The sequence below is a fragment of the Salarias fasciatus genome, chromosome 6, assembly GCF_902148845.1.
Source record: "Salarias fasciatus chromosome 6, fSalaFa1.1, whole genome shotgun sequence".
Taxonomy (NCBI): Eukaryota; Metazoa; Chordata; class Actinopteri; order Blenniiformes; family Blenniidae; genus Salarias; species Salarias fasciatus.
Genome location: NC_043750.1, coordinates 27,472,964 through 27,617,142, shown reverse-complemented (window position 1 = coordinate 27,617,142; position 144,179 = coordinate 27,472,964). Strand labels below are relative to the sequence as shown.

Genomic DNA, 144,179 nt, shown 5'->3' with positions numbered 1-144,179 from the left:
AATAACCCTCTGAGCAGCAAGGTCAGGAAGTCAGAAGCTTTTGGTGACAGAAGCTTAAAGAGACATTTAGACTTTCTTTCTTAAATTGTGTTGATAATGTTTTGGTCCTGGCCTTAAATATTAGTCGTAAAAACCTTTCAACTGTTCCTCCACCATAGATCTTAAACTTTTGACAAATGAATATCATTTTACCGCCTTGACTGCTCGAAAGATTAAAATTGTCATCAATTTGATGAATATTTGACAGAGAAAATGTAATGCATATGAAATGAATAGATCAAAGAATAAGGGACATTTAAACTGAAATCATATCTTTATCCTTCATAGGGTAAAACATTCTGGTTACATTTTATGCAGATTATTCTGTAATTTATATGAAAATTTCAGTGAAATATTGGTTTCAGATATAATAGCTCTTAAACGGCGTGGAACTCATTTCTTAATTTAGTCTTGCATAAATGTAAAAGCTCACTCGTCAATCAGTGATTGAAGCCTGTTTTTAAAAGGCTCTTTCATTGCTATACGTCAGGTATAAAACTCGTCAGTTCAGCCCCTCTCAGATTTTTTTCAGTTTTTTTGTCCTCTTCTTGCAGTTTCTGAAACGGCAAATGAATGCAGTTCATATAAACAAGGTGATAAAAATGTATTGGGAAGTGTTTGGACTTTTGAACCTCACAGTGAGAAAATGCATTAAACTTAGCAGGAACACACCAATATGGACCAAATATAAGAGAGGGAGCGGGCAAAAGAAAAGAAACATCTTAATAGTGCATCGTAAGCAGAAGGACCACTACAGTATTTCTCATGAGGGTGTGAGTGTATGTGTGCACACGCTCATGCACTGATGTGTACATTCATTTCTTTGAGGACCAATTTAAGTGTTGGACCTTGGATATGAGAATCATTTCTTCACAGAGTGCATATTTGCGCTGGTCTGTTAGGACAAAACTTTAAAGATATCTTTGAGGTTTGATATCAGAGTTTTGGTGAGAGTAGAGTTGAAGTGAGGCTTGGGATTACTGTATGTAAGTGAGCCCTCTTTTGCATTACTTTTTAACACAGTAAAAAAAAAAAAAAAAAAAAAAAAGGAAGATCATCACTTATTGAGAGCTTTCGAACTTCTACAACCTGGTCAACAACCATGAAGTCACAATCGCCATGCCAATAAAAATGGAACACGAGCTGATGGTGATTTTGTTGAGGGACAATGCAATGAGTGTGTCCAGCAAATTCATCCCACCATATTTTTGTAGTGCTCTCTCACTACCAGAGGTCGTACGATGGCTGAGGTTAGCCTAGAGTGATTATAGAATGCATTATGGAGGTCGATATGTATGCAGAAAACACCGGTGTTTGGCATAAACAAGACTGATTTGTAGGGGAGAGCGGAAGATGATGAGATGAAGCAAGTGTTGGGTTATAACATTTATCAAGACAGATGAACCACATGGTGCCGAGTGCATGCACACGCACGCACGCACAGGCACGCACACTCACATATGGATGAATATTTTATTATCAAACTCCTGGTACTGCATACTTATCTGAAATGAACAACCGCAATGAACACATTCATATAGAGTGACACACACACACACACACACACACACACACACACACACACACACACACACACACACACACACACACACACACACACACACACAGCATGACCATTAAAAAGATATGTAGTTGATGCTGGTCATCACTTCACTGCTCTCTCCACTGCACTTAGCCCACGAACAGCTAGTTCATCTCCTGCTTTTTATCCTTCTCCCTGTCCTCAATATGCACTTCAATATTAAAAAAAAAATGTCATTGATTCAAGAAATATCTCATTTAGTTACGCCTGCTAAGACATTTGGTCATTTGTCTCACCTTTTGCAATAGCAGTAAAAATTACATGCAACATCAAACATACTTACTCAATATAATGATTTTTTTTTAAAGTTTCTATTTTCATTAAAAAACTAATCCGCCCATTTTAATTACCCTTTTCTAGGTGAGTGGAACTGACTTTGGTGAATAAAGTGTTGTTTTCTTGTCACTGAAATAGTACTTATGACATCATTTTACTGAAACGCTTCTTTTATTGCCAATATATGTCGACTTCAAATGATAATTTTGAAAAATGAGAGAAAATCGTCAAAGGTTTCAACCCATTCCATTACTCCTTATTTTGTTCCAAATGTGTTTTGCAATACAGATCTGAATAGCCCATATTTCATACTGAAGGAAATAGCTGTCCTCCTCCTTCCCTTTCCTCTGCACTGTCCTCCCCCTGATCTCCCATTTATAACCCTCAGAAGTGAGTGAGACAAATTGCTATCACACACAGTGAGTGACATTTCAATTAGAAATTAGAGACCTAATATGAGTTCATTTTCCCCAGACATTCTTTAAATTATGAAATAAAAATGTACCATCTTTTGGCATATACCAGTGATTTCAGCTGAAACAGCATGACATTATGCTGTATTTATGACTCAGGTGATTCATTCACTCACATGATTTATATAAAAAAAATGAGCTCTGTAATGCAAGTATGTGTGCTTAAAAGAAGCCAATGTAGAAGATAATTAAAAATAATAATAATAATAATAATAATAATAATAATAATAATAATAATAATAATAATAATAACATCACCACTCACATAAAGGCCATATGGGGTTAGTAGTGCTCATGGAGTGACCATATTTCACATCTGGAAAGGCACTTCTAATGCTAAAAAGGAGCAAGTCGTCAAAATAACATCTGCTCCCATCGAGACATCTCTACTCTGATTCAAACAGCTTTCCTCTTCAAAAACTCCCTTCCGTGGGTTCCTCGCTTCCCAGATCTTTTTGGGTAATGTATCTTAGAAAAAAAAAAAGATGGCAATTGATTCACAGAATACCGTTTAATATTAATGACAACAATGAACACAATCCTTTGTAGAAATCAACCAAAATTCATCACTCATATTTATCCTTCTAGACTTTTTAAAAGACTGTATGCATTAGTCTGAACAATTTAAATATGAATTTGATCAGACTTTTTCCTAGATATAACTGGGATATATTAGTGTATGATAATGCATACGTTATAGTGTTGAAATCTTACAGCACACTGGGGTTCAAGTCATCAGTTTCCAAGTATTTTGATGAGTTGCCTTATTAAAGAATGTGGTTATGGAATGCTAAAATGTTCTACATTGCCAAACTTGACTGTAACACATGACTCAGAGATCACGGTGAACTCCAAAGCCGACTTGCACAGTAGGACAGTTACAGAGTTCATGAAGAAGTCCAAGGCGAATGTATTCATTGCACAGAAGTACATTGAATGAATTGAATCCATAGAAGTGGAGTCAGGGTCGCAGTGTGCAATAAGCCAGGTACACAGGTGCACAAACAGAGACATCCAAAAAACACAATCTGGAGCCGAAAGCAGAATTGACAAAACCAGGCCGCAGAGAACACGAAGAAAAAACGAAGAAGATGACGATCTGGAGGTTGATATTTCTGTAGAGGAATGGAATAAATCCTGTTTAATGGCACAAAAAATATCTATTAACACCAGATTCAGACTGCTGCAATACAAATGGTTGTTTAGAACGTATATTACACCTGTGAAACTTCATTATTTTAATCCGAATATTCCAGATGTATGTGTGAAATGTGACAGGGAAAAGGGGACTCTTTTTCATTGTATGTGGCAATGTGTGGAGCTTCAGTTGTTTTGGAAAGAAATCACAGATGTAGTTTCTGACCTGATCAACTGTAGGGTACCACTGGATGGCAAACTTTGTATTCTACACATCTTCCCAAACACTTTCAGAGGCACATTAAATGACAGGAAACTTGTGCATTTTTGTTTATTACAGGCCAAACACATTATCGCTTTACACTGGAAAGACATTGAGAGACCGAAAGTAAATAAATGGATCAAACTGATGTCCAGCAATCTGGCTTTGGAGAAACTGACCTATGTTTCTAAAGGAAAACTTGAAGACTTTAAAGAAATTTGGTTACCCTTTCTTCGCTTTGTGGAAAATGTCGACAAGTAAACAACTTTGCTGCATTTGAGTGAAATGTGTGTTTTAGGGTGGGGGAGGGTTTTTATGTTTGTACGTATTTGTTTTTGTTTTTCTTTGTATTGTGACTTTATGTTTCAAAGTGAAATTTCAATAAAAATATTTGTGAAAAAAAACGAAGAAGATGCGGGATGTCAGAGGCACAATGTACAATGAGGATGGAGCATTGAGACAGGAGGGAAGAGAGTTTAAACAGACAGGAGAGAGGAGACACACAACGCAAACAAACTGCGACAGTTTGGAACACAAACAGGAAGTCAACAGGAAGAGCAAGAGCACGGATATGCAGACAGGGCAAGTGAGTCAAAATAAAAGGAAGTGTAAAAGCAGTGCATACTGAGACGCCTGCAGTTTGACTACGTTCCCACTGCAGGCAAATGCGACCCAATGCCGATTTTTGATCCCAGTCTGTTTTATGACAGTGTGAACATTGCAATGCTGATTTTTTTTTTTGCACACCAGACCTCAACCTTGATCATAAGTATCTAATGTCGTTCAGTGATGTCGCTGTCTGAACCATCGTGTCAAATGTATTTGACTTCCGCGTCATTAACGTGAGACTGACGGCAGAATTCTGCGCTGACAAAGCAACACGTTTTCTGTGTCCTTCTCCTTTTCGTCATTTTCTTTATTACATCGCCGCTTTTTGAGCAATAACTCGAAAATGAAAATCTGTGTAGCATCAAACAGCGTACTCGCCGTGACGTCATGCTTTTTCTGCGCATGTCGTTCACTTTCTGGTCGTATGTATGTTCACCCTGAATTCTACCAGTCCCTAAACCTTTGTTACAGGTTAAATTGTAACTCTATTCCCTGTCATATTGACCATGAGTCTTCATCAGTCTTTCTATGGGATAAAAACATGATAGAGGATGGAGGGGTGAATGGTAAAATGTTATATTTTTAAAATAATACACTGTATTTATTATTATTATTATTATTATTATTATTATTATTATCATTATCATTATCATTATTATTATTATTATTATTATTATTATTATTATTATTATGGATGAAATTTGATTGTTAGTATTATGAAACATCCCAGTCCTTTTCTGAGATGAAATAATTGGACAAGAAATATATATTTTTTAACACTCAAACTGAGTATTTTTTTTTTGGTATTTTTATTAAGCTTGTGATTGTATTCAGGTTTTAATAATTAAGACTAATCCATATCTTTGATTAGCTATTTTTGTGTAATTTTTATATAATTTTCTGAATACTTGATTGAAAATGGGTTATTTGTTATATCGAAAGTAGTTTAAAGCTTGATAATATACATGGGTATTTAAAATGCTAATCACTTTTCTCTGTGTCTGCACATCTAGTGCTTGTCTGATGAGCCTGGAGTGCTTCATGAAAACAGGCTGAACTTGTCGGTGTTTCGCTGCAGTATTTGCCACTGGTGAATGTGTATGAATAAATGCACTTGTGTGAGTGTCCCTTTTCAAAAGTGATGATCTGTAGGCCCATAATCATTATTCAGCCGACCTGAGATTCGAGCAGAGACTCGTCGCAAGAACAATTAGAGTGAAAGTAAGCCGGCGCTCGAGTCGGTGCATTAATGTTCCTTACTTATTGTCTCTTTCTGTGATTGTATATGGTCTGGTGTGTGCTTAAGTGTGTGTGTGTGTGTGTGTGTGTGTGTGTGTGTGTGTGTGTGTGTGTGTGTGTGTGTGTGTGTGTGTGTGAGTGAGTGAGACTGTTGAGCCATAACAGCGACATGAGCCAGTGGATTTTTAGTGGCTTTGTAGTTTCTTATCATCTGTCTTCAGCTTTAAAGAAAATTATCTCTCTAAGATCTTTCTCCAGAGTGAGAGTCATGCTAACATGCACATACTCTTCAATGAAAATCAATGCAGCACCATTTTCTGAACTTTGTAATTCCAAGTGCTATTTCACACAAGCTACACCATTTAATAGGCTTTTGCTAACTGTTCTCTGTGGATCAACATACCAACACTTATTCTGTCAATCAGGACTTACACACCACTCTTAAACTTGATGATGGTTTCTGTTATCGTGTGGGTGTAAATGTGCACATATTGTTGAATGCAGTAACAGAGTGAGACATGTCCTTTCAGTTAATATTTTCGCCTTTTGTATTTAAACCGACAAACATTCACTTTTAATCATTGCAGCATTACTGCTGGCAGAATATGCAGACACATATAAAAATATGCAGATAAAGATAGAATCCAAATTGCAGGATGAAAATGGTATTTTATTCTAAATAAATCAGATTTTGCAGATGTTATGGTAACATTTGAAAGGGATGAATTCTTCCATATTTTGCTATTGTCCAGATGTTTTAAAATACCCTTACAGTAGGCATAGCTGGAGACTTTTTAGCAGCAAGAACTCTACTAATGCCAAAACTAATTGAATGAGTGAATGCCAGCTATCTATGTAACTATGGCTTGAATCAGAACTGTAGACTGCCTGCTAGGTGCAATATACTGCACACTGCACCGTTCATAGAAATATACTGTACATATATATATATATATATATATATATATATATATATATATATATATATATATATATATATATATATATATATATATATATGCATAAGGCTTTTGTCCAGCCTTTAAAGTCCCTGTGCATTGAGATATTGACATGTCCAAGCATGCTTCACCTGCATTCAGTTGACTATCTCATTTCCGGCATGTTTAAAGTGAAAGATATTGTGTTGACTGATTGATCCGTCGGCAGTAAATGAAATATGTTGATAAGTACTGGCTGCAGTATGTCTCTGCTAATGATTTCAAAACATTTATCATGTATCTGAATCACATTATTGCATTTAGGATATAATTTCTACCAAAATAAAGTCGTAATGCTTTATGTTTAATACAATTTATATTATCTTTACACTACCTCCACCATCTCTCTTTTCGACACAAATCACACCACCGTTATGAACACGGAGTCCTCTGCAACCCCGGTGTGTGATTCACTCTGTCGTGTGACAGCCAGCAGGATGGCAAATACCGCTGAGCTACTGACCTTGCCATCAATTTCCAGAGAATGTGTGCATGCATGCAGGCGTCGAATGTGTGTGCAAAGGCAACGCTACATCTTGACAACTGTTGCCTCATGCTGATTGACAGAAGCTGCCCCTCGGTAATGCTGAATTAGATACTCAGAGCAGAAAGAAAAAAGCGTGTATCAACACTTCAACTGGCTTTTTCTTATCTGACCATTAAAAAAAAAAGTAAATCATTGTAGTCCGAAAAACCTGCAAAAGCTTCTTATGGGTTTCTGGAGGCTGTTTGCTTCATTAAAGATCTGTATGAATTACTTTTCCCAAAGGCCAGATGCAAAGCCCAAAGGCAACATTGGACATTCACTCTCATGTCGGATTTATCAAGCTGTCAACAACAGATGGACGTAAGCGTATACTTAATCACCAGTTTGCATATTATTACATCTGAAGAAGAAGGGCGTACGCAGATTGCCTGAGACCGCCTGTGTCACACTGGCAAGAGTTTTCCAATAATGCGGGGAATGTTCTTCTTCCACGTACCCATTAGAGAGGAGCAGCTATGTATAGCATATAGATTATTGTAATTCATCTTGTATACTGTATAGGCCATCATCAGCAGTGACGTCTTGTCAGCTTACATTTTAAAACTGTGAGTACACATGTTGGGAAGTATATGTTGGTGTGGTATGATGTATCTAAGGCATCCAACTCTAGTTTAAGTAAAGCAAATCTAATATGCATGTTTTTCTTTCAGACATCACTTATGACTGACAAAGCCGAGTGCAATGACAGCAGAGGAAGGGAGAAAAGCAACGTCTCTTCAAAGTGGAAGGATTTGCCCTTCATTTGCCACTCACGCAGCATACACCAAAAGATCGAGAAATACCGAGAAATGCAGGGCTCAGGCCTGTTCTGCATCAGTTATGTACGACAAACAGGTTAAAGAACCTCAAGAAGGAAAATTTTAAAAGTGATCAACCACAGCTACTGTACCAGCAGGGTGTTAAACAAAACATCTTTACTTAGAAACTCACAGGTTTGTTGTATTTCTGTACACAAAGGGAATATTTATGTGAAGTTATTGAAGTTATTTGGGCAGATTTGTACATCTGGTTCGTACTCAACATCTGTTTTTCACTTTCAACACGTGTGATATGGGTTAATATATCGAAGAAAAAGGCTATTTTCAGCCTTGCTGTGACATGATCTAGGAAAGTGCTCTGACATTTCTGTGTTTGTTGCTACATACATAATACAAACACATTAATATTAGGCCAACTTTGTGATAAAGCAGAAGGAGGGATACTTTTAAGAAAAGCATGGGGTGTCACAATTAGAAGATTAGAAATGTCAACTAACTGACAAAGCTTTAGAAATTCAATTAATGTTGTCATAACAATGCAATGTGATTTATGTAGAACTTGCAGATACAATTAAGGGAAAGATTATTTAGAAAATGTTTTTGATGTCACTTGCAAACAGATTTATTAACAATAGTATCTTTTTTCATTGTTTTCTCAAAGACTTTGAATTAAGCGCTTGACTCTCAATCTGCAGAATTTCAAAAGATTCGAAATTTATTCAACGAGTCTTGTTCAGCCTTCTACTGACGTAACTTCAATTACTAAGCAGGATACAGCAGTTTTATCCTATCTTTCAGTAAAAATAAACAAGCACAACAATGAAGAAAAGGTGTGGAGAATACCGTTAACCCCTGAAAGAAAATTGCACTCAGTTTTGTGAGTGTTGCGTCGGTAATTGTGCCTCCAGGTTCTGTCCTCTCTGCCCTGTGATGGATTGTCCTCTGCCTTTCAACTTGTGTAAGCCAGAACTAGTTACAGCTCTCCTCCACTCTGATAAAGTAGGTAGAGAAGATGGCTAGATGGATGAACGCTCTGTTTAACATTCCTATCAGAGGTTTGCACTTTATATGTAAGAGTGCCCTGTCAATACTCCTGTCTTCGTGAAGTTCTTCTCTGCATGTCTAAGGGAGGAAAAGACATGTCACAAAACCAATCACTGGGATAGATTTTCCTTTGTCTGCGCTGAAGTGTTTGATGATTGCTTAAACCTTCAAAGTGGAGCCCATGTGTTGATTTTCTCATCTTTTCAGTTGCCTGCATGCTATTGATCATGGCACAATTTAGATGTTCCACTGTGTGGATTAAGCAACAAGCTTCTCGATTGAAAAAAGTAACGTGACGGGACATCAAATGTGAGCTGACAGTAAGTGTGAAGGTTTCTGTTTGAAATCAAGCCAATTATGCTGTCACTATTTATATATAATTTTTTAGATGTATGCATTGGGACATGACATTTTACCTGATATGAAAACAATAACCAATTACAGAGAAATCTGGACAAAATGACAATGATAATTAGAGTAATCGATAATGAAACCACCTGGCAGTCATTATTGATGTGCTTTGAAGTAAAGCAAAAGGCATTGTATGAGCAAACAAACACTATATCCTGATGACTTATTGCTTCGGTTTTTGCTGGTCACAACAGCTGCGTTATTGTGTAATTACACCTTGGTCCCTCAATTAAAAACAAATTTTCCAAGGACTTAAGTATCACTCTAATTATGCAGTAATTAACTCTGAGTTACTTACTAGATTTGTAACAGGTATAAATCACATTCAAATGATATTAAGGCACAAGTATGTAAATGTAAAATTAAATCTAAAATGACTTACTCACTAAACAATCCATCCTTGGGAGAGAAGCTAATTAAAATTTGTGGTCTCTGGAAATAAATTTAAAAAAAAGGTTTTGAATGATGAATTCTGCTCAACTGGATTGCACTTGGAGAGCTACATTTATTGATAATTTATTATGGATCTCTCCCACTCTACCACGGCTAATAAATGCACAAAGTAATTAAATTAACAAGGAGTGAAATGATGTGAAGGCAGAGCAGCAAAGCTACCTTACCAATGAACTCGTTCGAGTGCCTGCATATCTTATGTGTACTCGAGACTTAAACATGATTTCATATTCTAATTTGGTTTTAATGGACAGGTGCATCATTATGTGCCTGAGAAACAGAGAAGTTTGCACTTTTCCCTCGGCAACAAGGTTCCCTCCAGTCCCTTACTCCCACGCAAACAAATATAGGGCAGAGGAACCAGCCAGCTCTAATGTTGTTATAATATGATATGCATTGGCTTGCAAAAAACCCATAGAGTGAAAAATGCGCCTCGCCGTTTGGATATAATACAAGCCAAAACTTTCAGAAGAACTCTACCTGTTAGAAATTTCCACAACAAAAGGCCCGAACTGTTTTCCACAAGTGTACGGCAAATGTACTGTGAAGCTCTGATGTGGCGCACACTATTGCTCATCAACTTGCAAAACCCGAGCCCATTTCCTTTTCATCTGGTCCACTTGTCATAAAGTCAACCTCAATCTCTTTTTCATGGCTTCTCCTGATAGGTTCAAGGAATATTGTTTTTAAATTATTCTCAAGCTGCTCTAAAGTCCCATTTTATTAATGCATTCTCACCTTCAACTCAACATCAGCATCCAGCTATTCCCAGAGTCTATATATTAGCTTAACTTTGATATTTCCAATGAATACACAACTCTAATACTACAGATCGCATTTAAATATCAGCTTATTTAAGGTGCAGAAAATATAGAAAACAGCATATTCCCTCAGGTCTTTGTTGTATTCTAAGATGGCAAAAGAAAAACAGATCAATGTCTGAAGTGTTGCCTCACTTGTTAGTTAAATCTAAGCCTTTTGCTAAACTTTCAGTCCCAGTAGTTCAGGTGATGTAATCTGTTCTAAGTCTGGAGGTCAGTACAAAACAACATGAAAAACTAATTATTCAGGTGGAATGAGTAATAAGTAGACCTTCATATCCCCTCAAGTAGTTTTCAAAAAGGTTGATGATCACAGATGTAAAAACGTTTGCAATGTCATGATAGTACTAGATGAAGATCTATTTTGAAAACTCTCCACTGGCCATATTTGCTTGTTCCACCAGTTGTTCTGTGAGGTGCATTACCACCAGTTTCAGGTTGTTTAAAGCCCTGTTTATTTATCATTTCAAGTGAAAGGCAACACTTTCATTTCAGAAAAATTTCATGTTTACTCAGCAACATTTTGAAGATGTTGTTTTACACAGAAATGGCAGAAACACTGAAAAGGTAGCTTTTCTGGTTGGGCCATTAGTGTGTACTGTTGGTTGTTTTTGTTTAGCTTGGAAACGTTGCATACATTGACCTAAATTAATCAAAAACGCACACCTACTGTCAAACTAGCCAACCACAATCCAGCCCACTGAGGTATGCACACCCGATTTTGGTGACGTCGAATAGTGCACCAGTTAAGAGCCAGAGGTTCTTGGCTGTCCAGAGCGTACAGTGACATTCAGCAATCCATCTTCTACAACACTAATCCAGTTCTGGTCTCCCGCTGGCTAAAGTCACATGCAGAGGACTCTGCACTCCGAACAGGTCACATTACAACCACACACACACACACACACACACACACACACACACACACACACACACACACACACACACACACACACTTGCTTTCACATGCAAATTGCCTTTAAGCTCATCTTAAAGATGTGATGACACAGGAATCTTTCATGTTCAGACAGTTGACCAATCCACTGCGAGGGTATGATGGCAACACACTGTAGCTAACTAGACTAAAACCATTTGAGAATGCTTCCAGCCCAATTTTAGAAGGGGAAAAATAAATTTTCAAGCCAACTGGGTCTAACAATATGTATCTAACTGTATAGTTGGTCACGGTGCTCCCTAATAACTTAAAATTAGCCTGTGTGACTTTGCTGCAGGCTGTGAGCTGCTCAGTGTCGACATTATTATTCCTCATGTCTTTATTATATCTGTGGCAGTGTTCTGCTTTTCAAGAAGAAGCCTGCTCTTCCTCCATTACTGTGTGGGCCCGTAACAGAATTTGCATTTTCTGGAAGCCAAGCATCTGGGCTTTGTGCACACCCAGTGCTTCTATTTTTACACTCTGCTTATTATGAGCCTGAGGTCTACACTGGTGTTGCTTTGTCAGAAATTAGAAGCAGGGCAATTACTGTTGTGTGCCCATACACGCATGTGCATGTGAAAGAAAATATGTGTATCTGCTGTGTTATTACTCATCCCTGGCTGAATTTACATTGTCCTCTAAGTCAGCAGGGTGGCACAACATAGGTGTAAATCTGTGTGTGGGTGGTGGTGTGTATTATGTGGGAAGGAAGGAAAGATGCTGCATTCACACAAACTGTATAAAGTATTTATCACTTTTTTTTTTATGTGTGTGTATGTGTGTGTGTTCACTGCAGTCTACTTGACCCCCTCTCCACCTCTTCCCTGGTCCTACAGCCTTCATTACCATCACCATACTTCACACTGCTGCTGTCTGCCCACACACTGATACATATACAGGACATGAGACACACACACATCTATGGCTTTGGTGTAGAAGGACAGCTTCTCTGCACTGATCGGATCACCCCCGATCCAAGGGTAGTTAAGACCAACAGCCGGCAACACTGCTGTCTTACTAATCACCACAGACTGAGAAGAGGGGAGGAAGGAGTGAGGAGCGCGGCACAGCAAGAGAGGGATCCAATGAAGGGTGTGAAAAACACAGGGGAATGGCGTGATGGATGGAGATGATGATATAGGAGAGAGGAATGGAGGAAAGAAAACACCCCATTGCATGATGAAGAAAATCAAAACAGGTAAAGTGTGTCATCACAATTATTTACAGTCACAGACGAATGCATCTCTTTATTTACAGAGCTCATTTGAGGTGTTGTTTATGTGTGGGAAGAAATTCTTGTCTTGTACACGTTTAAAACATACAGGAGTCTACAAATATGCACATTAAGTTTTTTTTTTTTTGGGTTTTTTTTGCTAATGAAGGAAACTTGAATCAATTTCCTCTCGCTGAAGAAGGTTTTGCATCACTTCACACTAGCCTGAAAAATTTTAGAATTTCAGAATGAATGAATTGTAGTAATAATAGTAAAAGTAGTAACAGCAGCAGGCTTTTCTTCCTCTTCATTAAAACTCTGGATCCTTATTGTTTGTCTCTGCCCAACTGGAGAGAGTGTACTTTTTAATGTTAAGGCGAAGCCGTGGACACAGTGGCTCCCATTAACCTGCCATTTCACAGTCCACAAAGTGCAATAATCCGGGGGCAGAAGACATACACACACTTCTTTAACACATTGAAAAAAAGTGTAGGAGGTGATTGCTTTGACTGCACCTGTAATCACACCACTTAAAGAGTTTCTAAGGTGGTCTCGCATGCACACAGGCACGCACGCACACACACACACACACACACACACACACACACACACACACACACACACACACACGATCGGTCTCTCCGGATATTGTCATTATATCACATTACATCTGCTTCGGGTTATTAAAGATTAGCATCTAAAATCTAATGAGTGTGTGTTATTGTATATTAGATTTTTTTTTTTGAGAGAGAGAGAATGTGTGTGCATATATGTTCACAATATATCAGGGTAAGTGTGGGTAACAGGTTCGGCACTCTTATCTGGAAAGTATGAAAAACAATCATTTTTTTCTAACAAGCATGAGACAATAAATTCATATTATTTTCCTTTTTTTTTGTTTTGTTTTTGGCTATTTAATTAGTGCCTTGCCAGAAAAAAATATTAAAAAATGCTTTTGTCCTCCAGTGGCCAGTTTTTTTCTCCAGAGGAGAGGAGTTAAGTTTCAGGAAACAAACAACACTTGGTGATAATGATTGAGTGCAAAGTTTAACAAAAACATGAAATTCAAATAGACTGAAACTGCCTGTCCTCCCATAGTCCATCATTCTTGTTTATAAATGAGCAGGAAACTTAAAAAAAAATGAACTTGGCAGCCTGGGAGCAATCTGTAGGAAATATGACAATTTATTTTCCAATTTAAAATTTTATTGTCATTATTCCAAAGCTTGAATCATAGTTTTAAAACTGTTACAGTCCATTCTGGACTCATAGTTGACTAATGACTGTAGAGTTCACTTGAAGTGGGCAGTTATTTTCCCATTGGTTCAGTTGTTTGTTTGTTTTTAGTTTTAATTGGTATGGATGCAAACAACCTGAGCACCTGAGCAGGTGTGATAGAGAAAGATGGAATGAGAGGAGGAGCCGCTCAGTCAGCATTAATGACACAAGATGCTCTCTGCAGTCACCATGATTTCATTATCCCCACCAATCTCAACACATATAGGAACCACTTATCTGTCTTTATTAACACCTAGACCATGTCCGCTGGAGACCTGGATGGTCAAATAAACAAAAGAAAAAAGATAAGAGGTGAAGCTTAGCAGCAGAAAAGTTTGAGATCATTTACACAACAAGCAGCTGTTAAATTCATAGTAAATGAAAGATATGTGAAAATGGTCACTTTCATGAAAAAAAGAAAAATAGCTCTTATGTTTTTCTCATCAGTTAAAATAATCAGACAGACATGCAACTTGTCAAAAAAAATATTTAAAAAAACAGTAAACTATACTTGTCACATGGGACTTGCCTCCAAGGCCTCAGTTCATGTATCATAGAGTGGTAATGTAGTCAGATACAGCCAGTGTTGAGATAAACATAATGGGCCATTTTCACAGCTCCACTACTTCCTGAAATTAACTGTGCACATTCATTTCCTGTCTTGCATTATTGGCCAAAATGATTAATCCAGGTGTGTCTTGTTGCAGCAGTCTAAACCAGACACACCTGGATTAATCAGTTTGGCCAATAATGTAAGACAGGAAATGAATGTGCACAGCTATTTTCAGGAAGTAGTGGAGCTGTGAAAATACCCTATTTCATACAATGTGTAATTGCAAAAACTATTTATTTTTGACAGGAATATGTGCAAATGTAACAATTTTTAGAATTATTAACACATTCAAAGCAACTTAAGTTTAAAATTCACTGCTTTTGTGAATTGCGACCCTTTAATCCAGGGGTGTCCATTCCAACGTCGGCCCTGGAAGGCCGCAGCCCTGCATGTTTTCCATGTCTCCCTGCTTCAACACACCTGAATCTCATGAAGACTCATGGCCAAGTCCAGCAGAAAGCCAGATAACGAGCCTCATCGCAATCAGCTGTGTTGAAGCAGGGAACCATGGAGAACACGCAGGGCTGCGGCCCTCCAGGGCCGACTTTGGACACCCCTGATTTAATCTGTCTGTTGTGCTCACCTGGTTATGTATAGAGCTGCTGTCTTTAATGGTCATGCTGTTACTCTATGCGGAGCATGTAGAGCAGGAAATATCTGGTGGTCAGATGCCGTTTGCCAGATGTAATATTCCTCTTAATTTCAGAGAAGAATTCAACATTGAAAACTATTACTTTGCATAATATACAGTTCTTCCGAAGCACACATTTTTTTTCTTCGTCAAAACTGTTTTAATCTGTATAATAAAAATGTGTCTGTTTTCAAATTATTATAACAACTTTGCGAAAAGTTGTGGTAGTTGTTGCCTGTCAATCACAACCATTAAATCTCAAATATTGAAATCCTGCGGTCAACCGGGGGTGAGACAAAACATGAACAAGACTCTGGGTGGCATGAAGCTGGTTCAGGCCCCGTGGGTGGGTGGGGAAGTATCGATTAAATAATGGGCCAGAATTTCACAGCATGCCTTCTCTCCTCCTCAATTTGGAAGAATAAATCGTTCTAAATAAGTAGAAGAACCTCTTTTAAATAAAACATACTGTTGTGGAACTGAATGTCCTGAGAAAAAGCATTAAAACAAATCAATCAGGGGTAGATTAAAAAGTTACAGTTTAGACTCAAATGTCAGTCTCACATGAGAGATCTCAGCAGTGACATACTGCCTCTGGCTTAATCCTGATGGCAACTGGAAAGATCTGGTATTTAAAATTTGCATTATGCTGTATCCAAAATTAAAGTATAGCTCAGTTAGAGGAAAAAGCAGTCAGAATGGAGGCTTTCTCTGTCATGATTTGCTCTTATGATTACGTTTGGTTTCATTTTCCACCAATGAGACAGAGGTAGAGTAGCTCACTTGAGAGAGGATCACCCTCTCATAGAGAGAAAGATTGTAAAAAAAAAAAAAGAAAAAAAAACAGAGAAAAAGTGGACAAAAGATGTATGAGTAGGAAAAAAAACCAGACAAGCAGAAAAAAAGGCAGTTTGGAAAGCAGAGAGCTGGCTGAGGAAGACGAGAGGTGACGTCCAGGGTTTTGCTGGAAGCCTCAGCACTACGCAGGATGTCAGTCAGCAAATTTTTACACACCGGGACACGTTCCAAACCGAGCCCACAGTCTCTGAAGGGAGGACACCGCGGACGATGCAAATCATTTCATAAAATGGTATGGGCTATCATATTTTTTTCTTTTGTCATTAAATCAAAACACTTTTCTTTCTTTTTTTAAAAAGCTTTGTTCAGGCATGGATTTGACAGCTTTGTGAGATTTCACCACTGGGACTGGAGAAACTTGTTCCTGTAATGCTACTACTTTAGTCATGAATAAATAACTTTTTTAAAGAGTAAGTCAGTTACAATGACTGAAATTGCATTGGTTACTGCAACATTTAATTTTGCTATTTGTTAAATCAGTTGAAGAATATGCAGAACGGTTGTGTTTCAAATATGCTTCAAACACCCAATCTTTCCTTTTTTAACTGAGAGACACGATCTCTTAACTGATCTGTTTTGGACTTTTGATTCTATTTGCTAAAGCATTTTTACCACCAGTTTTACATTATTTGTTGGTTTTTATTGAAGTGTTTAACACTCCGTTTATTCTTGTGGTGTCACACAGTATGTCCGTTGTTCAGCACATATTTAAGATATTGAAAAGATTTGTTTAATTGTTCCTGTTCCTATTGTTATTATTATTACTATTATTATTAGTGTCATCTAACTCCCAATGTGAAGTTTTTTTCATTCTTTTTCTGAGCATATTGTTTGGTCAGGAAGGTTCGTAATCACTGAAATTCACTTATGCAGACCTATTTCTTGGAAGCAGACAGAATCCTACATTTCAGCAAAACGTAGGATTCAGTGCTCTTACATTTTTCAAAAGAAGTTTGTCACTACACCAACAATTCTTGTTCGCACTTGAAGATAATCTTTTAAGAATAGTTATCTGTATTCCCGACATCAGGACAGAGCCAAACTCTGAGAGAATGCTACAAGGACACATAATCCATCCTTGGGGAGTGTGCGTGTTTTCTGGAGGTAAAAAAACCCTTAAAAGGATGAGAACAATGACAAGTCACAACTACACTCATATCTGTTGCATCAGTACTTGGAGAAGTATTGTTTTGATCTAACTTTATTCCTCCATGAGGTCAATTTACCCTTCTTCTTCCTCTTTCATGATGAATATCAAATGTGTTGTGTAGTCACGACCATGTCCTCAGACTCACCAATCTCATTTCGAACAACAGGTCAAATTTCAGATCTTTTGGAACCCAACATGGTCTCAACACGGTCCGATCATGCTCAAACTTTACTCGTTGCATGAGAGTCCAGGCCTGCTGACAGGCACATGGCAGCCATCTCTTCACGTGCTGGAAACAGGAAATGGGATCTAAATAGCCTGTCCATGTTCCAATCGGCACCAAATTAGACATGTTTGATCGGACTCTGGCCTTGATGACACACGTATGTTCGAGGCTGCTCACAGCTTTAATGTTATGATTGAGCACCACTGTCACTATTTCACTAAACTGTTGATGTACACTACAGTTTGCTTAAGCTGCCTCAAATTAATTTTAGCTTGCTCTGCTGCCATGTTTGTACCAGTTGTTCATTTTGTCTCTCTTATTGCTGTATCTTCTTGTTTCTTCGTTTGTTCTCAAAAGCCATAATATTCAAATTATAGTGCCTATTTTCTCAAAATTACTGAAATAACGTCAGCAGAACTCAGCAAGTGAATCAGTCATTTCACAGCTCAGTTAATGCGTCACAGCTGCAATGCAACTAGGCGCACATCAAAAACCCACAGAAGTGCACAACCAAAACAATAAAAAGAATTACTTTCCAAAGGATTTCACAAATTACTACAAATATGATGCAAATAACCAACCATATAACTATAATTAACACCTTTATTGAATAAATGAGTAAATTGCCCTGCCATAATATTCTTGTTTGACATGCTTATGATGTACATTTATTTATTTTGCAAAGTGAACAGATTTATCTACTGATAGCTAAAACAATAAGGTGCCATATCCCACAATTACATCATCCCCAAAACAACTCGGCAGTCAATTTGAACATTACATTTCCAAAATTAAGAAAATAAAAATAACATAAACGCTTCACTGATATAACTCCCTAAACTTATGGAGCTCAGGGAAATATTTTAGATATATATTTATTATTGGACCTTTAGAAATCATCTTTCTCTGGCTCCAAAATGTTGAAGGCTGATATTACAGTGACATGTACACACTGTATTCTTGTAGCACTGTTTTCTTTTCACTTGGAAAGACATACAGTACATGTGCTTTTACTCAACTTGTAACTGGCGGCAAGGCACAGACAGGCTGAATGGAGCTGGTTTTCTTGACAACTCTTTCGGATTTGTTCTTGTGGAAGGACCGCATTAATCACATCCTCTTTCTCCCATCAGATTTACTCAGTGGGGTGTGGCAGATCAATGCTGAATAACAACAATGATAACAAATCAAACGTAGGGGTTCCTGTGGCATTGGCACAGTCCAGTGGAGAATACGTGCTGTGGAGCAAACTCCTAACTGAACACAAATCCCCCTTTCGATTCTTTAAATGCAATGCAACAATCAGACCAGTCACAGGAGTCAGCACAGTCGGATGAAAAACACTTTGCCTCGTGAAAGTAGACTTCTTTCTCTTTATGCTCCAGACACAACACTTCTCAGCTGTAAACAGCTTTAAAAATCCAAATGAAATGCATGATCAAGCCAAACAACATTACAGATGTGTTTTATTAAATCACAACCAGAAATATATTTTCAAGTAGGCTAGATGTCAGTGGCAGAACAGCGACACTTAAGCCAGGGCCGGATGCATAAATCTCTCTTCAGATTCATTACTAAAATTAGCATGAAGCAGTCATCTGATTTACAGGTAGACAGTGTGTCAAAGGCCAATGAGGTGAATATAGATGGAACACACAGATGCCAAGATGTGTTGTTCTCACTTCGGCGTTCAACTTATGGTGCCAGAGATAATAAATTTACCCACTGCGGTCAGCCACCAAGCTTCCTTGTTCTTTTCATACTGCCATGCAATGTGTTGATGTGACATTTATCAGCAAGCAACCAGATAATCTGCATTTCCTTCCATTACTATTTCTTTTCCATCGACATACTCAATAGTTATCAAAAAGGACCGACTGATCTGCAGTAAATTATGTTTCAATACAGTATGTTTAAATATGTATTTAAAGAAAATTCTGATCGGATAATTCACTAAACCGGTGTGACTTGAAAACAGTGTTGTTATTTTGAAGTATAAATCTCAAGCACAAAGACATTAACATCATGTAGAACTGTTTAATTTATTCAACACTGGGATATTTCACTTCTCGGGCTGTTTAAACCATTTGCCATGTACCTGATGATAAAGAACTTACCACTGAACCTCGGCATTGTCCTAATGACACACAGAAGTGCCTGGCTGTATAACAGTTACTCCCAGTAACGCTCTGTGGCACAAGATAACCAAATTAAAATTCAATCAGCCCTGCTGGAAAGTTACAATGAAACAGGGATCAGCACCAAGATGAACCACAATCCATGGGCTTGAAGCCCAAAGGAAGAATCTGTCGTTCTTTAATTTAAAATTATTTTTAATGACATCTTACAGTGAATTTACAGTGAGTTTTTAATTAAATCTACTTATTACAAAATTCCAATTGTATAAAGCTAACCCAATTTTGTAGATTCAAACAGCTACTGAAAGGGAGAAAAGAACTACTCTGGTCCGGCTGTTGCTGAGCATGATCACGATGTCGGAAAATCCCGTTCAGCCTCTCGTTTATGGGAGAGATACTGCTTCAGCTTCCAGCAATACAGTAAGACCAAACTCTGTCACAATTGTGCAGTATTTGGAAGTATCACTATATTTTCCACTGCAATCTCAACATATGCAATAAAGACAGCATTCTCACAAACTATGTTTCCAACTTTCCGTGCACAGGATGGAGTCCATGTTTTTCACCTCATTATAGAAATATTACATGGTGGTAAAGGGCCAGAAACTCAGCATATCAACATGTCAACAAACTGAGAAAGAGTACTGCTATTTGGAAGTACAAATTCCAAAACACAGAGGCGTCAACATCATATAGAGAATGTGTGTTTATTTATTGAGGGTCATAATCATGCTCGCAATTCTCGACAACAATATTGCTTGTATAAAATCCTGTGCAGGCCTATTACATAAACATTCACATGATGTACTGTACGAATTAAAGTGTAGCAGATAGAAAGGAAAATAAAGACATCAGAGAGCAGTTTTGAAGAAAAGAAGACACAAAGAAGCATTTTGCATTAAACAAGCTGATATCCACCACAAATTATTTCCATACCAATGCATACGAGAAATAGATGTAAAGCCACAGTTGATTACATTTTTGGATAGTGATCTATGTTGGGCCTGACTGGTGTAAACGATTAAAAAATCTATATTTTCATTTATTTATTTAGCTTTTATTTTATCAGGTACGTTAGTTTAACAGGGGTAGTGGGGAAGTAATAAGTAATAGGAAAAAAGTCATTTGTGAACTTGCTGATTTCTTAATTTATTTGCACGTTGTCACGCTTAAATGTTTCAGATCATCAAACAAATTTAAATATAACACAGTGACAATGCAAGTAAACACAAAATGCAGTTTTTAATGAAGGTTTTTATTATTAACAGAGAAAGAAAATTCAAACTTATATGGCCCTGTGTGAAAAACTGTTTGCTCCCACTGTGGTTTATCGCACTTGAGTTCAGTTTCTCAGTCACACCCAAGCCTGATTACTGCCACACCTGTTCTCAATCAATAAATAACTTAAACTGGACCTGCTAACAAAGTGAAGTTGACCCAAAGGTTATTAACAGCCAAACATCATGCCGAGATTCAGAGAAATTCAGGAACAAATGAAAAAGAAAGTACTTGAGATCCATCAGTCTGGAAAAGGTTATAAAGCCATTTTTAAAGCTTTGGGACTCCAGTTACCCACAGCAAGAGCCACAAATGGCTAAACAATGGATCAGCAGTGAACCTCCCCAGGAGTGGCCCACTCACCAAAATTAACCCAAAAGCACAGCAGCGACTCATCCAAGAGGTCACAAAAGACCCACAACAGCATCCAAAGAACTGCAGGCCTCATTGGGTTAATGTCAGTGTTCATGACTCCACCTTAAGAAAGAGACTGGGGCAGAAATGACCCGGCAGAGTTCCAAGATGAAAACAGACATTAAAAAAAAAGACATTTGTCAGAATACAACTTAATGATGCCCAAGACTTTTGTGAAAATACTCTGTGGACTGATGATACAAAAACTCAAACTGGAAGGAGTGTAAAAGTAACACCGCACTTAAGAAAAAGAACATAATAGTAAAATCTGGAGGTGGTTCTGGGGCTGTTTTGCTGATTCAGGATCTGGAATACTTGCTGTGATAAATGGATCCATGAATTCTGCTGTCTACCAAAAAATCTTGAAGGAGAAAGTCCGGCCATCTGTTCGTGACCTCAAGCTGAAGCAAACTTGGGTTCTGCAGCAGGACAATGATCCAAAACAAACTAGTAAGAAAAACAAGACTTTGGAGTGTCCTAGTCAAAGTCCCGACCTGAATCCAATTCATTTATCATCTTCATCATCCAAAACCCTCCAATGGTGCTGAATTACAACAATTCTGCAAAGATAAGTGGGCCAAAATTCGTCAACAGTGCAGTAAAAGACTCCCACCAGTTATTGCAAATGCTTGATTGCAGTTATTGTTGCTAAGGGCGGCCCCCACCAGTTATTAGGGTTTAGGGGGCAATTACTTTTTCACACAAGGCCAGCCAAGTGGGTTTGGACCTTTTTTCTCCTTTAATAAGAAAAACCTTTGTTTGAAAACTGTATTTTCAGTATATTTGTGTTATCTTTGTCTCATATTTGGATTTGCTTGATGATCTGAAACATTTAGGTGTGACAAATGTGCAAAATAAACAAGTAAATAAATATATAAATAAATCAGGAAGGGTTCAAACATGTTTTTACACTGTTGTATCTTTTTGGCATACTTTTGGCATCCCACTACCAAAGGAGTGCTATGTACATCTACAGTCTACTTAAATATTGTTCAAATGTTATTACATCGATATCGAAATATCCTTTCCATTGCCTAGAGTTATTTACTGCAGTATGATGTACCAAAGCTCAAGTAATCCTAATCTGGTCTCCTCTGATCACAGCAGTCACCAGATTACCATTCAGAGGAGCACTTTGGAGGTTGAGGAAGTAAATTTGCATGTGGAATATATCCAAACCAAATCTACCTGTGTGATCCTTTTCTTTCAAAAACATGCTCGGATTGTTTCGGTGCCATTTTCTTCTTCTGCATAAAGTGAAGAATGATGGTAGCTTTGTAGTCAAAGCAGGGAGCAAAATGTTGCCAACAAGGTGAACCTGATGACCGTGAAAGTCCTTCCAGCTGATTCTTGATTGATCGCTGTCATTTGTCCCAAATGTATCAATAAAGCAATTACAACATGAGCAACGACCAAAGATTAAACTGTGATAAATCATGCTTCAAATTCAAAGCAATGCAACAAATACAAAAGAAAAGAGTGATTAATCACTAAAAATGTACAAACATTGCACGATTATCTAATTAAAAATTCAGAATTGATTGACAACTCTACTCTGACTATTTAATATCTGGTGGCAGTACCTCACAAGGGAGATCCCCAACCATACATTGATCAATTTGAAAAATGAAGGAAAAACCAACAAGCTACACTATGGGAACTATATAAATATATATATATATATATATATATATATATATATATATATATATATATATATATATATATATATATATACATACACAGCATTGTCAAAAGAGAAAGAGCACTGCTGTTTCAAAGAGAGAAAAATCTACTGAAATTTTGCATTTTTTGAAAGTCATATTATCATATTGCATTTTTAACTCATTTCAAGCAGTTCCACCAAAAATGAGATTATCTCAATTTGCCTATAAATATTTAATTTCATTTTCTCTTTGGTGGCTCTTTTTAAACATCCATCTACCCAATTATCTTCTTAACCACTTTATTTAATTCAGCGTCGGGGGGGCTGCTGGAGTCGATCCCAGTTGATGAGAGACCAATTCATCACAGCACGAGTACAGGAAAACACACAAAATACAGCCAAATTTCAGTCATCAGCGAACCTCAACTGTATGTGTTTGGACTGTATGTGGAAATCAGAGAAAAGCCTCAAGCCTGGAATCAAACCATGACATTCTTGTTGTGGGGTGATAGTGGTAACCACTGACCCATGTAGGCTTTAAAAAAAGAAAAGAAAAATTCTTTTTGCTCTTGTCCTTGATATCATTAAAATCTTGGTCTTTCATTTCAAATGTATCCTTAGAAATCTAGTCAAGGACAATTTAACGGGAATTTCAAAAATGGAAAAAGGCCATTTGCAAATTTTGGGCCCTTGAATTTCTGTGGAGTGGTCTCAAGGCACTTCTAATGACACTCAACCGTACCAGCTTCAGTGACCACTCACTGATGATTTAGTTATTACCAGAAAATACCCAGTGGAACAGTGAGCCTTGATATACAGTACGTATATCAAAGCTGTGATTTCTTTGGGAAGAGTACTCTCACCCATTTGCAGGTGGTAGCAGTGCTAAGTTTTGATTTGTCTGACTGGAGAACATTTTCCTGCAGGTTAAACCCAGCAGAGGAATGCAGGTAAAATCCTGAAAGTACTGAGTGCAGACATTAAGCCATTTATCTTTGAAACATCACTTTTGAAATCATTTATTTCATTTTACTTGGTTGCAAAATAATACTGGATGCAGCTAGATCCCACACCAAAAGTATGAGAATTGGTATTTTTAGAGGCTATATTCACAATCAAAATGAGGTTACGTTAGCCATGAAACATTGGAAGATAAAAGACAAAGTGAAAAAAAATGCAAGATAAAAAAAAAAAAAAATCAATTTGAAAATGTAACCGAGACTATCTTCTTCAAGTTTTCACAGTTTTTTTTTTTTTTTTCATTCAAGGTTGCATGTTGTGTGCTGTGTGAATGCCATCTGGTTGTAAAATGATTGCTCCCCAGCATTCATTCTGATCGTCACTCAGCGCCCGTGTTTTCTCTCTGGCTGGGCCGTTGCATGTCCTGCAGTCCATTTTAATCAGCAGCTTCCGCCCGTACACCTCTGTTTCCCCTTGCTGTTTTATCAATCTCCCTTAGTCTGTTTGGAAAAATAAGAACACTCAGCGGCGCACACATATCAGCCCACATACACAGCGGGCATGGCTTCATTATTAGTTGTGGAAACTTCTGACTGCCGACCACTGTTACCTTCAGAGCGGTTCATTTGAAGTGCAGCAGGAAGAGAGACTGATAGCATGGCACTGGGGACGACCGCGGCTGCCACTGGCACTGCGTGCTACCCGATAGTCAAGTAGAGAGAGAAACAAAAGGGCAGAGACGGATGAAAAGAAGTTTAAATGGGGGGGGTGTAAAATGGGAGAAAGAGGGAGAGAACATTCGTGTGGCGCAAACTTCCCAGTCACCTGGGACAAACATTACCTCAGGGTGTTCAGTGATTTGGAACAAGTCTGCAGGTAGCTTGAATGACCATGTATGTATTTCACTGCAGTCAGCTTTAAAAGTCCACTCCTGAAACAAAAAAGTCAATCTAGCCATAAAATGGCTGCAGACAGAAAACTTTTTTTCTTAGAAAAAAAATGACGATATTAATAAATAAAGCTGAACCTCAGTCAACTAATGCTTGTCTTCAATGCAACAAGATCTGAATGGATGATTAGATTAAAGCTTTAACGTGTACAAAAAAAAAAAAAAATGCTACTGTTTCCTTTCAAAGTTCTAGGTTTAACACAACATAAACTCAGTGGATTTTCATGTCTCAGTGAAACTTTACGACACGTGTAACCATCACCATAACAAGAGATGTACCAATGCAGGACTCCCTTTATGGAGAGCAGCCGCTGTTGGCGAGGCCTCATGTCGCACCTCATGCTCGTACATGTGATGTGCCATTATGTGTGCGACCAAGCTCTGTGCATGAGTATACCACGTGGCTCCAAGGTTTTTGCTCACAAAGCACACGTACGCTAAGACAAGTTTGCAGGGTGACAACAATGCATCGCCGTCTCCTGAGAACACTGCTGCAGTGTTGAGTGACAATCAATGAACATTCTGTGGTTGAGAATATTGTGATTACCTCAAATGTCCAGTTAACTTCAGATCAAATGACAACTAGTTAGAAAAACTTCAAAATGAAAATTCAATAACTAGAGGACCAACTCAACTTCAAAATCCAAATTTGAATTATTTGCGCAACATTATAGCAAGTTGATTGTGGGGATTCTCTGTTAGTCAAAGGGGTCACATAATTTTCTTCCACCTCAGATCTTGTTTTGCGCATGGGTGGCCCTGCACAGACTTAACATATTAAGAGGGAAACACAGAAACTGCAATTTGTTCTAATGCATCTTGTTTGCAGAGTACAAATGGAAAATGCAAAATCTGAACGGTAAACTGGGTAGCAAATAATTTCGACCTGCATGTGCATCTGTCCACTCCTACACACTGATAACTATCTGAGAAGCTTACATGAAGCTGTTATTGCTGAGGAAGCTTGTGATGCATGTCTATTCTCCAGGACTTCTTGCTGCAAAAGTTTGCATTTCTGATTAAAAGTGAGCTCTGCAGGTCTGTCATTGACAGTGAATACAGTTCACATTGGCATGACATTAATCAAATACTTTACAAGGTTATGTTGAAAAATCAGATCATATTTAAACAGAATTTAGTTGATTGATGAGTTCAAGTTGACATAGAAATGTAAAATGCTAAAATATGACTTGATAAAATTGTAAAAGAAAAGCAGAGGAACAGAAATTGGCCTAAATTTTAAAAGGAAAAACTAAAAGAAAGAGAAGTTTCTCCTCACCAACTACAACATCTATGCTCAGTCAACGCTTCTTCACCTATCAGTACACACTGTACATGCACACATGCGGTTTTCAGATCCGTATGTGAAATGCTTGAAAACAATGGAGAAAGATTTACACTCACGTACACATACACAATGGTGTGCTGCCACGTGATGAATGCAGATGAATGAAGAGGAGACCTTCTCTTGTGTCGACGAACACCAACTCACCTAAACAATGCAACCCATCCACGCCTTCTACCTCTTCTATTGTTGCATTTTTCCTTCACTTCTTTCCCCCTTTTCACCAATCCCGTGTCATTGTTTATCTGCCAGACGTGCCTCACATGAAAAACGTTCCCTAACAATCATCCTCCTGTTTTATGTCTCCCTCTTTTCATTTCTTTTTTTTGCCTTCATCTGTACTCTACCGCTGCCTTTCATGTGCGTTAGTCTGATTAAAGTAGGAGGAATTTTCCATTTGTTCATCTTCAGTATCCACATTATAGAGGCGAGGGTCCTGTGTGCTGTTGCCAGTCTCAGCAATAATAAAAATAACACTACGACTGATAATACTAATAATACTCATGTTATTTATTATTATTATTATTATTATTATTATTATTATTATTATTATTATTATTATTATTATTATCATTATTGTTTTGTTTTGATTTGTTTTGTTTTTTGTTTCATTGTTTTTTGTTGCTCGGAGTCTAGTTATGTATTCAGATTGTTCAGCCAGGCCGGTCATCCATTTCTACACTTCATCTTACCTGGGGTTGTGGGCGGATTGAGACAATCCCTTCGGGCTATGGACAGAGAGCAAGAAGATCCTACACATCTAGACAAAGAGAAAGACAACCACTCACAGACACTTTGACAACTAGGGGAAATTTAGCAATTAAAAAATGCATGCTTTTTTTTTTTTTTGACTGTGGGAGGTACACATGAATCACATCATTGAAAAAACATCACATTACATTCCACCACTGTAAAGTCTCTGTTGGTCCGTTACATTTTACTTTCTACTATAAACTTGCTACTTCCATTATAGCTGTAGACCAGGAGTCTGCAACCTTTATGACAAAGAGCCATTTTTTTCCACTTTCTGTCAAGTCAAGTTGGTCTGGAGGCACAAAGCACATTTTACCTTCAAAATGAGGCTAATGGCATTCATGAAGTTTCTTATGTGGTTTTGTGGCACAAACTACATCTTATGATGCATTTATGAAGTTTTAACTACAGTTCAGAATAGTGAACATTTTATTATATTTAAAGTGATTTGAACAGTTCTTTATTGACAATTTTGAAATTTTAGCTGGTTTAACATTTCACCTCTTTTTAAGCAGTTTGGTGGGTTTTAAGCAGTTTGTGAGTTTTCCTCTTTAAGAAATTCTAGACATTTCAGGATTTTTTAAGGCGTTCCATCATGTTTTCACTCCATTTCTTGTGGTTTTAGCTATTTTTCCCAATTTTAACTGTACCTTTTTTTTCAATCCCTTTTGAACCAAGAGCAATGAACCATTTTGAACAGTATTGTGGTGCATCACTATAATAAAAATAAATGTTTTATTCACAGTTCATATTGTGAAAGCGTCATGGAGTTACTACAGAGGGACTGATGAGCCACACGTGGCTCCAGAGCCACAGGTTGCACATCCCTGCTCTCGACACTACAACACAGTCATGACAAGGTTTGTTTACAGAACACCTTTCATTCATAAAATGCTCCCCCGAGGACGTCACAGTGAAGGACACTGAAAGATGGCAGAGGTGCTGTTCTGATCACACTGTGTTTGCTGCTACTGCTCTTCACTACTCTCTCTATTTGTTGGTTATTCCTCTCGAGCACAACACTTAAGACTCCAGACTAATTACAGATTAACTTTACATGTTTGCTGCAATGGTTTTTGTGCATTCATATTACAGTCGCACTTTGTAGCTTTGCTGCAATATTTTGCCCCTGGGCTGTGTTCTAGTCTCCAAGCGCACGCTTTAAAATGTATTTGTGCTGTATTATGGGTGCATTTTGCTTTTGTGCCTATTAAAGAGTTGCTGATGACCTATTTTTTTATTGTTATGCACGAAATGCATAACAATTTGATTATTTCAGTCACACCTGCCCAGAACGAATTTCCTACAGGGATATCAAAGAGTATCATATCCCAGGGTCACAATAAAATCAGAAACTCTGTCTTGTGATGAAAGCGTGAATATGTGAATAAATAAGTAAACAAAACAACAGGATGAAAATGATTTTGTTTTAATCATACAGCACTGGATAACTATTAAAATGCTAATCCAAATAAGCAGCCGTCAATCACTAACAGTCAGTGCCTGGAAAATGTAGACTCGATAGACTTGTGAAGATGTTTTCTTTTTCTTTTTTTTTATTCTTTTTTTTGCTGGTTGAAAGAGGTGAAGTCCTTGTTTCGAATGTGGGGGTATCTAAGTTCAAATCTTGATTGCGGCAAGAAAAGCATCCTGCAAAAAAAGCTAGCAATGTTCAGGCTGCAAAATGACTTGCTGTGGTGAATAATGTAAAATTGGAGCAGCTGAATAGACCATCACCTTAATCACCACGACTGGAACATTTACTAAAGCTTCACCTGCTAATCACAGACTTTCCATATTCAGTTGTGTAGTCGGATCTGTTAATGGGATTCAGGAAGAACCCTGAAGATAGACACATTTACAGTAAGACTGAAATGAGCACAAGAGTGAAGCGCAGGATAGAGACTGACATGCTACTTGTCAACCAGTAAATTCTGAGTCAATACTTAAACCAACATGAATCCTTACATTTTTGCAAGAAACTAAAATATCCAATGGGGGAAACCTTTACAGGCACATAGAGAACATGCAAGCTCCTCAAAAAATGCCCTTCTATTAAACTACTTTTCTCCCCTGTGAGATACAGTGCTGCCAAACACTGGGCCTCCATCCTCCCCAACGGAAATTAATTTTATTCATACTTTGTCTGAGTGTGTGTGTGTAAAAGTAAGCTCCATACAGAATTGTGCCACCTCCATACAGCAAAATGAATTTTCCGTGTTGAAAAGCCAATTCAGTATATCTCTGAAATGAATCCTTTTGCCTCCACATGGCAGTCTCTTCCTCTCTATGTTTCCCTCTCCCTGTCCCCCCCTTCCTTTCATCCCTGCTGCTATCAGGTGGGGCAAATCCACCGAAAATACATAAAAAAATATCCATCTCCTTGCCTCTCAGAGAGTGGTAAATTTGTGATGTCTCTTTTCTGTGCCACCTCCGCTCTGTAACGTGTTGCCTTTTTATCCACCCAGCACTGCATCTGTCCACATTATCTCCATCCCTCCTCCTCAACCTTCCCTCACTGAAACTGAGAGCCTCCTCTAAGATCTGCCACTGCCATGCACATCTTGATCTATTTACCTTGGGATTTAAGATTATTATATATTTTTTCTCCCTCCCATGTATTTCTGTTGTGATGAATTCTATTCAGATCATAATAGGAAACAGCACTGTAGTAACTCACCTTCTCAAGTCAGGTGAACTTTGCACACATTTATTGTAATTCAACTGTTCGTCAAGGTCAGGAGTCGATTTTACTTGCGTTAGCGTGCGTGTTATTCACAAGAGCCTATTCTCTTCCAGTCAATACCATAAACAAGTGATATCCTTGACAATAAGGTTGAAAGTTTGAAAACAAAGAAATATATAAGGAACAGTTTCCACCCATACAGTTATAGTGGATGTTTCTTTACAACTGGATGAAAGAGATAATGACTCCAACATCACAAGACAAACAATATGCTACCACATTGTCACCTTCTCGGAATCATCATCGACAGTTCTTTCCATGTATGCGTTGCATGCAGCACCCAGCCTCTCCTTTCATGCTTGCTGTAGCAGGCAGCGGTACAGTAAGTTGTCCACATGCAGCCGTATCTCTCAGTTTGAATTCCTCTCCTCTCCCCCTACAGAATCCCCTGATCTCTTTTTTTTTTCCCATTTCAGCATTCATACCTTCTGAACCTTGCCTCCGCTTTAAATTCTTTCTCTTCTCCCTTCTCTTTACAGCTGCTCTAATACTTTTCAAGAATGATGACTTTTCTCTTTTCGCTGCTGGAGCTCAAACCTCTCTAGCCTCATGGTTTTTCCCCGTGTGTTTTCCTCTACACCTTCTTTGTTGTGTTTTTCTCCATGCCTGTTTCTAACTCCTGAATTTTTCTCTCTTAATCTTGATGTTCTTCTCATCCCCAATCTTTTTAACATGCTGTAGTACTTTCGCCCCTTTCTTCTCTCCAAAATCCTGTCTTTTGGTTCTATTTTCCTTCTTTTCTTACAGCTTACACACCTCCAGGATTTCTTGATCCAAACCACCCTCCATCATCCCTTTTTTCCTATCCAGCGTCCCTCCCTAACCTCTTTATATTTTCCTCAAACCCAATTTATTCACACATTCCGCTTTCCGCTGTTAGCCTTTTTCCATCATCCCCACACTTCCACTGCAGTCGCTCGATTCTTTACTCGATTCCTCCTTCCTTACTTTGCTCGTCTTATTTGCTCATCCACTCACATTCTCACATTTGAATTCCTCCTCCTACGCCTTTGAGTTTTTGACTCCCTCCCATCACTTTCCCACTGCCGTCTCTGTCTCTCTAAACACATCTCTCTCAATTGCTCACTCACTGCCGGAGCGAATTTGGTGTGTACTGTACTATGTTTTCACCTTCCACTCCCTCCTTCACATCCATACATAACCTTCCCTCTGTTTTCTTACTGCTGCTTTTCTCTCAGCTGGGAATTCCAGAGTAATTCACTCAAAAACTGCACCCCCTGTATCCACAAGCGTACCCTTACACTCCTGCCTTGCTGTGTGGATGCTTCTGTGCAGTGCTCACTCTCCACTGGGTCTTTTTCGATATTCTTTTGCCTCTTCCTCTTTGTTGCGTTATTGTGTTCCTCTTGAGCTCTCGGAGGTATGCAGCAGCTAAACCAAATATCTACTCCTCGCTGCGCTCACAAGCTTTGCATTCCCTGTTTGCTTGCACTCTTACTTTCCTCTATGCCAACACAGTCTGCAAACTGAGCTCAACCCATCGTTGTCTCGCTTCTGCTGGGCCTTGAGAGGAACAGAAGACCGACACGAATCCTCATATCTGTTCTCTGTCTCTACCTATCTAAGCTAACTTTTTTTTTTAAGTCCTGAAAATTCATGTCCAACTACACTTTCTCCTGGTTTTGTCTTTCATCAACACTCCAGAGGATCTTATTTTTTTCTTGCCCCCCATGTTTTTGCCATTCATACCACTCCAGTATGCCCAGCCTTTGCCACACTTCCATGTTTCACAATTGTGTGTGTGCCGAGAATTCAATTGAAGAATGCTGAAAGCACACTTGGGATGAAGTATGCCCACACATACATTAAAGGACTCACAGAGAACCATGATATGAGAACATCAGCAGCTCAGCGATCAGGGGGGAAAATCACTAGACAATGCTTCCATCTAGTGGAAATGTAATGAAGCCCATTGGACATGCACATGTTTGTCTTTAGACACCAGTTTTTTGCTGAATTGGGCCAGACCTGTAAAAATGATACCATAGAACCGATAAATAACAAAAATTCACAATGTTTTGTTGAGACTTTAGCCCAAAGAGTGCAATCTGAAAAATGTCTTAAGCAGTGTGACATCCTGAGGAGTAATTCTAAATAGCAAATACAATACAATACAATAGCAAATGCACTTTTCTCTGGGAGATTTGTAGCAGTAGTTCCTATGGCCACACAGAAAAACACTTTTATTATTGTAAATATGATTATTAAAGAAGCTTTTTGGAACAGGCAACGTGGCATATTAAACAAGGTAAACATATCGTTCACCCACAGTGCTCCGTTTCACTTGACCAGAAACATTTTGGCTTCACAAGCATTGAACACCACATTTAGATAAATCAAAGCTGCATCACATCACAGCGCATTAACTCACGCTTTCCTCTCCCACTGTGGTCCATCTCGCTGCCGTTAATATTTCAGCAGCTGTCACATCCGTCATGTCCAAATCGAATATTCCCACTAAGTGCACTTGATAAAACCCCTGAATGAGATTATCTTTCGCTGTGTGCTCCTAGACACTCATGGTCATGGTGCTCTGATGATGTGAAAACAAACAAACCACTTTTAGAAATCACACTAACTGCAGTTAAATGCAAACAACCTTCTCAGAATTCACTGATCTAATTGATCACCCAAGCAGAATAAAGAGCACAATCAGAAATAAGCACAATTTTTGCATCTCACCAACATTTCAAGGCCAAGAAGACAAATGTTCACTTTTCTTTTTTTTACCCCTCGCAGCGATAGATACCACCTCTGAGAGGAATGAGTGAACAAAATCTCTTTGTGTCCAAGTGACGAATTTAAGTCTAATCATCAACCTCACTTTCATCCAGTCGTCTCTCCATTAACTCCTGGGGGAATTATGTGACATTTCAGTCACTAAATGCTGCTCTGTGTTCTTCAGCTCATTAGTAACTTTGACACTTGCTCTGTCTGGAAAATGAGGCGGATCGTAGTGGAACGACTGAACTACAGAAACAGCAGACAAACTCAACTGCAGAGGAACTGGAGAGTTGCATGGAAATTGAAAAAAACTTACAAAAAAACAAAAATATGTGACGATTTTTAAGAAATAAAGCACAAATGATTTAAAACTAAGAAAGAAAAGCCAATGAGGTTGAAGAGCAACAGCAAATTGTGCACAGGTTGGTCTTTAGAGAATAGTTATAAGTATGAGGTTATCCAACAGCTTTATATCTTTGCATTGGCTGAGAAGCCCGTTTTCATCTTTAAGATTTATTTTCTTACTGATCACACTTGTAAGAAACGTAGAACAATGTTGTGCTTCTTTATCTTTCAAGACTTTCCCATTTCTTGGGTTTACAAAGTTTGGTATACAATTCAAGTTCAGCCTTCAAATGTGCAATGATGTCACAAATGTAAAATGATTCTCGGGATGTAATACTTTACACAATAACACCACAAGTACTTAGCTGAAGCCACAACTCAGGAAGAGGAGACATTTTTTAACACAGGAATACAAAGGGTAAATTCATAACACTTTGAAATGTCTAGACATATCCACTTGTTGTCAACCTACTTAGGAGTAAATAAACCCTGAATGGTACAGTATATTTCGCTAAAAGGCTGAGTCTGTTGCATGAGGGGCAGCAGAAGGCTGAAGGCCATACCCTGTAGTGGAGCCAGAGTAGGGGCAAGGGGGCGGTCTCGCCCACAAGGTCACAGGGCCCCGTTTCATGTGATGTGTTCACATTTACTCGTAAATAAACTATTATAATAAAATGTGCAGTGTGTACCAGAAGGTATACGCATATGACTGTGGGCTACAATTTGCCAATTCTTACATTACGACTGTCCATGAATGCATCAGAGCTGTAAGCCAGCGCTGATTGGCTGTGCGGCATGAACAAGTTTTTTTTTTCTTTTGCACTTGATCTGAACTCTTTGGAGGGAAGTTAAACAGTATGCTGAACACTATGCTAGCCGCTAGCGGTACTACCCAAAACCTAACATCGGAGCCACTGGTGAGTCAGTGAAACCTTCAAAAATATTATCTTTATCAGAATGCTGTGGCCTTAAATACCTGCCTACTTGAATGTGCCTTGTGTTGCCCTCAACTACAAGAGACCGCCGAGTCAATTTTTTTTTCTAATATACGTGAATTCCAAAAGATATAGATAGCTGTGTCTATATCTATCTGAATAGATTGTGTAATTTTAGACCAGCTGTATCAAAGATGGTAAAGATTTAGCCAGTGAGTTTTTATCTGAGCTTTCAGCACCATGGACAGCGAACGCTCTGAGATTTACAGCTCACAGCTTTGCCTGGGCCCGGGACATCCTTCGGACCTGGGGGGCGGTGGGGGGGGGGGTTGTTAGTGGCGCTCTGCCTCTGGCCATACCTTAGATCACATCAGCACGTATAGTGCTGAAAAATATAACTAACATTGCAAAAGAGCAAAAGAGCTGATAATATTGAAACCTTATTTGTTTGTAATGTTTGCACCCATTTTTAAAGATATGATGAAGCTCTTGATGATGATGAAAAATTTGTGTTTTTAACTCTATGTATTTTACTGACATTTTATGACAGTTTAATCAAACGCAGATTAACTCCAACAGTTTAAGCAGTTTAATTTGTCGCCAGAAAAATATGACCCCGTTGTTGCTTTTTTGTTGTGTTATTTTCCTTGTGGTTTGATATAAGACCCAACATCTAGAATTTCTTTGTGCAAATTTCTGGTTTGAGTCCATATTGGACATTTGGACTCATTTTGGTCTTTCCAATCCAAAAACATACATTTGATTCCAATTGTTGACTCTAAAATTGCCTGTAGGTGTGAATATGATGTTTGTGACAATCTGTCTCTCTGTTCATGTCTTGTGATGGACTGGTTATCTATGCAGGGCGTATTTTACCTTCACCTGTCGTCAAAGCTGTATATTAAGACAGGTGGATTCAGTTTACTGATAATGATGAAGGATAAGCTGTAATTCGACAACATGTTCTGCTTTTAGGAATGCTGAATGGATCATCATCTACAGTGCAACGTACACACTCTGTGCATTCCAAATTTGTCATGTATCACTTTGCAACAAACATCAGAAACCAACACGAAGTTCAATCACTTCACATGTGCATGTGGTCTCTGTCTGCTGTCATCTGTCTTTGTTCCTGGAGTTATCATACTTTACTCCTTGATCTCTCTCTGTTGGTTAGTGTGGCTGATGAAATTGCCTCCTGCTCTGTCGCCTTTGATAATCTCAAGCAAGTTTTAATGATCTCCGGCTTTCATCTCAGCACAAGAAGAAGTACACACAATATCCACAGTCATGGTTCAGGTGCAGGCTGTTGTCTCACAGCGATACACACCTTGCGGGTATAAAGCTACGGGGTATAATGTTTTGTGGCTACAAACCACCATGTTTACAACTGTTTTGATGTTGTTTTGCATTAAAGCATCAATATCAAAAGGCATATACACATTTTCTTTCTTCTTTTGTGTGTGTGTATCTCAACACATTTATGTCCATCTCAGAACACTTTTGTGTTGCTGAACTGAGAGCAACAAGGAAAACAATACATCTCTTGCAAGTTAACAACACTGAATTATGATAGACTGCAGTTGGAACAGTAGTTGGCCTTTAAACATCGTCATTCAGAAAGTTAACTCTGGCACAGTGTAGGCAGCTCCGATGCTATGCACAAAAGCTTATTTCCTTTGTCTTTTTTTTCCATTGAATGTATTTTTGAGAGTTTTTAGTGAAAACTCAAACATGCACAATAAGAACATGTAAAATCCACAACAGGCACCCAACACTACAAACCACTGCATCACTACATCCCATTGTGCCATTTAGTGGATCTTTGTGGTGTGACACTGTCTGAAGAAACGTGGGAATTTACCCCAACTAACATGTTTATTGCAGATGTTAGGAGGGAAAATTAAGAAAAGACGCAGAGGAAATTGATGAACTGTTTTAGGAGCGACATGAAACCCATTAAACTATAAAAAAGATATGAAAAAACAAACATAAACATAAAGCTTTCTAGAAGATATAGTGAGTGATTGAGACCTCTGGTTCAGGATGCTCTGTGCATTAATAATGCCACAAGACAAGTAAAACCATTTGTTTTCATTGTTTTCTGAGAAAATCACTATCAGAGTCAATAATTCGACTTCATGAACTTCAAGAGATAAACACGTCATCCATATGCTATCTATTTTGACACAAACCCCGTCATACTTTTTGAAGACAAATGCAAGACAACAAATCCATTTCATTTTTTTTTATTGTTATCACGTTTGAGGCATTAGGAACATGCAGGTATTTATGTGTTGTGTTTTCTTTTCTTATCTCAGCTTAGCAAAACTTGATCAAATCTTCTTGATCATTCAGGACATATTTGTGGAGCCAATGTTATTCTGAAGTGGGATAAATCAAGACGCCAGAAAAGGTGTTCAGACCCTTGATCGTCCCACACAGCTGCCGACTGTTCAGCAGCTCCACATACACCTGGCCTCCCCGCTGCAGCGACAGCAGCACCGTCTGCGAGGCGCTGTCCTCTGAATCATCCCTGTTGTCTTCCCAGGTTGAGGCGATCACCTCCCCGTTCTTCATGAGCTGCACCTTGTGGTACATCCTGTCGCCGGCCCTACTCAGTTTTGAGTAGATGGAGACGGAGAAGGAGTAGAGCCCGGAGCACGGGGCTGTGAATACGCCTGGAAAGACACATGTTTTCACTTTAATCTAATGCTAATCTTTCAGTCATCACCTTTACTTGTCATTGTAATGTATCCTCCATCCGCTCCATGGCAGGTTGCTGAAGCTGATCACAGTTTGCTATGGGAAAATGGCAAAAAGTGGTCTGGACATTTTTACAATCAAATATAAAGCAAACACAGAGACAGAGATCACACACACAGACACACTGTCAATGACAATTTTGGAGTCGAAACCACTTTATCCATTTCAGAGTTGAGGGATAATCATACAAATCTCAGCTGACTGTGGTTATAGGCAGCGTACATTTTGGACAAGTGGGCAGTCCATTATTGAGTACACAGTTATACATACGCAGACATACAGCCAGTAGAACCAGAAAGCCAATGTATGCACAAGGAGAGCATGCAAGTTGTGCAGAGAAACACCTCCAAACCTGGACTAAAACCAAGTATAGCTTATCTCTGTGATGTGGGAGTGCCAACCACACCACCACACAACCGACTGCTAATGAGACTGAAGTAGTTTTTACTCATTTCTCACAGGAACTCACCTAAAGCAGGATTATATCCACGTCCATGGTTGAGGCTGATGCTGTCATAAGGAATGGGTTTGTTCCTGGTGAAAGGTCCAAAGCAGTGCACACTGGGGCTCATGGAAGCTGTAAATGCAACCTTCTCTCCTAAGATGAAGGCAGAAAAGACACCCACACTGTCTTTAGCTCCATGATGGTGAAATGCAGTAATATACCAGTCAAAAAGTCTTTCAGGAGATACAGTCAGCTCTTAGAATTCACAGCAGTTGTCAGCTTGTTTTGTCACCAAGATATTAACACAGCAGAAAGCAGAAGTGAGGAAACTGATGAGATAATATCAGTTATTATACTCACCATGTAATGTTCATTGTTAAGACATATTCACACTTGTAGTGCTGTTACTAGCTTCAGAGCATAGTTTAATAAACACATTCGAGCATGGTTTGTTTTGTGTTCACACTGGCTTTGTTTTTTTGTTTTTTTGACCACATGCTTAATGTATAGTTTTGTAGTTTCCAAAATAGAACAAAGCATTGTCTTTTAAATTAGGTAAACAGACAATGTACGTAAACACTTGGCCATTGTTGAAGACATTGAAAAAATGTGACCCCACACATTCCACTGTGGCGTTGATGCCTATCCTGGAATGAGTTCTTCTCAATTAAAAATTACTGCTTTACTGCTACACTGGATATGATTTCTAGAAAATTCAATAAATTCAACAACTGCCTGATGGAGGAAATATATATTTGTTTCACTCAGTAAAGTGGCCTCCATAAATTCTGCAATTAGACAAGATTTCCAAATAATAGCTAAACAGTGCAGTCAAAAACCGAGTGCTGAAAAACTGTTAAATGTTAAAAGTTAAAGTTATCTTGCAACAAAGGAGCAGAGTCAGTCAAAATCTAAATGAATCCAGGCAATGTATTCACAGCTTTAGTCATTTTCCTTTGAAAGTGAGAAAGTAAGGTTTTGAAGTGCTCAGAAAGATGCAAATCGTAACTCTCTGTGGTGAGATGCTCTCAACATCTAGTTTGGTTTCATTGTTGGAATTCTTTTCAGAGAATTAAACACTCAAAACAGGACCAATTGTTTCATCATCCGCTAAACCAAAAGATTTTACCCGTGGCTTTTTTCAAGCAGTACCTGTGACTCGGAGGGCGCTGTCACCCAGCTGGGTCAGGCGCTTCGAAAGGTCCATCATTCTGATGAAGATTTGGTCCTCCACTGCTACCAGATCGGGGGCCCCGCAGCAGCAGCCTCGCTGATGCTTGAATGCACATTCACAGTCCCAGTTTGTGCACGGTAGCTCCCCATCCCATCTTACTGCACGGGCAGAAGAAAGGAAAAGTTTGGAATCAGTTCTGAATCCTGCTGCTTTGTTTTAGTTTTTTTTTTTATGGGAATAAAATGATTGTCCAAGTCATGTGTTATAAATGAAACTGTCAAAATTTTCATCACTGTTACTTCAAAAAGCCACCCGGTTTGAGATTTACAGCTAAAGTTAGATAACAGTGTTTTATTTACCTGCTGCTTCTCGTAAGCTGTTGATAGTAGAGTCGGCCTTCGCGCTGTGTCTCAGCAGGCCCAAAACAAAGAACGCGCATGCAAAGGCTCTCATCTCACAACACAGGGAAAAGTCTGTAGTGCGAAAAGTATGACAATGTCAAAATGATTCGAGAGAGACAAAAATCCCTTTTTTTTCACACAGATACACAGGGAAAATAAGTATTTTCTTAATTTTGTTATGGATGGAAAACTTTTAGGTATTTTAATTTTCTTTCACATGATAATGAGAATTAATTTTGTGATCACAGCAGGAAAGTAAATGCTTATAGCAAAGTACATAAACGTTAAAGCCACATCAACTACATGATAAGAAAAATTGCAATAGTAATTCTTGACTTACTCCAGTTCTGTGAGAATCTCCTCTTGACTGTGTAATCACATGAAAGAGCACAGTGTTTAAACCACCAGTGAGCCTAATAAATATTGCAAAGAGAGATGTGCTTTCAAAAGTTAGCACCTGATGGTCTCTCTGCAGTGTTCAAAGCAATAGTTTCTAAGATATACTCCTTTTTAAGGTCAGTTTTTTTTTCCTCCTTGATGGGTGGAGAGATGTCTTTGGCCACTCAGATGACTGCAAAGCCTGAAATATCCATTTCCTCAGCCATCCCCTCCGTAACACAATGTCAAGCCCTCGGCTTTTCAGTGAAGGTGTGACCTATGGGGGCATGTTTCTACAAACGCCGTCCAGATGAGCTCCCCAGTGTGGCTCAGAAACCTATTGAGAGATTGTATCTAACATACTCTGTATATTTTTTATGGTTTCTGGGTCAGAGGTGTCAGATTCGCTGATAAGATCATTCACTTTGTTTTTCTCTGAGAAATCTGATGGATTTTCTCTCAGTATCTGCCGATCAACTGGAAAATATGACACTGGGTCACAGATTGTCCTGGTTTAGTTTGTTGTTAGTGTGGCATATACTGTAAAACATATGTAATACTCTTGTTGCCACATTAAAAAAAAAAACCGTATGAAATATTGGGAGTGTATCCAGTTTTCACTGATAGTCAACTGGGATTGGCTCCAGTGACCCTGAACAGGGTAAAGTCACAGAAAATGGATGAATGATGATTTGACAGGACAGAGTCTGAGCACTGCTGTTGGTATTTTTTTTTTTTTTTACAAAAGACACATTTAATTTTACCTCTAAATCTTCAGCCAATTAGTGTTGTGGCGTTAAAAGCAGGGAATAAAATCAGAATGTGCAAGTTAACGAGATAAATAATGACTCCACTTCTCATCACCACTTCTTTTAAAAGGGTTTTTTCTTTGTTACTTCAAATGAAAATGGCTTTGCTTGGATAATAGCCCCTTTAACATGTTTGCTTTAATTAGGACTGTCATATTATTGTGCTCACCACTTTGCTGCAGTGCTGACGTGAGATAACTGGTTCATTCATCAAGTTCACCTGAAATTTGAAGTTTTGTGAAGGAGCTCGTAGAATCTGAACGTTCTCAGCTGGCATTCAACCGACCTTAAACGTTGAAATTTAGTTGAAATCATGTCAGTTGATGAAAAACATGAATTCAACGTCAAAACAACGTTGACACTAAATGGTTGAAGTTGTGTCGTAAACTCACTGTGGATTCAACATTGAAATATCAACATTTTTTAAACGTATATCTAATCGTCAGTATTTTTAAAATAACGACTTATAAAAATTTAGCTGAAATATGTCAGTATGTCAGTTGAAAAACAACGTTGTTTCAACATCCAGACAACGTTGATAAATTTACCATTGGAAAAGTGTTTATGTGAATGTTAACCCCGCCTTGTATTTCTTTTTCTTTGAGTGTGTTTGTTTTCATTGTCTCGTAAAGATAGAATTATGTCTAATAAAAGAGCCGCCCAAGCGGTTAAATTTAGTGCGTAATTCCATCGAATTGTGAACTTGGGTGAAACACAAAAGAAACATCTTTAAAACCACCACTTTGTTTCGTGTGTATTGCACTGTATTTCAGGATAAGTAGTTTTCTGCAAACTAGTGGTCATCCTCCCATTTGTACACTAAATACCCACTAAACTAATAGCTCAACAGGTAAGGCTGATGTTCACTGCACAATAAGTCCTGAGTTCAAATCCCAGGTTTCACATGTCTGCAATGAAAAGTGTAATTGACCGAAAGAATAAGCCTGAACCTCAGACTGCAAGCCTGGTGGTCAAATCAATTTTTAATTTTCTGCACTTTTGCTGCTATACTGCTCAGTTGAACTAAAACCAACATTGATTCATGGTTGAAGACATGACGTTGAAATAACGTTGTGATTTCAACGTTGATCAGATTTGCAAAATCGAAACAAAATTCAACAGTTATTTAACATTGATACCTGACGTTGATTCAACAGTGATTCTACGCTAAAATGCCAGCTGGGTTGTTTCTGTTTTGAAAAAAATACTGGCAAACGAAAGCCATCACAGTTATTCATGGAGACTGGACATCTTTCTGTGTGGAGTTTGTATGTTCTCCAAGTGCATTTCTACAGCTGTCCTCCACAGTCCCAAAAACATCCATTTGAGGTTTATTCGTGACTCTAGGAAAGGCAGTTTTAAGGCCAGAGAATTGGAATGAAGAATTAAACAGCTGCAAACACTACACATGTGAATTGAGCCTGACAAAACAAACAATATGAGTTGTGAATAACACAGAATAGCACAAAAACATGGGTCATGTTCATCAGTTTATACTGTCATACATAGTCTTTCAACATGAACCACATGCACTAAGCCACTGCACGCCATGTATTGTCTGTAAATGACACTAGTATTACATTACAGGGAGGTCCTGAACAAGATGAAAGTATTTATTGTTCTTCACTGACTCTTTATTGTGTGTAACTGTATTGTATCATGTCTGGGAATGGACCAGGCTCATGGAAAAGTGCCTTTTTATGTCAGGAAAGCTGTAGTCTTTGTAGTCTTTAAGTGTTATTTACTGACAACATAGATTGAAGAGTTGATCATTTTTCATTTTGAAGATCAATGAGTAGCAGGGAAAAGTGTGTGGGCTCATGATCATAAAATTGAATAAATTCACAGCAAAACTATAGCTTTTTATTAATACTTTCAGAAAGAATTATCTGGATTCGGATAGTTTGTGCAGATATACTGTTTCTCTGCAAGTTGTGTTTCTAGCTTCAGTCAAGCTTTCACAATGTCCAGAGACTTGATTTTAAGGGATACATGTAACTTTTAATAGGTGTAAATATTTGTCCCTGTGTGTGGCATTACATTGGACAGGGTTTAGGTGTTCTGTATTGTCAGCTGGAACAGGCTCCTGTATTGCGACCTGCTTTACCAAAAACTTCATATGCATAGGTACGATGTTTGCAATGTTTGAGAAGGCTTCAGTCACTCTATGAAACTGATGCCAAACATGTGGCCCAGGAACCAAAATGAGTAAAACAAAAGGTGGAAAACAAAAAAGCGCTGTAAATTTCCAAAGAAGGTAGATGTTCCTAATTTGTCCACTGGGGGTTGGTGGAATTGTTTCAGTAACTAACAGGTGCATCTTAACTCAAAGCTGATGGAAACATTTTTGAAGCAGAGAGGTCAGTGTCAGTAATTTCCAAAAGTGAGAAGACTTAGCAAGTTACTTAAATGATGCTTGATGATAGATGAACAATTCACAAAAAAACATGTTCACATATTTGTTTGTTATACCCTGGCTCCTGTGATATGTGGTTGGGGCACCGGTGTGGGGGGGTTTCCTCTGCCCGCCCCGGGCGTCCGGTGCCCAAAGAGGTCAGCATGTGGCAATCTTGGTCCCCCGGCCGCTGGGAGTTCTGGCCGGGGCCTTCCTCTGCCTCCTTGTGGACCGGTGAGTGGACGTCTTCCTGGTGAGGTGGCTGGAATGAGTGCTCTGGGATTGCAGCTGATATCCTGGGTGTTGGGGGGCTCTCTTCTGATCTTCTCAGAGGTCAGAGGTCATATTTGCATGATCACAGTCACATTTCCATGATCATACTCATCTTTAATCACTCTTCATATTCTGCATGTGGACCATATGCAAAATACAGTGAAATCCTGAGAAATCATGTCTTATATCTGTGGTGTGTATGTTCTCTTTAGATATTGGTGCAACTAAAAATGCAACCTTTGACCTTTCTTTGTCCATTTTTGGCTCCAAATCTGAAGAAAGATCCAAGATGTAATAATTTTGGCAAATTTGGCATTTTCATTCTACAGAAATTTCAACTTCCCCAAAATGAATTCAACAATACACCCTCTAAATGTGAACTACAACAGTGGGAAACTTTGGAGCTGTCTGTATTGATATGAACATTATATTGCTATCATTTTACGTGTCTGTGTGTGGTCCCGTAACTCGATTATACGGGGAAAAAAAACAACGTAGTCCATTTAATCCCTTTTTAATATATGTATTTGGATTTTTACATTCAGTCTTCTTCATTCCGTTTTCATTCAGAAAGATAATGGACACAGTTTGTTCTTTCAGCATGAAAAGAAACCTACACAAAATGTTTACTACATTAAGATGACCTAGAACAGACTATGTGAGACTATAGTCGCTACAAAATAGCTTCATGAGTAGACTCTTTCCGGAAATGTATAGATGGTATATAATCTACGAAATATAACCATCCACAATAATAACAAAATGTATGAAAACTGATAAAGGGCACTGATTGGTGACGTGACGACCTCAGAAAATCAAGTTACTGATATAGAGCTATTTGCTGAATCCTGCTTGATTATCATCGAGGTAACTGAGTGAAGCAGCACATCATGTTAAAGTATTTGCATTAGTGGGGGACTATTCAATAAGGCAATAAGGTGTTAGTGGTGCACAGTGCAAAGCAGAGTCATACATCAAGGCAAACAGTGTTATCACTTGGTCCCTGCAAAACAACTGAAAATATGCAGTTCACATGCTACATGTAATTTAAAATGCTGTATTAACTAATTTCATTTATCTGAAAAATACTTTTTGGGTCTTTCTTTCGTACCCTTGGTTCAGGCTTTGGTGTGACAAAGTTTTCATCATTTCCTGGATAGATTAGGCTTCTTTCACTTTGTCTTCATAAGTGCCGCTGCCCTTGTAAGCCGACACGTAGCCGCTGGTGTCTGGGATGTCCTCACGTCCGGCTTTTCCTTTTCCCTTGCCCGAGTCGTCGAATCTCTCCTTGTGTGACCCAGTGTATTTGCTTGTATCGGTCAGTCTGTCCACTGCTGAAGCCTTTGCCACTTTCTGAAATGCAAAGGAAGGACTTAAAGACCATAATTCCACTCTTCATTTCACTTCATTATGAGCTAAAAGCTCCACTTCTGTTGAAACAAAGCATTAGTACGCCAAGGAGGAATTATATTTAAAAGATCTGATGTGTTGAAAGAATTGACTGCTTTGGCACCATCTAGTGTGTACAATCGGCCATTACATTTTGAACTCATTCCACACAAGCAAGATTTAATTCTTGATCTATTGATGTTTTTTAACCTTGATCAATACGATTATTCCTGCTGTTTTGTGTGAATATATCTCTCAAAGGATTATCTGCTGAAAAGTGTGAAGAGGTTATGATTTAATACCCACAGTGACTCCGACATTAGCGGGCTCCTTCCCGACAATGAGACCGTAGAGCTGCTGAAGCGCCTCCTCTTTGCTTTTGCCTTTGAAACGCTTCGGAGCCAACTCAGCCAGGGCCTGGTTGAACTGCTCGAAGGTGATCACACGAGCAGACTTTGCCCTGAAGAAACAAAGAAAAGTAACAAAATTACCCTGTGTGTTTTTTCATAATCAAAAATATTGACAAGGAGAAGAGAAGCAGAAGAGGATATATGATGTTAATCTCGGATTATAAATTCTTTATTGGCTTTTCTGTGCTTTGCAGATTTTCTGAATTATCACTGCTTTAGTTGAGGAAGATGAAGCCTGCTTGAAATCTCACTTGACTTTGCTGAAAACAATGTCGACATCTGTAGTGGTGACGTTCTTGCCGTCGGTGATGTGGCAGTCTTTGCACATTTTGGCGAAGTTCTTGCCATTCATCTCCTTTCCCGTGGCTTTGGAGTCTCCATGGACGGCAAACTTCTGGAAGGCGCCCTCCACCTCTGCTGGAGACGCTGAGCCCTCAGCCATGCTGACAGAGGCGCACAAGGTTTCCGGTCAGTTCAGGTTTTAATATAGAGAAGTGAAGAAAATGGATTTTGAGATGCAGCCAAGTCATCTGCAGCTAAGACACTTATTATAATGACTACACATGGTCTCATTATCTAAAACAGAAAAGACCATTCGCAGAGGTGCTGATGCACATGACATCCTTGATGGTGAATATTCAGTCACTTTCATTCTTATGAGGTCTGAAAAGAGCTGTATCCTTCATTTCTCTGTTAGCCTGCCAACAGGTAAAGCTACACACACACACACACACACAGTATTTTTGGCCACTTGTAGACTCCTCACATTCACCAACATTCATTTTTTGCTCACGGAATTCAAAATAAAATGACTGCCGCATACCGAACGCTGATATTTGAACTTTCTTTGCATTGTATTGCAATATCATCAAAGAGGAACCTATAGATCAGTCAAACAACAACGAGGATGTGCATGTGCATGCACACGTACGTGCACACACACACACACACACACACACACACACACACACACACACACACACACACACACACACACACACACAGTCTCGTATTTCTATCCTTGTGGGGACCTTCCATTGACTCCCATTCATGTCTAGCCCCTAACCCTGACCCTTACCCTAACCCTAACCCACACCACAACAAAGCCTAACCCTAAAGAAATGTTTTTGCACTTTTACTTTTTTCAGTAACAACAACATGGTCAAGAAAACACTGTTTCTCCTACTTAGGACCGGAAAAAGGTCCCCACAAGGCACGTCGTTCCACATTTTGCTATCCATGTGGGGACATTTGGCCCCAACAAGGATAGAAATACGAGAACACACACACACACACACACACACACACACACACACACACACACACACACACACTCCCATTCATAATTACGTGAGTGTCACTCGAGCTGTTCTCTTGCCAATTCAATTCAGTCAGCCTAATTTGTAAATGGCTGCTTAGCTATTTGAACCTCCCTCCTCCTTCTCTTCTTCCTTTGCTTTCCGCCATACACAACAACACAAGCTGTCTCAGACTTATCCATGACTGAAGTCTTCCTTGGATTGACTGGAAAAGCCGGGCTGAATTAAAATATGTACAATCACTAAGGCTGAAAAATGAAAAATGTTACGAAACAGACCCTCGTAAAGACATGAAAACTATTTACAAAATATAACCACAGTACATCTAAAATGTTTGCAGAGGTGTACTAAAATAAACCACCAACACAAGCAATATATTGAATTTTTTAACCAATAGGCCTACTTATAAACAAATGCATTTCTGCATGGCTGTATGCTGTAAGAAAAGTAACGCTCTGCTTTTATTTTAAATTAAACATGAATCCATCCCCTTTGCTGCATTAGCTCGTACAACAGCAATGTAAAAATACTGGACAGTAAGATGTACCTGTAGCCGTAAACTCAAGGATGCTGTGATGATAATCAGGAAAATCCTGCTTGACCTCGTCCTCCTCTGCCTCCGGCTTTGTTCTCTGCTTTTCTCCCTTCCTGCCACTCCCAGACTCTCAACAAAGATGGAGAGATGCAGAGAAGCAGGAGGGGAGCGAGCAGAGGATGGGATGGGAGGAGGGAGAGAGTACAGACCAGCACAGTCAATGACATCATTGGTACTCTGCCTCTCTTGTGTCTTTCTGGTCTCATTCGAGGCAGACATCTGTGAAAAAATACACCATTGAGCTCAATATATCATTTTTCTCCCTAACATCTTCTCTTTGTGGGGTATGCAATGCACAAGTAGAGATAATGACTAATTTTTTCCTTTGGTTTCACAGAAACTTTCCTTAAAATCAACTCGTCTTCTTGCTCCCTCTCGCCTCTCTCTCTTTTTCTGTCTCCTTCAGTCACTGACACAAGAGCTCTCTTGTTTGAGGAAAGATGAGAGCGGCCCTTCACAGAACAAAGAGCACTGACAACATGAAGCTGACACATTACAGGAAAGACTTGTCTCTGGTCTCTCAGCTTCATGTCAGTCAAACTGGCTGTCAGTCCCACATTCATTTTGAAGCATGGCAAGGAGCTGAAATAGACACATTCTAGCAACAGAGGATCTGCATTTCATAACCCCACAAAGGGGAAACAGCAATGAAGAGACACCCTGAGGCAGAATATGTGGATCTATAGTGAAGTTTATTTGCATGCACTGGAAGCACAATAGTATTTATTTTAAACCCATGTGTGACCAACAGACACAAAATGTGAAATATTCAAGCTACCATTCACAGTACTTTTTGAAATCCACTTAGAATAAAAACATCGCCATCATAAAATTAAACCAGTGATCCAGAGGCTCTGATTTGCCAGAGAACAAAAACTTTTTTTTGTACTGAAAAGCATCGTTATACTCTCAAGGAGTATCTACTAATGTGAACAATGTCTCTTAAAAAAGAGGTTTTTGAAAACCTTCAACCAGGAGTCATTGAAAGGTTTACAAAGTGAAATCAAAGAATTCTGTGGTTCAGCTTGATGACTCAAATGAATCACTGTCACTGTTGTCTAAGATGTAAGCCGTTGAAGAGGAATTTTGTCCATGAGTCCCTGCAGTTTTCCCATGATACTCTACAAGTCTAACCAGTAAACTGTATGAACGTTTGTTTGTCCTGTTTTGATTTCTGGGACCATTCTAAAAAGAGTTGTCATCTTACATTTGGGATGTGAATATATTTAGCCACAGGTGTTTTGTTGAATATTACATAACAGCAGCTCAGGGCCCTCAGAAACATGAGCAACATGCTGGTATTGGACGCGTGTTTCAGAGACTTGACTGAACCGCCCTAATGTCATGCATGAGCAACGAAAGCTGGCTGAGTAATCATAGCAGGAGGGATGAGAAGCCAGCGACACGTCTTCAACATTGTTGTTGGCAAGCCACCGACAGGATTGAAATGCAGCTTTTTAAATGGGTGGACGTCAGCTAGGTCAGCATGCTTTGGGGAAGCATGTGGAAATAGAACATAGTGGCAAAGACAGCTGGAGTAAAATCCATAGGAGGGGTGACAGGATGCAAGGCGGTTTGGAGACTGTAAAAAAAACCCAGAAAACTGAAGAGAAATTCAGCAGAGTTGCACAGTTATCTTTCATTTATATGCAAACTTGAGCATCTTATAATCAGGATCATGTTATATTTGAACCTCCTGTCTTCGTTCACATTTCGTCCACCTGAAGTTAGCAATTTAGACTGAAGGTCATTTTTAAAATGGCAAGATTCGGTTACCTCTGGATGCATGAAAATGGTCCAAAATTGCACCTGAAGATTATATACTGTATGTCTGATTAGCATCTGCTGAAAGTCCTGGGTTGAGATTATTTCTGTCAGAGGAAGATTAGACCATGCTCAGTCACTATAAATGTTTAATGACTATGTCCAATAATAGCATTAAACATTACTCTTGCTTGTGTGGTCCATTTTTAAGCACAATGCACTTGTCTATTTTTTCGCATAGCTACAGATCAGATTACTTTTTAACTTGAATGTAGTGCAGACAACCAAGAAACTTTAAATAATTTACATATGTTGGCTGCCACTGTTTCTGCTGCAAAGACATTTCACATCAAATATGGATTTGAGTTAGGTTTCCTTCTGTTTGTCAGTTTCCTCATTAGGTCAAATGAAAAAGTTTTTCTTTTTCATTTCATTTCATTTTTTAGGTTAACAAAAAACACCTTCACCAATCTCGAAAAACACAAACATTACCATTTTCTGGGGTCAAGACCTTTAAATGACTTTAAATGATATTGTGTAATTGTGTTTTTTTTGCCACGTGACAGGTGATTAGGTAACAGGCTATTTATTTCCAGGATTACTTGTGCATTGCATCTTTCGCCTTGTGTTGTTTTGAAGTTTCAGACGTGTCCTTGAGAGAACCCTCATCTTCTTTGTTTTGTTCACAGGACAAGATGTTTTGATATGAAGCACCATCATGAAACTCAACGCTCAGTCGCAGGAAGTTAAAGAATATGAAGGTCTGTGTGTTTCACAGTGGACTACAACATGTTAGATTTTCACATGTGATATTACTGGTTGAAGGGGAAAATCAATCCATCGCAGCATGAGATTTTAAATCTTACCTGAAAGAGCAGTTCTCGTCATGAAAAATAGAAAAGTCACTCGTCTGATTTACTGGGCCGAATTATAACTAACACACTTTGAAATCAGAATATTCATTTTTTATGTCTTTTATCATTTCATACCCTGAGTCATGGGAGTTTGATATCATAAAAATCCATACCACATATTTTCTAAAATGTATTATCTGACAGTTTTATTCACTCATTTACACTATGTAATATTAAGTTGACCTTAGTGTGGGAGTCTGGCTGAGACTCCTGCTTGCTGGGCAGATTCCATCAAGGTTGCACATGTCAGGACTTTAACTCAGGCGCTGGAAAAAGGGTGCATGTGGGAAGACAGCACCTGTCTGTTTGCAGTACAAACAAAGTTTTACCTTTAAATGTCAGCAGAAAACAACACTGACCGGTTAGAAAGAGAGCAGCGCCATTACAAGTGGGTGGCTTTTTTCTAGACCTCCTTCAGGCTGATCCTACTTTACCTGGTGGATTTACTTGTGTTAGCTGAGTATCCAGCTTGAAACGGCTTTGATTAGATTCCAGTCCAGCACAACATGATGGCTGAGTCTGGTTTCCCTTTACCACCAGAGGTTTTCTGTCCTCTGTGTGTGGATGGCCTGAGAGATCCAGTCACCATCCCCTGTGGCGACACTTACTGTCTGGAGTGCATCAAGATTTACTGGGATCAGTTCGACCACATGGGGGTCTACAGCTGCCCGCAGTGCCGGGCCACCTTCACGCCGCGTCCTGTCCTGAGACGTAACCTCCCCGATGTCAACCACGAGCCTCGGCAGCATCTTCCAGAGCTCACTCCTTTCCCCGACATGAACCGCGAATCCTTCTGCGACTTCTGTGTCGGCCGACGCAACAAGGCTGTCAAGTCGTGTCTCATGTGCCTGGCTTACTACTGTGAAATACACGTCAAGCCTCATTATGAGTCATCTACGTTCAAGAGGCACAAACTGGTGGATGAGACGGGACACCTGGACAGGAAGATCTGCCCCCAGCATGAAAAAGGTCTGGAGCTGTTCTGCCGCTCTGATCAGATGTGTATCTGCGTGCTCTGCACTGTCAGAGAGCACCGCAGCCACAACATCGCTTCTGCGGAAGAAGAACGGGTTGAGAAACAAGTAAGAACTCACTTTTCAATCAACATGTGCAGCTCATCTGAGCAGTAGACATTTTGAATTTGTCAATCCAGCATATTATTAAATCCCCCACCTTTAATTCGCCTCAGATTTTGATTTATCAATGGGAAATAAATCAATTTTGAGTTTTGTCAAACTGAAAATGCATGAAAACCAAATCTCCTGAATAAGCTATGTCTGTTTTCTGGCAGTAACTGTGATTATTAAAACAGTTTCTCCATGTCTTTTTGTTTTTACAAAAGAAAGTCCTGGTGGTCACCCAGTCAGAAGTGCAGCATATCATTCAGGAGAGGATGAAGGAGCTGCAGGAGCTCAAGCATAATGTGGATGTTCTGAAGGTAAAACCATAAAAAGTCACTCAACAATAGCTTGATTCAACTGTGAGCAGCACTGAAGTTCTCCAATTCAGTGGAAATCAATTGTGATCACAAGAAGAGAAAGGAGTGCTACTGCAGCTAAAAGCTGCTGACAAACTGACTTTACTTTCCAGAGTTGTGCTCAGCGAGCGCAGGCCGAGAGCGATAAGACCTTTCATGAAATGCTGCAAGCGGTGGAGCGCTGGAAGGCTGAAATCCATCAGATGATAATGGCCAACATGCAGGCAGCCATGTCTCAGGCTGAGGGTTACGTGGACCGCCTGGAGCAGGAGATTCAGGAGCTACAGCGGAGGGACGCAGAACTACGGCAGATCCTCGAAACGGAGGATAATATTCACTTTCTGCAGGTACTGACTGATCGTTCAAAAATTAATACATTTCTTTATTTATCATCTTCCATAACACTGATAGACTGCTAAATTTACTGATGTTTAAGTAGTTTGGAATTTATCTTCTTTATTCATTTAACACAAATAAGAATTTGCCATGCCTCTGTATTTTTATATCCTAATATTTTCTCTGGACTGATTTCCATGAGTGTTTAATGTTGCCATTTCTGAATTGTATAACTTTTCAAAACTAACCAACAGAAGGGCTTCAAATGTTTATATTATGAGGACTGTGACCATCACCAAATAATTTTGCTGCCTGTCATTAGGGCACGTACTAATTATAATTCAGTGCGACTCACTCACTGAATAAGTCATTTATTTTTTCCTAAACCAGAATTTTCCAACCCTGTGCATTCCTCCTGAGGCCATGGTGCCCAAAGTGCTCATCAACCCTCAGTTCTCTTTTGGAGAGATGAGTAAAACAGCTCTAGAAATGAAAGAACATCTGGATGACGTCTGCAAAAAGGAACTGAGCAAAATCTCCAAAACAGGTTTGTTCCAGTTGAATCTTATTGTGACATATAGTGAAAACAAATATTGAGCTGATAACAAATTAACCGAACACTGCTCAACTGTGTTTCCACAGTCAGTGAAACTCCAGTCTACATACTTTTGCCAAGAAATGGAGACAAACGAGTCAAAGGTGGGTCTGAACAGAACAAATCCTTTTATTGCATATGATGATGTAATTGAGATGTGTTCAAATGTGTGATATAAATGTTTTTATTTTGAAACAGTTCCTTCCAGGGTAGATTTTCAGGAGCCAAAAACCAGACCAGATTTCCTGAGATGTGAGTACACACATGTCCATACACTGCCTTGTAATTTTTTCCAGTTAAACTGAGCACATTTACATTTAGTGAAACATAAAAACTAATATAGCTGAAGAAAATTCTTGCTACTCAACATTTCATGGTAAACAATTCGAAACTGTGCTTTGTTGTTTCAGATTCCTGCAAGATGAGCTTTGATCCCAACACCGTGTACAAGGAGCTGGTCCTGTCAGACGGGAATCAGAAGGTCACCCGGAAGAAAGCGGCCCAATTTTATCCGGATCATCCGGAGCGTTTCGACGGCTTCTCCCAGGTCCTGTGCAAAGAGCCTCTGGCAGGTTTCAGGTTCTACTGGGAGGCAGAGTGGGGCGGAGAGTTCTCCATAGGGGTGGCCTATAAAAGCATCAGCCGCAAGGGGAAGAACTCGCACAGCCTGCTGGGATACAACGACAAGTCCTGGAGCCTCCTCTGCTCCGACTCAGGTTATTCTGCCTGGCACAACAAGGTAGACAGAGACCTTCCCCGCACTCCCAGAGCCACTCGAATCGGTGTTTACCTGGACTATGCAGGCAACACTGTTTCGTTTTACTCAGTATCTGAGAATATGGAGCTCATCCACAAATTCAAAGCGCAGTTCAGCGAGCCTCTGTATGCCGGTTTTGGTGTGGGGGCTTCAGTCACGCTCTGCCAGCTAAAGCAGAATCCAATGGCTTATTAAAACAGTGCAAGTTTTGCTTTGAGTTGCAAATTCTCAATGCAAATTACATGCATCATGAATAAACAGTTTTTTTTTATTCACATCAGGTGAACTAAAATAACTCCATTTTAAAATGTGGTTCTGGCAAACACAAAAACGGAACTTTCCCTTTTCTGTACTTATCATCCGTCTCTCTCACTTCACCCTGAGGTGTACGAATACTTTTTCCCGTCGGTGTGTGATAAAACCATAAATTACATTATGAGAGAGGTTAGTATGAATCACTGTGAAAAAGAACTTTTGAGCTAAACAGATAAACAGCCTTCCTGAAAGGTATATAACTGGAGATTCACACTTGTCACTTCATGTAAATTTACTATAAACAAATACCAATATAACTAAAATGATTTAATGATTCATATACTTATAGTCTCAATTTTACATTATTTACTGGCTGTAGTATTTTATATTGTAGCTTATCCAGGAGGGTTAAGCAAGATATTTTAAAGACGTCTTTACATACAACCACATAAAGCAGGACTTTACTGGAGGAGGGGTTTGGCAGCAGTGTGAAGCTGCTCTCCAGTTTGAAGAATTTGCTTTTGCATAATCAAATGTACATTTGTTCATTCCAACAAAAACAACTGACAGTGTGTAAAGTAACATAATCAACATACAGCATTTTTATCTTCATAAAATATTTCTATATTTCTACTTCGAATATAGCCAGTGTCTATTTAATGATTCTCTTCAAATGTGCTTAAAAACTATGCTTTTTAGACAACATCCTCACTCTGTTGAGATAAAGAAGGGCTGGAACGAAGCCTGTTAAGACAAAGGTCCAGACATTCACTGAGACAAACAAAGACAACAGGGGAGAAGGGATGGCTGCTCTTAGGATTGTCGCTGCTGTCAGTGGGACCTGAGATAAAGCGGAATGTACGAGATTAATCAAAATGATCTTGAAAGCCCTTCTCTTAATGGCATTTCCTTTTTGTCGGTCTTTCTGTCCATCTCCTGGTCCGGGATGTTTCAGAGCTCTGAGAACTGATGCGCAGCAAAAACTCATCAGCAACATGAAGCACAGATACAAAGCTGTTATCATGTAGAAGACTTCTCTTTTGAAATCGAACGCAGTGGTGATGATGGACAAAATGAACACAATCAGCCAGGACGCGCAGCCACAGCTCAGCCTGTATCTCAGCGGTTTATACGTGAGGAAAGTCACTGGATGGATCGTTGCCAGATACTGCTCCGTGCAGAGGTAGCTCTGTGCCAGCGGTCGCGCGATTAGGAACATTGAAGTGGTGAACAGAAACATCATCCCGAAGAAACAATTCGAGAAGAAGGTTTTGAGGAGATACCAGATGAAAATGAGAGAGAAAATGATCTCGCCCACCATTTGGTTGAGAGGAATAAAATCAGAGGCGATCTTTTCCCGCCGTCTTCTCAGTATGATCCACAGCACATAGCCGTTGATGGGCAGAGCAAAGAGAAGGGACGCTGCATATGCAGCCATCCTTAAAGCTTCCCCCGCAGAGTCCACGTGTTGATCGAGCAAGAAAGGAGACGAAGTATCGTTGATGCTGCAATCATCCATTTTCCCTCTGATAATAAACATTACAGTCACAAACTGGGCTGTTAAACAAGGCATTCTGTATATTTGTATTTAATGTAACATTTAAAACTTGTTGATCACTGTCAGTTATCTCTGTAAAGAACATACACAAAAGTAAAATATTTAATGTAATTTACTTTTATTTGCTTGTTTATTTGTAGGAGTGAGTGTGTTGATTGTTAAGATTGTGAGCAAGAGATGAATCATTCTGTCACTGAGGAATCTATCTCATTCATCATCATGTATTTTCATACCGAACCTTCTGAAATATAATGTAAAGCTCTTTGTTTGACAAAGCTTCATGAAGTTATTTTTACTCACTTTTCATTACCTAATAAATCATCACTGCTACCAATATGCAGTACTTGTCATTGTTTAGCTGCTTCGATTTACATTTTATGAATGAGTTCTGTTTAGATTGGAAGATAGCTTTTGTCTTACCTGGAAGGCTTTGTATGCACAGCTGTCAGGCGATGGTTTCACCACCAGGATGGGTGCATGTTCTTTACATATTCATACAACGTAAACATTTCACAAAACAAGACACATTGTTTTTCATGATATGAGTTTGCTATGTGTCTGTGTTCCTGTCAGCAAAACATTTTTTTCCATTTTTCCTCCAAAGCCCATTATGGCCTCACCTCTAATAGCTCGCTATTTGTAAGACAAATTATCCAAAGGTGGGGCAGTGGTTTGCATGTTCTCACCTAACAGACGCAAAGCACAGCCGTGTCCCTGTATGCAAACGCACAGGTGTTCAGCCAGTGAGCTAAGAGCTGACCTGTAGATTTTATAGGGTCAACATTTGTCAGTGTAGTCAGATCTGTGGGAACATTTCTGTCATTTCTATGTCAAGCTATTTCTGTGACAGAAGTCTGAAAATTAGAAACAGAAAAATAATTATTGCATCCTACCCTCTCCGTGTGGGTATGCACATTTCAAATCATTAATCTGCTTTAGTATTGTAATTATTTATGTATTGAAAATCACAAAGTGGACATACACACGTTTTTAGAAAAGAAAAAATGCCTGTTGGTGCATATAGACATGACTAATGTGGAGAAAAGATGATCAAATGTGACTGGAATACTTTGCATGTTTCTAAATGTCTCCGTGGTTTAAAACAACAGATTCAAAAGAGAGGGTGAGATGAATGGCTTGTAGAGGTGAGACAGAGGAGTAGCCTACCTGACAGAAAGACGTTTGTGCATCAGAGCGTCTCTAAACTTCACAGCCGATGGACGTGCACTCGGCACACTGCTCACCTCTGTGTCAGGTTAGGCTACAGTTCTCAGTAGCTTCAGATGACTACAGGTTAAAAGAAACCGCAGATCATCACAATGCTGCCTTCACCTTGATCTCTGCTTCCTTCTTCGCAGTCACAAGATGAATACTACTTCTGCAGTGGGTGTTACTTCGGGCCACAACGACAGTGTGTTTGGCACCCATGATTCTGTTTTATCGATGGCTGGAGGCGCCGTCAACATCATCCTGGGTCTTCCTTTGAATTTTTATGTGATGGCACTGATAATGAGCAAAAGGGCTTTTGCCTCAGACTTCTTTTCTCTCAACCTTGCTTTCTCTGAGATCCTTTTCTCCGTATCCATCATCTGCTATATTGTGTTTGTAACAACGGGGTCATTTGACTGTTTTGAAGCCTTCATTTTTTTGACTGGCCTCTTGTATGCAGCTCGTCCGTTCTTCCAGTGCCTCATCTGTGTGGACTGCTACGTCAGGGTCGTCCAGCCTGTGCTGTTTCTCAGGTACAAGCGTCTCCGGTACAAGGCGGCTTGCAGCGCTGTTGCCTGGCTGATTACCCTCGGTTGCTGCATCTACTCAATGTACACATATCATAACACTGTGTATCTGTATACATATTTCACCCTGAATCTGCTCTTCTTCTCTGTGATACTTTTCTGCTGCCTTGCCACGCTCAGGGCACTGAAACTCCCGGGACCAGGGGAAATCACCACAGAGAGGAAAAAGAGCAATGGGATAAAAAGAAGGGCTTTCAAAACAATTTTAATCATTACGATTGCCATGGCTGTGAACTTTTTTCTTTATCTTGCTGCTATTCCATTGCAGTGTTGCATTGACTCCATGAATTATAGTCGTATCTTAAGCATTTGCGTGAGCTTGGCTTTATCAACTGGGTTTATACAGCCTCTCCTCTACCTCCACAGGAATGGGAAACTTACCTGCTTCTCTCTTTTAAATGAATAGAAATCTCAGAACGGACATGGCTGAAAAACATATCAACTTGTAGTCGTTTTATTCATTCCTGATTTTCATAGGCTTTTTTTTTTCATTTCTCCTGTGATATATTTCTAATGTAAATGTTTGAATATAACAAACGTGTCTTCAGAGATTTCGTTGACTGATATGTCTTAGTGTTTGAGGATGATGATGATTGACATTAAAGACTTTATTGAAAATAATAATAGTTGTGGCATTTTTTTTTATGAAGTATTTGTATAATTTGTTGAAGCACTCGCATCAGACTGTGTGGATTTGAGATACATTCATCAAATACAGTTTACATCAGTACATTTTCACTTTGTTCAAACTGAACATGATGCAAGGCTTTAAAAAAATTTGAATGATAGATTATTAAAATGCATTGGATTAATGAAACATGATTGCATTGTCTGTGTGTGCATGTACGATTTCAACAAAGCTAGAAGTCTGTGTACCATTATAGGTCATCAATAACAATAACTTAAAAAAAATGAATATTCATCTGTCATAATTTTTTTTTTTTCCTGAAGGGAATGTTGGAAAAAAACTGTAAAATAGCACAATCTCTAGATGCACCAGAATATTGATAATGGGTCATCACAAAAGTATAATCAACAGAAGCCCAAATGGTCACCTACTTTTGATGCAATTTGAGCTCTCACACTGATATTTTGCAATATTATTTTCTTAAATGTTTTTAAGAAAGGTGTAGTCATGAATAAGACTTTGTGGGCAGATTAACTAAAATTTGCAGGAAACAAAAGACTAGAATGAACGTAGAATACAAATGTTTCCTTGCAGCCATCCCACATGGTTATATTTAGTAGGTTTCTGGTTTGTTTGGGTCACCTTTCCTCAGTATGTGCACACGTCAATTTGTTTTAAATGTGCTTGTCTCTACAGTATTAGTTGACGAGAAACAACCCGACATTTCCTTATGTTGATTTTTCCCCCCCTTTTTTAGTTTTCAGTACACATTACAATTCAGCAAATTCACATGCTGTCTGCATGCAGTTTTCATGGGTAAATAAACCTTTTCCTCACACTAGCTGCTCGCATTACAAGTAGGAGGATCTACATGTGGTTAAACTTGTAATTCCTGTTTGTTCGTCAGCTCAAGCAAACAGAAATGGAAGCCTGTATGAGCACGGAGTGAAACAGGAGGATTTTTTCACTAAAGGTCTGAAAATAAAACATCTTCCTCTCAAGCTACAGACCAAGCTTCACTGTAGTGCTGCTCAAGATGTGGTAAGTTATTTTGTTAGTAGTCTTTATGCAAGTTGCCTTTCAAATTATTTACCATGAGTCATATGCTTGTGACACGTTAAACAAAAACAAAACAAAAACTGATAGATAATAAAAATATGGTATAGCTGACCGACTACATTGTGAGATGCAAACATGATGCCCTCAAGACACATTTTCTCTTTTCCAGATGCAAGCTGTCAGAAAGAAAACGTCTACATATACTGTTGCTTCTTTGGTTATTTTCATGGGACTGCTGACATTTATTATGATACATCTATTGTTAAGCTGGCCGGACTCGGAAGTACAGGTATGGAATTTTAAATGCTGGTTAATAATCACAATATTATAAACTTAATTTATAAATGATTAAGGATGTCGATGATCTACCACATCAAATCCACATGCAAGAAAATTACTTTGTAAATGCCTGGAGTGTTCAGCTGGGACTTTTATATGTGGATTTTCCATTAATATTTGTGTTTTTCTCCAAGTTTTTCTCCATCAATCCCAAAAAAAATATGTTCAAGTGAAGTGCCTGTAATTCTGGATGTGATCTCTGTTTGTCTGTGTCTCTGGGATTGTCCCCACATAAAAGATAACTGATATTTGGCACTGTATAACCAAACAGATCAATATCTGTTTTTATCCTGACCTGGAAGTGTTTAGTTTATAGCGCCATCTCCTGTTTTGAACATGCTTTTACTTCTCCTGTCAGGGTTTCTCTCAGGATGTGAGCAGTGACTACAGTGACACGTTTGACGACTGCACGTCTGCAGCTACGGTTGTAACGGATACGGCGACAATGCAGAAGTGGGACGCCTGTCAAGCAAACTTCAGTCGATCCTGGAGAAACACAAAACAAAACATCGGAGTGCCCGTTCACCAACACATGCAGAAGCATCATTCACTTGCTTTGTATATGTACATAGAATCGGCGCTGCACTCTGTCAAACACAACATTGAGGAACCAGAAAAAAGTGAGAAGGAAATATTTCAACCTCACTCTCTTTACTCCTCTTTAAGCGAAGCCATTCAGATTGTGAGACACAGCCAGGCTACTTGTTTCCACACAAATTACAGATCAGAAGCACTTTTAAACCTTAACATGTCAAATCTGCAGATTCGTTTCAGTACCTTCACGCTCGGTTTGAAGGAGTGGAACTCTACCCATAATGCATCATGCTTTGAGATTTACTCATGCTTTGGTGCTGATGTAACATATTACTCCTCTCTGAAACACAATAAGCAGGTGCTGATTCCACCATATGAGGTTTTTAAAGTCACAGACATCCAGAAAGAAATAAAGGAGTGTCGAGTCATCTATAGGATCAAGAGCAACATGAACTGTGTTTATGACAGAGACAGCAATAACTTGCAGCCTATATCTGTGTTACCGGTGCAGGGACTTTGGCTCATTTTCATTATTATGTGCGTCATTATCATATTCCTTGTGCTACTCTCTGTCATTGTGAAACTGCACCACAAGAAAACTGCTGATTACACAGCTAGATTTTTGGTGAATCACAGATATCCTGCTGTATCAGGTGAGCAAGTTCATGCTGCATGCTGAGTTTAATGTTTTGTTATGAGCAAATATTCAAGGAAATATATTTTAAAATACTGGTGGTCACTTTCTTGATTATTAAGTCCAAATTAAATGAAATGCTGACATTTTCAACATGCTGCAACTCATTTTTTGACATTGCTGAGGTTGCCGTGCATAAAGTCAAACTGAATAAAGGATTAAATAATTTTCACTTCCTTAGAACTGATGTCAGAAGAGTACCAAACAAGTCAAATATTTACATTTTCCAAAAAACCAAAAAGGCCATTTTTCTTATTTATCCATCCATCATTTTCCTCTATCCACCTCTCCATCCATCATTTGTGGACCTTTGCGTGTGAATTTGGTGTATCTTAACTTTGCATATGTAAGTTTTATTGGATACTCAAAGTTCCTCCCACAGTCTGAAAACATGTTTTTGCATATTTTGCATTGTTTGTAAGATTGTGTCTCTCCGTGTTTTCCTTGTGTTGAACTGGCATCTTGTCCAGGGTGTAACCACTGTAAGCCGTGATGACAGATGGATGGACAACAGAGCAGAAGTTCCTAGAAAAACTCACGGAATCACAAGGCCAACATGTAAACTCGACCTCCAGCTTATAATACACTGGTGGCAAAGTCCATCCGCCATGCTCTATACAACCACAAAACTCAATGTAAAACTGAAAATTAGAACTATGTTCATGATCTTGCAGACAAATATGTAAAGAAAACCAGTTTTTATAAAAACAGATAAAGTTGAACCATCAATCTTTTCTCCAACAGGGTCACGTTGGAGTCAATCAGAGCTGAATAGGCAAATGAAGAGTACACCCCAGACAGATCAGCAGGCGAACAGAGAAAGACAAACATAGGTAGAAACCTATGAGCAAGAATTAACAATTAACTCAGAATACCCAGAGAAATACCCATATACAAACACTCTGCATAAAATGCCACCAAGCCTGACCAAGATCAGACCTTGGACAAGCATTCTGACTGTGAGTAGGAATCATCACTGCCACATTACAGTGCAGCCCTGCTGTCCTTTCCATAGAGATCAGCATTATTTCTAAACAGGGGCCTTTGTTCAGTGATATGTCATTTCAAGCTGCAGATCTGTTCTTTGTGAGATGTGTTGACTGGTCAGCTCTCAAATGAACAGGTATGTTCTTACCTGTAACATCATTACCATCTGATCAAACCAACAAAGACTTCAACTCGTGAAAACACAACCGAGATGTGACTGCATGGTGCTTTAAAAAGTTAGTTTGATGACTTAACAATCATATTGTATTGCATTGCGACAATTCACTGTAATATATCCATTGTAGTAACCCAATTCACAGCCCACATCACTGTGTAATAAAAACTAGGAAATGTTACTTTTAAGTTTATCTTCAAACTCACATTCTTTCAGAGGATTTTGCAATCACTGATGCAGTCTTACAGCAGTGGCAAAAAAGTGTCAACACCTTTTTGAGAGAGTGAACAGGTGAAAATATGTCAGCTACTTCAGTACTTCCAACAAGCAAGCAGAGAAAAACTTTATCTTCTTGACTCTGTTGTTTTAGTTCGTGGTCAATGACTCACTTTCTGTCAATATGTCAAACAAAGGTTCATGACAAAACATGTCGTTGAGCAAGGGGCCCAGCATTATGACAATGTGCACCTTGTGCACGTCTGCAGTCCAGATGAGGTGTGTTGAAATTAGTGTAAAGGTTAAACCTATGCTTAAGGGTCTTAGTTTGGATTTTATATTAACATTTCTACTATTATGGCTTCATCAAAATAGCATTTAAAACAATACAACCACATTTTCTGATAAAGTATTATTTTTTTTTATCTTTGCTTCAAACTGAAGTAAAAGGCCATTGACAGATTACTCAGATGCATCATGACATTTGTTCCCTTAAGCATCAGTTACTTTGCACACGGTGGTGTTCAGTCCATGCACCCAGATGGAGTTGAAACATGGTTTTCATAGCATGTGTCTGGAAAGACTTTCCATGACTGCTATCCTTGCATCAGCAAAGGAGAACTTAACAAGTCAGATCACGACCACAGATGCATCGCTAACAAAATATTACAGAACCGATCATGTCAAAATAATGCTTATTGCACAACTTCACTCGGCTCACAGCGGTGTGGGTGAAGGGCTGTTTCCTCTTTAACTCTGATGGAAACTGGCAGAAAAACAAGACGCTGTTACAAAATTGAGACGTGGGGTCAATGTGAGTGTTATTTTTGTTGAGTAATCACAAATACAAAAAAAATCCAAGTCACATTGGGTGAATATTTCATGAATTTTTTTGTCTGATGAAGAGTTTCTTGTGCACTTTCTTACCATCTTAAAAACATCTTGCCTATTACAGCCCGCGGAGTATCCATAAAGATGTATTTTTTCACCGTGTCTGTTTGTCTATCTGTCTCTAAACCCTAAGAAGGTGGGATGGGGGCCACAGGCTGGCAACACCAACAATCTTCCTTGATTAGACTGTCAGTGCAAATAATTGTCATTATGATTGATTTTATATGACTAACAGTGAGGGCTTTGTTGTAGAGTTCACAAACTTACGTCACATGGATTCTGCCCGCCTTCTGACAGCTGTCGTCACCGAGTCCCCATGACGGGTGCTGGAGGAGGGGGAAATCCATTCAGTGTGGGAACATGCGTGTGTCTCCTCTATTTTGACACATACTACCAAATCTGAGAAAAGTGTGGGTAGAAATCAAATCAAACCATCCATAAGGTGGTTTGATTTCTTAGCTGAAAACACACTTGAAGGTGACTAAGTTCAGAAATATGAAAATGTTTCAGATGACTTCAGGTGTGTATTCCTGAAATGAATGAAAGACAAAACGATATTCACAGATAGCCTGAAAACAAAACTGTGTGTGCGTGTGTCTGGCTGCAGGTCACATAAACAGTAGTACGAGTCAGCAATCACCCATCCATCTTGTATAACTCTGTCCTATGTGGGGTCTCTAGGCGTCAAGAAACAAGAGCGCTAACCACTACTTTCTTACGAACTGTAAAGTTGATCAGCTAAATCGAAATGTACCGTACAAAGGCAATTTGATGTATGTCTAGATAACAAAAATCCACCATCCATACTGTCTACTAAGACCCCTCCCCCTCTCTGCTTAAATTTATTTGAGTATCAGACATTTTTAGATTTTAGTATTTGTTGACAGTGAGGACAAACTCCTAGTTATAATTAAAATCCTGCATGGATTTTATGTCCTTGCTCCAACACACCTGATCATGACGAGTGGCTCATATGCAAAGCTGCTTGATAAATGATAAATGAGAATCAGGTGTGTTTTAGCAGGAAGACACTGAAAACACGCACTACTGTGGGCCTCCAGGAGAAGACTGCTGGGGTCATAAAAGGTATTAAGTCATCATACTTTCTTGGCATGCCTCATTTAGTAGTGAAATGATGGAAGCCTCAGGCTGAGCTCTGACTGCAGTCCTCCAGCATGTGCTGTATGTAGGGTCTGGTGTCAAGCTGAGTCACGTGGAAGGGGCGTGCAGTCCCAACAGTTGGTGTTGATGAACATAACCCACACACACACCTGTTAATAATCTTGAAGGAGTTTCTTCCAGCAGAAGATGTTCCCTGTTCTCCAATGTTTGCCTGGCTGCTGAAAATATCATCCTCGTGGAGGTTAGGAGTTGACAATGTCTAATTAAGTGATGGATGTTCACCTGAAACATACCAAACTTGTGCATCACAGTTTGACTTCCAAATCACCGATGACTTTCAGTTGAACTTATCATATGAAATGTTCATTAGACTGACTGTACGCCAAGACACCTTATAATCTCCCCTTCACTTCACAAGACTTTGAGCTTTACGTTTTAAACTCCTGTCTATAAAATCTCATCGGTTTATCTCTGAAGGACAGTGAACAAAGGCATTCCTGTGGATGGGTGGAGGAAGGTACATGCAAAACAAGACAAGTTGAAGTTATTTTAAAAGTTTTTAAAATGCTCAGTGTTTCTTCTTTTATTTTGGCGATCATCTGATTCCCTTTGTTTCAGACAAATGAAAGCTCACTTCAGTGCATCGAAGTAAACTCTGTCATAGAAGAATTTATTCACCTGGACCCACAATAGTTGTATTTAGTTTAACATTGATTGGTATCATATTTAACTTCTGTTATATCAATGTTCATCTAAGCAATGTGAAGCACACCTGTGGCTTAAAAAATTATTTTATTGATGTCATCTATAATACAAAACATTCACACACGCCCACATTCTCAAAGGAAACTCCAACATGGTATGTACGTAAGAAAAAGTGTGTGTGTGTGTGTGTGTGTGTGTGTGTGTGTGTGTGTGTGTGTGTGTGTGTGTGTGTGTGTGTGTGTGTGTGTGTGGGAGTTCCTGTGAGGAATTCTATTCAGCCGATTTTTCTTAAGAAACTCGGCTATAAGAGGAAGGAATGAACATGCACACATTGCATTTCAGGGGAAACGCACACACACACACACACACACACACACACGCACACTCTCACACACTGTTTCCAGATAACGCAAAACCTCCCTGGTTCACTAAAGAGAGTAAATCTTCAAGTCTGACAAAAGTGATCCTGAAGACACACACAGGTAAGAACAAACACTTAAGTGTAGAAAAACTATTTCTGTATTGTAAAGGGACTTTTTTGAAAGTTTTTTGCTATGTATCACTTTTAAATAATTGATTTGCGTTAAAGCTTTTTTCATGCTTTGACTCCATCTTAAAATGTCTCTTTGGGGGTTAAGATTAATTTTCATTTATTTAAACATATTAAAACTATGGGCATGTCAAATGTATTGGTATCATAATATTTTTGCAAAGAAGTTTACCATGCATGCTCACATCAAGCACCATGTTGTAAAGTTTGTCTTAATTTTTTTAGGAGATGACTTTATTTTTAAATGTCTTTTTTTCCACGCAGCCCACTGCTAATATCCACAGCTGTTTGAAACATGAACAGATGTGTAACAATACAGATGGCAATTAAACATTCAAAAGAAGAGACCCTTGTGTCTGCTTGTTGCAGGTCATCCTCCTGTCCTGCTGCATAAGATGAGACTTTTCAATATTACGGCAACTCCATAGTTACAGAACAATGATGTAAAGACATGAAAACAATTTCACAATAGTTTTACAGAATTCATACAATGTTACTCAATTAGTATATAAAAGCATGCGTCTCAATTGAACAGTTTTGTGTTTTTTGTTTGTTTGTTTTTTTCTTTTTTCAAGAGATATGAATGAACTGTTGACTGTTCCTCCTTACGTGCAACAGCAGGCCACTGAGGGAGCTGGTTCGAGCTTTGACAATCTTTTTCTGAGTTATTTTTAGCCTTTTGTTTGACTTATTTTGTCTTGTTTGACCTGCAGGACAAAGCTGACCTTGTCAACCTGTCTGTTCAACTGATTTTGTCCTTGTCCGTCCCCAAGCAGACCACAGCTTGTCCTCAACTATGAAACACAAAATACAGCTTGAACCTTGAACCTCAGTCGTCTCTCTTTCCTCCACTTCAGCTCCACTCTCCATCATGGATGGCAGACGCACGCTCCGGGCCCGGCTCCTGTTGGCGGTGGTCTTCTGTCTGCCTGGTCTCATTCAGAGTTTTCAGCCCCTCTTCGTATTCGATGGGAACTCCAACACCCACCGTGATATCACACGTATGGCGATCCTCCGAAAAACCGCTGAGGTCTGCAGAGACATCGCAGAATCTGAGGGCCGGGAATTCACCCTGACTGTGAGTTGAAAATCCACAACGAAACAAAAGGCTGAGCCAAATGCATAATATTAAAAATACCTGGACTTTCTGTATTCTTATCAGGTAATAATATCACAAGCACTGCTTGGGTGTATTTCCTCTAATACAGAGTGATAGATTTTATTCCATATGAAAGATGTACCAGGTCATGGTTGGTCCTAACATCTTCACAGACCTGCATATTCTCAATATTTCCCTGCCTGATAACGAACCCACTTCATAAAATCTGGTGTGTTGAAGACAAAACACAGATGAAAACATGCAGGAATGTGACCTGACAGGAACAGGAGTGCCCACTTATGATATAGCTCAGAAGTTCCGTAAAAAGATCTCTTTATAAATATCTCACATGTACCAAATCACTTGAGCCCTGGTTGTTTATATATAGTTAATGGGGATGGAAGTAAGTTTACTCATGTACTGACTGATTTGTGATTTCTTTATCCTTAGATTGATAACAGCTTGTCGGCTGACAAGGTGCAAAAGGCCTGTTCGTCAGACAGTTCCTCATCTCTCCTCTCCACGGTCATTTTCCAAACTTCCATTGCCACCATGTACTTCAGCAATGCTATAGTGGATGTGGTTTTTGCGCTGAGCGAGGAGCATCATTTCGATGATGAGACTTTCGAGGGAGGACGAGATATCATCACATCCGGTACGCATTAGACCGCACAAAAAGAAACAATTCATCACTTCATCTAGTTTATCATTGGCATACCAAAAAGATTGATTGAATCTGAGAAAAGTAAATGTATTAAATCAAGAAAGTCTCTGGATATTTTAATGAAGTTATGTTTTTATATTGCATCATACTCAACATTATTCAAATTTTAGATGATATACTCGTATATAGAGAAAACAATTTCAACAATGTGTCCTGAGTTGCAATTGAATTTAGGGGCATGTTTAGTGAATTGTCCCTCAAAGATGTTCAATGGAGCCCACACATATTCATATTTTTCAGTCAATCTCTACATCTGAACAGACATTTGACATTTATTACCAGACGCCATCCATTCATCCATCATCCAACTTCGGGTGGTGGGACACTGGAGCCAAATCCAGTTGATAATGGGTGAATGATGTGTGTTTTCTGATGAGTTAGGTGTGTCTGCTGTGAAGGCGAGTGTGAAGCGCGAGAACTTTCTGGCAGGGCGTTGGACTCTGGGAGGAGTCTGTCACACCCTACAGGTGAGAATGGCCATTATTCAGTCACCAGGGGAATGTCAGAGTTGAACAAACTTTCCTCAAAACTCATATTGTGCGGAGTTTTGACTCACTTGTACATTCTGTGTTCAGGACTTCTACAGCCACAGTAACTGGGTGGAGCTGAACAACAAAGATCCATACAGCGCTCTGATCAAGCCGGACGAGCCGCTTGAGAACCTGGCAGGTGGGTGACTCACTCCTGTATGTAAATGGAACATATAGAAGCAAACAGTGTCTGTAGAGCTTCTCCCTGGACACACACTATGTCTACGCTTCAGTAGAAAACCACATCAGGTGCATTTCTTCCTGTCGCTTGTCTGTTAACAAATTCCCACTCTGCTATGCGAGGTTTTACATCACCACACTCAAAAGGATGCATTGTTGCAAAATATTTTCAACATATGTCATCCAGGGGACAACAATGGGGATGACTTCTCACTCAACGCATGTAGTTTTTCACAAAGCCAGTGCTCTTTAGGTATTTGTAAAATGATTTTAAGCACAATGCAGACTATAGACACTACTCAGTGACTCTAGTCACCAAATCAGATTGGTAAATTCTCTCTGCTTTAAATTTCCAATATGCAATATTTGTAATGTAATTCTAATATAGTTTCAATTTAAAAAAATCAGTGCAATAACATGCTTCAAGAGTCCTGATGTACATTAATTTAACCCTGACAGCCACACTTTACATAATTTGTTAGTTTTTAAGTTTTGAGAATTTCTTTTTTCGTCAAACATGTGTTTGACAGTCCCTTCTAGCTACTTTCACTTTGTAAAGCACATGAATGACTTAATGCATCTTTTACTGTTTCTCCACAGTAAAAATAATGCATGTTACAAAACATATTGTCAACCTATATTTCAGCAGCTTGGGTCAACACAAATGCATTTTCAAAAATAAACTGAAAATATAGATACGTTAGGTTTTTTTTATTGTCCAGATGTCATATATTGTTTTGAAGCTACTGTTGCACCCTTAAATTTTCCCCCGGGGACAAATAAAGTTACTGAACTTACTTTACGATACTCCTTCAGAAATCATTTGGCTTATTATAAACCCCCTTTTATCTCTGACCAATGTTAATGTTGTCAGCAGTATTTAGACTCAGTCTTAGTCCTGTTTTAGACATCCTCATCCTGTTTGGGTTTTAGTTGGCTAAAAGTAAGTGATTTGTTTTTCTCAGTCCAAGAATAGAGTAACTCCTTGGTCATTGTCAGACAGGATTGGCATCTTGGTATGTTTCTGAAGCAGTTGTACTGAATATGTCAAATTATTTTATTCCATCTTATTTTTCTCATTTTCTCAAATCCTTTCAGGTAAAAATCACTGTAGATAAATTATGTATTTGCAGAAATCCTGTGTTTTCGACAATGGTTCAGACCTAGAATACGTACTACTGTATTTGCATGTTTATCTATTTTTTTCTTCTTCTTCTCATTTGCTTCAGGACTAACTACACCAACATGTAGAAATTGTACAGGAGACAATTGTGCCGACAACCTTCTGCCTGACTTGCTGCAACAAGGCCTCATTACATCAGGCTACTTCAACATGTTCTCCAGAGCCAAACCTGCAGGTAACTCAGAGAAATGTAAATGTCACTCTTATTCTGAAAATATACTGAAGCAAAGCAGTGAAATATCTCCTTCCTCTTTCAGGCAAATGCAGCCATGGTGGATTCTTTGACAGAACGAGCAGGAGGGATCCAGTGGGAGGCATAAGTAAGGACGATGTTGGCGCCAGTCATGGCTCACTCCACCACCAAGCAGCTAATGTGGCTGTAAATGCCACTATAGAGCTCCTGGAGGACATCAGAGCAGCTGTTGGAAACATAAATTTCCTGCGGTATGGGTTGACTTTTGGTTGAAATGGATTTATAAAGCAGCGACACAACAGTCCTCTCAAGGCACTCAACATGGCAATAAATAATCCTTTTTTTTTAACAGCAAATCCCACATGATCAAGCTCTATCAGTGTAAAGATGATGTCCAGACTAAAAATATGAATACACAAAATCATAGACCAACAGGGAGCAGAAGGTGCTGGAGATGGATGAAAAAACCTGATGGCATGCAAAGATGACAGAAATGCAGGAGAAATGCTTTCAAAACGTATAATGGAATCATTTGAGTAATTTTTGAGCTCTATAAAAGAGAAGAGACATTAATAATTTAATGTGGCTGGCTTGCAAATAAAATCAGAGCATTTGCTTAATAAGTCTTCGGAGGACTGATCTGCTAAAAAGCGGCATGACTATAAATTATAATTTAATAATCAGTATTCATTCTCAACACAGTCATCCAGATAAGAGCCAAAGATAAGAGAGTGTAATTACGTGGGTCGTCTTCTCTCTGCAGACTGATGGGCCTCTCTCAGTCGTCTGTTCTGTGTTTTGTCATCGACACCACGGGCAGTATGAGTGACGACATCGCTGAAGCAAAGAGGGTCTCCTTTGAAATAATTGACAGGAAGAGGGGAACCTCTCAGGAGCCCTCAGCTTACATCCTGGTTCCATTCAACGACCCAGGTTGGCAGTGCACTTGGAAACGATTGTTCTTTAGCACAGAAAACACATACATATACTGATTTTGCAATAAGTGTGTCGAAGCTATGAATGAATATGATCTATTTCAAGGTTTTGGGCCTCTGATGATGACGACAGATGCAGATATGTTCAAAGAAAGTATCAGCAAGCTGTCTGCAAGTGGAGGTGGAGACATCCCAGAGCTGTGCTTGTCTGGACTGCAGGTGGTGACAATTCAGTGAACTCTTCTTGTACTGAAATACACTTTTCAAAATATTTTTATTGATATAATTTGCTTTTTGTTTGTGAATGACAGCTTGCCCTGACAGCTGCTCCACCCTCCTCCGAGATCTTTGTGTTCACTGACGCTCCAGCTAAAGATGCTGATCTGAAGAGCACCATCACCGCCCTTATCGAAAGCTCCAAGTCTGTGGTATGAATCAAACATCAACTATCATTGACTTTCCAGTGTTTGCTCACCTCATGAAGACAGTCACAGCAGACTATCCAACACCATGTGTGTCCTAACATGTGGTCACTGGTTCATGTTTCAGGTCACCTTCATGCTCACGGACGTCCTGGCCAGCCGGCGCCGCAGAGGCCTGCACAGTTTGTTTTCACGCGCAATGAGTCAAGCAGATGCTCAGCTGTACCGGGACCTGGCTCAAGCCTCTGGAGGTCAGGCCATCGAGGTCACCAAGGCAGATCTTTCTGCGGCTACTAGTGTTATAGTGGACTCGTCAGCCAGCGCTGTGGTGAGACAACAGAGAAAATCCTGGCAGGCTGAAGACGGCTCTCTGAACAAGGGCTTTATCTTAACTCACTCCTCTTTCAGGTGACGCTGTTTCAGGTGGTGATGAATCCTGGAAGGAATGAAAACTTTACCTTTACCGTGGATGGTTCATTGAAGAACTTGACTGCCTATATCACAGGAGACCCGTCACTCTCCTTCACTCTCACCAGCTCCACAGGTGTTGATAAAGGATTTTCTGTTCAGTCACCCATTAAAGATGCCCTGTTTTGTTTGTGATTATCACCAGTGATGTTTTCTCTTTCTTTTGTCAGGTGTGTCTCAGAGTTCCAGTGAGTCCAGTGGTTCTTTAGGATCAATGACCACAGCAGGAAATCTGCGTCGTTTAAGCCTCAACGCCGACAATCAAACAGGATCCTGGAGCATTAATGTCAACTCTGACAAGCCCTACTCTGTGAAGGTTACAGGTCAGTGGCATGTTCAGTGTCTGCCTCTGAGATTTCACATTTATACCTTTGCTGTTTTTTCATTTTGGATGTGTTTGCAACTGATTTGTTTTCTATTTCTGTGTACATCAGGTCAAAGTTCAGTAAGCTTCATTTTCAACCTCGTGGATTCACATGAGGGACGCCACGGGGACTTCAGTCTGAAGGAGGGACGTCCTCTCTCAGGTCAGACCCTTTAAACATCTTTTATTTTTACGCATTGTATGATTTTAAATATGCCGTATTACAGCAATGTAATTTCTAACCAGAAATGTAGCTCAGAACCCCAAAGCAGTAATAATCAGCTCTGAATTCATTTTAATGGAGCTCAACAAAAATGATGCTCTCCATTTCAGGTTAGCAGTTTTCAGTATTTGTGTAGATTCCTGTATATTAAGGAAAGAGATTTGATTCAGATATCATGGTACCAGGCACCATGAGGCCCGAGACAGATCTTCTTCAGGTGGTCGTCTTTCCTTGAGCAAATACCCATGAAACACACCTAACAAAGACAACAGCCTATGGAAGTCAAAAACTGTGTACATGAGGTGCTGCCTGGTGTTCAAGTCTTTAAAAGCAAATCTTATCTTTTCAATATTTCTGTCAATTGAATTATATTTGAAATAAATTCACCATGTTTTTTTTTTTTTTTTGTTATTTCTGTCAATCTAGTCATTTATGTATTCATTCATTTAGGTTAAAAGCAGTCAGGTCAATTATGTATTTTCAAAATGTGTTGTCATCGTTTTTCTGTTTTTAACTCAACACTACTTCCCATGTTTCCATGTTGTGAAATACAGTATTTCCGTAGTTGTCTCCAGCTTTGAACAGATTACACACTCCAGGGAAAATAAACAAATTTTAGGATGTAACAATAGTTTTGGGGGATTTTATTGTCTTTTGGATGGAAAGCTTTTTGTTTATTTTTTTTTTTTCAATTGACTTTTCCATTGATTTTTTTTCAACTAAAACTCACCATGAACAATACTGAGCCTTTTAACACAAAACACCACCAGAGGGAGACAAACCTCTTCTAAATTGGAGGTGAAATCCACCTGCAGTTGTCCACACACTGGTACCAGATGTTGCACACTGAAATCTGAGATATTCGTAGCCACACATCTTCATTTAGCTGACTGGGAGTATTCAGTTGTTTACTTTTAAAGGGTTCATCAAAACAAGTCACTGCAACGTCCAAATTTTACATACTATTCCTGTCAATACATTCTTGGAAATTTGTTTGGTGTTTCAGTAGATTTGAACTTTGAACCCTTTAAAATTGGCATGAACGTTGATTGGAAGGTCTTTGGAGCACTATAGTGCCCACTATAGCACAGTGATGTACATAGCAGACATTAAAGACCACTTCTTGAGAACAGCATTAATTAGCTTGAGAGAACGGCCTGTGGAATGAAGCAGCAGAGTAACTTTCTTGTTAACATCTTCCAGGTGGTAACGCCAGCATCCTGATCACCGTGACAGGAAGTGACACCGTAAATGTGACGGAGGTCACTCTGTTCGACAGCTCAGGACCGACTGTGGTCAATGGATCATTGCAGGCATGTTACATTTTCTGGAATGTTTGGATGACACTTTGTGTAATTGACTGTTTACCATCTTATGCGTGTACAAAAATATTTTTGCTTTGTTACTGTCGTCAACTGCCAATTTCAGTTTTGTTGGACAGCGTATTTCACACTTTGAACACCAGAGTGTGTGAGAATTTAAAATTTTCCTTAATATCTTTAAATCGATTGACAGTTTCGTTTCTTCTTCTTTTTCGTGCACAGTCGATGGGAAGTGGAAATTTCTTGGTGACTTTTACTGAAGTCCCAGCAGGAAACTTTGTGCTTCTGCTGAAAGGAGAAGACAGCAGCTCAACCTCTAGGTCGACTCCGAGCGTCTTCCAGAGACAGGCCTCCACACAAATCAAAACCTCCGGAATCTCCATCAGTGTAAGAACTAAAACCGTGTGCTTTTGGTTTGCTTGACGAGAAGCATTTACCAGCTTCTCGATTTAGGAACTAAAAATTAAGTTTTTCAAATGAAATGTTCACTTATTCACCTGTTTAATTATGGCCCATCTTTTTTTTTTTTTGGTTGAATGCCGAGTTAATGTATGAAGAATTGGAGAATTCATCATAACACGATAAAGAGATAATAAATATGATAATAAAATACTTTCCTGTGCTTTGCTTTCCCTGCTCCTGTCTAACTTCCTGTCCAGGCCCAAACCAACACCACAAGTGTGGAACCAGGAACCACAGTCTCCATCCCTGTTACAGTCGCTGCAACTGCCAATGGAGTTGTCAATGACTCTGTGACTGGGACTTTCACAGTACAGGCCAACAACGACCGCAGCTACGATTCCACCTCTCCCGGGTCCGTTTCCATTGAAGCAGGCAAAGCGAACGGCACCGTGACCTTGACGGTCCCCGCCAATGCTGCATCTGGAACAGACGTCACCCTCACCATCGAGGCGAGAAATGAAGCTGCTACCGACGTCAACTATGCCGTCCTGAGGCTTTCTGTGGCTGCCAAGGTAAAAGACATGAGAAGGTGGTTTCGTGAAAACCATTAAATGCACATTTTTACTTCTACGATATCTTTCAGAATAAAATTTTTAACGAGTACACAAATCCATCTCCTTCCAATCCTTCCTGTTTCTGCAGGTGACGGATGTTACTCGTCCAGCGTGCCATGAAGTCAGCACATCAACAGTGTGTCCGTCCTCTTCATCACTCTGTGCCTCATTCCAGTGGAATTTCATTGCAAACATATCTGATGGCATCAATGGGACCGGCATTGAGAGCGTCACTCTGCGGCAGGGGAACGGTACCCTGAACACCAGCACCGCAGTGGGAGCAGGGGGTGAGAACATCACGGTGGTTCACTACAGCGCCTCCTGCTGCTCGCAGACTGTGGAGCTGACAGCTGTGGACAAAGTCGGGAATGTGGGGACATGTGTGGGACAGGCCAGGCAATCTACCACACCGGCTCCTGTCACCACTGCAGGAAACACAACATCCGCTGGAGGGAGCATCTGCAGTGTGCAGCACACTCTTTGGCTCAGCGTTGTGGTTTCTGTCCTTTGGAGGTGAAAGACATAAGCTGGAAATGACTCTTTGTACATGAAGCTGTAGCCTAAGGACCAGCTGATGAATGTTTTTTTTTTAATTTTGGTCAGTGTCTGCTGTTCAAATTTTGAACAAACAAAATCAATCTGACAGGTGAATTGTCTGGAATCTTCACATTTTTTCCCCTCATATCTGAAGAGTGATATCAACACAGTGGGAAGTAATTTGAGGAATAAATGTTCTCATTTCTTGTTTGCTTTGTGTTTGCTCTGCCCTGTTCACTTTGATTAAAGACACTAAGGTCTATTCTTGAACAAAAAAAAAAAAAAAAAAACTTCACCGAAAGTGATGGTGAGCTTGGGTGAATGGGATTCCTGCATGCTTAATGCCTTGGTATGTGGCTGCTTTGAGTCATGTGGTTTCACAACGTTTGTCCTATTAGGCATTCAGTGTTTTGAAATGAATTTAGGTTACTGTGACAATGAACTGACATTAGATTAAAGGTGGAATACAACATTTTCTCGAAAAGACGAAGCCCCACGTCTGTTACTCACTTTTTGAACAACGCGCATGCGCCAGACCATCCGCCCGGCTCTCCTGCTTCTCCCAGAAAACGCGGAAGTGTACGAGCGCGATCTCCTCTTCTCCAGCGTGCACGGCTCTGTACAGTTTCTGCGATCCGCCTCGCTCATAAATAAAGCTTTTTTTTTTTCCGAAACAGCTACAGTTTCATTATGTCAGACTCGCCATCGGTAAGTACGAGCTCAGAAGCTCACCGGCTACATAAACACTCTGAATGCGCATGCGCAAAAGGGAGAAGCTGATTGGGCGCAAGCACGTAGAACCGCCTTACGAAAGCAGCTCGTCAGAATGATTGACAAACAGACCCACCAATTATTTAGGTGATCCACCCAGAAATCAAAATGTTGTATTACACCTTTAAGTCAATTGTTTTGAATAGATATTAAGTGAAACCCTTGTCCTGTGTTTTTTTGACTCCCCCCTTTTTCAACACATCTCTCGTGAATAATCCTATCGAAACCAAGCTGCTGTCACCCTGTTTCATGTCTGACAGCAGTACTTCTGTCAATCACCACTGCACATTTTAGATGTTTTCCTGTTCCATCTCCTGAAAATAAATGACTCATATCAGGCCTCTAAAGCTTCATGACAAATTACGTTTGTTATTGTAGTTTTTAAACTTGTTTGCTCAACCCACATACCTGAAACAACTGACCCACATCATCAGAAATGCTGCTCCTCCTGTTCCACGTTATTGTATGCTTTGTTCTAAGCCTATTTAAATTATAGTGATCAAAGTTTCTCAGCAAAAGACAAAAGACTCTATAATTATTTTTGGGAAATGGGAGTGGATTGTAATGAAAACAAAGCCTATAATCAACTCTATTGAAAAAGATCGTCCAGTTCTCGAAAATGTTAGATGACATTTTTTTCAAAACTTTCATGAGGTTTGGTTTTCCTTTGTCAGTTTGGGCCTTAAGTGAGAGAGATTGTTTTTTTTTTTTCTTTTTTTTTTTTTTTTTTTGGGGGGGGGGGGGGGGGGGGGGGGGGTTAGCTGTGCTTGAAATTTGTTTCAAAATATAACTCTCTCATGGGGGTGCAGTGATTAGCACTCTTGCCTCACAGCAATAATGTCCTGGCATCAAGTAATGGCCAGGGCTGGGGGCCATGTGTGTAGTTTGCACGTTCTCCCCAGATGTGCATGGGTTCCTCCTGGGTTCTCCAGCTTCCTCCCATGGTCCTAAAACATGCATGTCAGGTTAATTGGTCACAATGAGAAAAACCACTGGGTGACAAGGATAAAAGTGAGATTTCTGCTATGTAATTCCCTGGTGAGCATTAAACAGGTATTTCAGCCCAGGTAACCCAACAGCTGATCAACAAAAATGTTGCCTCTCTGGCTGCACATAATTGTCACCTTCGTATGACCTGCAGTGAGGATTGCCAGTGATCAGAGTTTCTCAGAAATGACTTGGCACAGTGAACATTTCTGGGAAATGGGAGTGATATCCAATGAAGGGATAAACAAAAACAACACACAACTCAAACACACTTCTGACTGTCTTCCTTTACAATATAAAAACATGTTTAGCTCAATGCAGATTTATTCAGTGATTTACATATTGTACAAGATAAAACTTCCTATTCTGACAGTGCAATAGAATACATGAGTGGCCAAGTTGGTTTTTATTGTAATTTTCTTTCCGTGTTTGTGTGTCTTGTTGGCATCACGGGTTTTTGTTTTTTTTAACTTTCAGTTTTACTCATTATGTCTGGCATTGTCTGTTTAGAGACACCAAGGAGGAAGTCACAAAAACACACACACACACACGCACACACGCATGCACACTAATAGTTGCTGGTATTTCACCTGTGATTCATATTTCATACATGAAAAGAAAGAATGAGGATACAGACTTTCTCTCAACAAAGTATAAAAGTCCACCCTCCAAGTCAGTCAAACACACTCAGGGCTTTCAGATACAGTTACTCAGAGACAACGGTCAAACTCTTGCACATTGAAGAGTTTAAAAGAAAATCACATAACTATCTGAACAGGACTGAGCTGAAGACAAAGACCAGAGCAGACAGAGGTGAGGTGCAACTGTATTTTTTTGGAAAGTTTTATTTCAATTTATCATACTTTGTGGTTACAGGTTCTTCAATTTTGCAGTGTTTCTTTACCATTAGTTACACTTGACGTAAATGTAAGTGCCTCAATGTAATTGTGTTCTAATTCTGGCATGCATAGAACTTTTTTTCCATCAAAAAATTAAAAATTAACTGCATCTAAAAAATGATATTACTGCATACATACCTCAGATTTGATAGAATTGTTTAGGATGTCACTTGATTTTGTTATGTCAGTATTTACTGTCAAGGTCAAGGTTGTGGATGGCTTTAAAAGCAAACACAAGTATCTTGAAAATGATCCGGACTTTGACAGGGAGCCAATGGAGCTGCTGGAGGACAGGGGTGATGTGGTGAAAGGAGGGGGTTTTGGTGAAGCTGGTGAGTTTTGGACCAGTTGGAGCTTATGGAGGGATTTGTGGGGGGCACCAAAGAGGAGTGAGTTGCAGTAGTCGAGGCGGGAGGTGACGAGGCCGCGTAACAGGATGGTAGTGGTCTGAGGGGTGAGAGAGGGGTGGAGACGATCTATATTGCATAACTGGAAGTATGCAGACCGAGTGATGTTATTAATGTGGGAGTGGAAAGAAAGTGAGCTGTCAAGGACGACACCCAGACTCTTAACCTGAGGGGAGGGGGACACTGTGGAGCTGTCAATTGTGAGGGAAAACCTGTTAGATTTGGAAAGTGTGGGCTTGGTGCCAACAAGAAGAAGTTCTGTTTTATCACTGTTCAATTTCAGAAAATTTGAGGCGAACCAGGATTTGATTTCGGAGATACAGAGGGTGAGGGAGGAGGGTGGGAGAGTGGAGTTTAGTTTACTAGAGAGATAGAGTCGGGTGTCATCCGCATAGCAGTGAAAATTAATACCATGTTTATGGAAAATATTGCCAAGGGGAACATTTATGATTATTATTATTATTATTAAAACAGGAACAGGTGCAGGTAGCAGGTATAACTGAACAGATGAGCCAACACAGACAAACTGCTGAGATAAAACAAAATGCACTGGTGCAGGGGAGCGAGAGGAGACATGATTGGTTAACAGGGTAGAAACATGAGGTCAGGTAGAAGACAACAGGTGAAGGACATCAGACGAACGACACAGGAAACCAGGGAGGGACACGGCAGCAGGAGCAAAGGAGACGAAGACAGGGTGCAAAACTAAACACAGGTGAGGCAAAAGGACACAGACAGGGTACAGGACCAGACAGGACCCTGAAGTAATATGGCACTTACCTGTATTTGTGCTTTTGTTTTTCCATTCTCACATGTATAGTATACTACATGTGTGCATGCTTATACACTTTGTATTTTTTGCTTAGGTGTATTAAATTGGTCGACCTTGGACAGTTTGAACGATCTTTCATTTATTTATGTTTGAATATTTGTTGCAAATCCAAATTGATATAATGTTTTAATGTGTTCCCATTCATTTGCTTTTCCTTGTTGTTTTCAGTTTATTTATTTGGTGATTTTTTTTTTTAAATTTCTTTCCTCTTTTTTTTTTTTGTTTTGTTTTTATGCCTGCATTTTTTCTGTGTTGTTTTACTTTCACAATTTCTTTTCTCCAAAGTACACATTTCTGTTTTCTACTGTCATTGTAGAATTTATTTATTTTCTCATTTACTGGAACTTTTTTTCAAAAATTTACTGTCACATTTGTGTCTTCATGAGGGCCACACGGTGGTGCAGTGGTTAATTCTCTTGCCTCACAGCAAGAAGGTCCTGGCTTCAAGTACAGCCCGTGGCGCGAGGCATTTCTGTGTGGAGTTTGCATGTTCTCCCCGTGTGTACCAGGAGGGTTCCCTCCTGGTACTCCGGCTTCCTTCCACAGGACAAAAACATGCATGTCAGGTTAATTGGTCACCCTAAATCACCCCTAGGTGAGTGTGAATGGTTATATGTCTATATGTATTAGCCCTGCGACAGACTGGCAACCTGTCCAGGGTGTACCCCGCCACAGCAGCTGGGATTGGCTCCAGCCACCTGCGACCCACAAAAAGACAAGCGGTAGAAAATAGATGGATGGATTCATGTCTTCATTATTTCCATTCTTGCATTTTGCACTGCTTTGTGTGTGCCTCGGCTCGCTCTTGGGGTGGCGTGGCATTGGGAATGTCCAAATGGACCCGGAAACTTGCGGATGTTGGGTGAGATGCCCCGTTGCCCTGCTGCCAGAGGATTGGCTGGGCACCTGCCTGCAGGCAGTATCAATACAAAGTTACATTAAAACAGTTGAAAATGACAAAAGAAATTCACTTTTTTTTTTCATGAAAAAAATTGTATAATTTATTGGGATCTTTGTTCATTGAGTCATTTTTATATTTCTGCATTTATTTTTAAATTATGGCAGTTTCAGCCCTCCATTCGTCATAACCATCCAAGAGAAAACAGCCCCAGTTACAACACAATTGTCTCATGGAGTTCAGCAGTAACGTGAACTGTCTCATTATATGCAGAAAACAGAAGCAGGCATGAGCAATGAAGATAAAATCTCTACTTAGACAGGAAGAATTGAAATAAGCAAAAGACAAAGTGTTCTCTGGTATTCACAGTCAGAGGATGAGTGGGAAAAACATAGAGAACATCAATCCAACCACAAATCAAACACTTGCAGATACTCAAAAGCCAAATATACATGAAGGTAAAACTATTTTTTTTGATTCTATCTGTGTAGATGTGGTAAATATAAAACAGATATGCAAAAAGAAAACAAAATCTTTTTTTCAACCCTTGCAAAATTTATAAACCTAACTTTTATTTTAGTTTTGACCTGTCTGGCCATTCATGCCAAATTGGAGACCTATTACTCAACGGAACAAGGGAAACCTTCCGGTAAGCATTCACCAGGATAATTGGTTTGTAATTAATGTGTGAGCCTGGCAGTACAAACAAGCTCTTGTGTGATGTGTTAGTCATTGTGTAAAGAGTCATGTGGTGATGTCTAATCGTCATGATTATCGTTTGGTTCTCGCAATCTCAAGCTCATAATTTCCTTGTTCTGTTTGTCTGAGCTGCTCTGACTCACTCTCAGTGGATTACCTTTTCAGAAAATCCATTGTGTTGTTCCAGTGAATCAGATTGAATCAAACAGGTTTAACAAGAAAAACAGTCAGATTCCATAAATACTTTTCTTTTTTTTCCCCCTGTTCTCTCTACTGGAAGGCGCTCCATCATCATGATAAGACAGGCGGCCGTGTTCCTGGTGGTGCTGTTACTTCCAGGCCTCAGTCACAGTTTCAATCCAAATTTTGGGTCATCAGTCACTCATCAAGACATCACTGTGAGGGCGATCCTCAGAAAGACTGCCGAGGTCTGCCGCGACATTGCTGCTGGGGATTTCACACTTACCGTAAGATCTTAATTACCTGATATCAGCATTGCTTTACATACACTTATGTGATGACCGGTGTTCTTAATGCTTGGATATGTTTAACTTTTTACAGCAGTTATGGATGATGAATTACTGGAGCATACAATAAAGAATATCTATTGCTCTATCTATCCCCATTTAAGCTATGTAGGGCAATGATAACGTGTAACATAACAATACAGTTTCACAAACAAATATTACATTTTTTTAATTTTGCATTTTTGCTATAATGTCCCTACTTTTCCAAATAACTCAAGAAATCCATTACTGTACCGCTATAAGCAATAGTTACATTCACTTTTACCCTGCATAAGACTTTTCCTCTTTGTTCTCCTCACTGTGTGACTGTTAGCTACAACATATCTGAAGCTACTGCCTCAATGCATTGCACTAAACACCTGTTTCCTGGAGGAAGAATGCCTCAATGATCCAGAACAAACTCAATCCCCCTTACAGTGACATAACACCCAGCCCATGACATGTACATTGTATTAACTCTCATGCATTTCCAGGCCTTAAATATTTGTCCATATTTTAAAGGGCAACTCCGGTTTTTTTGACACCTGGACCTTATTTCTAGGTGTGTGCATGCTCATATACTCACTCAGAAAAACATCATGCAGCTCGGAGTCCTCCAGAAGTTATTTAGATCCAACCGATTTAGCGGGGGCCACGGCAAGGGAGCTTCAGTGCGGGACATAATCTCTGCAAAATTGCTCATTTCGGCTACATTTCTTCATCCATCGCCAGTGTTATAAAGTCAGCTCGTCTACCGTCTTCAGGTGGGTCAGCTGACAGTTTTCGCTAACTTAGCCACAATTAGCTCGGATGGGAACGTGGCAGAGCTCCTCTCCCCAGCAGAGAGGCACTGCAGTGGCACGCAGTGCGCCTCCGCTGGGCACCGGACCTACAGCCTCCCGGCGAGTCAGACGCCCGGGCGCCGTGACAGCTGAGGCCGACTCAGAGTGCCTTTCTGCTGGGAAGAGGAGCTCTGCCACGTTCCCATCCGAGCTAATTGTGGCTAAGTTAGCGAAAACTGTCAGCTGACCCACCTGAAGACAGTAGATGAGCTGACTTTATGATAACACTGGCGATGGATGAAGAAATATAGCTGAAATGAGCGATTTTGCAGAGATTATGTCCCGCGCTGAAGCTCCCTTACCGTGGCCCCCGCTAAATTGGTTGGATCTAAATAACTTCTGGAGGACTCCGAGCTGCACGATGTTTGTCTGAGTATATGAGCATGCACACACCTATAAATAAGGTTCAGGTGTCAAAAAGCCGGCGTTGCCCTTTAACCCTTGGACAACTGACCATAATCTGCAACTTTCTTATTCCACCACATGACCTTTCATCACCAGTCACTGAATATGTGAATAGTTAGGTAGGTAGGAAGTCAGGTAGTGTTTTGACAATTTATGGAACTTATCGTAATATATTTGTCACATGGAATATTTAGCAATTTATGGCACTTTTTCTGTCCACTATAGAAATAGCTGGTAGTCATATATAACTTTCCATCCGCCTGCTATACCAGTGTATCCAGTTGAAGGTTGCAGACTGTTGGAACTAATGTGAGTAATCTATGGGTGAAAGCTGAGCAAACCCTTGACAGATTGTCTGTGTGCAACCTAATATTCAATAACTTCTACTACCAGTGCTACATAAATTAAGAATAATAATGACAACTATTTCTCTTGTTATAATAATAAGATGGAGTCAGAAGATTTTAGTCATGTTCTGCCAGTATCCAAAACATTTTCCTCAGATTAAAGACAACTTACTTCAATCTAATAAACATAATAATGATTAAAAGAAAAAAAAAAGATCAAATACAGAAAAAAATGGTACAGGGCAAAATATGTTTTTTACCTGAAATAATCTTAGTATGTTTATAGGCTACTGAGTTGTACTTATTGTCCTTATTCTATTAACACGTCTTTTATCTTTAGATTGATAACAGCCTGTCAGTGAACGCCGTCCAAAGGGCTTGTTCCACTGATCCAAGCTCCACTTCTCCTCTCTCTACTGACGACTTCCAAACTGCCATTAAGACCATTCACAGACGAAATTCACTTGTGGATTTCTTCTTCGCCTTCTCAGCAGCACATCATTTTGACAATGAAGCCTTCCAGGAAGGTCGGAATATCATCACAGCAGGTACACCTCAGATGTAACAGAGGACGAGAACGTTTGTGATTTAATATGTATTTAATTACATTATTATTTACATGTTTCTGTTTAGATTTGGAAAATGTGAAGGCTAATGTGCAAAATGGAAACTTTGAAGTTGGAAGGGAGACTCTTGGAGAAATATGTCACACCCTTCAGGTGAGGACAATGATTTGCTGTTATTAAGGAGAATAGAACCAGTAATAATTTGACAAATGAATTCTGTTCATGCAGGATTTCTACAGTCACAGTAACTGGGTGGAGCTTGGAAAAACCACTCCTTATAGCACACTCATCAGACGTGACCAGCCTCTGGAAAACCTGGCTGGTAAGACTATCTAGCCTGGAAGCACAATGCACTCACACACAATTTTGTGAAGTACGGTACGTACACGAAGCAAAGCCAATCATCACAAAACGTTCAAAGCAAATTGTGGTAAAAACCAATTAAATATTAATATTGGTATCCTGACATGGTTTCAATGTAATATCTGGACAATCAATTATCGCCAAACATTTCAATAATACTATATTTTGTAAAAAATGTGTGTATTCTGGTCAAAGTAAGGAGAATTGCCAGCAGAAGAAAATTGAACAGCGCTACTGAACTGCATTACTATTGCAACAACACGTCATCAGTAGGGCAAAACTAACCTCTCTCACGACGGTACAATACTCAAAGTGTGCCCTTCACCTCCTCACAAAATACTCATTCTAGATCAAATGGTCTTGCTGAGGCCAGCTTGGGCCTTTTAGATTGCCAGTACCTGTCTGCCGAGTCTGGAGTCTCCCTGTGTCAATCAGGAACTAAAACTATGCTTTGACAGCTTCATAGTCCCAGAAAGCTAAAGTCTATCAACATGTCCCTCAGTTGTTCCCATGGCAAACACCAACAAGCCTCTGGAAAGCAAATCCAACATCAGACCCATGGAGCTCTGGTACCAAGCACATTTATGAGCATCCTTCAATTTGAATGAGTTGTTTCGTGAAGACAACTGATAGCAAGCACAGAAGTCCAAGAACAACTCATCTTTCAGGTTCAGGCCATGCAGGCTGCCTTCCAGATCACCCAGTCATGACCAATATGAGTGTTGTTGAAGTTGTCCAGAACAACCATGGAGTTTGTTAACTGTGCCATTTCCAGAACCTCGCTCACTTTCTTCTAGTAAGTCAAATATTCTGAGCTGGTGTTTGGTGCATAAGCACAAACAACAGTCCAAACTTTACCCCCTGTTCCTTTAAACTATGTGGGCAATGCCCCACTCCCCATGTTGGACTTTGCAAGTGGAGGATCATCTTAGGCTTCCCCACATAACTTGTTTGGCTTGTGCTTGACCACAACATGTGAGCTACCCAGCCGCTGGGTGACCGCTGGTGAACACCACCTCAGAGATGGCCCAAATGTTTGTCCAGACAGAGTAGGCAATTTCTGTTCCTGTTACATGGGGTTCTTTTGAACTTGTTTGTCTGGGTCTTCACTTAAGCCTCACTAACTTTGGCTGGCCCGACCAGCACCCCATCACACCTGAGAAAAACTGCTTCCATTGTGTTTGTCTCTAATTTTGTCACATTTTATTACTCTGGATGGATTTATGAATGTGTTTTGTATGTATACATACAGTATGTGCTGCAGGTGCAGGTATCGATGTTTGCAAAATGTCATTTTAATGTTCATATTTGCAGCATTTTACGATCCTTTAATTTCTTAAAGTTTTGATAGTCCGATTGTAACTTCTGTGCTGATTTTCTTTTTTTTGTTGTTGTTTTTGTAGGTATGAATGTTCCAACCTGCAGGAGCTGCATAGGAAATGATTGTACAGACAACATATTGCCTGAAGTGATAACACAACAGCTTGTAACGTCCGGTTACTTCGAACCTTTCTCTAATGATAAACCTGCAGGTAGATATTTCTGTTTGTGCTCATTTTGTCAATGTTTTGGTTTGTAATTTGTTTCGAAGGTGACTGCTGGTTGTTTAGGTAGCTGATTAATAAGTGTGTCTTGATGCATTCTATTGGCTGGTTGTTGGGAAATTTAGCAAAAACTATTCCAGAGTCGCACTGATTGTGATGTTGCATTCCATTCATCATGTAAAAAGCTCAGCAATACAATCTTAGAAGTCATGGACCTGTGATATAAAAATGCATATATAATTTTTCCTTGTTGAAGTCCTTCTCCATGATGTATTTCTTGATGTAATGTCTTTAAACTATTGCCTTTAATCTAACTGAGCTATAACTTATCAAACCTGTCAATGTGGTTTATATTGTCTCTCTTCTAAGGTAAATGCAGCCATGGCGGGTCTTTTGATAAAACAAGTGATGAGGATCCTGTGGGCGGTATCAATAAGGATACACGAAACTCCAACCATGGTTTCCTTCACCTGGAAGCAGCAGATCTGGCACTTGATGCCACATTGGAGTTACTGGAAGACATCAGAGTAGCGGTTGGAGACAGGAACTTTCTGCGGTATTGAAATTGTTCAGTCATGTTTTACACTCAGACAGTGGTTTAGATCATGAAGGTACAATGACTTACTGAGAGTAAACAGTATAAAAAAGAAAAAAAAATACACCAGTGAGTACAATGAGTTATCCAGCAATGTTGGAGGTTGAGTGTATAGCCACTCCAAGCCATGGCTTAAAATGAACAGATTTCATTACTTCAAATTTTCCAGCAAGACTTTCATGTTGTTGAAATTGTTCAAATTATGAGGTATTCATATCTTAAATAACCATTTAAAACATCTTGTCCCTCATGTTCCGTCAGATTCATGGGTCTGTCCCAGTCCTCTGCACTGTGTTTTGTGATTGACACCACCGGCAGTATGAGCGATGACATCGCTGCAGTCAGGGACGTTACTTTTCGGATTATTGACAGCAGGACAGGAACACCAGAGGAGCCTTCTCTATACATTCTGGTACCTTTCAATGACCCAGGTGTGTGACTAAGAACCTTATATGCAGTACGGCACGGTGGTGTTTCAGTCAGGTCCAGCAGGAACAAAATATACCAATACATCCCCTACAATACATACACAATCCTAAATCAATGTCACTGCAGGACTTAACAGTACTTATAAGACTGCTGATCAACAAGCACAATGCACCAAGACACCACCAGATCATCTTCCCTCTCTTCCCACTTTACAATGCACATACCAGAAGTAACACCAGAAGCATATAACAGCTCAATAGCAGCACCAATCTGCTCAAGAGAGAGTTAAGAACATCTGTATCTGCCAGCCTCTCTGTTAATTCAGCCACCATCATCTTTAGAAAAACAGACACGATCACACAACTGCCCATCGACCAATCAGTGAAGCTCAGCTGAAAGGCCCCGCCTCAAGCAGCTCACTCAATGTTGCATAACCCAATACCATCCAGCTTGGATCCAAGGCCAGCGAATGAAACTACAGCTGTCCAAGCCCGGCTGCCCCAGCAGAGGGACAAGCTGCAATGTGTTAGGACATAGAAAATTTGAGCTCTACTAAATACAACTATTGTTTTTTTTTTTTTTTTTTGATAAAGTTGCGAACTGAACAAGTAATTTACTCCAGGCACATTTTAGAATGACATTTTAATTACGGAGTAAAAAAATCATTCATGACAGGGTTTGCAGTACTAGCCCTGCTGGCCCTGCCTGCACGTCACTGCTTACGTTATCAGCCTATTGCTAAAGATACTGGCCAAACATATGCTGTGTCCTTATAGAAAGGCAAATATCTCGAAGCTTCCAAATGTGTGGGTGTGGGTTTAGGTGTGTGTGAGTGTTCTTAGGGTGCTTTCACACCTACAGCATTTGGTCCGCTTGAAGCAGACTAGAGTCCCCAACTCCTGCAGGTTCGGTTCGTATGCGCTGGTGTAAAAGCGGACCAGTTAGTTTAGCTCCTCGAGAAGGCGGTCTCGGTGCGGTGTCAGTGCGGTCCGCTGCTGGTGTAAATGTTGACCAGCCTCGGTCCTGTCCGCTCTGTTGTGGAGAAGGCTTTTTGGTCGGCGGAGGCTTCCATAGCAAGCCGCGCGGCGCATTACGTCACACATGCTGGCCAATCAGGGTTCACTTCTGTCACCCAAAACACACTATTGTGTGAACAGCGCCACCAAGGTGCTGGAGGGTCATAGTGGATAGTTCATCTGCAAAAACAAGTGGTGTGAATGCTAACCCAACTCGTTGACAGCTGCGACGTTTATGAATAATTTATGTCCGAACCGAACCACTCTAGCGGACTAGTAGGTGTGAAAGCACCCTTAGATACTCAGTTGTGAGGACCAGAATGAATTTTTAACCAACAGAGTGAGGACATTTTTGCAAAGTGAGGACATTTTTGCTGGTCCTCATATTTCGCCAGACCTTTTTTAAGGTTAAGACTTGATTTTTGGGTTAGGGTTAGAATTAGGTTTTGGTTAGATTTAGGATATGGGTTAGGGTGAGGCATTAATTTTTGTTGGTTAAGGTTAGGGTAAGGGGCCAGGAAATGCATTATGTCAATGAGTGTCCTCACAACTGTAGAAGTACAAACGTGTGTGTGTGCGCATATATCCTGCCCAGGTTTTGGACCTTTGTTGAGGACAACAGACCCAGATGACTTCAAAGCCAGTATCAATAGACTCACTGCAACGGGAGGAGGAGACAACCCAGAACTAAGTCTGTCTGGACTACGAGTGAGTGCAGTTTGAAGATGATCTCTGATCTGTAACAGCTGCTTGACTCTCTGTTGATGACCAAAAAAAAAAAAAAAAAAAAAAAAACCCAAAAACCTGCTACAACCCTGGTTTGATAAAACCAACCTAAAAATCAGATGGAAAATTGTTATTATGCAAAGTACTTTATTTTCCTCTTTTCTGAATATTTAATATAAGGCTTTTGCAAATATAATGAAAAACTGCCACAAAAGAGTCTTGGTAATGATGACACCAATAAGGAACTTAATGTAAACAAATGAACAAATAAAAATGAGTGAACTAAAGGAGACTTGCAAGAATGCAGAGCTGGTTGCCATGCTAAAACAAAAGAGATAAGAAAAAAGATACATGCATCTACAAATATTGAGCAAATGAATCCAGAACAAAGCAATGGGAGGCAATTGGCAAGTGATTGTATTCCATAAATATCACAAGTTTCAGCAGACAAACTTATAGCTTACCTAAGTTACTTACATATACTTTTATATAAACCTATCATTCATTTTTATTCTGGTTTTATAGAACAAATGGCATAAGATAACAGAAAACTTAAAGAGACAAACAAGATAACAGTTTCTCTTGCTTTTTCATATGACTGAAAGCTTGCTCTAACTGCTGCTCCACTGGCATCCGACATTTTCCTCTTCACTGATGCTCCTGCAAAAGACATAAGTCTGAGAAACACCGTCACAGCACTAATAGAGAGTACAAAGTCTGTGGTAAGTTCTCTATCAACGTTATAGCAACAAAGATTTTTTTTTGTGTGTGTGTGTGTGTGTGTGTGTGTGTGTGTGTGTGTGTGTGTGTGTGTCAAAAGCATTAAAAAAAACACTAATCATCTGTCATTGTAATTTCAGGTAACTTTCATGTTGACAGATGTGTTTCCTGCTCGGCGTCGCCGCCGCCGCCAAAGTGATGGTCAAAATCCATTGACACGTAGCTTGACCCAGGCACAGACTGAGCTATACCGGGACTTAGCCCGGGCCTCTGGGGGTCAGACCATCGAGGTCAGCAAGTTAGATCTTACTCAGGCCACTGCTGTTATAGAAGACCTATCAGCCAACGCTGTGGTGAGACATCAAGGAAAAGCTTTAGGAGATCACTGGACTGACATGCTTGCATACCATCTAATCAATTTTATGCAAATATGATTATCTAAATCCCAGACCTCATCATCCTCTTCTCCTGATTGTTTTTGTTCATTATTTTTTTCCAGGTGACTGTTTTCCAAGCAACAGTTGATCCAGGACGTTCTGAAAATTTCCCTTTTGCTATTGATGCATCGATCAGAAACATTATCATTTACATAACAGGAGTGCAGGCATCTCTCACCTTCGGACTCACCAGTTCAACAGGTTCAGTCCAAACACATCTTCCACATTATGTATTTTTTTTAAACTAACCTTTTTGAAGTCCACTTGCAGAAGTTTATTTCTTTGTTTCTTCTCTGTTGTGTGTTCGATTAAATGTGGAAATATAACTTGGCCTCCACTCGTTAAAATGTGAATTTCTAAGGAATATGTGGGATTAATATGTAATCAATTTATTAGTCAAATTGTATTTATACGAGGGTGAACCCAAATGAAACCGGAAGTTGGTCATAAAATACTAATAATAATGAGTTTCGACTTTTGGCCGTCAGATGTGCTACAGGTAAGCCTCATGCATATCTGTGAAAAAATCTAAGATCCCAGAGTGACACTGACGTCTGTCACACACTGTTTATAGTAAGAGTGACGCCCCCCACTGCGATTTTTCCAAAATGGTGACATTGACTGGAAAGCTAGAGCAGCACGCGAACATTAAATTTTGCTTTTTGCTTGGAAAAACAGCAGCAGAAACACTCACCTTGTTGCAGCACGCCGACAAGTATGATGCTCTGGGGAAGACTCAGGTCTATGAGTGGTTCGGGCAGTTTAAGAAGGGCCAGATGTCCATTGAGGATCAGCCCAAATCAGGACGATCCTCCACCTCCCGCACAGCTGAAATTGTCGGGGAAATTGAAGCGGCTGTTATGGCAGATCGACGCAGTAGCATTGGAGAGGTGGTTGATCTGACGGGGCTCTCCTGGAGTTCCTGCCGAAGGATCATAAGTCAGGATTTGGGGCTGCACCAGGTCTCTGCCTAAATAGTGCCGCGCCTGCTCACACTGGAGCAGAAGGAGACTCGTGTGGACGCGTGCCGGCAGATCAAACGGCAGCTGGAGGATGATGCTGGGCTGTTGTCGAAAGTCATCACCAGGGACGAGACGTGGTGCTATGGGTATGATCCAGAGACCAAACAGCAGTCGAGCCAATGGAAACACCATGGATCCCCACGGCCAAAGAAAGCATGTCAGGTCCGCTCAGCCATTAAAACAATGCTGATCTGCTTTTTCGATGTCCAGGGTATCGTCCACAGTGAGTTTGTCCCGCCAGGTCAAACTGTAAATCAGGACTACTACATCGAAGTCCTAAGGTGGCTCTGTGAGGATGTGAGAAGGAAGCGGCCTGCGTTGTGGCGGAGTGGAGACTGGTGGATCCACCACAACAATGCGCCAGCGCACAAGGCTCTGTGCGTCACGCAGTTCTTGATGAAGAATGGGATGACTCTCCTCCCTCAGCCGCCTTATTCGCCAGATCTAGCCCCGTGTGACTTTTTCTTGTTCCCCAAGTTGAAGAAGGAGCTGAAGGGACAGCAGTTTGCAGACATGGAGGAGGTCCAAGACGCAGCTGGCCCTTAAAGGCATAATTACGCACGGATTTGCCGACACATTTGTGAAGTGGGATACATGGCTGGAGCATTGCATTAATGTGAATGGAGATTATTTTGAAGGTGATGGTGGTGTTTTATTTTGAAAGGTAAGAAATAAAAAGTTACAACAAAATTCCGGTTTCATTTGGGTCCACCCTCTAAGAGCTCTTTACAAAAACCAAAAGGTACCCAAAGTGCTTCACAAAAGAGCCACAGAACCGAACAGGAAGACAGTACATAAAACATAATACTCAGGCTTTTGGCTATGGAAGGTGCACTAGTGATGAACTAAGTGCCACTGTGCTGCAGACGGTTGAAGTCTTCCAGAAAGAGAATTGCAAGAGGGAAGAATAAGAACAATCTAGAAAATTAAATTTCCAGTTTTTCTTTTTTTTTTTGATAAATTCTCTGATTTTTTGTGATAAAATAGTAGATATTGCAGGATATGCATTAAATGTGTATAATTTTATTGTGTATCTACATTTTGTTGCACTCAAACCAAGGAAAAACTTTGGCATTGTCAGCATTTAAAGTTTGCCATGAATATGTTTTACCAGCCTGCAGTGGAGATTAAAATGAGCATAAGTCTTGCGAAAAGATCTGCATGGATAAATACCAGAATAAGGATAAGAAGGGTTTCATCAGGTAGGGTCAGAGCAATTTTTTTCCTGACCTTTTTTGTGATTCATTTAGGAGTAACACAGAATTCATCTGAACCCAGTGGTCCTTTGGCAACTTTCTCCACTGTGGGAAACCTTCGCCGCATAAGCCTGAACAGCACTAATGACACCGGATTGTGGGAAATCAATGTTACCTCTAGTAGTCCATACATTGTTAAGGTCACAGGTTAGTAGTATCATAAGATTTCACTTAGTAGAAAAATCTTTCTTTTTAATTTGCTAAACTAAATTTTCTTTTCTGCACATTAGGTCAAAGTTCAGTGAATTTTGTCTATGACGTTGTGGAAGAACGAGAGGGAGCCCACGGTGGTCTGAACTTTTTGGATGGACGTCCTCCTACTGGTTGGAACTGATAATGTTTATCATCATGATCAAAACAATACAAAAGAAAATTCTTCCATTTTCCTCAATGGAATTGAAAGACTAAAAGAAGCAGCAAATTGAAATAATAACAGGCTTTTTGTATTGAACATACATTTTCATCACAATAAATTCAGTACCTCTTATATCTTCACTTTCAGGAAAAAATGTGACTCTCCTGGTCACTTTGACGGGAAGTGACTCAGCAACAGTCACAAATGTGACTCTCTTTGACAGCTCAAGTATGTCAGAGATCAATGGGTCGGTACAGGTATGTAGCAGCCACACATTGAAGTCAGTGAAACAAATATATGCTCCTGTCATGTTGGAAACTACACCTACGTTGATATGCAGCAATTTTGATGAATGTTCATGCAACTGCTTGATGTTTGCTTGAAGTTCTAGCTCATCCCCACTGACTGCCAGAAGGCAGTTCTGAAAGTACGGAATGTTCCCTTCCCTCAGCTTGTTTAGGTCGACTGTGGCTGTTGGCTGCACGGTTGGTATTAGCTTTAGCTGTGTTGGTGAAAGCCATGTTGGCACACCTTTCCTCTGGCTTTTTGGCACCAACCCTGTGTGGTGAGTGACACTGTTGGTCAGTCTATGGCCCAAAATCAGTGAGGCACTACAACCCAGCCTGCAGGCCATGTATTGGCCTGAACCCTTTTCCATTGGAGTCCTCCACCAGGAGAGTGGTGCCTCCACCCAGGGGTGGCCTGTGCACACAATTTGGGGTCTTTTTTTTTTTGCCAGGGTGGTGCTCAAATCAGAGGAACTGACCCACTGTCCACTTGGCTCCCAAATTGCTGCTGAGCACCTGTATGGACCCTATCAGGTTAACCATTGTGAATGTCAGAGTTTCCGTCCACCCAGCTGCAGTACAATAATAGGTGGAAAGTTGTTAAGTGGTGCAACATCCTCAGGGAGCCCACACTTTGCTTGATCCCTGTGGTCTTGGATTTCTTACAGTCTCCTCTGAATGGATGTCAGCCTCCATGTACCCTGAAGGTGTATGTGGGAGCTATATCAGCAGACTTGATGAAGTTGCAATGGCACAGTTGGGAGCCAGGACCTGGTGTCGACTTTCTCAAGGAGGCTCTGACTGGTGTCAGCTTCTTCCTGTGACCCCTTGGCAACATGGGTGCCATGCCAGACTGCATTTTTATTGGCAATTAGCTCAGCAAAATGTATGAATGAGGTACACGCTTTGTCTATCAGCCCATGATGCCTGAGGTGGCATCCAGATGTTATGGGTGTCACTCTCGGGCCAGACGTTGACCTTTTCCCATAGATGCTGTCGGGTTTACATCCTGTTCAGCTTGTAAAGCTCAAGTGCTATGGCTGTCAATTGAGCATTCCTCAAGACAGGGCAGAAGTCTTATGCCCAGTAAGAGCCCCGGGATGCTATATTGATGCTACCATGGGCATTCATACAGCCCAAACAGCTTTTTGACCATTATGGAGGCCCTGAGACGGCCAATTCCGAGAAGCCATGTGATCAGCCCCAATTTCCAATCATGTGATCGGATCAGGACATCCCTATTAACATGATAAAGCATTGTATGAGTAACTATAACGTATGATTCAAGTATCTCAAGGCAGGGCTGATTTTCTTAAAAAATCATGAAAACTATCCTGTCAAACTTTAATAACCGTCTTAATTATTTGATCCACCTTGTTAATGGGTGCCATTCATCAGAAGAAAGCCTCATCGTAAGCCAGTATTCTTTTTCATTTTTGCTTTCCTTAGTCATTGGGAAGCAACGACTACCTGGTAAGATTCAGAGAAGTCCCTGCAGGAGAATTTGTGGTTCGCCTCATAGGTGAGGACGGCAGCTCCACCTCCAGGACCACATCTGACAGATTCCAGAGACAAGCCTCCACTCAGCTTAAGACTTCCAGCCTTTCTATTACTGTGGGTATATTTTTTTGAATTAATGTTATTTGACTGTTGAAGTGTGTTTCTCCCATTTTTATGTCGTTTGATGAAACACTTGGTGAATTTAATCTCCTCTCCTCTTCCACTTCTATCTCCACCTTTGCAGGCTCAAGCTAACAGCAGCAACATCGAGCCAGGTTCCTCTCTCTCCTTCCCTTTCACTGTGTCCTCCAGTGAAAGCGGGACATTCTCATTGCAAGTCAGCAATGACCGCAGCTATGACACCACTGCACCCAACAGTGTCACCATTGCATCAGGCAGTGGAGGTGAGGCCAACGGCACGGTGACCTTAACCGTGCCGGCCAGCGCCGAATCAGGGACCGACGTGACCGTCACCATCGAGGCCGAAAATGCAGCTGCCACCGACATCAACTTTGCTGTGCTCAGGTTTTCAGTGGTAACCCGGGTAAGAAAATGCAGTGTGTTTGAAATTGGAACAAAACTACAAAGTCTAAAAGATGAAAAGTCTTTCAGTATAAATGTCATGTATGGGCTCTAAAATTAGACAAATCAATATTTTTCAATAGAAAATATTAATTTTCGAAACCAGTAATTGAAGTCAACATTTACAAAGTTGGTCCAGAGTTCTGATTTATTGTTTTTGTTTTTTTCAATAATTAAACCAACTGAGCACAAGAAGACTTGATGAAAGTCGTAGGTTTGTATTTCTAATAAATCATTTTGATATTTCTTAATTATAAAGACAGGGAAGGCAACTTTATTTGTGGAGTACATTTCAGCTGCAGAATAGTTGAAAGGCGTCAACCAACAAGAACAGCAACACATGTATCAAAGATTAAAAAGTATATGCAATAAAAGTATATACATTTAAAATCCCTGTGTAGCATATAAAAAAGAAGTGTTTAGCAAGTAGATAACTAAAAGGTCTCCTGTTTAAGCCTTTATCGTGTAGTGACCAACATCTGCATTTGCAGTTCAAAGTAAACTTTTATCACATTTTTATAATATGTAACTAAATCGTAATGTTATTTTCACTGTTGCTGCCATGTTTTCACCTGTGTTCTGGAAAACATTGCTTCCTTCAAGTCTGTTCACAAGATTGAAGCTTTAACATAAAATGATTTTCCACATATTTGTAAAAACTTTTGAAAATATGCCCACAGTGCTGTTAGATGAGAGTAAGCTGTAATACGAAAGGACAATATACTAATAATGCTTCATTTTCAATAAATAATCTGCATTAAAAGAGCTGATAAATATCTTGGAGCTCTGGAAAAGTCTCCACAAGGAGGCGGGTCTTAGTAGAGATTCCACCAGTCACTGATTAACAGTATAAAAGAATGACATGAAATTAAACCAACCAGCGCTGTTTAATGGATGCGCTTGGGGGGCATTTAAACTTGACTATCACTGTAATTGAAGAATGATGAAGCACACCGCCTTAAAACATGAACCAGCAGCCGTGACTGCGGTCCTTCCATGCTCCCACAAGAGGGCGCAGGACAGCCTGTCAAGGAAAAAAAAAAAAAAAAAAAAAAACATTGTTGGAGGACAGCAATTCGGTGACCAAATATGTCACTCATGCCCAGGGCCCACCCTGGATGGATGGATGGATGGATGGATGGATGTTGCACATTGTTAGCACATTGCTAATCGTATGATTAACATATGACAGAACTTTCACAATCATCTTATGAGAAATGATTCTCATCCCAAAACGTTTTTAAGAAGAAATAGTGACATCAGTTGTTCAGTATTGTGTATTTTAAAGTTATTTTGACGTAATTATTATAATATCATGTGAATTGTAAAAAGACCTGGATCCCTTGTTTTCTGACTTGTTTTAAATATTTGGCATTTCAAAACTAGAAACACGATATTCGTTCAACATGCACTACATTTATTGAATGTGAAATTATGTTTGAACCTTTGTTTTGCTTTTCTTTACTTTTCAGGCCACAGATATATCCAGTCCTGTGTGCCAAATAGTCAATACAACTGGTATCTGCCCTGCTGCTTCCTCTCTCTGCGCCACCACCCAGTGGGAGTTCATCGCTAATCTCACTGATGGCATCAACGGCACTGGTATTGTGACCGTGTCCCTCCGCCAAGGGAATGGTACTCTGAATACCAGCATGGAGGTGGGACCTGGGGGCGAGAACGTCACAGTGATTACATACAGCTCTTCATGCTGCTCACAGAGTGTGGAAGTGGCAGCTGTGGACGGGGTGGGGAATGTGGGGCGATGTGTGGGACAGGCGAGGGTGATGACTACACCTGCCCCCAACACTACAACAACTACATCAACAACTACACCCAATATGACCACTGTACCCACTACACCAGCTGTAACCACAACTCCAGCTGTAACCGACTCCACTGGAGGGCGCAAGCTCAATATATACAGTCTTTTGGTCAGTATTATGGTTTCCCTCGTTTGGAAACACAAATGAATTCGGACATCACCTCCATCCTTTCATCAGTTATAATACGGGAGTGGAATATATATTAAGTTTCTCGGATGACTGCTTCATGATCATTTAAAAATACCTTAATTTTGGAGGGAAAATCATTAAACACTTGATGGATTTACTGTATAGCCAATATTTCCCACAACAGTGTAACTACTGAGAGTTTTCTGCTTTGCTTTTATATATATATTTAAAAAAAGAACTTCTTTTAAAAAGATTCTTTATGAAAAACTGGAAGAAACAAATACATTACAGTGAGGGCAGCACGTAGTTATGTCCAGATGACTTGTAATTGTGTGTTAACTTGCTCTGTGAACTTGCAAAATGGTTGCATGCTTTTGTTGAAAACATGCACTGTAAAAAGAATAGCCTAAATGAAATAAAAACATTGCTTCAATAACAAATAAAGTTTGGTCTGTTTCAAGATAAAAAAACAAATTATGACACTAAAAATGTAATGAATAGAATAACAGGGCTCTGTTTTAGTAGACCAGGCACGTCTGCTCTGCCCCTGCTCACGCCCTGTGAACAGGGTGTGTCCAGAACATTTTTGCAATTTTTGTAAACAGCGCAGTCTGGCGCAGAGCGGCGCATCCACGCCTCTGTCCCTCCCACCGGCGCAAGTGGCAAAGAGGGAGGAGAGAAGGCGCGACAGGGTTTAACACAGCCAACTGTAATCGTGATCAATCAAATGAACAGCTCTCATCGCCTTTAAAAGCACCGCAGGCAGACGCGCTATGCAATTTCCCCTCGACATCACCATGGACTAAGACAGCAGCTGCAGGAGGTCAAAACTTCTCCCAGGAGGAAACTGTAGTAACCTATATTTAAACCTAGCATAAAAAGATGAGTGGTGTGGACAGATCACAACATGAGTAAACTGTGTAATGGCAATGAAATCAGAAACACTTGTGCTGAAATGCATTTTCACTGTTTGCTTGTGAAATTAACTAGTTTCACCTGATTGAATCATGATCATGTTGGCATGTAAATCCTGATGACACAAAACCCTGGCAGGTGGCCCTTGAGTGACCAGACCAGCAGAGGATGGCTCTCCTCAGGCTCCCACCTCAAAACCAGCATTCCAAGTGCATGAGGAGGAAGAGGAGGAAGGAAAATGTTTAAATTAAATGTACCTGTTTCATGGGTGATTTTGTGTATCTTTAATGGGACTGAATAAATTGTAGCCAAAACATGTATAAACAGGAGGCAAATACTCGCATTTAAGGACAGAGCTGTACAGCCCGGTGCTGTGTTCTCTCCCTGTGCGCTCTGTTGCATTACCTGCTGACATGCAGTTCAGCCTCTCCCCGTCCATCATATCGTCTTCCATGATGTCAAAGTGGCATCCACGGTGTAAGACTATATTGTGTAGCAAAAAAACATACAACAAACAATACACTAACACTCTGAAAACCTGCTTGTGAGGTTTTGGTGTGGTGTGCGCACTGTGCCTGTCAGACAAATTAGACTGGGTGTGCTCCGCCTGCACAGAGAATAGTTGTGGTTCCAGTTATCAAGCTATCAGTGTACCTTTCGTTTTGGCACAAAACTGTCACTGAGCAAAGCTGAATCTGTCGACACCTTCCCCTGGTGCGCGGCCCCACCCATCTTATACAGGCTATCTGTGTTTCCACACTGGAAATATGAAAAATCGCAGTGTTTTCTTCCTGGAACGGTCATGTGAACGACTGTTTAACATCACACGTTCGAATCATGTTTCTAAGTAGTTAGAAGAGGAAAAAAAGTGCAAAACTGGACAATTTCAAAGCAAATTAGAGAGGTCTTTCTAAGAAAAATCCCTGTTTTCATGTAGTGTATACTTCTGCAGAAGACAAATAACAGATTATACCATTACCAGCCATTACTATTGTTGCTTATCGTTTTTATTGTTTCATTGTATTTTTATTGTTTTATTGCTTGCACATTCATCTTTTAGGTTTTGATGGCTACCGGACTGTGTAGCAGCGGTTCAAAGTACCTGAATTCATCTGAGCTGAGTTTAATCTCCAGCAATGATTATCAGTGTCCCAGTTTCTCTGGAATGACTTGACACACTGAACATTTGTGGGAAATGGGAGTGGTATCTGGTGAAGGACGGTCAAAAATAACACCACTAAAAAACAATAATGCCTGTAACTGTCTTTCATTAAACTATAAAATAGATATGCTTTACTCAGTGTGGATTTATACACTTAATTTGAATTAATTAGACATTGTCCAAGATACAATTTACTATTCTGACAATATAAGACAATACATGATTGATTAGTCAAGGTAATATTGATTTTATTTCTTATTTCCTTCTGAATTTATTCATTTATTTTCTTGTCTATTTATTCATATGCATAATAGCTTACCCTCCCCTGGCATTCAATATTTTTCTCTTCACTTCTCTTTACAATAGAAAATTGAGAAACACTGACAGAGTACAAAGTTTGCGATATAAGTCATTGCTTTACGTGTTATATTGATAAAATAACTCCAATCCTGTAGAGGTGCGTGTGTGTTGTTGTCATTGGCATCATTGTTGTTGTCTTTGTTTTTACTTTCAGCTTTACTGTCTTGCATTCAATAATTACGTCTCCCCTTGCCTGTTTGGAGGCACCAAGCAAGAAAACACACACACACACACACACACACACACACACACACACACACACACACACACACACACACACACACCCTGAATGGCCATAGTCATTCAAGTGAGAACATTCAAACATTTACACTGACTTACAGACCGAGTTTAGACTTGATTACATCTTTATGGATTCAGATTAATTTTGATTTTGATGAATGTGGTGAAATTTATGACATAAGTCCTTTTTAGAATACATACCATTGACCAAGGTTCTTAGAATGACTTGGTTAACCTCTTCTCGATTGACTACTGAGTGAAGAGGATCACATGATCCAGTTTGTGTGGGAGTAACTGAGAAAGAGTTTATCTGTCTTAACAGGAAAAACAATCCTGAGGGCAAAGTCCTCATTGTTTGCAAATATTTGAAGATGAAATGTTTCCAAAACTACCAAACATAAATTACAAATTACACCTCATAAGGTTACTTTAATACAACTGTGAATACAACTGTGCAGAACACAACTCCCAAGGAGCTATGAGACTTAAAAAATGATGTAAATTTCAGTACCTCAAGTATCCATTCCAACACGTATGCATGGACTTTAATAAACTACTCAAATGTAAAGCTAAGAATATTGTTTAATGATCATTGATTCTTTCTCTACTTGGATTGGAGCATTTTTAGCACACCAGGTGCATTAATGGGGTAACACTTTAGTTGAATTTGGGTTCATAACACTGATATAACATTGTCATAATCATGACATGACACCCATCATGAATATTTATAAATGCTTATGACAGTTGTCATTAAGTGTCATTTGGTAGATTATGTCAAGTTTGATGCAAGTTGACATTGTTGGAGATGTCTTTGTTATGACAACTTGTCATAAACCAAGACAACAGAACCTGTCATAAACATGACATAGTACTTACTGCCAAACTTTAAAAACCTACTTAGTTTTATATCTTAACATGACATTAAACTGCTATATAACTGTCATATGGCTTGCTTTGACATTTACTGTCATAATACCTTTATGATTGTCCTAGCTGTTTAGAGACACTCTTATAGCCTGATTTAATTGTGTAATTCCACTTAATGACATAAACGAAGGGTTCCCATTGTTCCACTTGAATTCAGAAGAAACAGTCATGACACTCTTATAACGTGAATTAACCATGACAGGTTCAAATTATATATCCACAGGAGGTAAAATACACAGCTCTAAACAGCTAGGACAATCATAACGGTATTATGACAGTAAATGTCAAAGCAAACCATATGACAGTTACCGTGTTGGCCCATATATAAGACAACTGTGATGATAAGACGACCCCTATTTTTCAAATTTCATTTTGTAAAAATAAAAATATGTTGAAGACAATAAGGTTACTCATAAAACAACTTTTTATTTTACAATTATTGTAGGAAAACTCACAACAAAGATAACATTTCTTGTGATTTAAGATCAAGAAATATTACTGCAGTATTAAATAAAAAAAACTATATTCTCTCTTTCAAAATCTGAGGCTATGAGTCAGTGAATAAGCAACAAATAAGAACCTCAAAGGTTCAATAACTGCATTAATGATGTATACAACTTTATAACCATCAAATTCAAGTTCTATTCAACTTCATGAACATTAATAATTCAGTCTAATATATCTTGGCAGCTTGGCAGTTGTTTGTTGACTCTGCTGTTGAACCATCAGTTTAAAGTTGGCATGAAAACTTCTGCTCTGTTGTTTGCTCACTAGTTTAGAGTTCCAGCTCCTAGTTCCAGATGGTCACGTCCCTCCATTTTTTAACAGATCACTGTGACCACAGACTGTGACGCTTCATTCGCTTTCTGGTCACCAGTACTTTGGCGGTGCGGATGTGTAACGACAATCTAGTCCTTGATAATAGTACGACCCCATTTTGGAGAATAGTTTCTGGAAAAAAAATATCGTCTTATATTCGGGCCAGTACCGTATATAGCAGTTTAATGTCATGTTAATATATAAAACTAAGTAGTTTTTTAAAGTTTGGCAGTAAGTCTACCATGTCATGTTTATGACAGGTTCCGTTGTCTTGGTTTATGACAAGTTGTCATAACAAAGACATCTCCAACAATGTCAACTTGCATCAAAAGTGACATAATCTACCGAATGACACTTAATGACAACTGTCATAAGCATTTATAAATATTCATGATGGGTGTCCTTCCCAGAGGAAGTGCAACCTTGTCGTTGGTTGGGAAGCTTGCATGCCTCAGTGACCCCAAGAGCTATGCCGGTGGGAGATTCGTCTCCTGGTAGGGTCACCCATGCCGGACTGGTCGACGGGCAGAGGCCAGACTAAGAGCACTTCACCCGGGTAGATGGAACTCGGTAGCCCAGCCAGGCAATCCTTCTAGGAGAGGGACAACTCCGATTAAGAAACCCGGTCCTTCCGGGAAGGTTGGGCGTGGGGTCAGCACCCTCACCTCGGAAAAAAATCTTTTGCTACAGAAGCATTCACAACAGCCCAAGAAACTCCAGTTCTGGGAGAGGAAGGTCCTGCTCCTACAGGAAATATGACGCGCAGGGGCCAAAGCCGAAAGGACGCTTCAGTGCCGACAATCCTTCTATCGACCAAGAAGACCACTACCATCGCTACATGGAATGTCAGGACCATGTACGAAGCAGGGAAGGCAGCACAAGTGTCAGCAGAGATGCGCCGATATAACATCGCCCTGCTAGGACTGAGTGAAACGAGGTGGCTGCAGGCCGGACAAAAAAGACTGGCTAGCGGCGAACTTGTGTTGTACTCAGGACATGAAGAAGAGAACGCAGTGCACACGGAAGGGGTAGCAATCATGCTTTCAAGAACAGCACAGAAAGCTCTGATAAGGTGGGAAGCGCACGGTTCAAGAATAATAACAGCATCCTTCAAGACCATGAAGAAGAACATCAAGATGAATGTGATCCAATGCTACGCACCCACCAACGACCATGACGATAAAGATAAAGATCAGTTCTACAACCAACTACAGGCAATTCTGGACAAGTTGAAAGACAGGAAAATCAACATCCTCATGGGGGATTTTAATGCGAAGGTGGGTTCAGACAACAGAGGCTACGAGGAAGTGATGGGACAACATGCCCTCGGAGAAATGAACGAGAATGGAGAGAGATTCGCTGACCTCTGTGGACTGAACGACCTTGTCATTGGAGGCAGCATCTTCGCCCACAAGAGGATACACAAGGCCACCTGGGTATCACCTGACCATATCACGGAAAACCAGATCGACCACTTCTGTATTACTAAGAAGTTCAGGTATTCTCTCATAGACGTACGAGTGAGAAGGGGAGCTGACGCAGCATCAGACCACCATCTTCTGACTGCGAGACTCAAGCTGAGATTGAAGAGAACGGACAGGCAGGCAGCAGGCAGGGCGAAGTATAACATCACCCTACTGAAAGATCAGACAATACAGGAAGCTTTTACCATGACCCTGAGGAACAGATTCGAGGTACTGCAGGAGCTTACCACCAATGACGCCGATGCCCACGACCTTTGGAAAGGAACAAAAGAAGCACACAAAGAAACATGCCAAGAAGTGCTTGGGCCAAAGAAGAACCAACATAAGGACTGGATCTCGGTAGACACCCTCCGGAAGATACAAGCAAGAAGACTCAAGAAAGAAGCAGTCAACGTGAAACGTACAAGAGCCAGCAAAGCAGCAGCCCAAGCAGAATATGCAGAAGCCCATACAGAAGTGAAGAGGAGCATAAAGAAAGATAAACGACACTATATAGACAGCCTGGCGCAAGAAGCAGAAGAAGCGGCCTACTACGGCAATATGAAAGACCTGTACATGATAACCAAGAAGCTAGCAGGGAAGTACAGCAGACCAGAACGACCGGTCAAAGATAAACAGGGACAAAACATTACAGACTCTGAACAACTATTAGAGAGGTGGGCAGAACATTTTGAGGAACTTCTCAACAGACCAGCTCCTGAGAACCCACCAGACATAGCAGAAACAGAGATTGACATCGACATAGACTGTGATCCACCAACTAGAGAAGAAATTATCCATGCCATCAAGAAGACGAAGAACGGCAAGGCAGCCGGCCCAGATGGAATTCCAGCGGAAGCCCTTAAGGCGGATGTAGAGACAACAGCTGACATGTTACTACCGCTCTTTGTGAAGATCTGGGAACAGGAAGAAACACCAACAGATTGGAAAGATGGACATATTATCAAGCTGCCCAAGAAAGGTGACCTCAGCAGCTGTGAGAACTACAGAGGCGTCACACTCATGTCAGTGCCGGGAAAGGTGTTCAACCGAATTCTGTTGGAGAGGGTGAGGGACGCAGTGGATGCCAGGCTCCGGGATCACCAGGCTGGCTTCAGGCGGGACAGAGCCTGTACTGACCAGATCGCCACGCTACGTATTATAGTTGAGCAGTCCCTGGAGTGGAATTCCTCATTGTATGTAAACTTCGTGGATTTCCTCAAGGCTTTTGACAGTCTGCATCGTGATACCCTGTGGCAACTCCTCCGACACTATGGGATCCCAGCCAAATTGACACGCATCATCAAGGAGTCTTACGAGGGAATGGCTTGTCAGGTGGTTCATGGAGGCCGGTTGTCGCGTCGTTTCGACGTGAAGACCGGTGTTCGTCAGGGGTGCCTTCTGTCGCCGTTCCTATTTCTCCTCGCCATCGACTGGGTGATGAGGCAGACGACAGATGGACAGAGAGACGGAATCCAGTGGACCCTCTGGACCCAGCTGGACGACCTGGACTTTGCTGATGATCTTGCTCAGATCCTGCTCAACAACAGATGCAGAACAAGACCACAAGACTAGCCTCCCATGCCTCCCAAGTCGGCCTCCACATCCACCCCAACAAGACCAAGATCCTGAAAATCAATGCCTCCAGCAGAGAAGCGGTGAAGTTGGGAGATAACAACCTGGATGAGGTCGACACGTTCACCTACCTTGGAAGCGTTATTAACCAGCAGGGAGGAACAGATGCAGATGTTAAGACCCGCATCGGGAAGGCAAGAACAACGTTCATAGCGCTAAAGAACATCTGGCAATCCAACCTTATAACATCTCGTACCAAAATCTGCCTGTTCAACTCCAACGTCAAATCAGTCCTTCTATATGGAGCAGAGACATGGAGAACAACAAAGACCACCATCAAAAGAGTCCAGACCTTCATCAATTTATGCCTGCGAAGAATTCTAAAGATCCACTGGCCAAATACCATCAGTAATGCAGATCTCTGGGAAAGAACCAACCAAGTGCCAGCAGAAGAAGAGATCAGGAGGAGAAGATGGAAATGGATAGGGCATACCCTGAGGAAACCATCAACAAACATTACACGACAGGCCTTAACCTGGAATCCTCAGGGGAAGAGAAAGAGAGGCCGACCAAAGAACACCTGGAGAAGAGACCTGGAGGCGGACGCCAAACAGACTGGCTACACCTGGAGGGAGTTGGAGCGAATCGCCCAGGACCGTGGACGCTGGCGGACTGTTGTGGATGGCCTATGCCCCTCTAGGGTTTTAAAGGCCAAGTAAGTAAGTAAGTATGATGGGTGTCATGTCATGATTATGACAATGTTATGTCAGTGTTATGAACCCGCATTCAAATAAAGTGTTACCATTAATGGTAACAAAAGTCTCAATAAAAGAAATAATACCACAAAATGGCATTCCAGTTTAAGAAACTAACTCGAATCAGCTCTTCTGGAAGCAAAAACACAGTTTTCTATCTCAGAGTAGATCAACTCACATTTGAGGGTTATTTTCAAAGTTTATCAAACCTGCTTTGGGAAGTAACCCCTGATTTTATTGTTACTGTTTTATTGATGTTATTGTTTTATTGTATTTTTATTGTTTTATGCGCTTCAATCTTTTAGGTTTTTATGAATATTCATGTACAGCACTTTGCTGTGGCAGTGGTTTTTTTCAAAGTACTTTATGAATGAAGTTGAGTTCAGTTGAGTTTAATCACCAGCAATGATTGTGTTCATGTCAGTGTTCTTAGTTTCCCTGAATTAATTTGGCACTCTGTGGAAATTTGTGGGAAATGGGTGCGATGTCCAGTGAAGGACGGTAAAAAACCAACACCACTAAAAAACAATAATAAGTATCTTTCATTAAACTATTAAATAAATATGCTTTACTCAGTGCAAGTTCGAACAGTCTCTTAGACAATGGCCACAGTTACATGGTGTTTTTAGTTCACAGTTAGTTTATTCTGAATAAGTACTTTCGATGACATTCACACTCCTTCTTGTTTACATGGAAAAAACAAAGGATTAAAACTTCTTCAATGCTGGGGTTTGTGAAGCGCTCTGATTGGATGAGGGTGGACATGACGTATTTACATCTACTAGAAATAAACCAAGCCTGATGCCGGCGTTATTTTTTTCCTCTTTATTTCCCGATTAACTTTGATGCCACAGCTTTAAAAAGCGATTCATTGTTATGCTTCCGCCCAACCGCTCATTTCATTAAATATAGTTCATCGACAGCTCCCATTAAATAAATCATCTCCCAACGACTTGAACTCTTGCTGACGACCACCATATTGGAATATTGCATCATAAGGAGGAAACGATGATGCACAGAATGACTGAAATAAAGTTAAGGAAGGAATAGAAGGTTTGCATGTCAAATTTACATATAGTTCCACTTCAAAATGAGAATGAATGACCTATTTTATTTGGAATTAAGTTTAATTTGGAATAAAGATTCATTTGGAATTAGGTTTTTACATGGTCATTTTGAAGCGGAATTGCCTTTTATTCAGAATTAAAGAGGACTTAAAAGTCCCAAGTAAACCCATCCAGTGTCCAAAATAAAACTCCCTATTCTGACAAAGCAAGGCGTGATTAGTCAAATTACAATATTGATTTTCTTTCTTTCCTTCTTCCGTCTTCCTTCTTCCTTTATTTTCTTTATCTCTTTATTCATAAGACTGCCTTAACTGCTGTAGCCTCATAAATCAGACTCACCCACTCCTCATCCAGATTTGGATTTTGGAGTTGAGCCAAACTCCAAAATCCAAACATGGATGAGGAGGGGGCAGGGCTGGTTTATGAGGCAATAACTGCTGCTCTTCTGGCTTCCAACTTTTTCCTCTTCACAGATGCCGATTCAAAAGATAAAAATCTGAGAAACACCGTCGTAGCACTGATAGAGAGAACAAAGTCTGTGATAAGTCCTTCATTAACTTGTTTCATCAGTAAAAATAACAGCACTCCGACTGAACTGTGTGTGTGTGTGCGTGTGTGTGTGTGTGTGCGTGCATGCGTGCGTGCGTGTATGTGTGCGTGTCATTTGTCCACTGAAGGCAATGAAAATGCAGGTTTTGTCATTGACCACCAGTGAACATAACCTTTGTGGAAGGATTCTGAATCGAGGAGTACATTTCAAACAGCACTCCTGCAAACAGACGTCACAACTTCTAAACTAAAATGTTTGCATGGAAGCGTCATTAAACTTTTTTTTTTTTTTACAGAGGTTGAGATCATTCAAGCTTTAAAATAAGCTGGTACATTTCACAGTATCTTTGTATTTACCATGACTGCTGTTGCAACAATAACCACTGTTTAAGTGAGCTTCGCTATCATGTCAAAAACTGATATCCAGAGCTAAACAGCTCATTTCAATGAGAGGCAGTTACTTTATTGCCCTGCAGAAACCTTTGTAGGGGCAGATGCTTGAAGTCAAAACCGGGAACATGGACCATAAACTTGAAACACCACACGGAAACATACTTTACAAACCTGGTTGAGTTGTAGCAGTTCATATTCCTAATGAATGTCACATGGAATCATAACATACCATATCATGTCCACACCTCATATTCTTGTAAGGGTAAGAGGTAGTAACTGATTAAACAGGTGTTGTCATCATGACAAGTTAACCCAGATTGAAAATGTGTGACTTTGAACTGCCAGACTGCTGATTGTTTGTGGGGGACTTGTTGCTGAGAGGTTGCAGCCATGGCAGTGTGTTTGAATTGAACAGGACAGGTTGCTCATTTGTAATCTGAAAGAGGAACATTAATGGAAGGGCAAGAATAAAAGAGAGGTGGAGGAACAGCCTCTATTCACAAAGACATAGTTCAAGCTGTGCATTCATTAAGACCCAGGAAGATCATGTATTAAACTGAATTTAGAACACCATTAGACACTGGACTGTGTAACAGTGGCTACTCTTCCTATTATAAATGTAAATCAGTCGGGAGGACAAAAATGGAACAGTTGTGACACTGTGATTTATTTTGTTTTCTAACCTCAGTAAAACCAAATGAACGATAGTTTTGGCGAAGAAACATGACTTCAACATGAAATGTTCCTTCCTGTATTTATTAACAGACATGTACTGTATATTACATATTGAATAAACTGAAAGAAGTAACATTAATAATGTGAGAAAGAGAATAGAGGAGGGTGTGTGTGAGTATACATCCATGAATTTGTTCCGTGGTGCTGATCTGTTCTTTATCACTTGTGGTGTTATTAGTAAAGTAATAAAGTAATTAAACGATTAAAAAAATCATGTGTTAAATGGGTTGGTGTTTTTATTCAGTTTGACGATTCACTTTGCACAAAGTAGCAAGTTATCAAAGTTATTAATTTTCTGGTTAGGCATTTTATATATTGGATTTGTGAGTAGATATACAAATGCCATAAATAAGTACTAATATGTTTAAATGACAGGTTGAGAAAATTACAATTTAAATGATTGTAATTCTTAGTGTTATTGTTGTGTCTGTACTATAATATTCCAAACTTATGTGACCATGCATGTACGTTGTATAATTTTAGTGAAATAACATAACCATTGGCTCTAGAAACAGAGGAAAGGATGAGGGGACATCTGAATTGTTATTGTTTTAGTGTAATTCATTATTTGTGGGCACACACACACACACACACACACACACACACACACACACACACACACACACACACACACACACACACACACACTATGCACGTGCCTGGAGGGAAATAACACTTTTCCAGTAAGACAATTTGGGCATCAATGAGTAAAGGGTCAGCTGCTCCAGCACACTCCGCCCCTGCAAGTCAGTTTAAAAACACCTAAGCCTTTCAGCTACAGTTACTCAGGAGACATCAGGTGCACACTGAAGACTGCAAATTAAAAAATTAAAAAAATTCGACTCTTACTGTCTGAATGAGACTGAGCTGGAGACACAAACTACAGCATACAGAGGTGAGGTGTATAATTCTTTTTTCAAATTTTTATTTAAATTTTTGTGATTTTTACATATTAAATTTTATTTATTGAACAGTGTTTCAAGTAATATAAGTGCCACAATTAATTTGATTGTGCTGTCATTTTGGCTTGTATACATCTGTCTTTAAACAGCAATGCACTGCATCTGAAATATCATCAATATTACTGCATACAGTAAAGATCTCACATTTGGGACTCATGTTATTTGAATTTATTATATCAATATTCACTGAGATTTGAACGATTCTCACATTTACCAGATTTCATGTTCGGGTTAGAGTTTATACATATATGTATATATGTATTGCAAAGGCTTGGGGCCTTTCTGAAGATATGAATATATAAATTGCAATTCCTGGTATTTTTATTTGAGAGAATGTATGTAGACATAAGGCAAGAGGAGACAGTTCTGTGTGTATCAGCAAAATCTCCCTTGACAAAAAGAAATATCAACCAGAACCAGACTAAGCAGTGGCAACATGTTTTCTCTAGTGTGTTTTGTGAAAAGAGTGGGGAAAAAGCACAGAGAGAGAAGAGAAAACTTTGATTGCAAAAGTTCAGATGATCACATTTAAATAGTTTAAATTGGGATGGAGTGATGTCTTCTACAAAGTGTACTATTGCTTATTTTCTCACTGACTTTCTGTTCTGAGTTTTTTTTTTTTTTTGTTTCGTTTTGTTGTGTTGTGTTAATTTACCACTGTGGCTCACTCAAGCTAATTTTGAAATCTTTATAAGACCTATGACTCATCAGACAAAAGGAAACCTTCCTGGAAGCATTCACCAGTATAATTGCTTTATGCATACACATAAGTAATACGCTAGGCTGTCTGTACAAGCAAACTTCTGTGTAAGTTATTGTGTAAGGAAAGTGAGTATGTCATATCTTATTTTTTGCTCTCTTTTTTTTATAGCTGCAGCCTCATGCTAACAATTTGATTATTCCTTTTGTCTGAGATACTCTTATTTTATATTGTTCCAGTGATCAGATGAATCATACAGGTACAACAATAAACAATTGGAGCAGGGAAAAGATTGTCTTAAAAAAAAAAAAAATAAAAAAAGAGAAAAGAATAGGATTTCTCATTGAAAATAAAATTTGTCATTAAAGAAATATTTGTCAAAAAAAAAAAAAATGTCATTGAAACAAAAGAATGCCATTGAAAGATTTGTTGGTCCTTTCTCAAACAAACACTTTTTCTAAAGACAGATTTTTTTTTCTGATGATGTTTTTTTTTTAAATGACAGGCTGATTTTACAATGTCAACATTTGGTTGAGGGGTGGAGTCTGAGAGGAGGAGCAGAGAATGCCTCATTTCATATCATTTGCATATGGCTGCTATCTTGGTCCAGGCGTCATACCTGTAAACACGACCTGAAGCAGCAGACAGTACAAGATGCCAGAGCACTGTGCGATGCACTCCTATACAAATATGTGGACTGTTGAAAACAGGCTTTTATTTATTTATTTATTTATTTATTTATTTATTTATTCAATGTTACTTTATTTTATTTTATTTTTCATTTTATTTTAATGTGTTCTGTTCAGCACCAAAGCAGCAGATGTATTCATAAGAACCCTGATTTGGGAGAAACCCGCCCAAGCTCTCAACTCAATGCCGCTCTGGTCATAGAGCTATTTTTGAGCAAGTTTGGTGCAAGAAAAATTCTTCTGATGCGTTTATTGATTACATTGCAATGTTTGCTATGTATTCTATCTAAAGAATTTAAAAAAAAGAAAAAAAAAGAATGTTAAGGCAAAAACACAACACAGATTTTATTTTGAAAAAAAAAATATTTTGGAACACGATATCTACTTCCCTTCCCGGACCCAACTTGCTTCTGTTTAGAAAGATGCGATAGGGGTCCGGCGTGCATAAAAATCCTTGCGGAAAGTTTCCAGACCGCCCAATGGGCTCCGTAGCGGCGCCGGATCCGGACCGCAGCCGCACCATGGCTGGTGTGAGCCATTGATTTGAATGACTACTGATTAGTTGTGGTGTCCGGACTGGAGCTGGACAGAAGCCGCACCGCATCCACTCTGAGCCCAGTGTTACTGCCCTGCCATTGAGAGTACACCTTTACTGGATTATTGGAGAATTTTGTGTTTATTCTCCTGGCTTCCGCTTCTCTTGTATTTCTCTTTAGGTGGGTAGCTAGGGCTGTGAGTCTTTGCTTAGCAGTCTCCAGTGCCTCGGCTGTGGACAGCTTGCTGTATTTCTTGGACAGCATCTCTACGATGACTGATGCCATACTGTAGACCATCTGGTTGGTTTTGGTGATGTTCTGGGTAGGGATACTAAGCAGTGCTGGGTTTACATCATCCAGTAGAGATCTTTCTGGTACTTTAACCTTGGCAAACAGGAGGTAGTTATGTTCCCCCAGGACTTCATGATCTTCTCTGCTATTGTGGCTTTGGTGATGCTGTAATCACCCCATACTGACCTGGCGTCCTGACTCCTCTTTGCTGTAGCATATTTATACCTTGGATGAGGCACACTGTGCCCCATCAAGCTCCAATTGCAACAGTAATTTCCTCCTTCAGATATTTGAACACTGAGCAAGTAGTTGTTTCTTACTCAGTTTCAGTGGGGTTTCTGACCAACCATTCATCTCACACTCTGCATACACCCCCTTTTGCTATGATAGTAGCACTCCATCAATGCCATGTTATCTGATCTTATCCATATTCGTCTTTTTGTTCCAGTAGCCAACTTCACATCAGGGGGCCCTGGTTCCACCCTTGTTAACCCGAGCGACATTCAAGCCGGTATGGCTCCATCGGTCTGTGTAGCTCTCATTGCTGAGGTATAGGCAGTCAGTGCAAAAGGCCTTGCTTAATGACAAATTCCTTGTTTCAATGACAAATCCCTTTTTTGTCTTCAATGACAACAATATTGTCCCTGTTTTAGTTCCATAGAAAATCACTAAAATGATAAAATCCATAAGTACTTCTTTTATTTCTGTTTTCCCAACTGCAAGGCACTCCATCATGATGCTAAGACAGGTGGACATGTTTCCTGGTGGTGCTGTTACTGCCAGGCCTCAGTCACAGTTTTACCCAAATTATGGGTCATCAGCCACGCATCGAAGCATCACAGAGACGGCAATCCTCAGAAAGACACTCGAAGTCTGCCGAGATCTTGCTATTGCGACGGGAGGGGATTCCACACTTACCGTAAGACCTTAACAACCTTTTATCAGCATTGCTTTCCAGACAGTTATGTTCCAACCCCATTTAAGCTTTTTAGGGTAACTGCATGGTGTAACATAACAATGTAGGATCACAAACCATCAAGCATTCATTTCAATGCACAAATGCTGTTTTATGTCTCTACTTGTGTAATAACTGAAGCAACTCATGATTATTCTATTATAAGAATAATAGTTACATTCACCTTTAGCCAGCATCCGACTGTGCTTCGTTGTCCTCCTTACTGTGTGACTGGCCTAGTTTACAGGGTGTTTTTTTCAATCCAATCGAAAGTAATCATGTTAAACACATTCGTATACATGAACAGCATACAAAGTACTCCACGATCAATCCTCGTTACAAGGGCCCTCGGTGAAGCGGATTATAGACGTCCAAGTCTCTCACGGATTTTTCAGGTTTTTAGCTTTGCAGCCAGCAGTCCTCAGTGCCGAGCAGTGTTTTTATCTGCTGGATAAATAATGTTCCAACATCTCCATGATACACTGCTCAAAGAGCGAGCACTCCCCTGGCCAGAGTACTGCACTACTGAGCGGCCCATCCCAGTGTGTGCACGGGGGCTACGCTCCGCCTGCCTATGTTTCGAATTAACTGGTTTCCGTGTGAACTTGTGACCAACAGATGTTAAAGCGACACTAAGGAACTTTTCAACCTTAATACAACATTTTAATATATTTTGTGATGATACATCGACTAACAATTACTTGAATGACCCCTCTATCATGGCCTGAGGGCGTCAGTATTGCTTTTACTTGGACCTAAGCAACTGTGAGGAGGGTAGTCGGACCCTGCACACTAAAAAACTCCAAATGTGCGGACTGCTTTACGACATGCGTCACATCATGAGTGTAACATTGTTTAGCTACCATTAGATTCATGCCTCCGTCGCTATCCATCTGTAAGCAGGGTGACGTGAGGGGGTGGAGGAACAGTGAGCACGAAGAGATGAGTCGAAGTGAGTGGTCCACTTCTTTTTTTTATTTTCTTGTGCAAAAACAAAAATAAAGTGCAAAGTGCCAAAAGTGCATTGGAGGATTTTCTGGAGCTTGGCTTCACCAACAATCACAATCCCTGACTGAAGGTCTTCAGGTCCTTAAATACCCTCAGCTTAATAGGGTAAAACCATAAAACTCCAGGAGGTGTAAAACATAATATTGGATCTCTAAACTATGTTAAAATCCTCTACTATAACTCATGATAATAACCTAAAGAAACCAAAACCCATACTTAAGAATAAACCAAACTAACGACCCAAATAAATACATGAATCCTAAACCATATCTAAAATCTGTGAAACCACCCCCCACCCATTTCCACTCTTGTCCAGCCCAGAACTGTCTTTAGTGGTGTCCGTCCTGGGGAATCTTTTGGCCGGAAATTATTATAAAATTAAACCGTTAACGAGCGCCGCTTAGGTTAGTAATCTTTGCGCCTTGCCAAGGGCAGGCACAAAGAATAAGAAGCCTCAAGGGGTCAAAACTGCATAAATGATGTAAATACTTTCCAGTGCCTTTAGCTGAATCATGGCTCTGGTGGTGGACATTCCGTCTTTCCGTTTTTCAGTGATGTATTCACTCACCCTTCTGTCAGTCTCTCTGAAGCGTCGCTCTTGGGACCACGGAAAGCTTTTCTCATAGTGTTAGCATTCTGTAGGCATTTTTTCTGTGCACTCCAATATCGAACGAGGCTCTCTGCTACACCATATCTCTTGGCGGCTTGGCAGTTGTTTGATGACTCTGCTGCGTTGTTCGCCATCAGTTTAAAGTTGGAATCATAACTTTGCCTCTGTTGTTGCTCAGTTGGCCAGCGTTCGAGCCCCCTTTGTTCCAGATGATCCACCATTCTTCATCAGATATCATTTGATCTCATTTCATCACTCCACTCGCTCTCTGGTCAATGATTACTTTGGCTCCATCTAGTGGCGCAGATGGTATTGACCAGTACCATAAGTCTGCGATTAAACATGACCCCACTTTTGAGAATACAATTTATGGAAAAAAACATTGTCTTATATTCGGGCCAATACATATGGTATTCTTCAGGCAAAACACTACCGCTTTTGTCCACTGGCAGTGCCAAAATCAATGAAAACTGAAAGTTCCTTAGTGTTGCTTTTAAAACCCAACGGAAACTTGTAGTTGTTCTAGGTACTGTTGGTTATCTACATTTACAGTAATTTTATAAGTTTAGTGCCTTTTGTGGGTCTTATTTTCACATCTGCTGTTACCAGCATGTTTTTATACAAATCTGTAACTCGTTAACATTGGAACCAGTTAATCCAAAACACCGGCCAGGTGGTAAGCTGGTCTACCATGGAGCTCTTTGAGCAACTCGCTGTTGCGAAATTTGTGGCCATCTCACCTCTCCAGTGTTTGCTCTCTCTGGGTTGTTATTAAAAAAGTGTTTCTCAACCACTGTCGAGTTCTTCTGCTTGTTTTTGACTTTCCTGCTTCCTGTTAACTGTGCATGTCATCACATGACTATGTACGAGGGAACACGTGTGGAACGAATAATCCTCTGTTTAATCCACTACGCTATCAAGCACTGTTTATATGAGACATAGAGCGGATTATCGATCAATGTAGACTACCTCGTACAGTCGGATCTGAAATATAGTCCAGTGAAGCGGATCCACTCAGGTGTTTATTTGACAAATTTACAGTCCGCTCCATCTTACAAGCCGATTATGAAGAGGATTTTTTTTTTTTGGCCCATGTAAACGTGCCTACTGACATAACACACACTCCATGATTTGTACATTGTAATAACACTCATACATTTGTAGGTCTTAAATATTTGTCTTTATTTTAATCCATAGACCACTGACCATATCCTGCAACTTTCTTATTCCATCATTTGGATCACAATAGGAATCAGCTAAATATATAATATAATATAATATAATATATAATGATACGCAGTCAAAAGATTTTGTCACATTCTGCTGTTGTGTCTACGACTTTTCCTCAATATGAAAACAAACAAATGAAATGAAAACAACAAGGTACAGGACAAAATATGGTCTTCACCTGAAATCATAGTTTGTGTAGACAGGCTACTGAGTTATCCTTTGTCCTTATTCTACTAACACGTCTTTGTCCTTAGATTGATGACAACCTGTCAGTGAACGCCGTCCTAAGGGCTTGTTCCAGTGATCCAACCTCCAATTCTCCTCTCTCTTCTGACAACTTCCAAACTGCCATTAAGACCATTCACAGACAAAATGCAAAGGTGGATTCCCTCTTTGAATCCTCAGCAGCACATCATTTTGACAATGAAGCCTTCCAGGAAGGTCGGAATATCATCACAAAAGGTACTGTTTACATGTTGCGAGGACAAGAACATTTGTGATTGAATTACAAAAGGCAAAAACACCATCAAAGCCAATTCTATTAAATTAATTTTATGCTTTTTTGCTGTTGAGGTTTGGCAAATGTGAAGGCTAATGTGATCAGTGGAAATTTTGGGACTGCACGGGACACTCTTGGAGAAATCTGTCACACCCTTCAGGTCAGGCTAATGATATGCTGTTATCATTATGGAGAATAGAAGCAGTAATAATTTAACAAATGACTTCTGTTCATACAGGATTTCTACAGCCACAGTAACTGGGTGGAGCTTCAAGAAACCACTCCTTACAGCACACTCATCAGACAAGATCAACCTCTGGAAAACCTGGCAAGTAAGATTCTCTCGCCTGGAAAGCAAGCACACATGCACAGATATTACTTTTTTCATACATGTGCAAGAAGCCAATCATTAGGAAAAGTACAATGATGACAAAAAACTAATCAAATAATATTTGTATCATAACGTGACTGGAATCTAATTTCTGAATAACCCAGTCATCAACAAACATTTCAATATTGTTTTCATGAATTTGCTAAAATTGTGTGCTTTCTCTTCAAAGTGAGGGAAATTATCAATTGAGAGAAACGAACTGAGCCTCACATCAGTGGCATGCATGGAACACACACCAGTGAGCCCAAAATGTAGTATGAGAGAAAGCATGTGCGCATCGGTGGTGCACGGACGCGGACACATGGACATGTGTAGCATCGACGAGTCTTTACACCCCTGTTTCTTGGGCCCTCCTGTTGTGTGTGTGGGGGGGTTTGCTTGTTTCCCAAAGGCCTAGGGTTCCGACTCACTGTGGGTTGGAGGACTGCTGGCTCCGGGAGCAATATTGTCTGTACCCACACTCTACAACTGCTATTATACGCAGATAACATCACAACAGCAGTACATTTGGCAGATTAGACAATATGTGGACTGTCCCAGGCTGTTGGTGTTTATGTGAAGCACAGGAAAGCTATGTTACTCACCTATTCAGCAGAAAGACTGCCAGCTCCGTGTTTTCAGACCTTTGACTTCGCGGAGGTCCTCCACCGTTGGAAAGTCACTCCAGTGTTAACCCGAGTCTTCAGCTTTCTCAGTCATAGTCCATCTTTTTAAATTTTTGCACCTCCAACTGTTTCTCTTGGGTTATTTTTCCATAGTTAATAACTGCATGCGTGACTATCTGTGCATGAGCGTTTGATGTACTTCGATGTACAGTAGTACATGATTGTCACACCTGAGATTAAAATGTTTCAGTTGTGTTTTTTTTTCTCTGATTTTGTCATATGTATTTCATGACTCTAGATGTATTTATGAGTGTTTTGTAGAGTATGTGCTGCAGGTGCAAGTGTTTATATCTGCAAAATGTTTAATTTTTATGTTCACTTGCAATTATTTTACTTTCATTTCAATGTTTGGAGATTTTTTGAGGTGGATTGTAATTTCTGTAAACTCCTGTGCTGATTTTATTGTTTTTGTTTTGTTGTAGGTGTGAATGTCCCAACCTGTGAGCTGCATAGGAGATGATTGTACAAACAACATATTGCCGAAGTGATAGATCAACAGCTTTTAACTTCAGGTTACTTCGACAACTTGTCTGGTGATAAACCTGCAGGTAGCTATTTCTGTTTTTGCTCATTTTGTCAATGTTTAGTATGTTATTTGTTTTGAAAGTGACTACTGGCTGGTTAGGTAGCTGATTAATAAGTGTGTCCAGATGCACTTCAACAACTCTTTGTTTGGAAACTATCCTAGAGTGATACTGATTGCTCTGATGTTACATTCCATTCATCATGTGAGAAGCTATTCACAGCAATACAACTTTAGGAGTCATGACCTCAGATATAAAATTATAGTACTGTGGAGGTCAACAGTAAAGGAGGCGAACAGGTTTGTCGAGTTTACAGCTTTTATTCACACCAGACTCACACCACCACACACCAGACAGCTATCATACAGACATTCCCCGTTGTGCAATCACTTCCCCGCCTTTAGAACCCCAACCTGTCACCAAACACCCCCCTTCTAATGTGAGCAATTCTCCCCCGCTGACACCACAATATATCATTCTTCCTTGTTGAAGTCCTGCTCCTTGAGGTATTTCTTGATGTAATGTCTTTAAAAACGTTGCTTTTTACCAAACTGAGCCGTAACTTATCAAAAACTGTCACGGTGGTGGTTTATTGTTGTCTCTGTTTAAAGGTAAATGCAGCCATGGTGGTGATCTAACAAGTTTTGAGGATCCTTAAGGGAGGTATTAACAAGGATGATCGTGACTCTGACCATGGGTTCCTTCACGATGAAGCAGCATATTGGCACTTGATGCCACAGTGGAGTTACTGGAAGACATCAGAGGTTGCAGTTGGAGACAAGAACTTTCTACGGTATGAAAGCTTTTTTTTACAGCCATGTTTTACTCTCCAACACTCATTAGATCAGTGGTTCCCAATCTCACATGTTCTCTCACAGAGAACCACAAAGGTCAAACAGATGATCATTTTTGCAAATTAAAGATTTTTAATGAATCACTTCATTCTTTGGGGTGGTGTGGTGCGCACGCTCTCCCGCGGCAGGTGGGGTGGGCCTGGTGTTTTCTTAGGCCATAATTCAGAGGTGCTCCAGTGAATAGTTTGGGGAACAGTGGTATGAAAAATAAACAAACAGTGAGTTCATAGTGCTGATTCAGCAACGTTGGAGCTTGAGTGTATAAGCCACTCCATGCCATTGCTTAAATGCACAGATCTGAATATTCAAATTTTCCTGCAAGACAAGGTTCAAGTGTTTGAAATTGTTCAAAATGTGAGGTATTCATATCTTAAATAACCATTTCAAAACGTTTTGTCCCACATGTTCTTTCAGATTCATGGGTCTGTCCCAGTCCTCTGCACTGTGTTTTGTGATTGACACCACAGGGCAGTATGAGAGATGACATCGCTGCAGTGAGGAAAGTTTCTTTTGGGATTATTGACAACAGGACAGGGACACCAGAGGAGCCATCTCTATACATTCTGGTACCTTTCAATGACCCAGGTATGTAACTTAGAACCCGTGTACCTTATGAAATACTGCTAAAGATACTATGTAAAGAATTTACTGTGTGCTTGGAGAAAAGCAAATATCTAGAAGCTTCCATAACTTGTCCGGTGCAGATTTGGACCTGTGTTGACGACAACTGACCCAGATGACTTCAAAGCCAGTATTAATAGACTCACTGCAAGGGGAGGAGGAGATATACCAGAACTGATCTGTCAGGACTACAAGGTGAGTGTAGTTTGAGAATTCTCTGATATGTCAGCTAACAGCTCCTCCTTCAGCTCTTTGTTGATGACAAGGCGAAAAAAGAAAAAAAAAAAAAAGGTTACAAACCCGGTTCGATAAAACCAACATAAAAATCAGATGGAAAAATTGGTTTGATGCAAAGTAATTTTCCCTCTTTTTCTGAATATTTGATACAAGAGGCTTTTACAAATACACTGAAAAAATGCCTCAAAAAAAAAAATCTTGGTATGATGACAGAATTAGGAGCTTACATAGACAAACGAACAATGAAAAAAAAATGAGTGGACTAAGCAAACTTGCAAGAATGCAGAGCTGGGCACTATGCTAAAACAAAAGAGGTCAGAAAGAAGGTACATTTATCTACCAATATTGAGCAAACAATCCAGAGAAAAGGAATGGAAAGCAATTGGGAATTGAATAAATGGGAAGGGAGGGGATCTTAATATGCAAAATTCCCTTGTATAGCACATTATCCGACTTTTCAACAAACAAACCACCCCAAATCTCCACTGACATTTTCTGCTAATCTACACTCCTCCCAAAAGCTTCCAAAGGGTTTAGGAAGACTGTCAATCACTTTCTGATGCTGAACAGCTGTCAACACAAGTGTCATGCCTTCACCAATCAGCTATCTGGTTCATCTGCGGTCCTGGTTACACGCTTTCAAGGAAAATGCAAAACCGCCATTGCATTTATGTCTGTTTACAGGCAAATGGAATGCTACTTTATTTTCATTGCAACAATGGTGCGTCAAGCCACTGAAAACACAACTTCTGAAAACAGATGAAAAGGAGAACTTTCAAAACTGTCCCAATTCTCTCCATACCAATGGGCAAAATGCAAGCTCTTGAAAACATTGCTGCTGTACCACTTATCCTTCTGCACATGTACCAGTAAGATCGCAATAAAAACAATGGCAGACTCCAGAGTGGCATGACTCCCAGACAATATTCCAGCAATCCAACTTGATTGTCTGTCCAATACACAGGGTTGGGAAGTAATGGATTACCTGTAACCGCGTTACATATTTAGAATACAAAATAATAGTAACTGTATTCCATTACAGTTACAGTTTAAATTGGCATATTATGAATAAGTTAATTGTTTAAAAATCACGGGTCGACCCGAAGGTTCCCAATGTTTTGTGTCCCGCTGTGTGACATAAAGTGAAAGTAATGCAAAATTATTTAGAATACATTACCTGAGTAATTAAAGGGAATACTTTACAGATGACATTATTAGGACATGCAAATAGTAAATCTATAGGGGAATACATTTTAAAAGTAACCCTCACAACACTGAATAAACGCAACATTGTACATGCGCAACTCTGTGTGTGTGTGTGTGGGTGAGTATTGTGTGTGTGTGTGTGTGTGTGTGTGGGGTGTGTGTGTGTGTGTGTGTGTGTGTGTGTGTGCATTGATTATAAAAGAGTTAGTACCTTTTCGACTTTTCTTTCATTTTCACTTAAACTTTTTTTTTTTTTTTTTTTAATTGCTTTATTTATATAAACATTGTCAGGTAAACACAACAGGAAGGGGGCCTGCGGAGGCAGAGCCTGGAGCAATCCCCCCCCCCGCCCCGCCCCCTTTTAAAACATGTGTGAAAAGCTAAAAAAGACAAAGAACGAGTGCATGAGTTCTGTGTTGTAAATTGAGTTTGTTCATAAACATGTTATGATTCCACAAATTTAGTATCCTATCTCCCATTATGTTTATAGAGTAAACTGTTAGAATACCTATAAGAGAGAAAAAAGTTAACACTGTTCTTGCTTTTTCATATGACTGGAAGCTTGCTCTAACTGCTGCTCCACCGGCATCTGACATTTTCCTCTTCACTGATGCTCCTGCAAAAGATAACCATCTGAAAAAATGCCGTCCAGCACTATAAAGGAGTACAAAAGTCTGTGGTAAGTTCGTGTTAACCATTGTTATAGCAACAAAGATTTTATATATATGTATGTGGCGTGCGTGAGTGCGTGTGTGTGTCAAAAGCATTAAATAAAATCAATCCTCTCTCTTTGTAATTTCAGGGAACTTTCATGTTGACAGATGTGTTGGCTGCTCGGCGTCCGCCGCCAGCCAAATGGATGGTCCAAATCCATTGACACGTAGACTTGACCCAGACAGAAACTGGGCTATACCGGGACTTAGCCCGGGCCTCTGGGGGTCAGGCCATTGAGGTCAGCAAGTCAGCTCTTACTCAGCCACTGCTGTTATAGAAGACCTAACAGCCAATGCTGTGGTGAGACATCAAGGAAAAGCTTTATCAGATCACTGGACTCACATGCTTGCAAGCATCAAATCACTTTATGCAAATAGGATTCTCTAAATCCCAGAACTCATCATCCTCTTCTCCTGTTTGCTTTTGTTCATTATTTTTTTTCCAGGTGACAGTTTTCCAAGCAGTAGTTGATCCAGGACGTCCTGATAATTTCCCTTTTGCTGTTGATGCATCGATCAGAAACATTATCATTTACATAACAGGAGTGCAGGAATCTCTCACCTTCAGACTCACCAGCTCAACAGGTTCAGTCCAAACACATCTTCCACATTATGTATTTTTTTAACTAATGAGGTCCACTTGCAGAAGTTTATTTTCTTTGTTCCTTCTCTGTTGTGTGTTCGGTTTAAATGTTAAATATAACTTGATCTCCGCTCGTCAAAATGTGAATGTGCGAGGAATCATGAAAGATTAATATATATAGACATAGTTTTAATGTTGAGAATGTGCTAAACAGTGATTGGAAGTGAAATGGAAGCTTTGCCATTTTGACTTGAAACCATCATAGTCTAAACAAAGTTTTCAAAAAAAGTTCTATTGACTGCTGAGCTCTTTCTTTCTCTCCCTCTTGAAGGTGACAGTGAGAGAGAGCGAGAGAGAGAGAGATTGAAAGAGAAAGACAGAGAGACAAAGACAGAGTGAAGAAAACACATCCAGGCCCGACAAATAACATCACATTTTCAGAAAATTTTTAAAAATCCATCTGAGTTTACAACATCACACTAACCTAAAACTAGTATAACTTAATGAAATGTATTGCCTAGGTAAATAAAACTAAATCAAAAAGAATAACACCATAGTGTATTACAGTTCGATTACAGCACCGACAAATAACCCAAACATCAGTGCATTATGATTTTAAAAATCTGCAATTTAGATCTGAACTTTTCTTCCATTTGTTTCATATTAAAGGGACTTAAGGCAAGATTTGTGAAAAACTACACATGCATTTCCAGTTTATTCAATGCTAATGGGTCGTGAAGCATTAAAAACCTAAAATAACAGGCCAATCCGTGTATCTGTCTGTTGCCTTATACAGGCTGTGTGCCACATAATTTGTTGCAGTTCGGGGTCCGAATTTCCCGCGCAATCATGAGGATGTGATGTAAATTGACGCTGTATGCGCGTTGCCGAACAGGAAGAACACTGCATCCCTGGTGCAGTGCTGTGAAGACGGACAATCTGTAAAACACACAAGACGCGCCGTGTGCCGTGCGCAGAAGCGGCAGCGCCGAGCACCGAGTTTTGGATCGGCGCCCCTATTAACCTATCTGACGGTTCATACAGTGGCTTGCACTCCACGATGTCTCCGGCGCACAGAGCGCAGCAGAAAAGGCTTCCTGTATGAACAGTCAAGTGCCTGCCGCCTCGCGCTGCGCACCGAGCGGGCGCCTCGGCGTCCTGTGTGAACCAGGCGTCATGCTTCCCCATCGCAGCGACGCCGTGTACTTAGCACCCTACGCAGCGCCTGCGCTAGGGCTTGATGCGCACCGGAAGTGTTTGTGCGCGCTCCCGTGCCACCTTGGCTGGTGGCTGCAGTTACCCACAGCGCCTATCGCGGCAGCACTGAGGTAAATTTTGTAAAGTTGCCTTAAGTCCCTGTAATTTGAAGCAATTAACCACCTAGATTTCTGTGTTCAAATAATATTAAAAAAAAAAAGAAAGAAAAGGGGGTATGAAGTATTTTGGTTGAAATAACTAAAAATGCAGAGCTCCTTCTGGGGAGAAACACCACAGAAAATGGAATTTCAAGGTATCTTTGTTTTTCTGTCACAAAATGGTCAATTTTGCAAGAAATGGATTAAATGTGAACAATTTTAGTAAGTGCTTACATTTTGTTACACTACAACTAAACAGAAATTTTGCTTTTGTCAGCATTTAAAGGTTGCTAATAATTAGTGCTGACAGTTTTAGCCGCATTAATCTTGGGAGGGCTGGTCATCAGTTAATTGTTTTAAATTGATATTAACCGCAGAGTTAGAATTTGGGTTAGCAATTGGCTCAAAGAAAAGAATTCAGAGAGAGCTCATTATACTGTCATTGGGGTATAGTTTTTTTTCATCCCTGTGCTGTACAGGTTAATTTTGAGAATTGGATTCTTCATTTGAAGGTTGAATGTTGCAAATATCCTACTGTAGCTGTCTATGTTTTGGATTGTTCAACACTGAAAGAGAAAATTGGACTGGTCTTCCCTTTATCATCTCAACTTTAAAGGAGGGATATTATGCAAAATCCACTTTTTGAGCTTTGTATAATGCTATAGTGGTCATTTCCCCATTAAAAAGACGCATGGAGTTGTTTTCTGAACCATTCACGCATATTTGAGCAATCCCTGAATCTCCCCCTGGCAGCCATGTTGAGTACTGAAATGCTCAGTGCTGCACAGCTCCGCCCATAATGCACAGCTCCACCCCAGCTCTGACTAGTCTGCACAGCTCCTCCTGCACAGCTGGCACTCCCTCGCCCATCTCCACTCTTGGAGAATGCACATGGAGATGAACGCTCTGAGGGGGGCATGCCGCTAAGCTGAGGAAATTCTTAAAGAGACAGGGACTCATTTCCAGTCGTTTGAGGCAGCCTGATGCAAAGGCAAATTTGATTTAAGTTGTTTTTGACACATGCAGCTTTCCACCATCCAACTTGGACAAAGCTGTTTGCTTGAGTGTGCTCGAGAATTAAAATATTGGGATGGTTCAAATTCCATATTAGGGCATGTTTTCTGATGTGAACTGCTTCATTTAAGTTAAAGTTCAGATTCAGACTTTTGTGCAATCAATTGGTGATTTTGTGTGTTTATTACAATTATTTGTGATTAATGGTGGTCACAGTTGCAATTAAATAGTTTAATCCACTGACAGAACGACTGTGAATATTTTTTGCCGGCTTGGTTCAGTGGAGATTAAATTGAGTTTGTACAAAGATCTACATGGATAAATACCAAAATAAGTAAAAGAAGGGTTTCAAAAGTTATGGTCAGAGCATTTTTCTTTCGTGACCTTTTTTGTTTCATTTAGGAGTATCACAGGATTCATCTGAACCCAGTGGTCCTTTGGCAACTTTCTCCACTGTGGGAAACCTTCGCCGGATAAGCCTGAACAGCACTCATGACACCGGAATGTGGGAAATCAGTATTAACTCTAATAGTCCATACATTGTTAAGGTCACAGGTCAGTAGTATCATGAGATTTGAGTCAGTAAAAGAAGGTTTCCATTTTAATTTGCTTAATTAGAATCTCGTTTCTGCACTTTAGGTCAAAGTTCAGTGAACTTTGTCTATGACATTGTGGAAGAACGAGAGGGAGCCCACGGTGGTCTGGACTTTTTGGATGGACGTCCTCCTGCAGGTTGGAACTCAAGATGGCCCTCATTTATCAATCTTTCTTTGAAACGGGTTGCAAACCTGAACGGTGATCTCACTATATGACAGGGCTCATGTGAGATTTATGAAGTTTTTGTATCTGACAGATCTCAGCATTTTAATAATCATTTGTTGATAAATGCGGCAGCTGAAATTAACATGTCACGCCCTGAAATATTCATGGTTTAGAAGCCTCAGCCACTAAGGCCAAACAAGGAAAGCAGAAACCGTGGCAAAAAAGAAACTTTTCCAAATTGCAAATTGATCCGCTGACTTCTGAGGTGAAAGTAAATAAGGAGGAGCTCTTTGGAAGAATAAAAACTGGAATTGAAGGAGAACAGAAAAACGCTGTCTAAAAGATCACAGCGGCAGTAAACAGGGTCACCATTTTGACAGGTTATTTCCGCCTTTTTAAATCCCCACCGTCAGTGCACCATACCTCCCCACATCACCAACCCCCTTATAATGTGAGAATTCCCTAATCCACAGACACCACAATAAAAGATAATTCTGCCATTTTCCTACTGCATATGGAGCTGAAAGACTTGTACCCCTTTCCCACTGGCCAAAAAACCCGTTTAAACCCGCTAATAATCGGCTCCTCATGGCAGTGGGAAAGGGTTTAATCGGCATTTTGACCCGGGTCGTTTGACTCTGCAATTGATCCGGGAATTTACCAGGTCAGTTTCTACCTGCTTTAGTGGGAGGGACACATTGGGAACTTACATGATGACGTCGACGCAGCGCGGCTACGTTAGCACGCTAGTTGTTTTTTCTGGACACAGCGTGAGATATCCTTTGTCAAGATGACCCAGAATTGGCAAGATAGTGAGACCAGAGAGCTTCTCTTGATCCGTGGGGAAGAGAAGATTTGTCTACAGGTAATGGGGACTGTGTTCCGCTGCATTGTTTGCTTTTGTTTTGCTCCCTCCTCCCTCGCGCTGATAATGTCACGTGGGACACCATAAGCGCGGAAAAACGCAGCGACGCGGCTCGCCAGCAGGCGGCTAGACCCGGGTCTGCTGGCCTGGCATGCCAGACTGACTATGTGTTACACACAAGACAGTCTGGTACCGGGCCATTGGGGCATCATTTCAGACAGGCTGACGAGAGGCGGGACTATTGAGCGGAGAGAAACAAGGCTGTGACGCAACGACAATGCGACGTACACAGCGCTCCGTTGTAGTAGTTGTGTAGTCCAAAACATGGGATCATGGCATGGAGTTTTACATCCATTTTACCCCCAAATTCCACCGGACGCTTAAGCGATGCGTCCCGTCTTGTTTCTGAAGTCAACGCACACCAGGAGCGCAGCGCAGCGCCAAGCCGTTTAGAAGCGGCGACCTGAAGCGAATTACCAGCGCCGTGGCGCGTGCAGCGCTTCTGGGATGTGGCGCGGCGCTTTTGCGTCCGGTGGAATTTGGGGGTTGAAAAGAAAAGCCTTCAGAGCAGATTCTTGCTGTGGTTTCAGCGCCAAATTCAATTCGTTCAAAACTTGAGACAGAGCCGTGATAAAACCTCGCTGAGTTGCGGCCGCCACCATGATTGTTGAGGGGGGTATAATATGACGCATCGCTAACTCCTGCCTCTCATGGGCTGTGATTGGCCCGGCAGAAGTTTGCCGGGCAGAAGTCAGATTCAATTGGCGCGGTACCAGACTGTTTCCCCATGTATCCCTGAGCATGGAGAGACAGTCTGGTGTGCCAGGCTACGGGTCTGCAGGCAGTGGGAAAGTAGTCTAAAAAGCCGATCGTTAGCGGGTCAAAAACACGGGTCGACTCGCTAGTTGCAGTGGGAAAGGGATATAAAAGAAGCAGCTTATTGAAATCATGACAGGCTTTTTGTATTCAACATACCATATTTTCATCACAATAAATTCAATATCTCTTATATCTTCACTTCAGGAGGAAATGTCACTCTCCTGGTCACTATGACGGGAAGTGACACAGCAACAATCGCAAAAGTGACTCTATTTGACAGCGCGAGTATGGCAGAGATCAACGGGTTGGTACAGGTATGCAGCAGCCACACGTTTAAGTCGGTGATACAAAAAGATGCTTATGTCATGCTGGAAACTACACCCTTCTTGACTTTCGGCAATTTTTATAAATGCTGAACCACCTGTTTTATGCTTTCCTTCCAAGGTTTATAATTATGTGATGTAACTTAGTGTTAACTGCTGAAATAAATGAAAACCGCAATTAAAAAAAGGGTTAAACTAAAACCTTTGTGAGCTATGGAGGTATGGCAATCATTCACTATTGTAGTCAATATTCTAATGTTTTTTTCAAGAAGGAGCATATTAATAGAGATTTTCCCTCAGTAAATGCTCTTTTCCTTAATCTCCCTTCAAGAAATACATCCATCCATCAACCACTTATCTAGGACCGAGTTGCAGATTCAGCAGTCTAAGCAGGGATGCCCAGACTTCCCTGTCCCCAGTCACCTCCTCCAGCTCATCCGGGACGATCCGTAGGCTTTCCCTGGCCAGCCGAGAAACATAGTATCTCCAGCATGTCCTGGGTCTTCACTGGGGCCTCCTCCTGGTGGGACATGCCCGGAACACCTCACCAGGTGGTGTCCATCCTAAACAGATGCCTTACCCACCTCAGCTGGCTCCTCTCGATGCGGAAGAGAAACAGCTCTACTTCAAGCTCCTCCCTGGTGACTGAGCGCCTCACCCTATAGCTAGGTTTACACTTGCACGATTCTGTGGCACGCATTGCCACGAATCGAGTCGCAAACTACTCGTACAGTGGCGTGACATGCCGTGAAGTGTGCGTAAACCCGTCGTGACTGTGTGCCATGTCAGGACGAGAATTTTGAAATATTCAAAATTTTGGTCACGACAAAATATCGCGAATGCGCTGTGAATTATGCGCCAACTGTCTGTGAACTCCTCGTGAACGCGTCGGGACAATTCGGGAGGATGCGTGCCAGTGGTGACCACCGGCGAGTACCCGGAAAAGGGCCCCATGCGGGGGATTTTCGACACACTGTCGTTGCAGCATCAAGTGTAGCGCCTTTAATTTGTCATTGAAATTGACTGATGTCAGCCGTCCTTCGGGGCCCCCTTCAGCTCGGGGCCCTAGGCAGCGCCTTTTCTGCTGCTCTTCAACACAGAGCAGCTGCCAGGTACAGGCATCTTCTCTTCTCCGCAATGATGGTGTCTCTGGCATTCAGCATGTTGTCTGTTTCACAGAAAATCCAAAAATGACCCGGGGTTGGGGAAGCCCCCTTTTTACTCGTATATGATGTGCATAATTGCACGCGCAACCATGTCATGCCAATGCGGGAAGCTCGTAAACTATGCGCAAACTATGCGTGAATGCATCGTGAATGTGTTGTGCCAGTTCGTGACACTGACGGGCGCATTTGTGAACTGTCCATAAACTGTGCGCCAACTGTCCGTGAACTGGTTGTGAACTGTGCGTGAACTAGTCGTGAACAGTGTGGGAGCCTGCCGGTTCGTGACTCCAGATTGGCACGCCTTGCCACGACAAGATCGTGGCAAAAAGTCGTGCAAGTGTAAACCTAGCTTATCTCTGAGGGAGCGCCCTGCCACCCAACGGAGGAAACTCATTTCAGCCGCTTGTGTCAGGGATCTTGTCCTTTCAGTCATGACCCAAAGCTTATGACCATAGGTGAGTGTTAAGAGCGAAGATTGACTGGTACATCAAGAGCTTTGCCTTTTGATTCAGCTCCCTCTTCACCACAACGGACTGATACAACAACTGCATCACTGCAGCCACTGTGACTGCACTAATCCGCCAATCAATCTCACCTCCATCCTTCCTCCACTTCTGAACTAAACCCCAGGACACCCAGGACACTTAACTCCTCCAACTTGGGCAGGGCCTCTTCCATGACCTGGAGAGGGCAAACCACTTTCTTCCAGTCGAGGACCGTGGCCTCAGATTTGAAGGTGCTGATCCTCTTCCCCATCGCTTTACACTCGCCTGCAAACAGTCACAGTGTATGCTGTAGGTTCAGGTTTGATGAAGCCAACAGGACAACATCCCCTACAAAAAGCTAAGATGAAATCCTGTCTTCCCCAAATTGGACACCCTCTGGCCCCTGGCTGCACCTAGAAATTCTGCCCATAAAGATTATGAACAGAAGCGGTGACGAAGGACAGCCCTGCCGGAGTCCAACATGCACCGGAAACAGGTCCGACTTACGGCCAGCAATGCACAAAACACATGTGGACTGGTTGGGCAGACTCCCACAAGTCCTTGAGCACCCTATGGAGTGTAAAGAGCTGGTCCAGTGTTTCATGACCAGTATGAAAACCACATTATTCCTCCTGGATCCGAGGTTTGACTGTTGGCCAAATGCTCCTCTCCACTACCCTGAAATAGACTTGACTGGGGAGGCTGAGGAGTGTGATCCCCCTGTAGTTGGAACACACCCTCTGGCCCCCCTTTTTGAAAAGGGGAACCACCACCATGGTCTGCCAATCCAGAGCCACTGTCCCCGATTGTCACACGATATTATAGAGATGGTGTCAACCAAGACAGTCCCTGCATTTCTAGAGAATTAAGGTACTCAGAGTGAATCCTGTACACCCCAGGTGCCTTGCCACTGAGAAGGTTACCAAACACCTTGGTGATTTCATCTTGGGAGATGGACGAGTCCACCTCTGAGACCTCAGCCTCCACTTCCTCCATGGAATACATGGCGAGGAGGTCCTTGAAGTGTTCCTTTCACCATCCAATAATATCTCTAATTGAAGTCAGCATCATCCCACCCATGGCTGTAAACATTATAGGAGGAGACCTGCTTTCCCCTCCTGAGGTGCCAACACATGGCAGCTGAGATGTGGGGCCAGGGCCGGCTCTGGGCATAAGTGAACTAGGTGGCTGCCTAAGGCGCAGTGTACAGGGAGGGGCACCGTGGCCGTACACGTGGTCCCTTTGGGCTTAGACCTGGCCTAGCCACCAGGTGCTCGCATGCAAGTCTGCAAGCCTGCAGGCCTGGCTCCACTCAAACTCCCCCACCACGTTAAGATGGCAGTTGAGGGGGAGCCCAAAGAAGTCAAACATAAATTAAAGATGTAGTTCAAAGTAATGCCAAGTACAAAACAGGTTACAGGTAGTACTAATAATCATACTTGACAGTATGAACTGTCACCCTGCAGATGGTCTCATCGGGCTCAAACTTTACATTTTGCACCAAAGACCAGATGTGATCACAGCCATATGCTAATAATCACAATCAATAGTAGTGCCCCCTGCCGGAAACAGGAAGTGGTGTGCAAATGCTCCAATTGCATACTCACTGGCACTTTTGTTTTGGGTGGCGCTTTGCTGTCGGCGTTTGCAGGCAAGCACAAAGCAAAATTTCTCTGAAATTTTCTAGTGGTGTTTACTAGGGATGGGACGAGATCTCGTGTCACGAGATCTCACGAGATCGCAATGCCGCGAGATCTCGCGAGATCGAATGCCGCGAGATTAAGTACGTTGATATCAAGGCAAAAACTCTTTAGTAACTGGAATATTGACGGAATGATACATTACATGGTGCACAGCCATATAAACACGTGCGAAACCCTGAATATGCTCATATTCATATTTAAAAACCCGGTCGAAAGGGACATGAAATACTGTTCTGCGCATGTTCTATCTGCAAGGAATCTTGGTCTTTTGAGTACACAAACTACTTGTGATACAGTTTAATTGATACGACGTAAAGAAAATGTGCAGAAACGATCGTTCAGTTCTTCTCTTTTACTGAAAAAATGGTGCATCGCATCATTGAACATTTTACCACGTCTTGCCGGCTCACACTTTTTTTCTAACAACATGCAGAGAGAGCCTGCAGCGGCTGCGGCACCCTTCTTCCTCTGTGGTGTCTGTGTAAAATAAGGTTGAACATGCAAACAGCGCACCTAGTGGCATGAAGTGCAAATGCAGTCATGGCGTCGTTTGTGCGCCGCGGTTTGAATGGGAATAGGGGAACTAGGCGGCCGCCTCTGGCGCAGTGTAGAGCGGAGGGCAACGTGGCTGTACAAGGGGCACTCCGACCTGCCCCCCACACCTCAGCACCAACACCCCCCCCCCCCCCCCCCCCCCCCCCCCCCCCCGTCTCGTGTCATCTTGATCTCGTGGACTCAATCTCGCGAGACATCTCGTCCCATGAAATTTGTGTCTCGTCCCACCCCTAGTGTTTACTGTCATAGTAGTATACTGGAATGACTTGTGCAGTTTTCATTTTTATTGGGAAATGACCAGATTGAAATAATAGATCACAGATGTATGGGTGAAAGGTTTTATAATGTCTATGACTTTTTTGACAATCAGCATGTCAGCGTCATGACAGTCAGTAGATATTGATGAATATATATAGTTACGTGTTTGAACAATGTTAATTATTCCCTGTACTATTCTTGTGGAGAGTATGTTTCAAAGATCTCAAGGCAGAGCCAATTTTCTTAAAAATCATGAAAACTCTTATGACATACTCAGGATTGTTGGATGTGGATACAGTGGGGTTCACGGCTACACAGTTTTGGCGCTAATGCATATAACGACTGACTGGCCAACATTTAATTTCATACTTTAATAGGCGCCTTCATTGTTTGACCCATCTTGTTGATTAATGGGTACTATTCATCAGAAAAAGACCTCATCATGATTCACTGTTCTTGTTCATTTTTGTTTTCCTTAGTCATTAGGACTCAACGATTACCTGGTAAGATTCAGAGAAGTCCCTACAGGAGAATTTGTGATTCGCCTCGTTGGTGAGGACAGCAGCTCCATCTCCAGGACCACATCTGACAGATTTCAGAGACAAGCCTCCACTCAGCTTAAGACTTCCAGCCTTTCTGTTACTGTGGGTATATTTTTTTAATTCATGTTCACTGACTGCTGCACAGTGTTCCACCTATTTTGTGGCATTACTCCTGTCCTCTTCCACTTCTATCTCCACCTTTGCAGGCTCAAGCTAACAGCAACAATATCGAGCCAGGCTCCTCTCTCTCCTTCCCTTTCACTGTGTCCTCCAGTGTAAGCGGGACATTCCCATTGCAAGTCAGCAATGACCGCAGCTATGACACCACTACACCCAACAGTGTCACCATTGCACCAGGCAGCGGAGGTGTGGCTAACGGCATGGTGACCTTAACCGTGCCGGCCAGCGCCGAATCAGGGACCGACGTGACCGTCACCATCGAGGTCGAAAATGCAGCTGCCACCGACATCAACTTTGCTGTGCTCAGGTTTTCAGTGGTAACCCCGGTAAGAAAAATATGCAAACAGTATGTTTGGGATTGGAACAAATCCATTTTTTTCAAAACTACAAAGTCTAAAAGATGAAAAGTGCTTCAGAATAAATTTCATGGATAGGCTTTAAAATTATACAAATAATCATTTTTCATTGGAAAATAATAATTTTCTAAGCCAGCAAGTGACTTCAACATTTAAATAGTTGGTCCAGAGTTCTGAGTTACTATTGGCACAAGAAGACTGAAAGGGATAGTTCGGGATTTTTGACATGAATCTGTATGGCATCCCCGTCAGCAGTATTGTTCATTCACACAGACTTACCCCTGACAGTGTCCAGTGAGCGGAGATCCTGTCCGGTTTAGGTCCAGAGGAAAGTAGTCCGGCAAGTTTGCTGGAGTCCCGAAAATAAAGCGTTCTTCTTCTCAAACCAATATGTGTGCGAAAGAGTGATATATTTGCATCACAAAACCATTGTCGACAAAAAAGTCAGACCTCGTAAACGCTTGGCACAATTTTCTCTCCCTTCATATCACTCCGCACTGCCTCCAGCTGGGAGCCGCACTGGTTTCACTTTGTATACCGCTAGTAAAGAGTTAGCTAGCTCTAGCTCTAGCAGTTAGCATCTCAGGCGGCACGGAGTGACATGAAGGGAGAGAAAATAGTAAAATCATTGTTCACATGATAGTTGCGAAAACTTTTGAAAATATGCCCTCAGTGCTTGGATTGAGCCATATTTAGAGGTCTTTCTTTGCATAATAATACAGGAGGGCTATACAGTGAAGCAATGGTTAGTGATAGAAGGATGGATGGATGGATGTTGCACATTGTTAATTAGTAGCAGATTTTTTTTTTTTTACAGACATCCAATGAAAAATTATTCCAATCTCGTGAATTTTTTCAAGTACAACTGGTGACATCTGTTGGTCAGTGTCATGTATTTAAAACGTGTTTTGACTTGAAATTATCATAATATCCTATGCAATATCCTATGAATTGTAAAAAGACCTGGATTCCTCCTGTTGTTTTCCGGCTTGTTTCAAATACTGCATTTAGCATATCAAAACAGAAAACACTGTATTTGTTCAACATGAGCCACATTTATTGAATGCTGAATTATGTTTGAATCTTTGTTCTGATTTTCTTTACTTTTCAGGTGACAGACATATCCAGTCCTGTGTGTCAGATAGTGAATATAACTGGCATCTGCCCAGCCTCTTCCTCTCTCTGCGCCACCACCCAGTGGGAGTTCATCGCTAAACTCACTGATGGCATCAACGGCACCGGGATTGTGACTGTGTCCCTCCGCCAAGGGAATGGTACTCTAAATACAAGCATGGAGGTGGGACCTGGGGGCGAGAACGTCACAGTGATCACATACAGCTCTTCGTGCTGCTCACAGAGTGTGGAGGTGGCAGCTGTGGATGGGGTGGGGAATGTGGGACGATGTGTGGGACAGGCGATGGCGATGACTACACCTGCCCCAAGTACTACAACTACAACCACTACGACCACTACAACCACTACAACCACTGCATCCACAACTCCAGCTGTTCCCACTACTCCAGCTGTTCCCACCACTCCAGTTGTTCCCACTACTCCAGCTGTTCCCACCACTCCAGCTGTTCCCACTACTCCAGCTGTAACGGCCTCCGCTGGAAGGCTCACACTCAACATATCATGCAGTCTTTTGTTCATTATTGCGGTGTCTTTCCTTTGGAAACACAAATGAATCATGTAAATAATTTCAAACATCACCTCAATCCTTGAAATGTATTAAGTGTGTTGAAGGACTTTTTCATTATCATTTAAAAATACATGTTTTGTAGGCAATATTATGAAAAACTTGTCTTTATAGATTTACCATATAGCCAGTTTTTTTTAAACAAAAGTGTAACTATTGATTTTGTTTGGTTTTTACTTTTAAGTGTCTAAAAACTTTGTCTAATTTGCTTGTAACTGATTTGTATAATTACCATTACAAGTATTTCATTACCATATAAACACATTCTTGGACACTGAAGCAATATACGAGGGTGTACCCCCCAAAAAAACGGAATTTGATTATAACTTTTTATTTATGACATTTCAAAATAAAACACCACCGTCGCCTTCAAAATAATCCCCATCTGCATTCATGCAGCGCTCCAGCCGTGTCTCCCACTTCACCAATGCGTCGTCAGACCCGCGCGTAAAAGTGCCATTTTTTGCCGGCTGCGATTTTTCTGTCACCTCCTCCACATCTGCAAACCGCTGTCCCTTCAGCTCTTTCTTCAACTTGGGGAACAAGAAAAAGTCACTCGAGGCTACATCTGGCGAATAAGGCGGATGGGAGAGGAGATTCATCTTATTCTTCACCAGAAACTGCGTGACGCACAGCGCCGTGTCAGCTGGTGCACTGTCGTGGTGGATCAACCGGGCTCCACTCCGCCACTCCGCGGGCCGCTTCCTCCTCACATCCTCACGGAGCCGTCTGAGGACTTCCATGTAGTAGTCCTGGTTTACAGTCTGACCTGGAGGGACAAACTTGCTGTGGACGAGACCCTGGACAGCGGAAAAGCAGCTCAGCATTGTTTTCACGGCTGAGCGCACCCGACGCGCGGACATCTGGCCCTTTTTAAACCACCCGAACCACTCATGGACCTGATTCTTCGCCAGAGCATCATCCTTGTAGGCTTGCTGCAACAAGGTGAGTGTTTCTGCTGCTGTTTTTTTCCCAGCAAAAAGCAGAATTTAATGTTTACGCGCTGCTCTGGCTTCCCAGTCCATGTCGCCATTTTGGAAAAAATCGCAGACCGCCTCTGCACTCTGTTGCTTTAAATAGCTCCTGACAGGCGTCAGTGAAACTCTCGGAGCTCAGATTTCTCACAGATGTGCACGAGGCTTACCTGCAGCACATCTGATGGCCAGAAGTCGGAACTCAATATTATTATTGTTTTCTGACCAAATTCCGGTTTTTTTTTTGGGTACCCCCTCGTATTCTGTGTCAACAGCCTTGAGGACATCATGTGTCATTGTATCTAAACATGTCTGAATTATTCATTTAACAGCTGATCAAACTTAAGGATTTTCATTTCTGACCCCTTAAAACATATCTGTTACGCCCTGTGTCCCTGTGGTCATATGGGGGCGCTCATGGACCGTTTTGTCCTTCATTTGCCCTGCCTCACCTGCTTCTGTCTGTGCCTTATACTCTCCTGCCATAATGTGTGGCACCTGTGTCTTCCCCTCTACTAAAGCCCTGCTTTCCTTCCTGTTTCTTGTCGGTTCCTTGTGGTTCTGTCCGTGTGTTCTGTTAGTGTGTGATTAACAGTAGTCTGCTGGTATTTGTATCGGTTGCCCATCCGGCCACAGCCAGGATCAGTCAGTCACTGTAAACATGTAGAATCAACATTACGGTTGTTGGAACATGCACTGTAAAAAGAGTGAATGAAATAAAAACATTGTTTCAATAACTAATGAAGTTTATTTGTCTGTTTCAAGAAAAAAATTACAACAAATAATTCACTGAACCTCATTGGGCAGTAAAAATGTAAGAAATACAATAACAGTTAAAGTGGAAGAACTAAAAGCAACTTCCAGCAGCTAAACAAGAATGGCACTTCTGGGGTCTGTTTCACAAAGCAGATTTGATTAAGATAGGTGGATAAAACAGAACCACAAACAAAAAACTGCAATCTGGATATTAGAACATGTTATTTATTTATTTTATGAATTTATTTTGAACTGAGCTTACTTCAGTAGAATGTAATGAATTGTTCAGACTGAGATAAATCATGCTGACGGTTACGATATTGTGCCAAAGCTACACTAATGCACATTAAATATTGAGCAAGACAATCAAATGTAATGCAAGAATTCTTTCTCCAAGTAGGTTTTTCTTTTTTTTGTCACCTCAGTGATGTTCTCCAGCTTCCTTGATTTGAGATGGTCAACGGGCCAAGGTTAGATCCCTGGGGGACCCCGCTGGGAGCGAGGTCAGGAAGGGTCAAGGGTTCCGGAGCAGACTTTTTACGGGGTCGGTCTTTGGGGACGGAGAGGGATTCGGGTGCGTCGGTGCACATGGGGGTGGAAGGGGCACTGGCGGGGCCGGTGAGGGCACAGGAGGACAGGGACGTCTCGCTGATGGAGATCGACGGGGGAAACATCCCGATCTTCTGGTTGGTGGCCTCCTGAATGTTGCGTTCAAACTCTCTCAAATCATCCATTGTCATGTCTGGTCGGAAAGAAGTCGTGAAAAGGAAGAAGAAATAGGACAACAGGACACGCTTTCTTCAACATCGCAATGCAATTTCAAACAAAAGAATCTACACAGATATGAAGTCACAGGTATATTTAGAAAATAAAACTCCTGGTCAGACTAAAAAGATTAAAACAAGTAATGCATTGGAGTTCACATTATTGGCAAATATTACTTCATGGTTGTGCAAATACAGCATCAAATTACTTACATTTTCCATCCAGTCTTAATCACATAGTTTGTGTGGGACAGAATGAGTTTGCTGAATGAGGACATTTTAATGCAAATAACCAACCCTTGAAACGAGACAGAGGAGGAGCAATGAGGTGAAGAGACAATGAAAAAGAGACATACGCTCGCTTTGTCATGGATTTCTATGTCATTCAGTGAAGATGGGTTTGTTGTGGAATGCTCTTGCTGCTCATGGCAAACTTTAATGTTGGTTTTCTCATGCATTTGTCTCTCGTAATCCCGCACGTCATCCAAGTTCATATCTGGAAGGGGTGGAACGAGGGTCGAAATGTTGATAATTCCTCTATAATGTCACTCCAGTTATGAGACAAGAAAGGGTGGGAGGAGCAGGGGGTTAGATGGCAAACGCCAGCTTTCCAGGACCAAAAAGAGCGACAGGAGACAGCTAGAAAAATCCGTGCCACAGCAGAAGGAAAGGATGGGAGGGTTGAGGATGCTTCAAGATTAAGGAAAAGCGTGAACAGGCTGGACCAAAGAGAGAAACCCCCGCAAAGGTTCACATAATCCACAAGCAAAAATAATCCCACATGTGACAAGATTGCTGGGGTATTAAAATGAGAGAGACAGAGGCAGCGCTCATGTTTCAGTGAGTGTGTCTTTCTCTGAAGAAATAAAAACCAATTTATCATTTCATGGAGTTGAAGCCAATTGGCTTGAAAGCAATTTTAGATTGCTTTTAGTCGTGAACACATGAACACAAAACAGATTTCAAAAGATGTCTCTATCATGAAACTTATGAAACGCAATCACAATTTATTTTGTGGAGATGTCAACTCGACAAAATTTCTGGAAAGTGTTTGCAGCGCTATTAGTGAGTTAGAGGAGGAGGAGCGTCCATGCTACAGGTGAAAAAGCAGTGACCAGGTCAGATGCAGATGAAAGGAGGCTTGGTGCATGCTGGTAAAGAAACAGTATTATCAAACGGCAGTGATTTATTACTGAAAGTGTTTACAACTACAAGAAAAAGTATCAGTAAAATCAATGAAAAAATGTGTGGTGAACTAGTAGTTGACAATAATATATGATGAATTAAATGTGGCTTGTAGACATACCGATCCACTCATCCACCCAGGTGTCCCAGCAGCAACACATCTCGCACAACCTGAAAGCATAAAGACGTTCATTATTCAGTCTTATTGAAATGTAAACTGTTTATTAATGTTCTCCTTTGGATCTGACAGAAGATACAGATTATTATCGAAGAATATAATATTAAATCCAGCTCAGCACTTCTTACATGTGACCTCTCACCTTATAAACAAACTGCTCCACTCGTGTCTGCAGACCCCACACCTCAAACCGTGAGCAGTTTGTACGAGCACATGATGGGATCCTGCGTGTCCCTCCAGCCTTCCTGAAGCATCCCTCTTGACGTCTTCTCTGACTTGAAGTAACGCAAATCCTGCAAAGGCAGTCGAGCCGGTGAACACACACACCTCTGATGTAGGACCTTATATAACCTAAACAGGATTGCAATTCTTTTTCTAAACTTAGATGCATGCACCAATAAATGCAAATGTTAAATGCAATTCGTTATGACTGCTCACTGGAAAAATCAACGCAGACAGGATATTCTTTGAAAGAATAGCCTGGAATAGCCATTCCACTCGAGATCTCATCGTAGGCAATGTCGACAAAGCACATCTCCCTCTCCTGGTCCTTCAGCTCGGTGTCGAAAATCTGGAAGGGAAAAAAGGAAAAAAGGAGATCAGTTTGTTTATGGTGATCTCAACATGCTAATCAGAGAAAACCTCTGAAGTTAAAAAATGCATACATTTATCTCAGAAATGAAAAAGTTGGCTTTCCAGTCTGTTCACAATGAATACAATCACAAATTGCCATTGTCAAACCCACCACTAGGGGGTGCTCTTGGACTACATTTTCTACAAGTTCAGGGTTGAATGACAGACAGCTGACTGCAGTTGCTGTGTCATATGCTGATAAGTCAGCTTATTGTGGAAAAGTGAGTGTCAGACTGTTTCACTATTCACTTAAAAAAAAAATTGCTGATGTACATGGAGCACCTCATTTTATGGTAAATATTTTCAGAGTACATACTTTCATCCTTTCATCAAATCCTATGTAAAAGTTCAGAGGCCACAGACTTCATTTAATGGATTAGCTGCAGTTTAAATGTAAGCGACTGGAGGGTGAAAATATGTGAGAAATTTTTAAAAAGTGCAAGACATAAACTAATGAAATGCTACCAGAAGGATGAAGCAGAACTTTTATGTTTTGTCAGAAGTTTAAAAATTCCCCAAAAACATTATAAAAGCAAACCCTCTCAGAGGCCAAAGCACAGATGTTTGTCACTTCAATATTCATAGCTTAGCATAATATGGGACCTTTAAAAGAACCAGGGAGAAACGCATAACTTGCCAAATTGAAAAAGGAGATTAAGCAGTTCTGGAGAAATTTGATTCTTTGCTATACACTAATATTAACACATTGTTCGACAGTGATTATCGATAAACAACAAAAGCAGATGGAAGAGAAATAAAAACATAAATTTTCCTCTGATTTTAAAGTAAAAAGCAAATGTACCTTGTTAAAAGGTTCACTTATATTTATTTATTAAAGATTGGATCCCCATTAGCTGTCACCCAGGGTGACAACTAATCTTCCTGGGGTCCATAACTACATACAACAATTATAAATAAGAACATAAGCAAAGTACATAAAACAGTGAGCAGAATGGATAAAACAACTACTCATAAAACGTAGTGCATGAAGACCATTAAACAATTGAATAAGAAAATGAAGTAAGATAAATATACACACACAATTAAATAGAAGACCAGAAAACCAGATAGAACAAGACAATGATACAAATGAGACATACATCAAGAACTAAGAATGCACCTACAATGCAATCATGCTTTGAGGATTTTCGTGACCATGGTTTTAAAAGCTTTTATGTTGTTCTCCTTTCTTACAGTAGAAGGTAGCCTATTCCACAGATTCGCTGCCCTGTACATCACCGTTCTTCGCATTGCCCCAGATTGAGCCTTTGGAAGTGATATGTAATCTGCCACATGGGATCTCGTCAAATGAGAGTGGCGATCATGAACATAGATAACTTTTTCATATAGAGGCCTAGGTTTCATTTTTATCCGTATATTCTGAAAAAAAGTTCCAAGATTCCTCTGTAATCTCTTCTCCACATGTAGCCATGACAAACACTGATGCATATAGTCAATGTGAGTCCGAAATGGGCAACGAAGAACTAGTCGTGCAGCTTTATTTTGCAGCACCTGTAGTTTATGAATATCTTTTTTTGTGGTACCCGACCATATGACTGAGCAATAATCCAGATGAGATAGAACTAAAGACTGAGTGACATATTTAACTGATGATTCTGTCATGAAATAAGCACATCGTCTGATGGCAGAAAGAGCTCTACCCATTTTTGTCACAATCTTTCCAATGTGACTAGTCCAGCTCAAGTGATCATCTATAGTTACGCCAAGGAGAACAAACTTTTGCACCTGCTCCAGGGGTATATTATTTACGGTGAGGGACAAAAAGTTTCTGTTCTTAGATTGCTTCCTAGTGTCCAGAATCATGCATTTCGTTTTACTAATATTTAAAGCTAGTCTGTTAGACTCTACCCATTCAAATACATGGTCTAAATCACTTTGAAGCACATTATTCAAAATTTGCAGGTTCTCTGAACCGTAATATATAGTTGAGTCATCAGCGTACATGGCTACATGGGATCTATCCAAGATGAAAGGAAGATCATTTGTAAAAATTGAAAAACACAGAGGGCCAAGGCAGCTACCCTGAGGAACACCACATTCTAGCTTCAGCACAGAAGAAAAACTACCATTGAAGTATACTGACTGTGATCTATTTGTTAAATAGCTGTTAAACCACTTAAGAGAACAAGCAGAAAAGCCATAAGCAGACAGTTTATTCAGCAATAAGTTGTGATCTATCACGTCAAAGGCAGCGCTGAAATCTAAGAACACAGCACCAACATAATTTTTTGCATCAAGTTCACCTAGCCAATCGTCTGTCATATGGACAAGTGCAGTAGAGGTAGAATGGCTCTAAAGGCATGCTGAGAATCAGATGTGATATTAAAATTCATAAAATATTGTGATATTTGTCCAAATATGAGCTTTTCCATAATCTTGCTCAAAATGGGCAATATACTAATGGGTCTGCTATTAGTGCCACTAAGAGCCAGCTTATTATCCTTCGGTAGGGGAATGACTTTAGCCAATTTCCAAATATTGGGGAACAAGCACTCTTTTAAACTCAAATTAAAAATGTGACAAACAGGCTTGGCAATATATTTCGCCATTAATGAGATCATTTTTCCCATCTAAGTAGTCCAGCCCAAATTGTTTGCTATTCTTTACTGATTTCAATAGTTTTTCTACTTCTTGAGGGTCTATAGCAGGGGTGGGAAACCCTGGTCCTGGAGGGCCGCAAACCTGCATGTTTTCCATGCCTCCCTGCTTCAACACAGCTGATTGCAATGAGGCTCGTTATCTGGCTTTCTGCTGGACTTGGCCATGAATCTCGATTCGTTTCAGGTGTGTTGAAGCAGGGAGACATGGAAAACATGCAGGTTTGCGACCCTCCAGGACCAGGGTTCCCCACCCCTTGGTCTATAGGATCAAAAGAGAATGTACAATTTTTACCTTTCATTATTACATTTTTATTTACTTCTATAGAATAGCTGCCACTTAGATCATTTGATGTATTTACACTCTTCAGCCGTATTTGTTTTACTTTATTGATAAAGAAGTTATTAAAGTAGTTTGCTATCTCAATTGGTTTAGTTATGAACTTTCCTTCAGTTTCAATAGTAGCAGAATCATGGCTTTTAGATCTTCCCAATAAGTTATTAATAACGTGCCAAAGTTGCTTTCTGTCATGTTTTGCATTCTTAATTTTAGTGACGTAATAAGCTTTTTTTAGTTGTTTGTTCTTTTTAGTTACAGAATTTCTGAAGTTACGATATTTATCCCATGTACCGGGATCATTACTTTCAACAGCTGCTCGTTTTAATTCATCCCTTTGGGCCATCCAAGTTTTTAAGTCTATATTTAGCCATGGTGCCATTGTCTTTTTAATATTCATTTTCCTAAGAGGTGCATGTTTATCAGCCACTTTTTGGATCATATCATTAAAAGCTGCAAGCGCAGCGCTAGTACCATTCTCAGAAAGCACAGCCTGCCAAGTCAACGCCTTTATATCGGAAATAAAATTTTCTGAAATAAAATATTCATAGGACCTTTGTAATAAAACTCGGGGGTTACCCTTTGGTGCCTTAATTTTCCTACAAAAGGTGATAATGTTGTGATCACTAAAACCAATCGGGAGGGAAGCAACATCAGTGCAAAACGTTCCACCAGATGATCTAGCAGAAATTCTGGTTGGCACATTGACAATTTGAGTTAGATTACAGCTTGTCAGGATAGTAATCAATCTGTCTTTTAGAGCAGAGGGAGTGAGCCAATCTATGTTAAAATCACCCAGTAGATATATTTCACCTGGTCTGTCAGAAACATTCATCAGCGCTTGACACAAGTCTTCAGTGTACTGAACAGCAGCGCTTGGAGGTCGGTAGCAGCTGCCAATCACCATTGGTTTACGATGAGGAAGTTGAACTTGTAACCACAGCAATTCAAGAGATGGGAGATCAAGTCATGTCTAATTTTAACAGCAATATTATTTTGGACATAGATGGCTACTCCCCCTCCTCTCCTATTTCTGTCTTTCCTATAGACACTAAACCCCGATATGGCTATCTCAGAGTCCTCAATTGTGTCATCTAAGTGCGTCTCAGATAATGCAATAATGTTAAAATGATGTAAGTCAATTAATCTAGACAGCTCAAATACCTTGGGTGTTAAACTACATATGTTTAAATGAGCGAATAATAACCCTTTTTTAGAAAAAGCCATAAGATCTTAAAAAGCAAATATAAGACCAAAGATAAAAACTTGGGTATCAGCCATTAAGAAGATATTTACATGGATCGACAGATCAGGTGTCACTGGGGGGCTTCGGAGTGCTGGTTCGAGGGTGAATGACGAGCTGATCATACTTCAGGAAGGCGATGTCACCACGCTCATGTGCAGCACGCATTTTTGGCAGTAACTCTTTCCTTCTCTGACGAACAGCCTCAGTGAAGTCCTCATTGATGAATATTTTAGATCCTTTGAGACACTTGGCTTTCTGTAGGACATCCACCTTGTTCTTGTATTTCTGGAACTTCACCAAGATAAATCTTGGTCTGTCCTTCACATCCCTCAGTTTCCCAGTCCTGAACGCAAGTTCGATCTCTGGGTTCCCCTGGATATTGAGCTTTTCAGCAATGATACTTTTCACCTTCCTTTCAGAGTCAGCCCATGATTCACCAGGTGTTTCCTCAATCCCGTCAAACAATAAGTTATTTTGTTTTGACAGGCCCTCCAGTTATTCCATCTTGTCAGTGACTGTCAGCAGACTGTCACATATTTTCATAAAGTCTCCCTGTAAGGAATTATGGTTTTCAGAAGTCTTAGCTGCAGCAACTTTAATGTCATCAACCTTTTTCTGGGTGTACTGGAGACTCGTTTTAATCTCTTGCAGTTCTCTGGACAGTGCATCCAGTCTTGCATTGGAGGTATCGAGTATTAATTTCACAAAGCCCTTGAAATTATCGTGTTGTTGCTGCAATAGTGAAGTGAACATGTCTTTTTGTTGATGTAAAAGATCTGTAACCTGGGAGAGTGACACAAAGTCCTCATCCTGTTTTGTATCATGTTTAGACTTAGGTGGCATGCTAGTGCTGGTCCGGAAAGAAGAAGAAGAAGAAGATGATGATACCGGTGCTGGCACTGATCACAGTGGCAAAATTGGCATAGCACTCGGAGCTGCAGACCTCTGAGGTGTGGGCACGTCCCTGCTCCTATCCGGGCAGCTGGAATGCAGGCTCGTGATAGCTTAGCTGGCGATAGCTTAGCCTCCGTTAGCTTGGCCCGATGGTGTAGTCGTCAGCCGCCGCTAGCTTCGACTCGCTAGCAGAGGGTAGTGAGGGCCCGCCGCTTCTCGCAGTCAGCCGCCGCAACTTCAGGTCGCTAGCAGAAGGTGGTGAGGGCCCGCCGATCTTGCAGACAGCTGCCTCAAGCTTCGGATCAGCAGCGGAGAGTAGTGAGGGTCCAGGATCCAGCCGTTGTCTGCCGCTAGCTTCGGATCGCTAGCGGATGCTAGTGAGGACCACCCGCTTCTTGCAGTCAGCCGCCGCTAACTTCGGGTCCCTAGCGGATGGTAGTGAGGACCCACCGATCATGTAATCAGCCGCCACTAGCTTCAGATCACTAGCGGACGGCAGTAAAGGCCCGCTGAGCCCGTCGTAATTCTCCGCCAACTTCGGGTCGAAGGTGTGCTCGCTCTGCGCTCTGCTCACAAGGTGTGCTCGCGCATATGTGTGTATATGTGTCTGCATGCATCCATGGACTCCTGTGTAACACATTTTGGATTTTCTTTTTAAAGGTGCCTTAAAGCTCGTGTCCGGAGTTTCCGTTCGTTTCCAACGTATGTATCATTTTTTAACAGAGCTTAAATGTGTCAGTCTGGTTCGATACTACAATATAATATTAGCATAAAGCAATATAAAAATGTATTTATGAGCTCTGCCTTCGTCTCATAGACCCCCATGTTTTCGAAAAAGCGCCGGTCAGCGTCAACCAATAGAGTTCGAGCTTCCGCATTCTCGTGTTGTCAATCAAAGTGTGCTCGCAGCCAGAGAGCACGGCCGCTCGCCCAGGCAGAGGTGAGTTAGCTACGCATCAGCCGCCCCGTTTACCTCGGATATATCCATGGTCTGTATCCACCGTAAACAGCTAAACATGTAGGATGCTGTAGGACTCGGAGGCTCTCATTTTCACCCGACAGATAATAGCGTGCACAATTAAAGGGGCGTGGCTTGGTCGCTCATGAAAGCAGAGGGAGGGCAGAACCTCCAGACGTTGGATTAAAAAAAAAACCTCTCTCTTTCAAAACTACGGACACGAGCTTTAAGGAGTTTCCACGTTTTATGCGAAACAGCGCCCCCTGCAGGCCTTGGGCGTAATGCAGCTTAGTGAAAAACTCGTCCCTGTGGCTCGTGTGCACGGAAGAGGGGAACTCCGTCTTAGTAGCGCTCAAGTAAGATTTAAGTTTCTTTTACCTTTTGGAGTCTGTGCTGGAGTTGTGGCAGTGCGAGAAGCCAGTCTTTTCTTACTTTCTAGAAGATCCTGCTCAGTTGTTGCTCACTAAGCATCTGTCGGAGTAATGGCGTACAAAATGAAACCTAACCAGCCAGAGCGTGCATTACGTCATTCCTTTCAAATTCTCCCCAAAAAAATGCTGGTGCCGGACCGGCACTGCAACTTTCAAGTGAAAATTTAGCGCTGTTCGAGGTACTTGTAATGAATATGTCAGGGCACATTGTACACATCATTAAAAATGTGGAACATATTTATGGTGGAAAATAAGTATTTTTAAGGTTGTAAAACTCCTTAATGCACCTTTAAGTAAAATGTACTGGAAATAAAGACCGATTAAGAGCACTCCAATACAGGACCGTATACCAACACCTGTGTGTGCGTGCGTGTGTGTGTTAGCTGCATGTTCAGACGTGTGATCACACCCTGATTTAGAAAGTGCATTATGTCCACTCACAAATGTCCACATACACATTATTCTCCTTCCTCATTTAAGACATTTCTCGCTCTCTTACTTCTTTGGTTTCATTCCTTGTATACTTATTTTTGTACATACAGCTGACCCTTATTCTTTAAGAATGTAGACTTCTTAATCTAAATCAGACTACTGCATCTCACCTCATATTGCACCACAATTCCTTTCATGTCATTGAAGAAAAAAAAAAATTAAACAATACTTTATGAACAAAACAAAGCTGAAGTTTCCAACGTTATGAATGAAATAAGCAGAGTGAAATACACCGTTATATAAACTGCCCCTTTATTTACCACAACCAAATTACATACAACCGACTGACTGCAGTGTTTGAGAGGCCTAACCTGTTTTACTAGGTTCTGCCTTCTTTTTCTATTAAATATTTCAGTTATGTCTACACACAGTTACATTGTCAATTTCGATTTCAGTGACATTAAAGCCCCCACATGTGCTTACTTGGTGGAAAGACAGTGACTTCATTTATGTTTATACTTCAGCAACAGCTGGATTTATATCGCAATACAATGAAGAAAAAAAAATTACACTCAGCTGCATTCTTATCATATACAGAATTCTGTGCATCTTGCACTCATAAATTGGTGATGAAATGTCATTAAATATGAAAATGTTATGTCTATTGTCCCTGAAGATTTAGTAGTTACCGTATTGGCCCGAATATAAGACGACTCCGATTATAACACGACCCCTATTTTTCAAAGATCATTTTGTGAAAAAAAAAAAAATGCTGAAGACAATAAGGTCACTCAAAAAAACATTTTTTTTTTATTATACAATTTATTATAAACTCAAAAACTCACAACTGAGAAAACATTTCACGAGATATAAAATGAAAAAATATCACTACAGTATTGAATAAAAAATATATTCTCTTTCTCAAAATAAGAAACAATAAGCAACAAATAAGAAGCCTCAAGGGGTCCAAAATGCATAAATGATGTAAATAACTTTCCAGTGCCTTCAGCTGAATCAAGGCTCTGGTGGTGGGCATTCCGTCTTTCCGTTTTTCAGAGACGTATTCACTCATATCTTCTATCAGTCTCTCTGAAGTGTCGCTCTCAGGACCACGGAAAGCTTTTCTCATAGCTTTTCTCAATTTCGCCTCTGTTGTTTGCTCAGTTGTCCAGCGTTCAGCCCCTTTGTTCCAGATGATCCGCCATTTTTCATCAGATCATTTGATCTCATTTCATCACTCCACGCGCTCTCTGGTCAGTGATACTTTGGCTCCATCTAGCGGCGCGGATGGGTATTGACCATCTACCGTAAGTCCACGATTATAACACGACCCCACTTTTTAGGATGCAGTTTCTGGAAAAAAACATCATCTTATATTCGGGCCAATACGGTACTAAATGTAACTCCAGTTCTACGAGTGTGTGCGTGCCCACCTCTGGGCTTCGCCATTGGTACTCCCCTCTGGCGCCAGCCAATCGCTGAGACAAATCCGAAACCGATGTGCCAATCCCCTACACGCACTGGCACACTGCCACACCCCTACCAAGGGGATATAGCCAGCTCGCACCCGCTCCACTTCCTTCTTCTGAACATTGAGTAGAAAAGGAAGCAGGGCAGCTGGGCCTGCAGGTAGGTGGGCACGCACACACTCATAGGACTGGAGTTACGTTTAGTAAATACTAATTCTACTTCGTGTAGTGCTTAGCCCACCTACGGGCTTCGCTATTGGTACACACCAAGGCGGAGGCCGTAGGGAGATAAATGTACTCCCAGCTGGCATGCTGACAGGATTGGCACAGAAAAGAAGCAGGCAGGCCTTACAGCCGTACAGCCACACCAAACCTCCAAGACACTGGCGGCAGGCAGCCTCGCACCAAGGTGCCCACCACAGACGTGTCCAAGCACCGTAACAACGGCAGACAACGACGGCCGAGACACGCAGTCACCACGGCGGGCAGTAGAGTCACACACGGTCTGGATCCCCCCAGGGAAGCAGTAGCCGGTCTGGACAAGAGCCAAAACAGTTAAGTGACAGAACTTCTGTTCTCGCTGAAAACTGACATGGCCACAGAGTCTGTGCACATATCCATCAGATAGGAGCGCACAAAGGTGGACACAGAAGCCCAAGAGGTGGCCTGGGAGATGTCACCCACCGTGACACCTCTGCACAGGGTCGTGGAACGGCCATGCCCCTCGTGGAATGAGGGCTAATCACCGCTGGTTCCAGGCGATTCCGCGCCTCGTAGGCAACTGCAAAGCACGCTCCCTGGTCCCGAACCTCACAAACAGCTGGTCCATAGTGCGAAAGCCAGCTGTGCGCTCAACGTAGCAATGTAGAGCCCTGACCGGACACAGCAACTGCACCCAAGGGTCGTCCCCTGACGAGCCAGGCAGGGAGCCAAGTGCCCTGATCCGGAACCGGAAGTCCGAAGTGCTCACCTTGGGATGAAAGGACGGATTAGGCCATAGATGCACCAGTCTCCCATCCTGACTGAACACCATGCAGGAGGGTTGGACCGACAGGGCGCAGAGATCCCCAACCCTCTTGGCGGATGCCAGCGCCAACAGAAGGGCAGCCTTAAAGGAGAGAAAGCGGTCTTCTGCATGCTCCAAAGGCTCGAAGGGGGCCTTCCTCAGACCATCCAACACAGTGTGGAGGTCCCACAGGGAAACCACATGTCTGGGGGGCAGCCACAGCCGACATGCCCCATGCTCAAACCGCTTCACCAGCGGGTGATGCCAGTACCCAAGTGCTCGAC

The 144,179-nt window shown here is 40.6% G+C and overlaps 6 protein-coding genes and 2 pseudogenes across 9 annotated transcripts; 5 read left to right on the top strand and 3 right to left on the bottom strand.

The window, feature by feature from the left end:
- Positions 1-36,229: 36,229 nt before the first annotated feature.
- On the bottom strand, positions 36,230-38,865 carry LOC115390983 (complement C1q-like protein 2). Its single transcript, XM_030095054.1, has 4 exons — positions 38,595-38,865; positions 38,214-38,393; positions 37,086-37,214; positions 36,230-36,531 (listed from the first exon to the last, which is right to left on the bottom strand). The coding sequence occupies exons 1-4, from the start codon at positions 38,686-38,688 to the stop codon at positions 36,230-36,232; spliced, it is 705 nt and encodes a 234-aa protein (XP_029950914.1). The 5' UTR covers positions 38,689-38,865.
- A 4,133-nt stretch (positions 38,866-42,998) lies between these two features.
- Positions 42,999-46,303, bottom strand: tppp2 (tubulin polymerization-promoting protein family member 2). The gene is made up of 4 exons (XM_030093874.1): positions 46,157-46,303; positions 44,542-44,733; positions 44,187-44,340; positions 42,999-43,844 (listed from the first exon to the last, which is right to left on the bottom strand). Exons 2-4 carry the CDS (start codon positions 44,730-44,732, stop codon positions 43,653-43,655), a joined length of 537 nt encoding a protein of 178 aa, XP_029949734.1. The 5' UTR covers position 44,733; positions 46,157-46,303; the 3' UTR covers positions 42,999-43,652.
- A 2,950-nt stretch (positions 46,304-49,253) lies between these two features.
- ftr84 (finTRIM family, member 84) lies at positions 49,254-54,203 on the top strand. The gene is made up of 7 exons (XM_030094709.1): positions 49,254-49,964; positions 50,225-50,320; positions 50,473-50,706; positions 51,086-51,242; positions 51,338-51,394; positions 51,489-51,542; positions 51,701-54,203. Exons 1-7 carry the CDS (start codon positions 49,389-49,391, stop codon positions 52,240-52,242), a joined length of 1,716 nt encoding a protein of 571 aa, XP_029950569.1. The 5' UTR covers positions 49,254-49,388; the 3' UTR covers positions 52,243-54,203.
- A 2,964-nt stretch (positions 54,204-57,167) lies between these two features.
- Positions 57,168-59,003, top strand: LOC115390339 (ecto-ADP-ribosyltransferase 4-like). The gene is made up of 3 exons (XM_030094172.1): positions 57,168-57,325; positions 57,513-57,632; positions 58,041-59,003. Exons 2-3 carry the CDS (start codon positions 57,513-57,515, stop codon positions 58,893-58,895), a joined length of 975 nt encoding a protein of 324 aa, XP_029950032.1. The 5' UTR covers positions 57,168-57,325; the 3' UTR covers positions 58,896-59,003.
- A 4,231-nt stretch (positions 59,004-63,234) lies between these two features.
- vwa10.2 (von Willebrand factor A domain containing 10, tandem duplicate 2) lies at positions 63,235-73,252 on the top strand. Of its 2 annotated transcripts, XM_030094078.1 has the most exons (18): positions 63,235-63,488; positions 64,414-64,634; positions 65,106-65,310; positions 65,761-65,846; positions 65,955-66,048; positions 67,319-67,447; positions 67,530-67,716; positions 68,229-68,398; positions 68,507-68,619; positions 68,712-68,828; positions 68,950-69,150; positions 69,231-69,366; positions 69,461-69,613; positions 69,725-69,817; positions 71,081-71,190; positions 71,422-71,586; positions 71,859-72,173; positions 72,304-73,252. In XM_030094078.1, exons 1-18 carry the CDS (start codon positions 63,323-63,325, stop codon positions 72,730-72,732), a joined length of 3,090 nt encoding a protein of 1,029 aa, XP_029949938.1. In that variant the 5' UTR covers positions 63,235-63,322; the 3' UTR covers positions 72,733-73,252. The 2 variants fall into 2 exon arrangements, with proteins under 2 accessions (XP_029949938.1, XP_029949939.1); XM_030094079.1 differs by lacking the exon at positions 63,235-63,488 and having other exon boundaries at positions 64,223-64,634.
- Positions 73,253-75,175: 1,923 nt separating this feature from the next.
- Positions 75,176-96,258, top strand: LOC115390252 (von Willebrand factor A domain-containing protein 7-like). 3 transcript variants are annotated; one of them, XM_030094039.1, is made up of 19 exons: positions 75,214-75,323; positions 78,127-78,195; positions 78,526-78,712; positions 80,686-80,893; positions 80,979-81,064; positions 81,140-81,233; positions 82,678-82,806; positions 83,188-83,374; positions 83,675-83,844; positions 85,454-85,566; positions 86,190-86,306; positions 86,445-86,657; positions 86,804-86,942; positions 89,014-89,166; positions 89,250-89,342; positions 89,522-89,631; positions 91,111-91,275; positions 91,406-91,705; positions 93,216-96,258. In XM_030094039.1, the coding sequence occupies exons 3-19, from the start codon at positions 78,539-78,541 to the stop codon at positions 93,711-93,713; spliced, it is 2,949 nt and encodes a 982-aa protein (XP_029949899.1). In that variant the 5' UTR covers positions 75,214-75,323; positions 78,127-78,195; positions 78,526-78,538; the 3' UTR covers positions 93,714-96,258. The 3 variants fall into 3 exon arrangements, with proteins under 3 accessions (XP_029949898.1, XP_029949899.1, XP_029949900.1); XM_030094038.1 differs by lacking the exon at positions 78,127-78,195 and having other exon boundaries at positions 75,176-75,323; positions 93,216-96,257; XM_030094040.1 differs by lacking the exons at positions 75,214-75,323; positions 78,127-78,195 and adding an exon at positions 76,417-76,531.
- Positions 96,259-107,488: 11,230 nt separating this feature from the next.
- LOC115389798 (uncharacterized) lies at positions 107,489-131,269 on the top strand (annotated as a pseudogene).
- Positions 131,270-132,160: 891 nt separating this feature from the next.
- LOC115389796 (cytoplasmic phosphatidylinositol transfer protein 1-like) lies at positions 132,161-143,718 on the bottom strand (annotated as a pseudogene).
- Positions 143,719-144,179: the final 461 nt, after the last annotated feature.

Excerpts from the sequence above, each read along its gene's own strand:
- LOC115390983 (XM_030095054.1), bottom strand. The coding sequence starts at position 38,688 with ATGAGAGCCTTTGCATGCGCGTTCTTTGTTTTGGGCCTGCTGAGACAC. Across the intron at positions 37,215-38,213 it reads CAGCGCCCTCCGAGTCACAG|GAGAGAAGGTTGCATTTACA; the intron begins GTACTGCTTGAA and ends CCTTCATCTTAG. Across the intron at positions 36,532-37,085 it reads TGGATATAATCCTGCTTTAG|GCGTATTCACAGCCCCGTGC; the intron begins GTGAGTTCCTGT and ends GTGTCTTTCCAG.
- tppp2 (XM_030093874.1), bottom strand. The coding sequence starts at position 44,732 with ATGGCTGAGGGCTCAGCGTCTCCAGCAGAGGTGGAGGGCGCCTTCCAG. Across the intron at positions 44,341-44,541 it reads ATTGTTTTCAGCAAAGTCAA|GGCAAAGTCTGCTCGTGTGA; the intron begins GTGAGATTTCAA and ends TTGTTTCTTCAG. Across the intron at positions 43,845-44,186 it reads CCGCTAATGTCGGAGTCACT|AAAGTGGCAAAGGCTTCAGC; the intron begins GTGGGTATTAAA and ends TTTGCATTTCAG.
- ftr84 (XM_030094709.1), top strand. The coding sequence starts at position 49,389 with ATGATGGCTGAGTCTGGTTTCCCTTTACCACCAGAGGTTTTCTGTCCT. Across the intron at positions 51,243-51,337 it reads GAGCAAAATCTCCAAAACAG|TCAGTGAAACTCCAGTCTAC; the intron begins GTTTGTTCCAGT and ends GTGTTTCCACAG. Across the intron at positions 51,395-51,488 it reads TGGAGACAAACGAGTCAAAG|TTCCTTCCAGGGTAGATTTT; the intron begins GTGGGTCTGAAC and ends ATTTTGAAACAG.
- LOC115390339 (XM_030094172.1), top strand. The coding sequence starts at position 57,513 with ATGCAAGCTGTCAGAAAGAAAACGTCTACATATACTGTTGCTTCTTTG. Across the intron at positions 57,633-58,040 it reads GGCCGGACTCGGAAGTACAG|GGTTTCTCTCAGGATGTGAG; the intron begins GTATGGAATTTT and ends TTCTCCTGTCAG.
- vwa10.2 (XM_030094078.1), top strand. The coding sequence starts at position 63,323 with ATGAACATGCACACATTGCATTTCAGGGGAAACGCACACACACACACA. Across the intron at positions 64,635-65,105 it reads GCCGGGAATTCACCCTGACT|ATTGATAACAGCTTGTCGGC; the intron begins GTGAGTTGAAAA and ends CTTTATCCTTAG. Across the intron at positions 67,448-67,529 it reads CTCCAGAGCCAAACCTGCAG|GCAAATGCAGCCATGGTGGA; the intron begins GTAACTCAGAGA and ends TTCCTCTTTCAG.
- LOC115390252 (XM_030094039.1), top strand. The coding sequence starts at position 78,539 with ATGATAAGACAGGCGGCCGTGTTCCTGGTGGTGCTGTTACTTCCAGGC. Across the intron at positions 83,375-83,674 it reads GGAGACAGGAACTTTCTGCG|ATTCATGGGTCTGTCCCAGT; the intron begins GTATTGAAATTG and ends ATGTTCCGTCAG. Across the intron at positions 86,307-86,444 it reads TAGAGAGTACAAAGTCTGTG|GTAACTTTCATGTTGACAGA; the intron begins GTAAGTTCTCTA and ends TTGTAATTTCAG.